This window comes from Gasterosteus aculeatus, chromosome 1 (genome assembly GCF_964276395.1).
Source record: "Gasterosteus aculeatus chromosome 1, fGasAcu3.hap1.1, whole genome shotgun sequence".
In the NCBI taxonomy this organism is placed as follows: domain Eukaryota; kingdom Metazoa; phylum Chordata; class Actinopteri; order Perciformes; family Gasterosteidae; genus Gasterosteus; species Gasterosteus aculeatus.
In genome coordinates, this window is record NC_135688.1 from 10,933,185 (window position 1) to 11,055,080 (window position 121,896).

The 121,896-nt window shown below is 43.7% G+C and overlaps 9 protein-coding genes and 1 long non-coding RNA gene across 16 annotated transcripts; 6 read left to right on the forward strand and 4 right to left on the reverse strand.

Annotated features, from left to right (window-relative positions):
- Positions 1-4,152: 4,152 nt before the first annotated feature.
- sptssb (serine palmitoyltransferase, small subunit B) lies at positions 4,153-7,645 on the reverse strand. Of its 2 annotated transcripts, none has more exons than XM_040193694.2 (2): positions 7,532-7,645; positions 4,153-6,214 (listed from the first exon to the last, which is right to left on the reverse strand). In XM_040193694.2, the coding sequence occupies exon 2, from the start codon at positions 6,204-6,206 to the stop codon at positions 5,964-5,966; it is 243 nt and encodes an 80-aa protein (XP_040049628.1). In that variant the 5' UTR covers positions 6,207-6,214; positions 7,532-7,645; the 3' UTR covers positions 4,153-5,963. The 2 variants fall into 2 exon arrangements, with proteins under 2 accessions (XP_040049628.1, XP_040049637.1); XM_040193703.2 differs by having other exon boundaries at positions 4,153-6,313.
- A 1,334-nt stretch (positions 7,646-8,979) lies between these two features.
- Positions 8,980-18,182, reverse strand: nmd3 (NMD3 ribosome export adaptor). 2 transcript variants are annotated; one of them, XM_040188467.2, is made up of 16 exons: positions 18,051-18,182; positions 17,621-17,698; positions 16,983-17,117; positions 16,729-16,825; positions 16,399-16,479; positions 15,933-16,061; positions 15,433-15,523; positions 13,945-14,023; positions 13,065-13,161; positions 12,268-12,385; positions 10,610-10,755; positions 10,192-10,304; positions 10,034-10,106; positions 9,762-9,868; positions 9,502-9,572; positions 8,980-9,386 (listed from the first exon to the last, which is right to left on the reverse strand). In XM_040188467.2, the coding sequence occupies exons 2-16, from the start codon at positions 17,662-17,664 to the stop codon at positions 9,253-9,255; spliced, it is 1,515 nt and encodes a 504-aa protein (XP_040044401.1). In that variant the 5' UTR covers positions 17,665-17,698; positions 18,051-18,182; the 3' UTR covers positions 8,980-9,252. The 2 variants fall into 2 exon arrangements, with proteins under 2 accessions (XP_040044401.1, XP_077954456.1); XM_078098330.1 differs by lacking the exon at positions 18,051-18,182 and having other exon boundaries at positions 17,621-17,699.
- Positions 18,183-19,176: 994 nt separating this feature from the next.
- Positions 19,177-52,462, forward strand: ppm1lb (protein phosphatase, Mg2+/Mn2+ dependent, 1Lb). Its single transcript, XM_040182487.2, has 4 exons — positions 19,177-20,206; positions 43,256-43,472; positions 48,577-48,738; positions 50,580-52,462. Exons 1-4 carry the CDS (start codon positions 19,808-19,810, stop codon positions 50,918-50,920), a joined length of 1,119 nt encoding a protein of 372 aa, XP_040038421.2. The 5' UTR covers positions 19,177-19,807; the 3' UTR covers positions 50,921-52,462.
- Positions 52,463-52,559: 97 nt separating this feature from the next.
- LOC120822670 (ADP-ribosylation factor 1) lies at positions 52,560-54,643 on the forward strand. Its single transcript, XM_040182499.2, has 2 exons — positions 52,560-53,625; positions 53,844-54,643. Exons 1-2 carry the CDS (start codon positions 53,311-53,313, stop codon positions 54,150-54,152), a joined length of 624 nt encoding a protein of 207 aa, XP_040038433.1. The 5' UTR covers positions 52,560-53,310; the 3' UTR covers positions 54,153-54,643.
- Positions 54,644-54,945: 302 nt separating this feature from the next.
- Positions 54,946-65,905, forward strand: kpna4 (karyopherin alpha 4 (importin alpha 3)). 2 transcript variants are annotated; one of them, XM_040186369.2, is made up of 17 exons: positions 54,946-55,276; positions 56,787-56,831; positions 57,001-57,090; positions 58,976-59,005; positions 59,091-59,143; positions 59,740-59,835; positions 60,075-60,160; positions 60,487-60,573; positions 60,680-60,849; positions 61,219-61,263; positions 61,377-61,508; positions 61,621-61,749; positions 62,431-62,535; positions 62,616-62,687; positions 62,858-63,020; positions 63,113-63,207; positions 63,550-65,905. In XM_040186369.2, the coding sequence occupies exons 1-17, from the start codon at positions 55,208-55,210 to the stop codon at positions 63,643-63,645; spliced, it is 1,563 nt and encodes a 520-aa protein (XP_040042303.1). In that variant the 5' UTR covers positions 54,946-55,207; the 3' UTR covers positions 63,646-65,905. The 2 variants fall into 2 exon arrangements, with proteins under 2 accessions (XP_040042303.1, XP_040042293.1); XM_040186359.2 differs by having other exon boundaries at positions 54,951-55,276; positions 61,189-61,263.
- Positions 65,906-66,045: 140 nt separating this feature from the next.
- trim59 (tripartite motif containing 59) lies at positions 66,046-70,005 on the forward strand. Of its 2 annotated transcripts, none has more exons than XM_040186381.2 (5): positions 66,046-66,357; positions 67,592-67,899; positions 67,998-68,219; positions 68,332-68,541; positions 68,814-70,005. In XM_040186381.2, the coding sequence occupies exons 2-5, from the start codon at positions 67,645-67,647 to the stop codon at positions 69,396-69,398; spliced, it is 1,272 nt and encodes a 423-aa protein (XP_040042315.1). In that variant the 5' UTR covers positions 66,046-66,357; positions 67,592-67,644; the 3' UTR covers positions 69,399-70,005. The 2 variants fall into 2 exon arrangements, with proteins under 2 accessions (XP_040042315.1, XP_040042324.1); XM_040186390.2 differs by having other exon boundaries at positions 66,334-66,460.
- A 255-nt stretch (positions 70,006-70,260) lies between these two features.
- smc4 (structural maintenance of chromosomes 4) lies at positions 70,261-86,934 on the reverse strand. Of its 3 annotated transcripts, none has more exons than XM_040186301.2 (24): positions 86,532-86,934; positions 84,867-85,018; positions 83,725-83,906; positions 82,976-83,167; positions 81,808-81,984; positions 79,734-79,898; positions 79,126-79,253; positions 78,728-78,868; positions 78,163-78,313; positions 76,389-76,553; positions 76,019-76,252; positions 75,714-75,899; positions 75,383-75,544; positions 74,918-75,143; positions 74,706-74,782; positions 73,949-74,101; positions 73,673-73,799; positions 73,370-73,559; positions 72,759-72,903; positions 72,164-72,337; positions 71,607-71,789; positions 71,284-71,516; positions 70,970-71,153; positions 70,261-70,568 (listed from the first exon to the last, which is right to left on the reverse strand). In XM_040186301.2, the coding sequence occupies exons 2-24, from the start codon at positions 85,006-85,008 to the stop codon at positions 70,404-70,406; spliced, it is 3,882 nt and encodes a 1,293-aa protein (XP_040042235.2). In that variant the 5' UTR covers positions 85,009-85,018; positions 86,532-86,934; the 3' UTR covers positions 70,261-70,403. The 3 variants fall into 3 exon arrangements, with proteins under 3 accessions (XP_040042235.2, XP_040042245.2, XP_040042254.2); XM_040186311.2 differs by lacking the exon at positions 86,532-86,934 and adding an exon at positions 85,444-86,103; XM_040186320.2 differs by lacking the exons at positions 84,867-85,018; positions 86,532-86,934 and adding an exon at positions 84,580-84,730.
- Positions 86,935-87,749: 815 nt separating this feature from the next.
- On the forward strand, positions 87,750-114,948 carry ift80 (intraflagellar transport 80 homolog (Chlamydomonas)). The gene is made up of 18 exons (XM_040186344.2): positions 87,750-88,240; positions 89,911-90,021; positions 90,122-90,190; positions 92,017-92,126; positions 92,792-92,881; positions 92,959-93,096; positions 107,304-107,483; positions 108,832-108,950; positions 109,514-109,588; positions 110,110-110,273; positions 110,360-110,424; positions 110,703-110,838; positions 110,938-111,085; positions 111,480-111,651; positions 113,179-113,268; positions 113,395-113,567; positions 113,719-113,842; positions 114,264-114,948. The coding sequence occupies exons 2-18, from the start codon at positions 89,934-89,936 to the stop codon at positions 114,372-114,374; spliced, it is 2,052 nt and encodes a 683-aa protein (XP_040042278.2). The 5' UTR covers positions 87,750-88,240; positions 89,911-89,933; the 3' UTR covers positions 114,375-114,948.
- A 314-nt stretch (positions 114,949-115,262) lies between these two features.
- LOC144400214 (uncharacterized) lies at positions 115,263-119,688 on the forward strand. Its single transcript, XR_013462157.1, has 2 exons — positions 115,263-115,373; positions 118,763-119,688. It is a non-coding gene; the product is annotated as an uncharacterized LOC144400214 (long non-coding RNA).
- On the reverse strand, positions 116,947-118,763 carry c15h3orf80 (chromosome 15 C3orf80 homolog). Its single transcript, XM_040186404.2, has one exon. It carries the CDS (start codon positions 118,576-118,578, stop codon positions 117,916-117,918), a length of 663 nt encoding a protein of 220 aa, XP_040042338.1. The 5' UTR covers positions 118,579-118,763; the 3' UTR covers positions 116,947-117,915.
- Positions 119,689-121,896: the final 2,208 nt, after the last annotated feature.

Here is a 121,896-nt window from a genome sequence, read left to right on the forward strand (position 1 = left end):
CATTTGTATTCTGTCTCCTCCGTCCCCCTCCCTTCTGCCCCCCACCCAATACTATAATTTCCAAATAAAAGCTCTACGGGGGGGAATTTGCACTATAATGCTTGTGATGAGGCCTGTCGGTTAATAACTTCTTAGTTTGAAGAACAAACATTCTGTCTCTTTACCCCCTCGCTCCCTCACCCAGTCCCATCATTTCAAGATAAATCGTCAATGGTTATCTGTACCTTAACATGGTGCTCGGAATGAAACTTGCTCATTCAAATACCCTACTACTAATATTACTACTAATACCAATGCTACTAATACTACTAGTACCACTATTACTAACACTGATACTCATTTCTGTATTTCCAGCAATTTTTTAAAATGTATTTCAGCTTTTAGCTTTTTCTGCAACGCATTTTCTAGTTTACAATACTATTCTAATGACTTCTTTTGATTCAAACAAACTTTCTTTGACATAATAAGTCCAGTCATTTTGCAACACTTAATTTTATGACATAGTATAATAGAACTTTTTACACCTTTCTTCGCCTACAATTGTCTTTTTATTGCAATTTTAAGATACACTCTGAGAACTGTAGGACTTTTAAAAGATAATATGATAACATTATAATCTATGACTGTGTGATGCTTTGTGTGGCAATTTGCGCACAGAAGGAACAGTGCTGACCACTAAACCACCAAGCTGCATTATTTCATAGTTGCGTTTAAAAAAACACTGTCTAAAAAAAGTCCTAGCATTGTATGATGAAAGAAGTCAGAGTATAGTATGTTAGAAAAAAGTACTCAAAATTCAAAGTAGAGCTTGCCTGACAAACTATTGGACTGAGGGAAGAAATTGGATATCCGATACAAGACCCGCTCTAACAGAGGAGGCCACTTCAACACAGAACGGACGACCAGTGGAACAGTGACAGCAGCTACACCACGCAATGCTCTTTTTACATTGTGTCGAAAAAATGAAAGTCATATAATTGTCTGAAAAAAAATCATACAAAATTAAAAGTGTATTTTAAGTTGAAAAGAAGTGATAGTAGATTGTGCCAACAAAATTCATAGTTTAATATTTACAAAAAAGCCTTGACGGTCATAAATTGGCATGAAAGGTCATTCATTGTACATTAGAGGAAGAAAGACAGTTGAAGGTCATGTCGAAAAAAGTCAGAATATAGTATCTTTAAAAAGTCATAAGAAATCATTGTACGGTATCTCTAAGAGAAGTACTATAGTATTTAAAAATAGGTCACAGTTAGAAATGATGTATTAAGTAAAAATATATATATATATATTACAGAAAAAAATAAAATAGTACGTCCGAAAGAGTCATAATATAGTAAGTTGAAAAAGTTCATGAATAAGTCACAGTTAAGTATCTCTGAGAGAAGGAATAATGCAATAATGTCTTGAAAAGAGGTAATAATGTCAAAATAGTCATCTTTAATTTCTTTAAAAAAAACTAATTTGGGAACTTGGAAATAGTTAATAAAACAGTAATAAAGTCGAACTGTCAAAAAAGTGGAAAAAAATGCAAAAAAAACGCAAAAAAGTTGTAGTTCATAGTATACCGAGTAGTCGTCACTTCACCTTCATCACAAGTCATCGTTACTGCATTGTTTGTAAAAAAAAAAAAGAAAAAAAAAAAAGTTAAGTTTACCTCAGCAAAGCCTATCAATTATTTTATAATGGTACACTTATACATGTGCACGTATATATCAGAATATGTATGAAAACTCTGTCTCCCTCCCTTTTGGGTTTCACAGTAAAAACTATTGGTTTCTTGTTGATCATCCCTTCACAGGAGCTTGGTCCATTATTATACAGCACCACACTCTGAATACAGAACCGCAATGTGAACCAGGTACTCTCAACTTAATCAATAGTGATAAGAGGGCTTACTGGACCAGATACTCTGAGATAATTTAACTTGGTAAAAGAATGAGACACTATTTCTCTACCTTACCACTTGATGGCAGACTTGCTTCTTATTTGGTCTCTGCTCTGAAAATGACACCCCCATGATAGAAACTGCAACTACTTTGTCTATTTGTACAAGTTGTGTTTGTGGCCCCTGTAAGTACTATAATATGTGATAATCAGTTAATATGTTACTGTTAAAAAAATATATAAATATTATGGTACTGGTTCTGACCTGGTTCTGGCTTGTTTGGGCCCCAATTGGGATCTGCTAGTCTCCACAGGTCAGCAAAGCCTTTGCATGAACAACGCCATAAACATCTAATATAAGCTTTTACTTAAACTGTTATCATTTTCAATATCCGGATAGTGTTTAAGATGTCGATCTCACAAGTAGGTCTAAATGTAGGAGCACAACAATGCTGTCTCTTTAAAAAGCTTCATCAACCTTTACTGGGAGTCAAACCTGGAATAACATGTTTTCATTTGGAGTTCATTGTCCGTTTTGCTGGGCCCAGGTGTTTATCAGGCCAACCACTCCTAGTCTCCTATTGACTGATTTATATCTCAGATATGCAATACTCTGGAACAGGAAGCTGTGTGAATATTTTCTCCATCTTTGATCAACAGAGAGTGGCAATAATTGAGCAGTCTCTCTAACACAGCACCAACCCTGTCTGATAGCACCAAGATCAGTAGAGTATTACATCTTGTTTGCTCCGTGTGTTGAAATCCCCCATTTTTCTCTGCATGGGAAGTGTTTCTGGATTATGTCGTAATTGTGCAATTGAAAGTACATACGCATATACTTTTTTTGCCTTTTTCTTCTGACAGACTGTGAACGTTGATGCAAATGTTTTAGTTTCTATGAACATTGTCCAAGGTGCAACCAAAGTACACACATTTCTCAACTACATGGCAAGTTTGCATGTGCATATTAGTGGCTTTAGTCTTGATAAAGGACAACATTTAATGACACATATGGGACATAAAAGTTGAAAAAAATAACAACAAACCTGATTTTGTTTTGTAGAGATCAGAAGAACTTCAAGTGAATTACTAAAATAAAAGTGTTATCCAGTGAGTACCGTCACTGTGAAGGTACACACCTGTACACACCTGTAGGTACAGAGAACAGTGGTGGCAGACTTAAACTCAATGTTATGTTTCAATGTTACATTTTTATGGATAAGTGGCCAAAAGTATTTTCGTGTGTATTCATATTAACACTAATAATATGGCAAAACCTTCTTGGGTTTCCTTGAAAACTGAAACCTGGTTGCGTCGGCAGTTTTATTTAGGAAAAACAGTGGCAGGCCAAGCATAAACACAACAGAACAATGCGCCGGCCATCTGGCTGAGAGCATTTGAGTCGGCGGTGAGCTTTGTTTACACATTGTCTTTATGGAGATAATATCTTTCTTCATGGGAAACAAAATAACAAGTGAAGTAGAAAGAGAAGACGCAGAGCCAAGCTCGTACTATTTATGATGTCATGAGAAAACGCAGCACCTGGGGGTTAATATGTGACTGGAGAGGATGTGTGGTCAAGGAAATGAAAGAATGGAGAGGAAAGGAGTTGAACTGTTTGGATGGTTAAGTAAAGGGAAAAGGGGGGAGGGAACAGGAAGAAAGTCAAAGGAGCAAAAGGAAAAAAGCGATAGGGATGGATGGAAAAGGAGAGCTTCAGCAGTGTTTAGTTGTGCAGGTTCAGAGCTCATGGTGTTGCAGTGGAAAGAACTAGATGGAGGTGTCTGCTTACAGGCATGAACATCTTACCCCACAAATCACTAAACGATAACAACCCACGGCTCCCTTCCACACCATTCATGTCGCAAACCATTTCCCACCGCTCCACCGGAAAGTCTTTAAAGCAGACTTTGTTCAGCATCCTTAACAACAACACATTCACAGTGTGTCTGCGGCACGGCGGGCGTCACACAAGCAGAGCTTTGTGGCAGGTTGACTGGTATCCGCAGCAGGGAAAGCAAAGCTATTCATTCCTGAGGAGGACTGGTTCTCATTGTGTGAGATCACTTGATGTGGTAGAGTCATCTGCGTCAGGGATGCGCCACCCATGAAGCCTCTGTTGGCTTTTTCTGGCATTTTAAAGAAACCGCTCCGCTGGACTGAAGGCATAAGCAATGCGCTGAGTGAGCTCATATTTCAAACCGTAACAGCAGACATTTATATATATAAAAAAAAAAATAGCACGAGAAAGACAAAAGACAAAAATCCAGGTATCTTCAGATGTCTTTATTTTATTTTATAACATTGCGGTGCGGTGTTACTATCATTGATACCTTAAACAATAATTTCAGTGAACTGTGAAAACAACACTCTCACAAGCTTTTCAAAATGTATACAGGAAATATCTGGACCAAATAATAATAAACTAAAAAGAAATAATACAAAATATAGAGCAAAAAAAAATTATGCTATTTACGGCCATCACAGAACACAAATAAATATCAGTTAAAAGTTTGGTAATTGACGTTGTAACCAGCCAAGCAGTTACCAGGTAATATAACGCTATACATACATAATGAAGTCAACATGAAGAGGACGATGACTGGACTGTAGACCTCGATACAAACTACAAATAATCAAAGACAATCTTAAACACACAACTAGAAGCCAAGCTCATCATAACGGTCATTAACTATTTCCTCTTCTGTTCATCACTATTGATCAACTATAGTCAAGCAAGACAGTTTTTGCTTTTGGATATTTCTGCAGAGTTCAGAGGTTTAGATTAAGTAAGGCGATGTCATTGACAAGGCCAAGCCTAGAACGTGAAGGTGTGCTCTATCAATATTTGCTCATGCAACGTGCTGAGCACACCTTTCTGGTAAACCAACAGGTAACAGTTAAACAGCAGATAAAGTGAGGGATACACTGTTATGTTCGGTTTATTACGCATTTTAAATCGGTAAACCGGTGTCACAGACGCCCCCCCCCGCCCCCCCTGTGGTGCCCTGAGATTCATTGCATGTCTCAGGCTTTTCTATTGACCCTCCCTTGAAGGATGAGCTGCTAAAATGTGCATTGTACCCGCCAGCTGGCATTAGAGCGCATAAAAGGTAATAGTGATTCTGACACAAGCTCAGCCAGTGACTTTAAGTCAAATACTTCACCTTTATCAGAGAGCAACTCACAAACAGTGGTAACAGGGCCAATAAACACGGACACACTAATGCTTGAAAGGGGCGCTGTGCTGATATCACAGATTGTACAATAGTTGTAGACTGACTTCTGTGGAGCTGAAGAGAGATTTCCAAAGGCTTCCAAAGTCTCAAATTACTGCTCCTTATATAGCAAACACTCAAGAGTGAGCAGCTCATTAACAAAATGGAAACGTATGAATAATCGTCAGCATTGACAGCTACACAATGCACGTTTTCCCACTTATTAGATGCTCTGCCTCGTATGATTGATGGACAGACAGTAGCGCACGTGCTGTTGATACACTTTAATAATAATATTATGGGAGTCAGCGTTTTTCAGGATATCTTATCCTCTCCTGCTTCAATTAAAACCCCTCTCTTCAGTATTTGTCTGCAACACATTCTTTTTTCTTCTCTTTTTTTTTCTCTCCAGAAAATGCCCCATTACAGATTGTAGCTTGAACTTCATCTCAAAGAAAATAACAGAATGCAGCAGTATTTTGTTGTGAGACAAGCATGCAAATGTGCAAACCGTTTATGATCCTAAGATGCAAAACCCAGAAGCGGTACGCACTCACTGAGGACTCGCAGTAGGAGAGACGGAAACAAAAAGGACAAACAACATTTAACAAAAGGTTGCACAGCAAGGGCCTGAAGGCACTGCACAGTGTGTCTGATCACCATGACTGTGATGTGAAGAAGATCGTCAGGCTCCGACATCCAGATCATCTCATCAAAAGCTTCATGTTGTCCGCTGTGGTTCGGGATGAACGTGGTGGAAAGAGGGACTCAAGGTGCGCTTGGAGATAAGGGGTTGAGTTACACGGACTTTGCAGACTTGTCCCTGCTTCTCTTTTCCCTCCACTTCCTCTCCATCTTTCAGCTCATGAGTGCCATGGCGCTCTCGGGCTGGCCCCAAAAGATCCCAGAGAAAAACTCCAGTGCGAGTCTCACGTGAATGGGCACAAAGACATAGGAGGTGTAGATCACCATGGCGATGACGGAGAAGAGGACGGAGTTGAAGATGGACTTTTCCCAGGGCTCCAGGACATAGATGCCGGTGATGAGCAGGTACTGGTAGTACAGCCAGGCCAGGTACTCCCAAATGTTCTTGAAGTTCATCTTGCAAGCTGGACGGAAGGCGTGGCCGCGTTTCAAGCCGTAAGAAGAGACGTTGTAGAGGAGGATGAAAACACAGTATACAAATATACACTGTATTCAAAATGTCGCTAGTAAAAGAAAGGAGGGGGAGAGGGGAAGTAATGCTCAAGATGAAAGGCTTCGTTCAGTAGATTCATTATTGCAGATGCATTATATTATGTTGAGGAAGTTACTTTATTTACAGTCTGATCTATTGCAATGTATCGTATCTCACGTGCTGATTATGATTCATATGTAACTCCTTAATTTTCAAAGTAACGTAAAGTTGTCAAAGAAATGTGGCCATGTACTTTCTCTGCAATGTTGTGGAGCTGGAGAGTAATGTATAGCATTATATGGTAATACACCCTAAAGAAGAAAAAAAGACCACAAAAGATTCTTAAAATGATGCTATAATAACATATTCATGACAGCCATACGTGGATAAAGACATGTTGTGTCATGTGTCGGCCATTATTCTTGACAACTGAGAACACAATGGAAAAATGATCCTTAAAAGGAAAATAAGGTCATTGTGTGTTAAACAATAAGGGTGAAGGGAAGCAGGGGCACATCTTTGGCCCCTTAGACCCACAGCAGGAACCAGGGGGGGGCGATCAATGAGGCATCATGGATCGAACAGGATTCACGCGTGAGACAGAGAAACACCAATGGCATTGAGACGGCGGTCCAACATGAAAACATTACCCATATTTTCTTGACACACATGCACCTGTTCTGAAAATTGGCCTATAGGTTTGTGCTACATGAGGACCATGAGGAAGGTTACATGAAGAAGGTTCCGGGGTAGTAATGGGAAAGCTTTCCCGCTCCATGGAACGCGCACCTTCACATAAGAACAAAATAATAAATCGCACGTGTTGTGTGTTTTTAATTCTAACATCACGATGTGCCGTCTAGCCTTTTACCTACCTCTGATTTAAACATTGCTTAATTGGGAGCTTTGCATAGCCGCAGAAATCAGCATTGCCACACAGATAATGCCACAGGTGCAGAGGGCGGGGTCAACAGGTGCGCTATGAGCAGGTGCTCTTAACTGAAAAAACAGTGGGTACCACCCAAATAGCTAGTCTCCTCAATAGGATGCACACAAGTCAACTTCCCCAACATGAATAGCGCATCAAACAACACCAACGTTGGAGGGCCTCTCGCCCCGCGTGACCAGCAGGATGGTAACCCTTTATTCAATCGCCTTAATACGCCAATTAACGAAACACGTTTCATCACTAATGGTGTTGAGACTTTTTAATATTAGAGGTGGTCGATCACTGCAGCCTGAGACTCACCTGTGCAGCCGGTGTGGAGTCGCCCCCCCGGATGTGTGTACTGATGGAGATACTTAGTGGACGCGTCCCGCTGCTGCTCCGCTGCCTGGTGGAAATCAAAAGCCGCCTCACCACACCGCCGCCGGCGTATATGTAGGAGGTCATGCACACTAGTAAATGACACCACACCCACCAGCGCTACACGCGGGGCCACTCACGACTCACAGGTGGAGTGACAGAGGGCCAGTGTGTGTGTGTGTGTGTGTGTGTGTGTGTGTGTGGATGACGGCTGGTCTACAATGCCAGAAACGTCCCATGAATAACATTTATATAATAATAACTGATTTAATAGGCTCGAACTCTGTTTAGTGTAAATATTTACATGAACAATCCTGAAGTGAACCGCTACACGGACGTTGTAAACTCCAACAAGATACAAGTGGTGTTTTTTTTTAGTATTAGAAATTAGGGGGGTGGCGAGGCATTTAATCGGTTGGTGCACCTGCAAAGGTGGTGAGAAAAGCAGGTGAACAGGAGGGTGTTCAGAAAAGAAGCAACTGTCCCGTACTCTTAGTTGGTGTTGCAGACAGACACAGACACACAGAGATCCAGAGGGGCTTCACCTCGCTCATTCTCCCAAGTAGATCTGATTACCGTTAAGAGCGAGCTCCGGTTTGTGAAAACACGACTGGGCCGCCCGCCATGTGACAGAACGCGCCGACCTGGGATACGCTCAGTCTAAAGCCGTGGATCCGTTGGTTTGAACATGATAATAAATCACGTTTTGGATTGTATGCTCAAGAGAAGGGTGTGTGTGCAAACATTGTTTTACATTCTCATACCAGGGATCATCCAAATGTATATTTAATCTTCTCTTACAGAGTACTTTAGGCAAACTGGCAATGTACTCTCCACCTTTTGTCCCCACCCAAAGAATTTTGTTACAACTAAGATATATGAAGAAGAAAATGAATTGATTTACAAGCACTTTAAGTTATTCTCTTTACTTAGAAAGCTTCTCTTCTTACATAAAGAATTGTATCCAGTATAGATAGTAAATGTTTTAATTTAGTGTGCCTGGTTTAATCCTTTCATGAGCATGAAACACTACATATAAGAGTATTTAAAATAAAGCATGTAAATATTTATTGAAATGATTATAGAGTGGAATCTAGCGCGGATGAAGCAGCCTCGGCTCCCATTTTGCATCTGAAGTTGCGGCCGCAGCACAGAGCACGGACAGGACTGTAGAAGAAACAGCCCAGTTAATGTTTGAACAATGTCCACGGTGGCCATGTGACACCATTTACAGACACAACACATTTATTCTCTTTTGTTAGTGGCCCAAAGCTCCCTCTGGTGGATAAGCACAGCAGACACGTTAACTATGAAAGCCATTGGTCGATGATGGAAACCTCCGTCTCCTCAATGTCTATTCACCCCGGCCCAAGAAATAATTGTGAAAAGTGTGCATTCGGCCAAATGTTTATTTTGATTATAGTGAACTAGAAGCACTCATTTTCAACATTACATCAAAATGTTAAATGACAAAGTGAGTACTTTAGACACGCGGTGTGACTTAGTGGCACCATCATAACCAGCAGCATTACATTTGTCCGGCGTATCGAACAATATTTGTCAATCAGTCCTCAATCTGCAGTCAGTAAGTGTATTTGCACCACTGCATCATTAGCAGACCTGTATTTGCTCGGTGTCACACGCGAAGGAAGGATGGTAACCGGCTACTCCGTCAACATGTCGGCACCCTCTCCCCCCGTTGCATCCGTCAGGCTGAGCTCCTCCAGCATCTCCACCAGGGACACAGTCGGAGCGCCGTCATCGTCTGTGTCGCTCTCCACTGGGATCTTTGACGCATCTGAAATTTGAAATCCACCTCTCCTTATTTACCCCCACATACATCTATGGCGTGCGTTGAACAGAAAGTGCCGGTCTGAGAACGCTGGTGCCGTGAAGAGTGTGCAGCTGCTCACCTCTGTAGATGTTCACATTCTTCCTCAGAGCTTCATCCTCCTCCAGGTCCTCCAGGAAATCCTGGTATTGTCTAAAAAAACCGAAAAGCAAGTAAGAGGAAGGCTCATGTGGCACAACATTACAGAATGTTATTTTTAACGGGATACTTTGCATTCCCATTTCCCAGTTACAGACTAACCAACCAATACATCGATAAAGTTATTGGAGCTTTTATTGATTTACTTTGAGAGAAAGAAACCCCTCAGAAGTTATCTCCTACCTTTCATCATCGGTGTCCATGTCTTCACGATCCCTCGCCATCTCCTGCAGCTTCCAGTTCCTGCGCCTCACCCTCCTGCTGCGGTCATAGCTCTTCTTGATCAGAACCTACGAGGGTTTAGTTTGTACACTTTAAGAATCACACTGCAAACTTTTTGTTTTGTGATGTTATTTTGTGTTTGAAATCGCCACCGGAGGTCAGTGTTCGTCAAGTCAACAATAGCTACTTGAACATGGACACCCTGGTTTATTCACTGAGGAGTCGAGTCTCACCACGTCAGGAACGTGATGAGGGTTCATCTTATTCAGGTTTTCGTCATTGACGTTGGAATTGGCAAAGTCAAATCTGTAGTGGGAGACGTAAACAGGCCATGAAGTGAGCATGTGATCTGTCTTTAATGCCAACGTGAGCAGCATCCTCGTACACTCACCCCAGCACCAGGTCCCCGATGTTGAGCAGGTGGCCGAGGTACGTCCGGCAGTGATACTGCTGACTGGTGTCCATCTCCGATGTTTTCTGGACCCACACCTCAGCCAGGGTGTGCTGTAACGAGCGCACACACACACACACACACACGGAGAGGGAAGGGGGGGGATGAAGTTTTAATCCAGTAGAACAAACAGGTTCTTCATTTCCTGCAGTTTGTTCAGACAGCTGCAACATCCAGAGGGCAGGGAAAGCAAACAGTGTCCCTGCAAACCTCATCACCTGCACCATCGAAACAAACACTGCTGTGTGTTCCCATCGGTTTGGCATTGGATGATGTAATGCTACGCTATTGATTTTGCTCACAAAATAAAAGCAATGTCCCTACATAATGCAATCTGTTCCCACACACACACACAAACCTTATTGGACCTCAAGCCGGCTCCAGCACCCAGCTTCTGGTTCCTGAGGGTGTCAGTGTCCATAACAATGAACTCCTCCAGTTGCCGTCGGTTACAGAGACTGTAGAAGGGGTTACGCCAGTACGTGTTCCCATCCACCTCAGCAACTGGTGAGTTGAAGAGATTATTCATGATACAATTATTGCAATTTCAAACGCGAGGACATGTTATGTAGCACAAATCGTTATGTGATCTAACTTGGCGGATTTTTCAAAACCAAAACCCTCCAAACGGCGCACAGCTCCTCTCTTGGACACTATTTGTGTTGGTGCTGCTCTCGTTTTTCAAACTCCAACACATTTTTTGTTTCTTTGCCCAAACAAACACACGAGTCCTAAACACAACTCTGTTTGGATTGACGTAAACTGAAGCAGACCAATTGCAACGTAAATATTTGTAATACTCCAGCTAATTGCTTACAGCAGCACAAATCTGCCAAACAGAGCTTTGCCCCAAGGCTGTTTTGGCTATTCAGCCTGCTCAAAAAACGTTCTGCTACAAAAATAGCCTGCTCTTTGAAGAGTAATTAAAAACGTGCGTGACGATTCCAAAGTGTCAGATTTCTGTGGAGGGGCGTCTCAGCCTCTCGCAAAATGACTGATTACACAGAGGAAGCACATGGTTGCTAATTGTCTGCATTCTTGAATTCATAATGAATCTCTCCACACAGTCGGACTCGGCTATGACGGCATGTACTGAATCTATTTTGATTTGTGTCTCGTGCCTCGCCCTGACTGGGAGCAGAGGAAAGCTTTAAAGTTAGGCCGTGATCAACATATGGTCAGCGGCTGGGGTTTAGACCACATCAGGACTGAAGCAGTGATTTCATGGTGTCACCATGGTAACACACAGATGTGTCTTGAAGACTCGCAGACGCAATTTTACTGCAATTATTTATCAAGCAAAAAATGTTATGCAACTACTAAACTGAATTTTGGACATTAACAATTTGATGATTAAATGGAAAATGAAAAATGGTTGTCACATTAAAGTTACTATAAGGAACATAATTGTGTGTTGCTGTTGGCGTCTCCATGGATAAAAGCTTCAGTGTTTCTGAGCTCTTGTTGAACTGCAGGAGGGCTCGACACGGGTTCCTGATTCTCTCACGCAGAGAGAATCAGGAAACGACTGCTGCTTGAAGTCAGATCCGCTTTGATTGTCTGCTTTGATTTTATCTGATTCTGAAGTTAATCAACCCGGTGGCACCGATGCATTAAGAATAACAAAATAGAAATATGAAACCCCCTTATGTCGATTGTAAAGAGGCACCAGTGCAACATTGAGACCGTTTCTTAGCAACTTGAAAGTTCTTTATAGAAACTTTAGTCGATTGTTAGTTTCAAAGTTTTAAAGTGAGTGGTCTAATCCAAGGCTTCAGGTAACAGTGATTAGTTTCAAGCATAACTGCCTTAAAGATATTCAGTGTGATTTGTTTTCAAAGAGTAAAGCACAAACTCATGTTGAGATAAACTGGACTTTTCAGTCACAAATGCCTTAATTATGATCTATTGTTCTTGAAGTAGTATTTCAAACTTAAAGTGGGACGGACTGCAGTATTATTTAACCACAATTGAGTTGTCGATAAATTGGTCAATCTGACCTGTCAAAATACTCACTCTGCAGGGTGTTGGGATCGATCAGGTGGATGGTGCTGGTGACACGGACGCACACACAGACTTGACCCATGTTGCCGAGGCTCTGCGCCAGCCGCGGTGAAAGGCACACTACGTTGTCCTAGCAACCAGACAAAACCAGATAAACTACGGTCAAATTCAAGTCAAAGGGAGAGTAATAAGTATTTGGACCTCATGTAGTGGTTCCATTCAATTAGGAGGTTAAACAAGCAAACCCTTATTCTAATTTCTGTTTTAATTTACTGAAAATGCCCCATATGACCACCGGCATTCAACCATGCAAAGAAAATACACCCAAATACTAGCATTGCTATTATAAACATTGCGATTATAAATTATGAACAGAACTAAAGCTCCATATGAAGAGACAACACATGTTAAGAAGTTAAAAGTTAAGAACACACCTGCCATGAATCTAAAAATTCAAAAATAAACATGACATTAAAGATTCTCGGCTCCATCTGCGGGGCAGCTGATCGTAAAAGAGCAACAGAATGCTTTTCTCTGAATGAACAAAGTGAAGGCCTTAGATCCGACACAAATGACACAGTTCTTGCTTGTCTGTGGTGTTGAGCAGAGACAGATGTTTCTATGCTCAAACCAGGAATCATGGTGGAAACTTCAATCAAAAACCAATAAACAACTTTTTTGTATACCATGTGTTGGGGGAGCGTTAATGTCACGCACACCAAGAGTCTCATTAACTTAGCGACCTACATTCTGGAGAAAACTGATTCACAATGGCCCGGTGTTTTATATACTTTTGATTTCCACCACACCTTGCAGACAGGTACGATCTCCAGGGAGAAGGTGCTCTTATAGTTGAACGTGTTTGAATGGATGTCGTGAGAGATGAGGCGCTGGGACGTCTTTGACCTTAATAAAATAGAAAGTGTTGATTATTATTTTCATCATCAGATATCATTCAGAGACAGCGACGGCTCACTGTCAAAGTTGGAATATTTGACAACAGAACGTTAATGTAAGATCAGATGTTCTGCACAAATGTGTTCGTGTTGTGCAGTCGAACATGAACTCACATGAAGTTTGACATATAGGGCTGTCACGATATCCAATTTTTGTTGTGCAATTATTGCACCAACATTTATTGCGATATTATTGCAGACCATTTTATGCCACTGATAATGTTGATAACATAATGACAATATAATAGCATAGTAATAAAAGTACGCTATTTCAAAGAACGTTTTATTTGCCGCCCAAAGAAGCGAACGAGCAGTCCGGAGGAACCGACAGTAGTTCCGGTTGAAAGTTGGGCGGACGGTTGTTGTTTTAGGTGAGATTTTAGCTTAGTTGGGTTCACTGCTTCTCTGCACCCGTCGGTGTTCGCTGTGTGTCTGCGTGCGCGCCGCCAAAGCCCCGCCCACGTTTTCCACAAGGAAAAGGGACAAGAGGCAGCGCCATCAACTTAAACGTTTGTGACATTCATTTATACGTAAAATGAATATCACAGAACCAAAAAATGATTAGGCTCACCTATTATTTCAGAGTGTGCGAAATGTCATTTTATTGCATATTGCGACAGGCCTAGTGACATATTATCTCATGTTTGACTTAAATTCAGTTCTTTAAAAAGGCTTCTTTATTAGGAAATTCCTTCCCTTCCACCAACAGTTTGATAAACATCTACTATCTCACCTGCAGGGCACGGTGCACTGGAGGAAGTCAACCATCTTCATCGCGTGCTGCTTGGAAGCATAGTAGAAATCAATCCCATCTGAGAGAGAAGAGAAATGCCATCAAACACCTCCAGCAATACATTTATCAAAGGCGCGCTTCACAGGTCACCGTCTTTTCCGAGCCCGCACGCACACACACCCCCACACACACACGCATGCATGTGGGAGAAAGATATGGCAGCCACGTTGAAACGTTTATACAACTTTTAAATTCCTAGCGATATATAAAAAATGATTTTAAGTTAAACCACCGGCCAAAACCTTACTTCAGTCACATCCAGGGTTGCAAAATTCTGGGAATATTCAAAGTTGGAAACTTTCCACAAGAATATACGGGAATTAACGGGAAATGTTGGAATAAATTAAATGTATTTACCTTGTCATAAGCAGACATGCATGCAAACATTTATAATACAACTTTTAAAATGACATTTTGTACTTTTTTGACATTTTGTGAGTAGAACTTTATTCTTTCATCGAACAACAAAACCATGAACGTTGAATAAAAAAAATCACCACCCCAATTTTTTTTGTGTTTTTCCCTGAATCCTTTCAGGTCTAAATGCTTTCTTCCTGGACCTCATCAATGTACTCCTCACTGTCCACTTCCTCAACATCTGACTTGCCCCTGAAGCATGTAAAATGTATTTGAAATAGGATTTCTGTTCCCTGATGGCACTCAAAATGCAGCCCATACCATATTTTACAAGTCTATATAGGCCTACTGCTTATAATTATCAGCTACCTCTATTTTTGTGACGGTGACATGACGTCATACAAAATTGCCCCACCAGAAATTTCAGCCTAAAATCGCCACTGGTTTATGTGTATGTTTCTGGCAGACAATGTTCCCAACCAGCTGCATTCAGGGTCCAGCTAAGCTAGGCGTGCATAGTCTTGTTCTCAACTACATTTAAATTCCCTGTTATATGCTTTTGCAAAAAAACTTAGGCACATTATTTTTTTCAAAATTCCAGTGGAAACTTTCCGGAAATTTACCGGAAACTTTCCGCTCCTTTGCAACCCTAGTCACATCCAAGCGGGCTGCGGCTGAGCCTTCACTGAAAGCGTGTTTGTGTGATGTAGCAGTAAGGACCTCTAAATAAGAGCATGAATATTCACATTGCAGGAATCGGCTGTGGCAGGCCTGCTCTCATTACAGCACGCTGATTAGCTGCACGACACATGTCTTGAGGCGCACACCAGGACAGCTGCATGCACTGATTGGCGCCAGAGATACGCACGCATGGCTTGATGTCTGGTACGAGGTAATTAACATTCAACACATTATAATGTTCTGCTCCACCCCACAACAGAAGTAACGAATGAGAAAAGTTTCCCACTTTTCAGTGTAATTTGTTTCCAAACCACCTTCAAAGATGAAGGCAGATGTATACTGTCATACATAAAAGAAAGATCTGTATACAATCATTTGTCATTGACCTACCGTTGACTTCTTTGATGTTGAGGGCATTCTGGTGGAGTTTGTGCTTGAGGATCAGCTGCTCTAGATAGTAAAACGTCTTTTTGTGAACAGTCTGTAATAAATAAATAGATTTTAAGCATCACCAATCTCATACAGATACTCATACATATCCTTCCCAACCACATGCCACATTTATTTGGAGCCCGTTGTCATTTGTGTTTGCTGCCAATTCCAAACGTCCTGCATTGCTTCACAGTAAAACAGTTTCAAGGAAGCGACTTTGGCTCATTGGGCAGAAAAACGGAAGACGGTAGCAAACTCTTACGTGAACGTTTTAATTTAAAATCTCTTCCAGACGGCAGAGTTGATAGAACATCACTGAACGTATGATTGGTTGCTTTTTGCTGAGATTCTCCAAAGGATAAGCACTTTGTGTTCACAAGCAACGGAACAGGTGTACCTAATAAAGTGCCCAGTGAGTGAATATTTCTAAGACATCTCATCGAACCACAGACTCCTACCTTCTGCCTGACTTGGACCACAGCCTTCCAGAAGTCCTTGGCCTCCACGCGGTGGCAGTCGTCACACATCTGGTACTGGATGACATACTCGACCACAAACACCTGCTGTAGGATAGCGCCATTCATCACCTGAAGACACAATGACAGCAAAAAGTTACACCTGTTCCAAAAGTGACAAAATGGCGCAAAATATAAATCCTGCCATGCGATGCTAATGAAATACATAAGTGGAATCTGGAGAGAGTATAATGACCGCAGAGGGGTACAAACTAAAGGGATGGCATTGAAAAGCACAGGAATCGGGTTCCTCACTAAATGTCAGCGAGATGAGATAGCATCTTCCGGCAAAACACACTTCTCTCAGACACAAACACACAAGTTAAAACACTGACCACTCACAGAAATTAACGACCGGTCCGTTCTAATCAGTTAGTTTGAATGTCACTCTCCAACAACGTCTTCTTACCTCCTTCTGGATGGTCAATTTCATCTTAATCCGCTTGGAGTGCGGCTCTGTCCACAAGAAGCCAGCATCAATGAGACGCACCTGTGAGCAGAGGGGTGCCATCAAATACTGTAGTGTACATCAAGTCAGGTACATGAGGGGGACACCATATTATTATGAAGATGAAGTCCATGACAAAAGAAATACATTAAACATGAATATCACATAGGGTTGAAAGAATCACGGTAGAACAATACTTACAATACATACGTGACTATTTACCTGCAATGTTCACTGACATTTTTGTGACTGAAAATGTGCTTTTTGAAGTTTAGTACGGATCACACTTACTTTGGTCATAGAGCTCTTTATTTTTTTCAGGCAAAGGGCCAGGAGCTCCCTGGACTCCAGGGCACATTGCATCCAGGTGGCTGGAGGCTGCAGGTACCTGCACGGAGGAGGACGGTGTACATTCAAGCCTCAACCGTACAAACAAAATATTTGAAACAGTTGTACCTGTAAATGCTTTCTATAGGGATACAACGATGTATTCTTGGTATCCTGAAAGAGATGCGTTGAAAAAAAATAGGGGACATGAAACAAACCTTTCACACTGCTTGCAGAAGTTCACTGTGACTTGCTTGGGGATCCCCTCAGAGATATCAACCTGAGTACGCAGGCAGGCCACACACATGTTGGCTGGGTTGGGGGGGATGGGGACGCCACAGGTACAGCACAGGCTGCGAGGGAGAGAGGCCACAACATGAAACCGCTGACTATTTCTCTCCTCGGTTTATTGTACAGTGTTTTCCGTCAGTCATTGATTTCTGTTGCCTCTAAAGTGCAATGCCAGTTAACGGTCAGACATTAAAAACGTACATACAGTTATGAATCATGAATGTCCATTGAGATGCTTAAAGCTTTTCCAACGTGACCGTAACAGTAAAATATGGTTACTATAATGAGCCTCTAGCAAAATTCTGGAAACATTGACTCAATGAGCATGGGTAAGACATGGGTATGATGTGTATTCTTGAAAGAACCACGAAATGACTATGTTTGAAATTATAGATTGACAATTCACCAGGATAGTTTAATACTAAAAAATTGATTATTGACACACTTGCAGACTTAGTGAATAGAACAATCAATGGTAATAGTTACAGATATGTATTCGTCAAAACGTCAGAGTTGGGAAAGGTCTGTCAGGATTTAAGGACATAAATACTAATTGTTCACTTACATATTCCCCTGGATGCTTTTGGCAGGAGCTTGCACGTACTCCATTCTCGTCAACTGTACAGGTCAGTGTGTGCCACAGCTTATGCAGAAAAATATAAGAGAACAGCCAACATTAGTTGTTAGCAAGCACTGGATATACACCAATGACATTATTGTAACAGAAAGTAATAACATGATAGTAAGGCTGTGTTGTTCACATTCAGTAACAAGTAAACAATTAAATACAGAAAGCTAATAGATACCTGAAAAGCGGCAGTGGGGCTAGTTTATGTGAGCTAGCTGATGGTCTACATTCAGCGGCTAGCTAGCCTGGCTAAGTTGCTAGTTTTTACGCCTTATTCTGAAATATATTTGTGAAAAAACAAACACACTATGTAAAATAAAAGTAATTGACAGCTACAACTAGCATCGGCGTAGTTGACAAAACTTACTGAAGTTATTTCGATGGCAAAGCCCCAACACACTCTGTGAAGTAACGTCCACGTTTTCCCCACCGAGGTGCAAGGAAGGATTGGTGACGTCATGAAATGCATAAGGACCCCGGGACTGTCTTAGCTTGCCTGAATAAATCTCCAACAAAAACATTTTAATATGCCAATAACAGCCGAAATTAAACAGTTAAATAGAAAAATTAAATCAAATAATCCACAATAAAGAGAAATGGTATAATTTAAGCTATTGAACATATATGACACTAGGCTTTCATAACTTATTGTACCAATTATTTAAAAAAACACAATAGTATATATATATATATATATATATATATATATATATATATATATATATATATATATATATATATATATATATATATATATATATATATATAAATGTAACTATGCGTCATTTAGATATAACATATTTCCCTGTTGCAACATGCTATGGATATGCTTTATTATGTGTGATGCTAATTACCGTAAATGTATATCTCAGACTAATGTCCAGGCCAGGCCAGCAAGTTGAATAGTATATTAATAATTAATACTTACAATATTAGACCATTTAAGCTTTGACAGCAAAAAATAGAGAGAAAGTAAAGTAGTATCATATTCAGTAGTTTCTTTTGACAGGTTGATCTATTTACACCAACAACAATCTAATATGAAGAAGAATATTTATTTTCTAATATTTATACAATTCAGAAAACCGATCCCATCACCTCCAAGCGTTTAGACAAAATCCTGATTGCATTTATTTAACCCTGAAACACATGAAATAGCTGGTCTTAAACAGTCTGAATAATGTGGTGCAATCTCATATTTTTTCAAAATGTTTTTAATAGATTAATGACATAATCGTTTATCTTGCATTCTTGGTATGGATACTTCCGTAGGGTTTACGCCAAATCCATTAAAACTCCATTTCTTTGCCAAGCATTTAAAAAAAAAAAAATAGAAAATTAGCTGGCTTTTTCTATACCCCCCCCCCCCCCTTCCCAAACTTCCTACAGTCATCATTTAAAATGAAATTGGCAAAAATCCTATATTATTAATATTACCCTGGTGTGGGCTTTAATGGACAAATTCCGTACGCAAGCTTTTCTTCAAAGTCGTATGAAAGTTCGAATGTTATGTGGAGCAGTCCAACAGCATGTAATTGTAACATGAGAGATTTATTCGTGGGTGTCGATGACAGATCACTGACTGGTTTGAGGGACGTTACGAGTTGCACCTGAAGGCACCACCCTCGTTCAGTCAGTCAGCGGCAGACAGTCACAGCAGCAGCTGGGAATGCGAGGGATCTGCTGCACGGACCGCTATTTACACGACTGGATATCACAGCAGGGTCCGACCGGGAAACAAACAAACTCTCTCTCTCTCTCATATCTAGACAGCGCTACGTGTTCAGTCCGCGGAGGAGGCGTGCGGGAGAGTCGTTGGTCTCCGCCTGCATCAGATGGTCACCGGACAGCCGGCGGGGGCTCACTGCGGGGCCGCATGCTAGAGGAGGAGGAGGTGGGGGGGAACCAGCCGGAGAACCGTGTTTACCACCTCCACACCTCCTAGTCCGTGAACTTAACGCGCCTCCCTGCTTAAAAGTGTCACTCCGCGTGACCCGTGTCCAGGGTGGTGGTGGTGGTGGTGGTGTGGTGGGTGGAGACGCTTGACTTTAAATGTTTCACCGCCACCAAACCGCTGGAGTGAAATCCGCTGCGGCGCACACGCGACCCGCCGCGCGTCAATAAATGATAGAGGATACGATGACCCTGCTGTCTCTGTTAGGTCGGATCATGCGTTATTTTCTGCTCAGGCCGGAGACCCTGTTCCTGCTGTGCATCAGCCTGGCTCTCTGGAGCTACTTCTTCCACACGGACGAAGTGAAGACCATCGTCAAGTCCAGTCGCGACGCGGTCAAGATGGTCAAGGGGAAAGTGGCGGAGATGATGCAGAACGAGCGGTTCGGCGGGCCGGACGTCCTGGACGCGGAGTTCTCCAAGACCTGGGAGTTCAAGAGCTACAACGTGGCCGTGTACTCCATCCAAGGCCGGCGAGACCACATGGAGGACCGGTTCGAGGTGCTCACCGACGTCGTCAACAGGAGTCACCCGTCTATATTTGGGATTTTTGACGGCCACGGGGGAGATGTGAGTACTACAAGCATGAAAAGGCAAAATGTTGTCTTTTTTTTTTCTATATACATGTGGGCGTCTCATTCAGTCCGCTTCAGTCTGTCACTGTCTCTCCAACAAAATACACGTGTGTGGGTACCGTGCAAGTGTATTTATCAGTGCTTTTGTGCAAGCTGGTCTGGTTCACAGCCAAATGTGCATTAAATCCACAAGTTGGATATAAGCCCATACATAAAATGATAGTATGCTTAGGACAGCATCTTGTATTTGACGGAAAAGTGTCGAATTACCTGAATCACCTGCTTGTGTTGAGCAGCTGGTACAATTTTAACCGATGACAAGTTTGTTTCAGCTGAACGGGTGATCCGATAACTGATTTATTATATTCGGTGAGATTTACATAAGCTTAAGTAGAAGTTGCGATAAAGTTGCAGGGCTGGACTGTCGCAGTAACAGACACTGTTTAAACAATGTTGAAATGTTTCTCCGGACCTTCGCTAAGATTTACTATTGTTATTCAATCAGACAGGAATTCATTCAATGTGCAACATAAGCACAACTTGCAATGGTGACGGTCTTTATTTGGGCACAGACACTTTTATGAAACAGGTTTAGGGCAACCCAAGGACTCCATCGATTCCATGGATCCATCTATCTATCCACGTAACTAAGACCCATACCCTGCACACACATTCACCCACACTTAATCTGTTCTTCCAAAAGGCAACCGCATCTATTTACAGCTGAAATTCCAGCCCAAAATATCCATGTTTTTCTTTCTCTGTCCAAAACCAATATTTTATTGCACCGATACCACCGGCCTCGTGGTCTAACGTGATTATAGCTGGAAGGAGGAGGATGAACTCAGACCGGTGGGCTTCAGAAGCATTTGTGAATACAGCTCAGCTTCATATAAGTGACGCAAAATGGCGACCTCCCCCACCCCCCTTTTAGTCTAAATTAATCCTTTTTTTTAACGTTCATTTTGACATTAATGTAAAGCGGTTCCGGGTTCACGTTTTCTTTTTTTTATGTTGGATAAAGAGACAAAGAGCATCTGAGAGGATGCCACAGTTTGACACTAAAACACAGATTTATCATGAAGCCATAGTTTTTCAGGACTTCAAGCGACAGAACTGCCTACAAAACCCCCACAAATTGTAAACGACGGAGTATTTCCCTCTGTCTCGTATCCTCTCCTCTCTCTCCCCTTCACTTCAACTTGTACACCATACATGACGCATCTCTTGACTGTTCTGCTTTGTTGAGGAGCACCACGCTGTTTTTAGGACTGACAGCGACGGCCTTCTGTTTTCACTGCTGTGGTCTGATTGAGGCTGAATGATGACATGCTTAAAGAGGCGTAAAGGATTGCTATTCTTTTAGGGGGAGTTTAATTTAAGGCCGCGTTGCTGACTGCTGCAGCTTTTCACCAAAAGTGGTCATTGGATTGTTTTTTCCCTCGTGCTTCTTCTCTCTGCGGAGTTCCTTTTTTAGAGACCAGTGACCTAACCTGTGAGCGCTGCTATAGCTACCGCACACAAGAGACCCCAGGAAAGGAATCGCAAACAGGCGATACGTGTTTGTAAATCTGACGGTGGAAGGAAGGAGAAAACGAGTGGGAGAGCATCTAGGGTAAGAGGAGGAAGAGGAACCGGTTGGGAGACAAAGAGCTGTTTTATTACTGCACGTCCACGGGCAGCGATGTGGTTGGTTTTCCATTCCAACGGCCTTCTTTTGAAGTGTGTGTGTGTGAAATGATTGCCAGACAGCAGCCCTCAAAAACAACTTCTTCTCTCTCCGCAAATGGAGATTTTATTTATTTATTTGTTTGTTAGCCAGGGGCCATTGAATGAAGCATACGGATGTTTTGTGGCCCGAGGCAACACCAGGAAAACCGGCTGCATCAGCTGGCTAATTACTGAGGTGTCAGCCGCATCCATTTCTCTGCACACACACACACACACACACACACTGCTCATCCAAAGCATATACACAGTCACACAAGCCGGCCTTGTATCAAAATTGATCAGCAAGACTGCAAAATCAACGTGTCTTTTAATGAACAGAAATGTAATTTTCACTGTGATACGAGTGAGCCAACAAATAAACATCGAGGGAGGCGGTGGTGGTGGGTCTAAAATCTAATTTGGCTTGCAACAAACTAACTTTTGGAAAATTCTCTATTCAATTTGTCTTGTCCGTGTAATTGGACACATGCTCGTCCCACTTTTACATTTTTTTAATCATTATTAATTATTAAAACAGGCAGGATAGCTTCTTAGTTAAGGAAGCCAGTCCGTTCATTACCAGATTCATTTCCAGGCAATGCAAAATATCCGGAAACATCCTCTACGTACCACAACAACCCAACTTGATTTTTCGCATGTTAAAAATCTGTGTTTAATGTGAACACGTCCAGCCGAGGTGTCGTACTCGGTGATGGCTCAGTGAGAGGATCTATTTTAATGGAGATTGATTCTTAGCTGACACATAATCTGCACCGACGTGATAACCCATGTATTTTCATCCTTACATGCAATATGCAGCACGTCTTCCCACGCTGGCATGTAGAGAGTCAACCGTACGCTGCTGCTCTCTGCCTCGCTGTCTGTCAGCTTGTAGCTTTGCAAAATAACAACTCCACTGTTCCCGAGTACAGAAAAGACATTCACAACCGGGCCGTAATGTGGGACCCGCTCCTCTCTGGCCGTAATGTGGGACCCGCTCCTCTCTGGCCGTAATGTGGGACCTGCTCCTCTCTGGCCGTAATGTGGGACCCGCTCCTCTCTGGCCGTAATGTGGGACCCGCTCCTCTCTGGCCGTAATGTGGGACCCGCTCCTCTCTGGCCGTAATGTGGGACCCGCTCCTCTCTGGCCGTAATGTGGGACCCGCTCCTCTCTGGCCGTAATGTGGGACCCGCTCCTCTCTGGCCGTAATGTGGGACCCGCTCCTCTCTGGCCGTAATGTGGGACCCGCTCCTCTCTGGCCGTAATGTGGGACCCGCTCCTCTCTGGCCGTAATGTGGGACCCGCTCCTCTCGGTCCGTAATGAGGGACCCGCTCCTCTCTGGCCGTAATGTGGGACCCGCTCCTCTCTGGCCGTAATGTGGGACCCGCTCCTCTCTGGCCGTAATGAGGGACCCACTCCTCTCTGGCCGTAATGAGGGACCCGCTCCTCTCTTTTTGGTTGTTGAGTAAAGAAGGAGAACCCCCCCCTTGAAACCACAGGGACAATGACAATTTTTAGATTGATCATCTCTGTACTTTTCTTACCTTTTGCTTTAGGGTTCATTTTCATCTTCATTATTCATTACTTGAAATGTAGAGGAGACTTTTGAGTGTAATTTGAAGCCGTGGTGCTGTATAGTTCATTGTTTTATTCACTTAACAATAAAGTCGGAGAGGCTGTTTTCGATTGAAGATCTTTGTTTTTTTATATGGGCGATTCCTCCAGGAGCATTGGGGCGGGTTCCACAGTTTATATACTAAGCAGTATGACTTTCAGAGTTTGTTCTCACTAGAAAGATGAAAGAGGCGGCCTGTGACCATTGCACATTGTTGGCATTACAGGATTAGAGAGCAAACCGAGGGAGGGAGTGTGTAAAGACCTAGGACCGAGGTGTGTGTGTGTGTGTGTGTGTGTGTGTGTGTGTGTGTGTGTGTGTGTGTGTGTGTGTGTGTGTGTGTGTGTGTGTGTGTGTGACTTCATGAATATTTATGTTTGCACAAGAAGGTGCATTTCTTCTCCTTCATGGATGTTGAGGACTCGCACGGAGATAAGCGACAACTTGACTGTAAGAGACGTAAGATGCCAAAGGCTTATCGGGACCAGGCTCCTGCTTCACACTATTTCACATCGCCTCGTTATGCATTGCCCTCAGCAAGTTTATAAAATAAACTTTTCAGGTACACATTTGTGACTACTTGTATTTAAAAAGGCTTTCAGGCAGTGATGAACCCACGGATTTATCACCTGGATTTGCATTTTCCTGACGCAACTACTGGTGAACAGATCTAAATGTAGGTTGAATATTGGATTTTAGCTTATCCGGGGGTCACAAGGACGTCTCCAAATGAATGTGAATGTGCCCCCAAAGTGTGTCACATCACCTTTTAAAAGGTGAGGCTGTCTCGTGTATCTCAATCCCTCTGATAATGTGGTTTCTCCAGCCAGCTCATCCCCTTCTGTAAACCACGACGTAAATGGATTGGCTCTACAGAATGGGGCAATACGGCTTCAGTCATGCGCCCGCGTGTCCTTGAGTATGACTGAATTCATTCACCTTCACTGTACACGTCAAAACATAGATACCGATCTAATTGGGGCTCAGCTAAATTGCTCATTACTACTGATATCCTCCCTGCCGTCCTCTCTCACCTGTGAAAGCTGCTGCTCAGTATTTCAGCCCTTCCTTGATGTCACGTGAAGCAGAAAGTGGAAAGCACGCAGGAGGTCATGTTCGGTTGGAAAAAGACTTGTGTAGCTTAAGGACTCTGCTGAAAAGTCTTCTGTCCTTTTTCAGTAATTGGTCCTGGGCGGGGAGGTTTGTTTTCCATGTAGCGGAAGACTCTGGGGTTCAGTGCAACACTCCAAATAAATGAATGGAACTGTTGCTGTCATGCAACCTAAATGTTTGGCCTTGGAGTTGACATCTGTAATCCCCCCTTTTCCACAGACCAAATTCTTTTAATAGAATATTTTCCGTCATTCAGAAATTCAACTTATTTTAATGACACTTTGCCTCTTTGTGACTTTGCATTAAAATACGTCTCTTGCTATTCGAGCATCAGACCATCGGCGAAGTTTTACCTTCTTCAACCTCAGTGTGCCGTCCTTCCCTTCTGGCATCGACTGCTCAATAATTTAACGGCCATCTCTGTCAAACCCATCTTCAAAACCCCCTCGGCTAATTATACACGGACCTCCTGAGCAGAGGGAAGCCACGAGGTCATTGTTCACACACATCACGTGGATGGCTGTGTATGTTGAGGTTTCTTGGAGGAGGTCTCGTGTGGGAAGTTGTTTTACAAAGTTGGAGCTTCATGGTATTTAGCGTCTCTCTTTTTGTTTTTTTGTTTTTTCTCCTGCACTTCACTCAGTCCTCTGCCAGCGGGGCTTGAAGGAGCTGATATGGTGTTGAAAGGCGGGTTTGGTAATGGAGCTGTTGTGCTTGGTTGCCAACCCCCCCCCCCCCTCCCTTCCGCCTCCACGTCCTCTTCTCTATTTGGGGGGTTTGCCAGTGAATGAATAACAAAAGCCATCTCCAAAGCCATGTCAACCTGCTGCCCGCCCCGGCGTCTCCTCGGACACCACGGGGTCCACTTCCCTTCGGCTGCTGCTAGTCGCCACGGCCCCTTGTCATGTGATCCCGATTAAGTTGCCAAACAAGCTGATTGTGTCGCAAGCACAGGTTTAAAATCCAATTCCAGACGTTGCAAAGCTACAAGTGTGGCTCTGAATGCATAATGCTACGGCTGTGTGTGTGTGTGTGTGTGTGTGTGTGTGTGTGTGTGTGTGTGTGTGTGTGTGTGTGTGTGTGTGTGTGTGTGTGTGTGTGTGTGTGTGTGTGTGTGTGTGTGTGTGTGTGTGTGTGTGTGTGTGTGTGTGTGTGTGTGTGTTCTATAGCTGATTAGCAGTCTGTAAATCTAAATCAAATCACATGCCTGGAATTGACTGGGCTGCTTTGTTTTAATCTACACTTTTGTTGTTGAAAGCGTGACATTCCTTTCGCAGAAAGCAGTTATGTAAAAGGCTGAAACGAAAGAAAATGCGCGTTTCTCTGCTTTTGAGGATCATCTGTAATTTTGATCTGACGAGGAGCTCGAGTCTGTGCGCCAGCTCAACAATTGTTTGTTTGTCTGTGTGCGCTCGAGAAGACCGATGACTCTGTTTGTTTGAGCTCGCCGTCTCGGCAGTGAAGGACGGCGGGAGAAGAATGTTGGCCGAGAAAAGGTAGTAAAGTCGCAGCTGTTCAGAGTTGGGGACACTGGCGGGATTGTGCGCGCGAAAGCGACCGGGCCGAGCCTGCTGTCGTGCTCGCAGTTGTGGTTCCTCCTCGCTGGCCAGATGGGCCTGTGTGTAGGGCAGGTGCATCCTGCTCAACGGAAAGAGGACCCCCACCCACCCTCCCCGCCCCAGTCCTGTTTGCTCCTCTCTTATCAGCGCCCCTGTCCTCAAGTTGGACACAAATTAGGTTCTCTTCGATAGAGTTACTGAATGGTAACCGTTTCACCAGGATGTAATGCAATCATCTACTCGCGCCCACGCACCAATGGCAAAGCCTTCAGGAGCGTTTTAGGCTTCGGCGTGTTGCCAAAAGGACTCTTTTCAGATGTGGACTTCCGATTTAGTAGATGAAGCTTTCAGAAATGTTCTGGAGCTGATCTGCCACACACATGTGCAGCAGACTTCCAGACATCGATCCTGTCAGACGGGAGGAATGCAGCAGAAATGAGCGTTTGATATTTGCTTATGGTTCCTATTCACTGTGAGCTACACATGTGAAGTGCACTGCGCGCTGAACGGACCTTGAGCCGGGTCGTCTGTTACACTGTAACAAAGGCTCGCGGCGTAAGAGAACATCAGACTCCACAGCGTGTCATTCCTTTGTGCTTGTGATTCAAATTGTGAAATACAAGGATATGTGCAAACAAATGAGTGAGTGTGTGTGTGTTTTGCTTGCTGGATCTCTGCTATGTACTGTTTATAATGGCCCGTTATGAGATTTATGAGTTTATTCATCCTGTAGTTTTTCTCAGTGGTTCCTGACATTTTTTTTTCCCAGGGCGCGTATTGAGAGCAGTGGGGTGGTGTTAATCTTGTAAACCATCTGCTTTGTAAGCGTTGGATGAAGTTCATGGTTCTAAGGGCAAAACGATTTGAGGTAAGGGTGAAGAGAAAATGAAAAAGACAACAAAAGGAAAGTGGGATAACGAGTGATTTATAAACTGACTACAGACAAAGCCCACATGTTCATCAAGGTAAGAGCAATGATACAAGTCATCTTCTAGACTGGATCAAACTAATTTAAAATTCCAATCTGGATCTATCCAACTTTTTGTTCTTAATCCTGATCCATGTCAACAGAGGCTAAAGGTCACAACTAGCAAGCCGAGTGTAAAGCCCTCACATCGCCTATTCCTGACTGGGACGTGGCGACGTACTGGCTGCTGGAGCTTATTGTGTGAGGCCTCCGTCGGTAGCGTTGGCGTCATTCAGAAAATCAGAGATGGGTTGTTCTCATCCTCTGACCCCAGTGATATAACTCTGCTCTGGCACACGTTGGTATTTGCTGAGATGAACATCTTTTGTTCAGTGGAAGAGTTTAGAATTCTTATTGTGCCGTTTCCCAATTCATACCAGTGGTGAATGCTTGCATGAAAATAAAACGTTTTTTAATATACTGATAATACAGATAATATGCATAAGTTAATAGCATTCATCTTACTGAGAAGTAAAGACAACATAGGAAAACGTTCTGGCCATCATAACATTAAAATCACATTTGTCAGAATATCAACCACTTTTGCAAATCCAGTTCATCCAAGTAGATTTTTTCTTTGGCTTTAAACACTGTTGTTATTAAGTTGTTGATTTTATGTGCACAGATATTTTATCTGGGGAGGACAGTTGATTGGTTTATTGGGTTTTATTGTGTTTATTTTATTGTACAACACACAACCTTTTGTGTTAATTTAAACTGTGCTTTATGAATAAAATGGATTGGATTGGATCTCCTTTGCAATGAGCCAAATGGCATTTTATCTGACACTAAGCCAATAAAAATGTAAAACAATGGATGCTGCATAATAAATATCCATCTTAGTTTCCTGACAAGCAATTTATTTAGTGCAGCGCTGTTTTTTGAACTATTGTATAGGTACAATTTCTTTAGTGAATTCAGTTTCTATTTAAAGTATAGGCTGCGCGGCGGTAAGTTAGACCCTGTGTGGCGGTGTCATTTAAAGGAGCTTTGAGAGTGACTGTTCTCGCGGATGGGCAAAGTTTAGAGGCAAATAAGCAGGGTGGGTAATTGATTAACGCGGTGCAGAGGAAGCTTACGGGGATGTGCGCTACCGCTAACGGCTCCAGGCCCTCGGGATGCCTGCTCTCTTCCTCAGCGCCTCTCTAAGCCCGGGCTAAAAGGAGTAGAAGAGACAGCGGGGCAGATTAGATTTACACTAATCCCACAGGGGAGATTGGGACTATAAACTCTCTCCGTGGATTAATCCCCGCCCCATCCAACTCCCACTTGTCTGTACTCATTTATTTCCTCAATAAAACCCTCTTTGCTGGATGTGTCAATATATTTTATATTTCCCTCTTCTAGTGCATCCATATCCAGTAGCTGTACACATTTGATATTCTGTGAGGGGGAAGTCTGTATGTTTCCCTCTTCCAACGTTGGTTTCATGGTGCTTATCAAGCCGCAGAGCTGGCAGCTATTCTTACAGCTGCTCAGAGGAGGAGAGATGCTTCATTGAGGGTGAGAAGAGACGAAAACGATGGCATGGATGATAAGTGCCATCATTTAGGTCAGGAAGGAGAAGGGGGGGGAGGGTGTTGCAAATTGCTACAGGCTTACAGAAGTAATGAAGACAGGAGAAGAATGGGCTTAAAGTTGTTGTTAGGAAGTGTAGGGAAGAAGAAGGGGATAAAAACATGTGATCTCCTCCCCAATAGTCGCAGCATTTTCCAGGCTTGCGGCGCAACTCGTGTTAGACAGACTTAACTGTAACGGAGTTGGATTGTGTCCGAAATCCCAGCGGATTCGACTTCATCTTCATCTTTTGATCAAAAGTCTGACGGACTAAAGGCCACGGCACCATGGGGCGGTGCCTCTCCCCAAAAAGCACGACACACCCTTCCACTCTTTTCTTCTGTTTTTTCTGTCTTCTCTCTCACACTTGCTCTCGGTTTCTGTTGACCTTTTCCCTGCAGCAGTGTCTGCTATGTCTGTTTTCTCTCTCCTACCTCTTCATCCGCTCTGTTTCTCTCCGCCTTGCCTACTTATCTCTTCTCTCCTTTCCCTCCTTCCGGTCCTCCTCCTGATGGCTTTTTTTCCTCAGAAATCCAAATCTATCGTTCTGTGTCCAGCTTGATATTATCAAGGGGGCTGCAATCGGAGATGTGTGTGTGTGAACATTGGACACACACACATCCTTTTGACATGGCTATTGAATTCATTGATTGAAATCATTTACTGTTCCTGATGGGGTAAAATGTTAAGAGTAAGCCTACTTTTAGTATTCAGTGCTACAGATATTTGCCTTTTTACCCGATGGGTCTTGATTCTGGGCCTTTTCCTAGAATGAGAAGTATTTTCAGTGTACCCCATTCCTCTTCTCCATGTCTTCTTTGACCTTTTGCTCCACTACCTCGCTATATTCCCTCGACCCCACCCCCAACCCCATCCCTTCTCCTTTTCTACCTCTGTCTCCCCCACCCTCCTCACCCCGTATACCGCAGAGTCACCTTATCTCTCTGCAGTCTGACTAATTTATCACTGGTCTGAAATATTAAAGAGCCTGCTGCCGCCGGTGCTGATGGGAGTCCACGACTTTCACTTATAACATACACGTGCAAACGCACAAACACACACAAAATAGTGTCTTCTGAAGATGGCTCATGCTCTGCAGAACTTGCACAAACGATTTGTCGTCCCCTGGCTCCTACAGACGGATCAGTCTGCTCCCCTAGGACCCCGTGGAAGCCTGAAGACTGTTGACACGTCCTCTTGCTGCACATCGTATGATTTTATTTTTAGAATTACATGGTATCGTAAGATATAACAGTCTTGAATGAATACCAGTTTTTTCCCCTACTATTATGACTTCATGTTCACTCAATTTTTCAGTTGAGTGAACACACAATCACTACGCGTTGTGGATTAAGCAGCCATGCAATATTACACTTACCGGAAGAAATCAAAGATGACGTTGCATCTCCCATTCAGCGTACACATTCCGTTCCTGCAGTTGTTAAACTCTGCGCCACGTTACAATTATTGGCATCAGGATCATTTCAAACAGTCATAGCATCAGCAGCGGGAACATGGCAGTCTGCAGTCAGCCGTGTCACCGCACAAGTAACGCTTTGCTACAGCGCACTAGTCAATACAAACATTTCCCCACCACTGATGCCGAAAAAACTGCATTTCTGTTTTTGCTGTTTTGACTTTGGCTGATCCCTGACGGAAAGCGTGAAGGAGGTCTGTTCACTTGCGTGTATGAATGTGCGGTAAAATGGGCAAAGAAAGGGGGTGATTACCTGATGAGCTGCAAGTGTTTACTGCAGGTTTTAACAGCGAGCGCCATCTGCGCGTTTTACGTGGCGCTGAGAACGCAACGTTTCCAATTGGTACGTACATGAGGCCCTCCGTTCAATGAGGAGCAGGTCTCCCATTAGGTTGGGAATCCTGCACAACTTTAAAAACAGAGGACTTAAAAACGGGCTGCAGCAAAGGCTGAGATCCTACTTCTATTCTTAGCAGCCCGTCCCTTTGGGGGGGGGGGGGGGCAGTGTGGTCTGTGGGTGAGCAGGCCAAAGCCGAGTGGGTCAGCTGCTCCATGATGGTGCGACACCTGCTGTGGAAACTGGGCTGACGCCCGTCGCCCGGGTGGCTCTGCCTCTCGGTCACCAACGGGCGGCAACAACAAATGTACAATCTGTCAAGCAAAGCAAAAGTGAACAAAAATGATTTAGAAGCATTTGTTTAATCCGAAAAAGAATTCCCTAGGCGGGCCATGTTATTCAGAATTTAAGTGTCTAGTCAATTCATCAGCTGGACTGTACCGAAAGCAGAGTTGTTGGACGCGTTCCACATAAAGCTTGTGAACGTGGCCGGCGCAGAGGCCCGCGGTGTACTTCTGAGCCTTAATGGGCAGCCTTCGGAATTGTTTTGGAAAGCGGGCGCTGAGTTCAGTCTTTGGCTACACATCCTGTCCTCATTATGTTGAATGGGAACTTGGCTGTGCCGAAGACTTGAACCATCACGGAGGAGCGTGTGTCATCCTCACCGCCCCGTCGTCCGTCTTTATACGGTTTACCACTTTCGGCGCTTTGACCCGAAGGAGTAACTTGGGCATAAAACAGGAACTTAAGCCACAATGTATCAAGGAGCCAAATGCGTTTTGTTTTGCTTCCTGACAGTAACCGATTTTGTTCCAGGCTGTTCCTTGTAGGTTGAAGATTAATGCGAGAGGACACGCTGATCCTCGATCAGATATTCATTTTTCAGACCTATATTACACAGCCAGTGTGGGAATGAACGAGCCTGTCAAACCAACTGATATTATGCATGACGCACCTCTGCTGTTGTCCTTGTAGCTGGCATACTCGCGTGACGCAAAAAGCCTCTTGTTTCAGTCCTGCTCGGCTGTTTTGTTCGTGTATTCATAGTTCATGCAAAGGATTGTCCCCACACGCACTCTACACTCCCTCTCGTATCTGTTGAATCTAATCAATGCTCTGATTGATGGCGACCCCACAGACACACACTCACAAAAGCCTGCATTTTTGTCGGCAAGCCTTATTGAAACAGCGCAGTAGATGAGTATTGATTTTTATGAATGTCGGTATATATTTATCAGTGCAGTTGGGTTTTGCATGACGCACCCCAAACAGGCTCTGCATTGATCGCTGTATTTCTTTCCTCTCTCTAAGGAATTGGAACGCGTATCGGTTGAGCTGCTAGATGCCCAGGAAAGACAAATCTTTAGCCTTGCCTATCACTAAATCCTCAGGTGGACACATGTTAGGATTAGTATTGGACAGCCTTGTGATAAAGTGTGTGTGTGTGTGTGTGTGTGTGTGTGTGTGTGTGTGTGTGTGTGTGTGTGTGTGTGTGTGTGTGTGTGTGTGTGTGTGTGTGTGACAGAGGAAGAGGCGTGGCTGACATTTACTTAGCTATTCTCCTTTCGGCTTTTTGTGCCCCGCATTCAAAAGAGGGAAAGAAAACACCCACTTGCTTCCTGAAACCTTTGCCTGCTATCCTCGAAACTCTGCATCCGTCACCATGTTACGTGTGTGTGTCTGTGTGCGTGCGTGTGCACATGTCGAGAAATGCCATGATACGGTGCTTGTATTTGTGACTTTCTACAGCCAGGAAGTAAGTCGTGAGCTGGTGTAGGGGGTAACGTAGAGGTTTCGGATGGCGGTGGTAATCCAGATGACACCCGCAGAGTGGGGCGCTATTAAAAATGAAAAGTCATGAATTTATTTACACTTGCATCCCCTCCAAAACAAATAAGCAGAAATCCAGGCGCCGCATTGTTCCTTATTTACGGGTGCCCCAATTACGGGCCCGCTGCCGCCTGCTGCTGCTCAACATGCTGTTGAATGTGAATATGGAAATTAGGTGCATGAGCATGTGAAATATGGTCCACTCTCCTCGCACCGTATGCCCATCGTTGGGTTACTTTTCATGTGTGAAATGTTGCTCGAGTGAAAGAGTCGTTGTGCCAATGAAGCCAGCTGCATGGAGACGGAGGAGCGCTGGTGAATGGACGGACACAGGAAGGGATGGATGGAGTCCAGGAAGCTGTCGACTCCCTTGGCAGAGTCCGCCGCGATGTGCCTGCGGCGGCGAGAGCCTCCCAGAATGTCAACGACTGTGAGGACCCAATGTGCGTTTCAATAATCATCAGGTGTCCCGTCTTGATGACGGCGATACGGATAATGATTTTACCGGTAACCAATTTATTGTTCGTCTTTGCTGTGTTATACATTAAAGGAACTCATGACGTAACAGTGTGCTTCTGTGTGTTCTCCAACAGCAGTTTGTCTTTTGCACATAGTGAAGGTATTGTGTTGGGATAACACACGCAGAGGTGGTCATCTGTCAAAACTTGGTTAGCCTTCTTCTCGATTAGATAAACAATGGAAATGATCTAGTCAGTTGTTCCTTTTTAATCTCTAAATCTTTCTTCTGTACTCTAACTGGAACCGCAAGCGTTGTACTCACACTCATTCATATTTGTTTTACTTTCATTTTCTTGTGCCTTCTGCTGCCTCTTCTGTCTTGATGAGAGCAGAGGATGTATCGCGACGGGAGGAAGAGGAGCAGTGAGAAAGGGATTTAAGTTCAGAATGTGCTTCACGAAGGTCCCACGCATGATCACCCCCTTCAATTAAAGCTGAAAGAAGGTGAGGCAGGAAAGAACAAGGACAAGTTTCCACCGAGAACGACGGATACACGACTCACTCTGTTGATGTGCATTATGCTTGCAGTGAAGTGGAGATCAGTGTAAAATGCTATTTCAGATCAGAGGAGCCTTGCGAGGCGCTGTGTGTGTGTGTGTGTGTGTGTGTGTGTGTGTGTGTGTGTGTGTGTGTGTGTGTGTGTGTGTGTGTGGGGGAGAGAGCGTGCGAGACGAAGCGCAGGAGCAATGAGCCGTGAAGACGCAGGAGAGAAAGTCGGTGAGCGGAGATGACGAATGCACAACGACAGAGGTCTCGCCACCTTAATAGCGTCCCGCCCACAGAAGATGTGGGAGATTCCTAAGTGCAATAATGGTAAATCTTTGTGGTGAAATGTAGCTTAGAAATTAGTTACGGAGTTCTTCATTGATTGATTTAAGCTAATTTAGTCTTTAGTGGCTGGAGAAGGTTGTCTGAGGACTGTCTGATACCCGGCGTGCACGGGCTTCAGTCTCCTCTGTGACGCTGCTCAGACATAAAGAGGCATTCAGACGGGTGAGATTAATCTGCCAGGAGATCCGCTGCTCCAATTAATCAGCCAGGAAATGATTGAATGAGTCTTCAATCACAGCAAGGAAGAGACTAAGATGCATTTCTTCTTAGGTGTGTGTGTGTGTGTGTGTGTGTGTGATAGCGTGCATAGAACTACAGACCCCCACTGACGAGGTCCATTAGCTGATGGTGAAACACGCCGCTGTGGCAGCTCTCAACAGTTCAGTGTTGACTTAATGTATGTGGAAGGTTGGTGTTGTTGAGGAATGCTTCTCCATTGTGTGTGTGTGAGAAGAGAGGGGGCCGGTGAAGCTTCACTGACTAGTGAATGAATATTCATGGGGTTGATATATCAGTGTCTGCCAGAGAAAGCATGCCTCTAGATCACAGAAATACAAATAAGAACACTTGCCAAGTGTGTGTGTGTGTGTGGGCGCAAAGGGATATTATAGGTCCCTGTGTGTGTGTGCGTGTGCGTGTGCGTGTGTGTGTGTGTGTGTGTGTGTGAGATGGAGAGGCGTAGCTGACATTTACTTAGCTCTTCTTCTCCTTTAGGCCTTTTGTGCCCCACAATCAAAAGAGGAGGAGGCGGAAGACCCCTTTTGCTTTGCGAAACCTTTTTCCTGCTGTCCTCTAAACTCCGCGTCCGTCATCATGTTGCATCCTACGTTTTGTTTGGATGTTTGTGTGACAGTAAAGTGAGATGAGACTGAAATATCACTGTAATTTAAAAAACAATGCAGTTACATCAGAGCAGATGTACAATTTATCTGTTCAATTACCAGAAAACGTCTGATATTGTCATACATATCAGAATTGAGATATGAAAATGACCTTTCAGTATTTCTTTGCCACATCGCCAAGCCCTATTACATTATACATCATCAGTGAGATCATGTTCATTTTGTTCAAATCTGTCCTTGTCAAGTCTTTAAAAATTATTCAGATTTACATTTTCTCTTTTTTTATGACATTTTCTTGAGGATAACTTACTTCATACAACTTTAGGATATGAATATATAAGCATTATGTGATCTCCCTATACCCTTTCAGTGACAATATATATATTAGTTTGACTATATACTTTACGTATTGTATGGAATGACTGAATAAAACACAACCACTACTACGACATGTACATAAAAAAATGTAATGGTCACTCTAAACTGCAAAAAGATCCTTAATGGAAGACACGGTGGCCAAATGTACACTTCTCATTCTTTGGGGAAAATGAGTTGAACTGAAGCCACCAAAAGGATTCAACAGTCTCTGTTACACAGAACAAGTGGGCATCGACTAAACAGTTTAAAATATCTGCACCGCATCTTAGTACAATCTGTCTAGGAAACCATAAAGGGGAATTTTGTACAAAAAGAGAATTTTGTTTGAATAATTAGAATTGCAGGAGTCTCATGATGACTTTGGGGTACATTTTTGCTCACAGCGGAAGCAGACATTATGTTCCTTGTTCCCCACAACTTCCACCGAAATTAGATTATGAAGGGATGTTATGACAACCAGCATGTGCAGGAGGAATGATGGCGGCTATATGATAGATGGCGAAATGGTACTTCCTCTTGGACAGATCCATCAATATTCCTAATCAAGAATTATGAGCTTCACTTGAAAGGAACTCATTTCAAAAGACACTAAAAGATTGAAGCAAAGCTGGAAAACAGCTGAAAAACATAAAACTTCATCAAAAGACGGCCTTTTAACTTTGCATGTAAAAAGTATTGCTGCTGATTAGTGAAATATAAATCAACTCCCCCAGGTTCTTCCTTTTTTCAGGGGCGAAAGGAAGACTGATGGCAAGAAAACGTCAGCCGTTTAGTCCGCACGTTGTGCACGTTGGGCTGTGAGTATAAATAGACCAGAGGTTGGTGTTTTGGGTCTGAAGGATAAGTGGAATTCTAATAGGAGCCATAGGACAAGCCTATGGAGACACCAAGCATCTGTAGTTGATTAGTGTCTTAATCCCGTTCTCTTCTCTACCCGTAGCTTTTGTTCTGCGCCTTTCACTATTGGATTCAAAACTTGTTTTCATGGGAATTTTTATTTTCAGATCATTTAAATTGGAGACGAGCCGTCTGGGCGGCCTCCACCAGTCGCTCAGGGACCCGCGTTCCACACAGAGCGAGGTCCACTCTGGCGGGAAAGATTTGTGTGCAGACTTTGGGATCCCTTTTACTTAATGGCTTAGAAGAATTGCTTGTACCGTCAAATCCCATTTCACAATGTTATTTTATTAATGATTCATTTCAGTGACAAAACCGAAGGTTTATTAAAAGCGCTTTATGCAAAAGTGGTCGACAAAGGTGAACCCAGCCGATGTGGCCGTGAGAGACCTTTCACTTCTCTCTTCCAAAAGGATTATCATTATTATAACAGCCATTAAAAATGCATTTGGTGGACCTCTACTTAAATAGCGCTGCCTCTGTCCTCCGCACAAGAACAACCGTGAGCTTTGGGATATCTGAGAGGTGCTTAACCAAACCCTCCGGGTCCGGAACACAAGCAGTCATCGTTCTTACAACAGGTCTTTTATAAAAACATTCTTTTAAATGCAATTGTGCAATAATTTAGTCTAGCTGCTGTCATAATTCTATGAACATTGAACTTTTGTTTTTTAGCTACGACCTGCTTTTCCCCAGACCGAATCAATTTACCGTCTACATGGAAATGTGAGTCCACGTAGATGATTTCTACAGATTGCCGCTATTATAGTTTTTAAATCATCAGTTGTTTGCTGTAACTGACTGATTTTCAATATGAGCACATCTGCTGATTTTTAACTTATTTTCATTTCATTTTCATTTATGTTTCCATATTGTTTGTTTAGTAGTGACAGCAGTTAAAAACCTGAAAGTATCGGAAATGAGACAAACCGGTTTACGGTTAAGGACTTTCTATAAATATAATAGAAAAATGGGTTTTAAAGTACGACTAGTTGAATAATCCTTTCAGTTCTATGCTGACGAATGAACTAATGGCGCATAATATGATCGGGGTGATGTCCTGATTTTGTTTCGTGAATAAGACGTCGTTCTTGCAACATAATGCCTTGTCTTGCACTGAAAACAATTGATACGTTTCACCTCCCTGAAAACAAAGGCCCATCTATGCAGGAAATGTTGACTCCCCAACTTGGTAACATTGCTCCATTTGTTTGTGCAGACAACAACCCCCCCCCCCCTTCTTTTCAGCCATTATGATCAGTCTGTTTCCCAAAGAGATTTGAAAGAGTAGACTCGTGGGAAATCATCTTTGCTCTGTAATGCAGTAGCAATGTGTGTTATTTATTCCGAATCATCCTTTGCTTTCTTACAGCTGAAGTGAAGACCGGATTTTTATGAGTTTTTGTTTGGTAGTTCTTGGTAATAATAGAGTGTAGGATGACTAAGTATCCAAACCATTGCCTCCGCCGAGCTCACAACACAAAAGCACGACTCGACTCGCTCACAGGAACGTCATGTTGTAGCATGTGGACCCCTTCAGCGCGGCTCAAGTGTTGCTTGAAACGGAGAGGAACAAATGAGCGATCAGTTTGAGAAAAAGTGACCTTGTCAATGTTTTTCTGTCTGTTATCCAGAGACTACGCCCTAACCTTTGTGCAAGATACCTTCTGTGAATAAATACCGTGTTGGTCTTTTAACTTGGAGACCCGTTCTTTTTCCCTCCTAATTTTTCTCCTCATTTCATCTTTTTTGCTTCTGTCATGTCCCCCCCCCACCACTGCTCCCCCACTGTGGTGTTTATGGCCCGGGCCAGTTGGTGTTATTCTAATTGCCCACCCCTTCGCTCTGCATGACAGGCATGTGAGGTGTGGAGCACCTGGGCCAAATAAAAAAAACGGTTTCTGTCCATCTGCCTGCGACACACACATGAATATTGAGCCACAACACCAGACTGTCTCTCCTGCAGCACTGCTACTACTCTGTGTAGCTTATTGCTCAAGACATTACAGGGATAATGTTTCATGACTATCACTACATTCATTTCCTGGTTGAGAAATATCCGCTGACGTTTGAGTTGAAGTTGAGATGGTTCGTGTTCTGTGCTTCCATGCTGGGGATGCGGTGCAGTGTGAGCATCTCCATATTTTACTTTTGCTGCGTAAATAGCAGCCATTCTTTCGCTGCCGTGCGAATACAAAGTTACATCATTCGTAGTCCGTGGCAACTGGTAGCCAGGCAAAAGAACTGTCCAATTGTATTTAAATAAATGTTATGGGCAACTTTGTAATCATCCACTAACTTGAACACAAACTGAAAAGCTTATAAGTGGACCTTATGTTAAGAAGGTGTCTTCACTATAGTTTGTATTTTCCTCCATATCAATGTCCGGAAAGTAATGGTGCATAAATATACCGAACGTATTTCACGTCGATCTCTTTAAGGTATCCTTATCACAAATGTGTGTATTGAAATAATGATCAGCTAGTGTTACTCTGACGTCGATATCGTTTGGTCAGGCTGTAGTACAAGCAGCTCAAATCCCTTCATGCTGCAGCGGTAATATGAATCATGTCCTGCACCACCGAGCCTCCGTAATGTTTCTTAGCCTCCTCTAAGAACTACACATCAGTCTATTATTGAGTCCATGTCCGGTCCGTAGACACTGACAAAGTGCTCTTGCTCTGAGGCCGGGTTGCAGGAAGCCGCGGATCAGCCAGACGGCCTCTTTCTAACGGACCTTTTTTAAGGTTGAATAGGAGTTTTCACCTCCTCTATTGGACCTGCGGCTGAGACAGAAAGGACGCAGCGTGAGGGGAAGTGTAGAGGCCCGACTGATTGCTTCGGGTCTGCTGACCGACCGTCTGAATGCGTCTCAATCCGTCTGAATAATCAGCTCTGTTGTACCAATCTTCCGCCTATGAGTGGAGAGTGGATACGTCTCTGTTTGTGTGTCTCGAGTGTGTACCTGTGTGATAAGGGCATCTACTTTGTCCGACAGAATGTCCAACCACCAGAGGTCTGTCGTCCACGTGGAGGTCGTTGCAAAGGACTTTGGCTGAAGCGTCTGCTGCGGTGGGACGGGTATAAAGTCCATTGTCTCAGCGGCACGCCTCTCGTTCTTCCACCGTGTGAGAGGGAAAACGATAGTTCATGTCAATCGTTCCCCCTCTCCCTCCGAAGGATGGAGGCACTGAAGCATTTCCCGGCACTTTTAATGGACTTCTCTTCAATTTTACAGAGCTGATCCACTTTTCATGGCCCTGCTTTTCGCTTCTGAAATGCTTGTTCACTTTACAGAAGCCATTAATGTCCTCTTTAGGCTGAAAGCCAGAAACCGCCGTGTTGGCCATTACACATACGCCTCTGAAACATGAATGTGGCTCTCAGAGAGGTTTGTTTTTGAATGGTTCTTAAGCTAATGTAGTGACGTGCGCTTGTGTGTCTTGGCATCTGAAGGAGCTTTGAGGTTCACAGCACCACCACCACCACCACCATCGCTCCACTGCAGCCCCCCACCCCTGAGCCCTTCTGCGCTCAGAATGTTTGTTGTGGTTTGAGGGGAGGTTTAAGCTGGGAAAGTGAAATAGTTTTGGGATGCCTGGGTGAAATCTGCTTTTGGGTGCACGGGGTGTTCCCAAGGCCACGCAAACACTTCCAATCTGGCTCCAGGCGAACACCACACACAAAGCAAAATATTGACCCTCAATACTCCTTTTCTTTATAAAAAAACAAGTCTATAATGATTTTATCTCAGCTTGGAGAAAGAAAATCTTTACTCGTGGTTAAGATAATTTCACAGAAGATGTCGGCATAAACACTGTGAAAGAAACCTATTGACCAAACATTCTCCCCTCAGGATCTATTATGTAGCTGCTCCGAGGCTTTCAAAAGGATGAAAATATCTTCCTCGGCAGCTGGAGTTGTTATCACAGAATTACAAATGCTCTCAAACTACATTGTCTGTCATTTGTGTTGAAGTTGAGCTCTGAAATTGGCTATTAAATGGGCCATGTTTCCAATGGCAAGAATTCATTTGAATTCTCAACCTTTTCCAAATAAGTGTGTTGACGTTTACTGGAGCAAAGAGTATTTTTTTTGCCCGCTTCACATTCCTCTAAGTACAATGAGAGGGCTTCTATGTATGTAACAGTGACGACATTGTACCAACAAACACACACACTCCACTCAAACCGTGTACTTGCCAAAGCCCTGACGCATACGAGTCGCGGGTGCGACATGATTAAATTAGGGCTCTGTGGACTGAGCTCTGCAATGTCATCCTGAGAAGGGACATACCACACCTCTGCAGTTAGCCCCATTTCAATGTCAGCATGATCTTTTTCTGTCCTTGAGAATTTACCGTAAAGACAAATGGTATCCCTCCTGTCCATAGGTCTGGGTGCTCAGTGAATAGACATTATTGCAAATGTAGTGTGGTTATAATCAAAACAACAATGAAACCTGAAACCACACTCCCTTATTCTATGATCTGGTATCCATTGCTTTCTCTGTATTTCACAGCTTTGATGGGTTTTTTTTTGTCATTCGTGGCTTTCTTCTCTCCTTTTGTCATTCTTTAACGATGCGTCTGAGTGACGCTAAATCATAGTTTCTACTCTCCTCCTTGGTCTCTCTCCGCTCTGCTGGCTCTTTCTTCCACACCTGCTGGATATGTCTGAGAGACTACTCAAAATGATCTTTCTACTTTGGTGATGAAACTCATTGCTCTCGTCTCCCTCGTTGCTGCTGTGCCTGATGTGATTGATGGAAGTGTTTAAATGAGTATTTCTGTAAGGTTGTCGATCTGAGTGGCTCACAGTGAGCTGGGGTTTTTTTGATAATATGAGAATATGTTTAAGTAAATTATCAATCAAAACCATTAACATTATGTTAGTTTAATTTTCTTTAGAGTTAGTCAAGTAAAATATGAATTGATTATTGATTGACTCTCTTTTTTAAACTTAAAAAGAAAAACTTTATGTTAACGCTCTGGAGCGCAACACTTAAACAGCCCTCAGACGAAAGCTACCTACTATCTATCTGGTGGAGCCGCCGCCGCTGCTTTGCGTGGCAAACAGCCAGTTGAGGTGGTTTGGTCATCTGGTGTAGATGCCACCTGAGAGCCTCCCCCGGGGCGGTGTTCCAGGCACGACCAGCTGGGAAGAGGCCTCGGGGAAGACCGAGGACCAGGTGGGGAGATCGTATCTCTGCTCTGGCCAGGGGAACGCCTTGGGACCCCCTGATGTCAGAGCTGTTGGATGTGGCCTTGAAAGTGGAGGTTTGGGGTCCCGTGCTGGAGCTGCCGCCCCCGCGGAACCGACCCAGGATAAGTGGTTGAAGATGAGATAAGACGAGTATGCACGATCAGGCAATTTACTTTACCAGCTGTTGGTCTCCCGCAATTTTGCTTTGCAAATGCATTCCACACATTTCTCTGACCTCAAGGCGGGGAAATGTGTTTTGGTGACTAACACCGAATGTAGATAAAATCTTTTTTTCTTTAGTCTGTCTTTCAACCTACTTTCACATTTTTTTTCTTTCTCCCCTGCTGTCCATTGGAATGCACATCATTTGAGTTCTTAACATCTGCTCCCTCTAACTCTATCTGTCTCTTTTGGCAGCAATAGCCGTATTTTATTTGGGTTCAGCTCTCTCATCCAGTAGCTCATCCTGCGTTGTGCTCCTATGCCAACTCCTAATCTCATCACCCATTTGGTTCCCTACAATATTACTACGCATGATCCTTGCCATCTTGTCTTCATCCCCATCCATCCCTTCTAACCCTCACTCATCCACCCTTCCCTCTTTTCTTCCTCTAAGCCTAAGCCTGCAGGCGTTTGATATGTGGATCGGGTTAGCCAGCAGGTTAGATTGTCCGATAATGAAGACTTAGCCTCCCCTTCCCATTCTGTCAAGGCTGTCCGTGGCAGCTGCGACACACACGCAGTCACAAAGATTGATCACAGTCAAATGGTAGAGAGAAGTGTAGCTAGAGAAAGAGGTTTTGTGACCTCGGTGCATTGTGAAGGACTGACAGGCAGACAATCGAACTGCTCGGTAATTGGCACGGCTATAACCCAAGCAGACAAAAGTCTTCTTGTTTCACTATGACCTTCAAACTCGCTTTCTGCATGGTAGCCGCAGGATCAAGGTATGTCAACTGTGATTGTCTTTAGACAAGAAACGGTGTCAGAAATATCCATGGTGATTTTTGTTCTGAACATCACCACGGAAGCAGAAAGAACTGACTTGGGCAAATGGAAAATTGGAAGCGTTCGGATTTTATTGGAGGCGGCAGCGGAAGTGTGACGGAGCTTGCAGATGGAAAGCTTCAATGACACTGAAAGGAAATCGGAGAAGATGAGTTGTCTTCATGTGAAGAGCGAAAACGCAGAGGATGCAGGGTTATCTGGGTTCTTGAAAGTAATTTCCCAGAACAGAATGAGATATAGACGGGGAGAGAGAAAAAGAGATGGAGGTATGGATCGGAACAATGGCTAAATGGGGACAGTGTGTGAGCACTTGGGACCTCGGGTTCATCTATGGGCCTCTGTCATATGACCTCAATCATTATAATAAGCGGCAGGAGAAAAAAACCCATCTCTCTTTCCCGGTCTCAAATGGCTCCTTCTCTTTTCCCAATCCCCTGCATTTTAATAACTGCAGGCCAGTTAGACTTTCTGCAAACCAGGTAGGAAATCTGAGCTATTTAAATGCTGCACATCAGTGGCAAGTCGGCACAAAAATGATCTGACATTTGCACTTGGAACTTTTTGCCTTTTGTGACCTTGGACGGGCTTGTCTTCCCTGTTTGGCCCTGAGCCAGCGGAGGGAGGCATTATTTGCTTGGAAAGGCCGGTGGGGATGTGCATGAAAAGATTTAGATGGTGTCGTTCGTAGAGGAAAATGGGTAGAGGTGAGGATACGGTTTCTCAGGCTCAGCTCTATCGCACACAGCGGGCTGGAAGTGTGAGCTTGTGTGTGTTTTGTCAGCGATGCACCTAAATGGATGAATAAATAGCGCCGTTTGTGCCGTTCCATCAATGGCCACTATGTTAGAAAAAAATCATAATGTATCGATAATGCTTTGATGTATTTTAATGGAAGAATATCGTTTTAAACCTGTTCATTGACCGTAAAAATAAAAAAAGTAAAAGGCAATCGCAGACCTATCGGTCAATTTACAATTAAACCAAGATAACCGCAGAGAAGGCAGAGAATCTGTAGCCAGGAAATGCTTTGCAAACACTTGAAAAAAACATTTCAGTCATCAAAAATTTGAAATAATATACTGCTTGAACAAAAACCAGACTCATCAAAGCGGAGGTCCGAATATACTTGGAAACCCATCTGATAGCGTTTTCATCTGCAGCACCAGTAACTCTTCTTCCTGTCCCCCTCGGCTCTCAGGCTGCTGCTGACTTTGCCAAAGCCCACCTGCCCGAGGCGCTCCGCCAGCAGCTACTGACCTACGAACGGGAGAGAGAACGCGACAGAGAAAAAGACAAGGAGAAAGACGAAAAGAAGGAGAGGGGCGGCTTGTCCTATCCGTCCATCCTGCGGCAGCAGATCCTCACTTTGGACAGAGAAATGCTGGACAAGCTTTCTGCCACTTACAACGAAGCAGGTGTGTTTCTGTGTGTCTCTGTGTATGTCAGTTTTTTTTGCTGTACGGCACAGATGCGCCGATCCCCTCCAAACCCTAACACCACGGTTGCCTTAAATGTGTACGATAATTAGGGGACATTTTTGGTTTGTGTGGATTCTCCACTGGTCCATCTATTAGCAGTGACCTGAATGTTTGGATGCAGTTCATCAGCTGGAATGTGTGGCCAAATTAGAGGGCAGAGGCCACACACAGATGAAGTCCAGCCACAGGGGATGCTCATTACCGGGGACACAAAAACAAAAAGTGGCAGTTTAGAGTACAGCAATGTTTTTAAATGTGCCCTATAAAGCTGCACCCAGGCTATTACTTTCTAATCTACTGTTTCACTTGACTATTGTTGAATAGTGACTCTCAGCATCCCCAGGCTGTGCTTATTCAGCTGTTTAAATACAAGCTGATCTTCACAAGGCTTGTAGTAATTATCTGTGTAGAGAGACAGAGAGGGAAGGGTGACGCCCGAGAGTGAGAGTGATGGATATTAAGCGGTATGAGGAGGGTCAGGAGGAAAGAGGACATTTTGCTGGTAGGAGCTATATAGAGGGAGAAGAGAGGCCCGTGCAAGGGGCAAAAGGGTGGAGAGTGGACGACGGGAACAGTGTGTGAATAGATTATGACAAAGATAAAACAACCATATATAGTCATGAACTTTAATATAAGTCATTAACAGTAAGGTAGTTGCAAAAGATTAAGGAGTAGATGTGCCCTTTCGTCCATATCGGTTAATTTAACATCCATCCTAAAAGGAGGACACTGTTTTATTCTCCGGGAGAAATGTAATCAAAAATACAAGCAATTACATGCACTTACTGTAATGACGTGCTGCAACCTCGGAACAAAAGGAGACCAAGTGAAGAGGATTTGTTTTTTATAGAGTAACCAACGGCGGATGAATAGTTAGCGTTCCTGGTTTTAGCTTCAAATTTTTGCATATCACACCTTTTAGATGATAATAACAGCATTATACTTGCTAGGCTTAGTTTTGTCCATTTGGCCAATAATTTGGCTTTGTAACCAGACAACCTGCAGAGAGCTGTTTGGTGGGGGGGGGGGGGGGGGTCTTTGGTATGAAAGCATCATGAGATACCCTGATTTTTAAAGTGAAGAAATAGAATCCTAAGACCTGGGGGGTGACCGTTGATTATTACTAAACAGAAAAGGTCATGTGCTGCAGCATCTGCATCTATTCCCATCGGTGAAAGCTGTGCGCATTCCTTTCTCTGTATCTGATTCAACAATCTCATCATTTACGGTGCACGGCTCCCTGCTATCTGTTGCAATCAGGGCCTAAATTAAGCCGGCAGGGGGGCAAGAGAGGGAAAATGGAGTCTCACTCTCCATTCAGATCCTTGTCCCCAGGACAACAGCGTATCGGATTTATCGCCCCGCTCATTCGTCCCTCTTTTGTTTATCAGCCAACAGAAGCGATTGAAAGAAAGATCAGGAGGAAAGGAGCTTAGTCTATTGTGGAAACGGTCTGCGTGATGTGGTGTGGTATTCTGTTAGCAGTCACCTTTAATAGAGCAGTGCGGCGTGTCCCTCGGCACGCGTTTAAACCCCCGCAAGCCAGCAAGAGGGTCCAGTAGTGCGTTAGTCTGATCAGCAGTTCGTGTCACTGGCAGAAATACAGACCCAGAGGTTAAGATTGCAAGGGATTTGGGGGAAGGAAAAGCATGTGTATCATGTGTCCTCTACAAAAGAATACATTTATGTAATGTGGAAAAACACAAAATGTCTTTTTTTTACACCGCAGGAGTCTAACACACTTAAGTCACTTAATTATGAATGCATGTTTTATGAGAGAGCGGGTCCTCTTCACGTGTACAGCAGACCACACTGCACATACACACATTGCATCATAACACACTTTCCAGCTTCTCATGCAGCTGAAGGATTGATGAAATATAGTGAGGATCTATCATTATTGATGAAATAGGAAGAAACACAGTTATGAGTCTGTGTTGTACAACTGGAATAGAGATAAAGCAAAGTCTACTGCTCGTCGTCTGTGGACGTCATTAGTTTAGACCGCTTGCGGTTGTCTGACTCTCCCGCCGTGGTTTGCTCGCTCACAGTGCTGTGTGTTAAATAATGAGATCCATTTAGGCATTTGGAAAGCTGCTATGTTGAAACGGATAAAGGGTGTTGTAGAAAGCATTGAAAATAGATTCAACTGTATTTGGTTGATTTCAAACAATAATAAAGTGCCGTGACTGTATATTGGGTCCTGCTTTGCACAATAAGTTACGCAATGCTACAGCATTTGACACCACTGAACAAACTGTCACCTACAGATGTTAATGTACAGTATAGACCGATGTTAACTCGGATATCTGGCTTCTGATATACAACAACCAGTGTTTATCGCATGTGACTTTAACATTTATAATGCCTCAGTTTCCTGAACTAGACCTTTCTTTAAAGTGGTTCTTGCTCACTGCATTGCTGCAGTATTATTACATGTTTTGAATTATCTCTCACTAAACTGTCAGTACTCTGGTTGAATTGTGGGTAATTTCACACCAAGTTTTGACAATCTCTGGCTCTGCTGCAACAACTTTGATTGTTTTCCAAAACTGTCCAACAATGTTGCGAGAGTGAACCGCTTTTAACCCGCTTCCTGCTCCCCAGGGTTGCCATGACGTTTGTCCATAATAAGAAGCCTGTTAGATCACATGTTTTGTCCGGATATGACCAGAATGCCATGGAAGTCTATTATGTTTTAAAGAGTAACGCATTTGTATCATAAGCATGGTTGAAAATAACAAGAAACACTCTGGATGAATAGTTGGTTCGAATGTACTCAAGAACCCAAAGCGAAATATCTCACACATGGGCTTAAAACAGCTGAGGCTCGCACACATGCAACTAGTTATTTAGGATAGAAAGGAAAGAATGGAAAAGGAATAACACATCTGTGGTATTTGTTAAAAATGTGTTTTATTTTTGTTCATTGGGAGTTTTGCATGTGGGGACTTTGGGGGGAGGAACCGGGGGAAGGCAATGGGGGTTCGGGGGGGAAGAGAGTTGCAGGGTTTTTAGAAATAAACAGTTTTATTACAGTTACAGTTTTGAACAGTACTTACTCACGTCATGTGTATTAAAGAACACAACATCATCATAGAAAGCAGAGATTGTCAAAACTTGTCACGTGTAGTGACATATAGTATGGAAATTCTGAGTGCTGCACTAACTTTTATACAGCAGTTCAAAAAGCTTTTTTCAGTGCAAAATGTTAAAAATAGCATTTCTATAAATATTTACAGTCGAAACAGGTCAGACAGGATGGCTCTTTGGGGTATAATCTTGTTGGTGGAGCTTTTTAGAAAGGCTTTGGGACAATGAGCCGGGGTGAGCAGGGCAACTTCTCACCTAGATGCTCGACAGCTCCATTAAGGACATAAATCCATATTGTGGCGCATATTTTTTGCTAACTCTGAAAGAGTGAATCAGTGCAATGATACAAGTTAATGTCATTGGCCTGTTAAAGGTGTGCGTGTCCATTCAAGCATGGTAGCATTTTAATGGGGACTGCTGTACGCCTGCTTCGCATGGCTCTGCTAATTGGGGAAGTGTGTGCAGGCACGGCACCTCAGTCCATTATCTGTATTGCCATGGGAACCAGATAGGGATAATTAGCTGGACTGCATGGGACATTGCAATGGCAGCCCTGGGTACGTGCAGCAGGATTAGGGAGGAATTATGTAACTAAAAGAAATGGATTTTTCCACAACTGTGTTAAAGATTTAGTATGTAATTTAAAATTAAGTGGCATTAATATTCACTTCCTTCATCTGAGCCTCGCTACTAGCTGGTGCTCTTTCTCATAGTTATTTTCTGCTTCCTCCCCTTTTCTCCTGATTATCAATTTATTTATTTTCTCACTCAGATTTCTAAATGGGAGTAATCTCTCTTTTCGTTTTCCTCTCTTCTCTCCCCTTCTAGCTCTACACTCCAGCTCAAGTCTTGCACTTTATTTCATCCACACCCCCGTCCCACCCACCCCATATCTCATTTCTCACATGCGACTGCTCAAGGGTTGCACACAGTAACCGTGAACTGAGCGGGAAGACCATTCATGGGAGAAATGGATTTATTTCATTCAGCTTAACACCAACCGCCTAAGACATAAACTGTCCAAAAGTCAACATCACACGGACGTGTGGGAATTTAAAAGAATTGGGGAAGTCTCGAGTAAGTTAGTAGGTCATCCACATTCTTGCAATGGAATTTCAAGCAGCTTTGTGTGGGTCTTACCTTTCACATCCTGGTCTTTTTTTTTTTTTATCACACTCTCTCTCTGTCGGTCTGTCCGGGTGCCTGAGACCAGAAAGCCCACCACCCCCCCACCCACACCCCCTGCCCTGCTCCAACCACCTAGTTTGGCCTTTTTCTCTGTGTGAGCAGATGGCCAAACAGGCGGATCGGTTCTCTCGCTATAGGACTTTGGAGCTCACACAATAGGCCTCATATTCTGAGTCCAGACTCTGTTCTGCCCGACTGGGAAGCAAAACAAAGAGAGGAAGGAGGAGAAGAAATGAAAGATTTTCAGAGCGTGGCACTCGGAAAAGAAAGTTACTTCAAAGAGGTTTTTTTGCAATGTTTTCATGTGATTCATGTGTTTCACCGTGAGATGCAGGAGGGAACAAGGCCCACCGCTTTGGTCCAGAAAATCAGAGGATGAATCCCAATGACTTGGTGATCCCCATTCCTCAGGCACTATATTGAGGTTAAATGTATGTTATCAGTGAAATCTCACGTTATTAGATTGCTATTAGATTGACTGCCTTGAAATTATCTGCAAAATTGAGGAAATCAGCAGCAATCAGTTTACAGCTAATTACCAAGTTTTATCGTGCTAACATAACGCAGAATGTTAGTGTAGGCGTTATTAGCACGGTCAGGGGTCTAAGCGTCGCCCCACGGTGCTACTGGCCAAGAACATACGTTATTGTCTTGTTATTTTCTATATTAAAGTTTCTATAAACATCTAGTATATAATATCTAATTCTGATCTCATCCACCTCCTGCACATGCTCTCTATCTCCCTTTCTCCATCTTTCAGGTACCACGTGTCTGGTGGCCCTGCTGTCTGATAAGGAGTTGACTGTAGCCAACGTCGGCGACTCACGTGGAGTTCTGTGTGATAAAGACGGCAACGCTATTCCTCTTTCGCATGACCACAAACCTTACCAGCTCAAAGAACGCAAGAGGATCAAGAAAGCTGGTGAGAAATCGGCTACAGTCCAGGCCAGTAGATTGGTTTCACCTGATTCTGAGCAGCAGAACGAGGCTTTGGTTTCAAACTCCAGGGAACATCAAAACTCTGATTGTTTTCATGAAAGCGTAAAAACAAAAAAGTATTCTTATGATCAAAGCTAAGCACCATTATCCCCTTTTCCACATCTTGTGTGTCTGTGCTCCGGCTGACATCAAACCCTAGAGACTGATAACACAATCCCCTTCAAAAGCACCACGTTATCAAATGCAGCCAGACAGTGCACAGCATTAAAGGTGTATTTGAAGTCATAAATCTCCCTCCCACCCTTTCTGCATTCTCCCGCTGCTGGGTTTGATGGTAGCTTGCCAGATTAGTCTGTGGTTCCCTGTCAGGAAGGCCCACCATCTCCATCTAAAGGTCTGATTTGGTACTAAAGAGACTCACAGGTTTAGTTTGCGTTACGTTGCTGTCTACTTACTTTTGCAACATGCTTGCAATTGTGATACTGCAGCTGATTTCCTACTGTTTTCCCTTCCATGAGAGGTGACGTCCAACGTTTAAATCATTGTGTTTCATGTACAGGACCCGCTGGTATACGAGCTGCTTGTATAGTCGCCGGTCTCTCTGTGACACATTCTTGTTAACAGCGATGCTCAAGAACAATTAATAATAGAATCTGTATAACTGCACCACAGGCTCCACGTGTAGAGCGGATCTTATTATAGTAGTTGAGCATCTTGCTATTTTAATTGAGGGAAACAGAATTTTCTTTAAGCTATTGTAACTCCTAAATGCTAGATTAAGTCTAAAAAAGAAGTATCTTGATGCTAGAGCCTGCAAAAAGTAATTACACAAGACCAGAGTCTCACATATTTTAATCAATCGTGTATAGTGTTACTGTGTAATAGGTTTGACTTGAGGAGTGATTTCACTCTGCGATCCTGGTATGGATTTGATGCCGTTGTTGATTTTTGATTAGTTTAATTCCTCGGACATAAGTGGTACACCGTCAATATACTCATGACAAGCTAAATAATGGAATCCATAATTTAACAAATATACAAACATTGTCTACGTGAAGAAAAATAAATACAGTCTCGCAATATTCTGAGGGCAGAAATGTTTACTGACCAGTAGCTGCTAAAGTAACAATTGAGAGTCGCAAATAGGTTGCGTCCCCTTCTGTTTCTGGGAATTTGGGTATTTTAGTTGTCTAATGATGAAAAATGGAAAGTTACACATACTGTTATTTTCATACCTTGAACTCTCAACCTCCGCATGGTTACAGTCAGGGGAAAGCTTCATGTGGCCCGATGGGATATTTGGTTCTTCAGCTCAGTACGAACTAGAGACGCATCCTGACCGAGTATGGAAGTCTTCATCTTATCATTTCCAGTACAATTCCCTGACTGCCAATCTGCCGAAGCCATTGAGGACGCGCAGCTGTACTTACAGGATATGGGATTAACTGAAATGTATCCAACATAAACAATCGTGTTCCATGAGCATGAGCGCTGAGGACTGCGTGAAAACCCGGCAATGGCACTGACCCGTATTCCGATTTGCACTTTGATGTGAGCACTTCAGTCTCATTATTGATCGTAACCACTAGATATTCTGCGAGTTGGTTCTAAGGAACAAAAATTCTCCTTTTGTCTTATGGTTCAGTGTCGGGAAATGGAAAACATTTTTCATCTTGTGTCTCTCCTTTTCCTTTAATCTTTGTTCCTCCGTGCTCCTCACGTCCTTGCGTTCTTTGCCAACGCCTCCCCGCTCGCTCTTGTGAGTCACTTCCTGCTCTTTGTGTTATAACTTTCCAACCATTTCCCTTCTCCGCTCCTTCTCAGGTGGGTTCATCAGCTTCAACGCCTCGTGGCGCGTCCAGGGCATCTTGGCCATGTCCCGTTCTCTGGGCGATTACCCGCTGAAGAACCTCAACGTGGTCATTCCTGACCCTGACATCATGTCGTTTGACCTGAACAAGTTGCAGCCAGAGTTCATGATCCTGGCCTCGGACGGCCTGTGGGACACCTTCAGCAACGAGGAGGCGGTTCGCTTCATCAGGGAACGACTGGGCGAGCCGCATTTTGGCGCTAAGAGCATAGTCCTCCAGTCCTTTTATCGGGGTTGCCCCGACAACATCACCGTAATGGTGGTCAAGTTTAAAGGCAAGGCCAGCGAACAGTAGACCGACTGTCTACCACACACAGTATCTATATATTATGTTTGAATATGAGTAAGAATGAACAGTAACAGCTATCTCTATCACATTTGCATAAGTTAGCCGGCCTTTCGGTGCATCAATCAACCGCTCCTTAACTTCGCCTGCAGAAAAAGTGACACTTGTAAGAAATGGAGTTCCACTTCCATATTATTTCAAAGTTCTATCAGTCCATTTGACCACTAATCTTGTTAGTTGACATTTCCTGACTCAGTTTCCAGATAATTTAATTCCAAATTGAAGTTTACTGATTGACTGCACTGAAAAGGGTAGTTTTTCCTGGATAGGATACACAATGGTACAAATAAGAATTTACTCCCTTTATACTAACAACACAAATGATGATGTGCTTGCTCGAATATCACTATTGATACTGCACAGCAATAGAAGCAATTGCAACGGTCCCACGCTGAGCATTGGATCTATGTATGGATGAAGTGTTATGTCTGCAGTTGTCCAATTTCACAGGTTTAGATCTCAACTGTGAAAGCTTGTTTTTAAGGATTGCTGCAAGTTTCTGTGCGGATAATGTCTTCTGATTTTATTGTTGCTATAGTTAAAGATTTGTTAAAGCTTAGAGACTTGATCGATTCCAAACCTTATCAGAATCCATGTAACTACTGATAATGATTGTTGGAAAACGCAGCGTAGCTTACACGTTTTTTTTAAAGCGCAACCATTTGGTGATAATGTTGTAACTTCTCATTGTGACTTTTAACTGCTAATTATTCAATCACAAAGTTTGTCACATGCCATCTGATAATATCATAACTGTTACTTTAAACAAGTAAGAAGAAGGTAATAATAGTTAATATATATAAATATACATAATTGGCAGTAATTCTTGTAATATTATTTAGGAATTAAGATTATTATGTAAGATTTAGGAACATTTTAATAGGCTTCTTTTTTTACACATTGATTTGCTATTCATTTATGTGACTTTTCTGATATTATCATTGACTACAATCTACACAACATATGTACTGAAAATGAAATCTTACTGTTAATGACATGTCATCTTCATACATATCACATTTCTCTGACCTGTAACTCAAAATGTAACAAAGAATGAAACATTATTTTGCCTTATTTTCTTAACTATTAATTACCTGGAATGAAGACTGCTGCAAAATCTACATCTTGGTTTTTAATGTAATGCAGTCGATCATGCCATGCACACCTTATTAACTCACATGTAGAATAGCATTGTTGAAAGAAATATCTCCAAGAGACATGAAATTGTAAGATGAATGTACATACTGTCCTTGTGTTACTATTCCCCCATCCACTGTTCACACTGCAATGAAGAAAGTGGTGCGCCTGTTTCTGGATTGTTTAACTTCAGAGATATATATCCGATAAATGTTTGTGCTTTTTCAGACCACAGTCTCCCTTGATAGTGTACTTTACAACGTGTCAATGTGGCATTTTTACTTGTTTTTGTTTATTTTAATAAACTGTAAAAGATGTCAATCAAAAAGTTAACATTAAAATGGCAAATTATCATTTTTACTGTGGGTTTTTTTTTGTTGAGAATTTACATCAAGTTACCCATAACTCCTCTGTGCAGATTAATGCCACAGTTGTATATTATACAAAAAAGACGACATGTTTTTGTGTAAAGTTCTCTATCATTGTTTATTTCTTTTGTTCAACGCTAGAAAATGCAGTGGTTAAGAAAGAAAAAAAACTTGGGCTTAGTTACCCTATGCCCCACTTTACACCATCAGAAGTTCCTATTTACTATTCTATAAGGGCGGAGTTGTTTATTGTTGATTATCTGATTAATCCGAGGTGTATCATATCATACATTAGTCATTAACCCTAAATAGAAAGTATTACATTGATTATTATTTTAACAATTGTGAGAATGTATTGCTTAGATCATTTCTCCAGGCTTACTGTAGTACAATCTTGTGCACATCATTTATCCTAATGTCCCTGTGATGTCACTGCTACAGGACATCTAGCCAGGAAGAAACAACAATCTTCCTGATGTACTAACATGGACTTCCTGGCTGCTGGTGTGAATGACGATCTGCAGCAGGTGTGATGTGACTCCTCCGACTGTGCTGCGGTAACCAGAGAACTATATGCAGTTGGTTGCACGGTCGCTTTGGATATTAATAGCTTTACTAAAAGCTACGCAGACACAAAAGGGGGAGGGACCCCTCTGCTGGTCCGTACATAAAGCATCCTGATTGTAGGCCGTCTCCATAAGAGAGCAGACACACTAAGCCTACAGATAGTCAGTACAAAAGGAGCCACTGGGTGCATGCAGCTGAGTTTACACAGCTAAACAAAAAGACGAAGCCTGCATTTTTTAATATAGACACAAGCTACTATTTTAGAACATGGGCATGCATGGAACCAAGCCTAAGAAACAAGCACAGGTCTTGATGCTGGGCCTGGACGGAGCAGGAAAGACCACTCTGCTCTATAAGTTAAAGTACAACGAGACCGTGGTGACGGTTCCAACCGTGGGCTTCAACGTGGACACACTGGAGACCGACAGGAGCAGCCCGGGCTTGACGGTGTGGGACGTGGGGGGCCAGAAGAAGATGAGGCCCCACTGGAGGCATCACTATGCTGACACAGCCGGACTGGTGTTTGTGGTGGACAGCTGTGATCAGAAACGACTGGATGAGGCCCGCAAGGAACTTCATCGGGTAATTAAATCCCCAAAACATTTGTGGTTTGAGTTAGAATTGTTGCAAACATATTTAAAAACATTTAAAATGTTCTTAACTCTCTGTACAAGTACATTACACTGTGTTATTGAGCCAAATATGGTTGAACTAAATTGTTGTGTGTCAACGCAATAAATCCAATCATCTAAAATGTTATACACGGTAGTAATTAAAGCATTCTTCATTTTTTATTATAGGTCATAAAGTTTGAGGGTCTCAGAGGAGTTCCTCTCGTGGTCCTGGCCAACAAACAGGACCTCCAGGCAGCTGTAAGCCCAGAAGCACTTTGCGTGACGTTGGACCTGAGAAGAGTGTGCGAGGGCCGCGCCTGGTTCATCCAGCCCTGCTCAGCTACCACCGGCGTGGGACTAGAGGAAGGTTTCAGGAGGATTGTCTATCTGATGAAGACTCCATTTAAACAGACTCAAGAGGACTTTAAGATTAAGATGAAGTCCAAGGGCCTCAGTATCACAGCTGTGAAACAGGCTTTGCTCTGCAGCAGATGATGGAGGACAACCGGTTTTGAAGATTTATTCAAGTGGAATGATTCCTCTTGCCCCGCCTGTGTAAATCCTCAGGAAATCGCCTCAGCGTGGTTTTCCGAAGGATTAACTGCGAGGAGGTGATAAAAGAACCACATCTCTGTGGTAAAAAGCCCTTTTACTCATTCGTGGGGAAGACAAAGTGTCCTTGGACCATCGTGATAACCACTGAGGAGGCTGTGTGTTATCTCAGGTTATAACAGCTGGTGTGTTACAAGCTGGTATGAACCGTTCGCAAACAATTCAGTCTGAGTGTTTTTATGACAGAAACTGGCTGATAAAAACCTGCATTGTTCAGTCAAGATTCTGTGGCTCAAAGAAATGTTGTTCTCGACTTTTGCATTATCGGTTCTTTTTTAGCAGTAATACATTCGTTTGAATAAAATGTACAAGGCCTGCTTATACTGTTTGTTTCGTTTATTGATTGCAATAAAAACACATAAAAACAAAAATAAGGAGCTGTAAACTTTTTGAATCAATATCAGTAATTGATTTGATATTAATTGATTTGAATATATATATGTGTATTGATGTATCTATTCTTACTTATTGATATTTTAAGTGATCTTATTCTGTTGCGTCGCATCAAGTGGCAATCCAGCCTTGTATATAGACTATATTGATAAGTAAAAAAGTGCATCATATTATGTTTACCTGTTTTTTTACATGCAATTCTTAACTGGGACACTAGTGAGAACAGATACGGATACAGATATCTACGTGTATGTATGTGTTTATGTAACAGTGGATACTTGTCGCTGAGTACGATGATCAGCTCGTGCCTCGTTATGTGGCTGCAGAGGGACGTCGCAGCCAATGAGAGTGGAGGGGATTTCCCCACCCTTCCTCTACGCCACAGCGAGGCTGCCCTCCACCACCGGCAATCCCGGCATGCACCGCGGACAGAGCAGCAGAAAATAGTCCGTTAACGAAAGCCTGAGAAAGGGGAACCAGAAGCGGGTAGCTCGCCAGCTAAATCCACGATTAAGACTGTATTTATCGTAACCACAACCGCTAACATGGCTGACAACGAGAAACTGGACAACCAGCGGCTGAAGAATTTCAAGAATAAGGGCCGCGATTTGGAGGTAAAAGTTGTCTCAATTGGTGTCGAGGATTCCGTTTTTCCTCGTTCGCCGCCGCTCTGTTAACGGCCAGCTTCGCCTCCTGGCTTCCGTGTGACGTCGTTTCTAATTTCCACCATCGGGAACTTTTTGCCTAAAGCCCGCGACGGGGCCTTCGCACACCACCAGTTATATACAGCCCGCATTAATTGGGATATTTGTGTTTTAGTTTCACCGGTTTTGGTTTGTCACGAGCCCGCGTTGGTTATACAACGGCTCGTAAATGCTAGTCAGAGTTCACCGCCTCCGCTGATGCTGCTTTGCTAGCTTGATGCTAGCCAGGCCCACGGTGGACGTGCTAGCGCAAATGAAGCATATCGTTGCATCGGCTCGGGTCGATGTGTTGGCCTGGGGAAATAACGACTAACTCCACGTTTCCAAAAGTACACATGACGGCGTTTTGCTTTCGTGTTGCACGTGTGGAGTGTTTGCCCAGCTAACACGGCGGCAGATTAGCGGTATTTTGATACTGCGGTTAGCTAACCTGCGTGCTAGCCGCCGCTAAGCTCGGTGGCTGGGCTTGGTGGTGCTGGTGGCTGCAGTTCCACCCATCCCCCGTCTTTATCACCAAAAACAATGGCGGAAACCAGTTAGCCTCCTAGCCGGCCAGTTACCTGGATCTCTGAAATCACGGCTTACTATTACTATTTTATCCCATGGCTCAAAGACGACGTCACACGCGTAGAAAACAAGGTTAATGCGACCTGGTCACTAACTCGACTGACCTGTAACGTTTAGTTACATTTACACGTTAGCTTACGATGGATCCATCAGTTACATGGTGATTTACAGTCAGCCCCGCATGCCACTGCTCTATTAATGTTAGCGGGGTATGCGGTTTTCAGGCGGACTCTGGAGGTCTGAATTACATACTCGTACATCCTGTTTGACGTGTAGTTTCTGTTACAAGCTAACGCTAGGCCTTAAAGACCCCGAGTTGTGTCACCTAGCCCCCGTGTCCCCGTGGTGGTCTGTCAGGGATGAGTACAAGCTCAATAGACTCGCATATACTAATAGCACGTGTCTGCTTATAGCACGAGTTACATAACGAACCGTTTAATCAGTTTTCAGGTACACCCGTCTAAAACGGATGCAGTCTAATAGTGTTACTGCAATAAATCAAGCATTCACAAGTGGTATTGTGCTACATTATAACTTGTATTCTACTGTTGTGGTCATGTTATCATTTTGGAGGCTGTATGCTTGATGTATTGTTTCATTATACAATTGGACAGAAACTGTCTATAATAAATACTGAAGACCAGAATTGGCACCTCACTAAAACGACATTATAACCTTCCTGCAGGGCTGCTGCAGTTTCTTGTTAGCTAAGAAAATGGCTACTGATACTGGATGAATACAAATAACTTATGTAAATTAAAGGGTCTTTTTTACATTAGGTCAGTCCCTTGGACTTTTGCTTGTTGCTTAAAGTTACATGTCATATAATGTCAATGTGCTTACTTTCCCACAGACTATGAGAAGACAGAGGACGGAGGTAGTGGTGGAACTCAGAAAGGTAAATATATTTGTATTATATTGTGCTAAGTACAACTAAGACTTTTGCACCTCCGTTATTAGATTCTAACCTTTATGAATATAATCTACTGAAAGATGCAGAGGTTTCCTTTTTCTCAAGGATTTGCTGGAATGTGCAGTGATATTTATGTTCCCTCCCTCCACCACAGAACAAAAGAGATGAGCACCTTCTGAAGAGAAGAAATGTGCCCCATGAGGACATCGGCGAGGACTCAGAAGTTGATGGAGATTACAGATCGGTATGCTCAAAAATCTTATATATATATATATATATATATATATATTAAAAAGTTTATACTGGAGTTTTAATGGCCACTGATTGCCTTGTTCCTGTAAGGAATCACTGAACGCTGGGAGCAACACTGTGGCATGCATTCTTTACCAAGGGGTCTTGCACATTGGGTTAATCTTCCTAGTTTAACATTGTTGAAGTTGAGGGTGAACTGCCTTGTTGCTTTGATGCTGCCTCCTTGACTTTGCTTGCTCATTGTCAGTTGGGTGGGGCAGGAATGTGGAAGAAAAAAACACATTTGGTTAGTCTTTCTGTGTTTGGTGACTCCTTTTCTTAGATTATGAGACCCTTTTTCAGTACATCTACTCCTTGCTTGGTAGAATAGGTCAAATGCACCGTGTATAACTTTTCCTCATCAGACTTATGTTCCGTGTTAAATATTTGCTGTGTATTTGGTCCACAATGCCAGAAATGTTTGAAATGGATTCCTGTTATGCAGCGTTTTGTGTTGGCATAATGAAGGGCCTGCATATGTAATCTCTGCAATAACACACCCGTTTTTTGCTGATGAAATAATGCAGGTATGAAGTAGGTACCAGAAATGAAAATAATTAATATCACAATACGTTCTAGTTCTGTTTATGGCCGTAGTTGCAATACAAATTGTATCCCTTAAATTCTGACATATTTTAAGGCCCTTTCACTTTTATGTTAGTGCTGAGCTTAGCATAACTGTGAACCTGAAGAGATTATATATATATGCTTGTTTAGTCGCAAATTATAAAAAATGAATCTAAACACATTTGTTTACAGTTTAATAGAAAATATATATCCCTCAGTGGGAGATGGATTCTAGGTTCTCCTTGATTCTAAATTAATGTGAAGGCAGGGCAGCGCTCATTGCGCCTCATAATGGCGTTTCAATGGGTTCTAAGCATATGAGACACACTGGTTTAGTGCTCCAGTGGGAAGTATTAACAAAAACGAGTCTGTCCATTCTGGATTAAATGCTCTTTCGCTGTCCACTTATCTCCTTTAGGAGAGGGCCATTAATTCCTTTTTTTCCCTTCTCACTTGCTTTCTCCTTCTCAAATTTCACTAGCTTTCTTTTTCTTTCTGCTGTCTTTTTATTTGTAATCTCTCGTCTGCCTCCGTATTGAGACGATATCATCCTGCTAGGAGTGGAAAGACTTGATTGGTCGAGCGGTACCACGTGGGATGGCTTAACTCGAATGCAATTGGTCTTTCCTTTAAAGCTATTAGCCTAAAGACTATCAAAGCTGCACGGTCAAAAAGTGCCCCATCGGGTTAAATCACAAGCGTCTGTTTTAGCTTGAGGTCTGGGTCCGGATGGGGCGGCTTCTGCTTCCGGATCTGGACCGCTGTCCGCCAGTTAGTGACCTGTGATCTAGGGGATACGAGTCAGGGAAGATCATCACTTTCCTGCTTTTCTTCCTCCCCTTTTGTATATGGGGTTGTGTTTGCAACAGCATCTGTTGAAAGTCTACCGCCTCCGTTTTTATTTGAGGGGTCACAAGCAATCCCCTGCAGCTGCTGGCTCATCGGAGGCATTGGCCAGCTTTAAATGATTGGCTTTACAGTCAGTGTTTGATTGAAAGTTAAAAATATTGCTCCCGACACTACAGTCTACACTTGGCCATTAACTCTGTGTTGGGGACATCCATGTCAACTCAAGGCTGATTTTAAAAAAATCAATTTCAGGAAAAAACAAAACGCCTGCTCGCCCACATTTGGAGGATTATTTGTTTCTAACGATTGGTGTAAACATTTTCCTGTTACTGGTGACCTTTTTAAAGTACAAATGTATGTACCGGTGTATATGTGTGTGTCAAATCAAGATTATTAACTGACTGTCCATGTTTCTTTTTCAGCAAAACACTTCTCTTGAAGCAATAGTACAAGTAAGATGTTTCTGTTATTTATTTCACTCTTGTAAACCGTGTGTTTTATGCATCAGGATTAAACGTATGTCCTTTTATTCTCTAGAATGCCACCAGTGATAATCAAGGCGTCCAGCTGAGTGCTGTTCAAGCTGCCAGGTAGGAACACACATCCTCATATTCTTGGACTCTGCTGATTATCACTTCAGTTCATACCAGCCGCGGGCAAACTACATTTTCTCTACAAATAAAACAATATTGAGGCTGCTCAAAATGGTAGCAGAAGTAAAACGGCTTCACGTTTGGCATTTGTGATTAAGAGAGACTGCATCTGTACTCCAATACTTGGCCTTAAAAGGTTCACTGGTTTAATATTGACCGACTGGCAAAATGCAGTGTTGAAATATCAGAGCCTGGATTGATTAATGGCACTGCAGCGCCGTAGCATGAGGGAGCTGAAACCATGAAACACATTTCTCTTATTTTTTTTGTTTTCTCCCGTTCCTTTCCCCCATTTTTGTCTACTCTACATTGTGACCATTCCAGCAGCACTGACGTTGTGTGATGTTGATGTTGGGTCATGGGGAGGGTGAAGTTTCCTGCCGGTGCCGCAGATGGAACTTTGGTTGACTTACGCTGTGACGAAGCTACACATTCTTCGGCTGTTTGTCTCTGTGTGTCATTGGTTCTTCTTGTTTGTGTGTCTGTAAAGCTGTGGGAGTAATAGTCTTTTGTGTGCTCTTTTGTTTTTGTAGGAAGTTGTTGTCCAGTGACCGTAACCCTCCCATAGACGACCTGATTAAGTCTGGGATCCTTCCTATACTGGTCCACTGCCTGGACAGAGATGACAAGTAAGTGGCCCAAGATTCTGTTTTTCTGCACGTTTTCCATTTGTGATCATCGTAGTACAAGCTAGCGTTTAATCCCCACCCATGTTGAGTTTATGTTCAAAGTTCATCAAATGAGCAACCACGGTTATGGCCTGCTTAGTAAAATGAATGAGTCATCAGCATGCGCTTACTGTTTGACACCACTGGCCAGTCGTCTCTGTTTAACTGATGGATTTCTAACGTCTCGCTCCCTTTGACAGCCCCTCTCTCCAGTTTGAGGCAGCCTGGGCTCTCACCAACATAGCGTCTGGTACCTCAGAGCAGACCCAAGCTGTGGTCCAGTCCAGTAGGTCCCATCTTATCTCAAAACCTTCCTTGTCTTGTGTATTATTAAAGATCTGTTCAGGTTGATTTAGCTTTCATTCACAGATTTAGCTTAAACTTAATGGATTGGAAGTACTTCAATAAATAGACATCAAATCAACATGTTATTTGTCTCTCCCTCAACCTCTTTTTCTTGGCATGTTGTGCCTCAGTTGCTTTTACGTCAGTACATTCTGGGTTACATCCAGTCTGAATCTCATCAGAAGACGCAAGCTGTGGAGTTTATCCATTATATCTCTTACTAATAAGCCTGCACGCAATTGATGTGTGTCTGTCTCCTCTGTGTAGATGCTGTGCCGCTGTTCCTGAGGCTGCTTCACTCTCCTCACCAGAATGTGTGTGAACAGGCAGTCTGGGCCCTTGGCAACATCATAGGTGTGTAGCTGTTAGTGTGAACATGATTGTGTTGAAAAATACAGTCGGTCCCAAGTGGACATGCGCTCCATCTGTGTGTGTGTGTGTGTGTGTCTGTGTGCTCCAGGTGACGGCCCTCAATGCAGAGACTATGTGATCAGCTTGGGGGTGGTTAAGCCCCTGCTCTCCTTCATCAGTCCCTCCATCCCCATTACCTTCCTCCGCAACGTCACCTGGGTGATGGTCAATCTGTGCCGCCACAAGGACCCTCCACCGCCTATGGAGACCATCCAGGAGGTGTGTATTTGTGTAGAGGACGAGCCGGACGCGGCCGTTTTGTATCTGATGCTGCGCTGTGACTTGGTTGTTTCAGGAAAGGCAATATTTCAATGTTTGAGTGGCAAGCCAGTAATTGTTACTGCAAACTAGTCATGTAGTCTTTTGTTACTTCATTTTCATATGCAAGATATCTATCAAAACACATTTTGGGTCATAAATCCAAAAGTTCTTTGCCAATTATAAGTTTCACAAAAATGTGAAGAGTGGCGTCATGCAGTCACTTCAATGATTCACTGGTGTCAGCCACATGGAACCCTGTTGATTTTTTTTTTTTGTTGTCCTTTTCTCCACATAAAGATCCCACCTGTCATTTCTTTCTTTTCCCAGATCCTGCCAGCTCTCTGCGTGTTGATCCACCACACTGATGTCAGCGTGAGTAGACCACATTTTTTCTTCCTCTTCAGGAGAACTTATTCAAAGTAGTCCTAAGAAGTTGTCCAGGTTGGAGAATGTATCCATTGGTTTCTTGTATTTGCTGCCGGTAGATCCTTGTAGACACCGTGTGGGCTCTGTCCTACCTGACGGACGCTGGGAATGAGCAGATCCAAATGGTCATCGACTCCGGCATCGTCCCTCATCTTGTACCCCTGCTCAGCCACCAGGAGGTCAAAGTTCAGGTATGAAGAGACACCAGGCATCCCACTGATTATGTTGATAACACTTCAGGCAAGGTAACTGGAGATGAAACAAAATAAAATGGTCACAATTCAACACTTTCGCAACATCCAGACGGCTGCTCTGAGAGCTGTGGGAAACATCGTCACCGGCACAGATGAACAGACCCAGGTGGTGCTCAACTGTGACGCGCTCAGCCACTTCCCTGCACTCCTCACCCACCCGAAGGAGAAAATCAACAAGGTAAAGAGTCTTCCCCCTCCTACATGCGCCTGCGCCCCGTCTCCTGCAGGGTGTGTTGTCTGGAAGTGATGAAATCAGAGACTTGGTGCTAGAGTGAATGCTGTGTGAAAGCTTTAGACGGGAAAGATAGCCAACAATAGGGATTCGCAACCTGGAGGACGACGACGACGACGAAGAAGAAGAATCGCTTGGGGGGCCAGTTGTAGTTAGTGAGACAGCCTGGGGGCTTTTAGGGGTTAGGTTGTCTGTGTGCAAGCGATTTTGTGTGTGATATCATGGGTTGGCGGCCAGAGGGTGCTGATGGCCTTGCGTCTCTGCTGATATCGGAGTGCATCTGAGACCAGTCACTTAAAAATGAGGCCCACCTTGTGACCTGGACGATGATTAGAGCCTCAAAATACACCCTCGCCACTCCCACAGCACCCTGTCTCGACCAGAGGTCAAACTTTCTGTGTCGACCTCTGGATTCTGATCCAGCTCAGACCCCAAAACTTGTGAAACGTGATTGTTAAGGAAACCGACTGCTTTTTTCCCCCCTATTATCTTCGCAAAGGCTTAAATAAGCGAGTGCCACATCTCTAATTGACAGGGTTTCATAGTTGCTTCTTAGGTTGAAATAGAACCTGCATACACTTGAGTCACGACTCTACACTGACTGTACTTGTGTTTCTGGTCCTGTAGGAGGCAGTGTGGTTCCTGTCAAACATCACAGCAGGCAACCAGCAGCAGGTGCAGGCTGTCATTGACGCCAAGCTGGTTCCCATGATCATTCACCTGCTCGACAAGGTGCGTATCAGTCTTCATAAACTGTGCATATCCTGTATGATTGGTGAAAGATATATTGCTGACTTTGGATTCAATTTTAGGGTGACTTTGGAACTCAGAAGGAAGCAGCCTGGGCCATTAGCAACCTGACAATAAGTGGCAGGAAAGATCAGGTAAGAATCATCAAGAAAATCTGTTGGTTAAAATTAAATTCCAACTAAAAAACAACTTGGATTGATTCCAACTATGCAAACAAGTTTGGCCCACTTTTTCTGAGAATAAACTTCAAACGCCTATAAAACCTGAATTAGAACGTGTGATGAACGTCATCGTCTCTCTGCAGGTGGCCCACCTCATCGAGAAGCAGGTGATCCCTCCGTTCTGCAACCTGCTCACGGTGAAGGATGCGCAGGTTGTGCAGGTTGTTCTCGACGGCCTCAGCAATATCCTAAAGATGGCCGACGATGAGGCCGAAACGATCGCAAACCTTATTGAGGAATGCGGCGGTAAGTCCCAATTATGTCAGCAATATTGAATCGTATTGATGGCAGTGATGTTTAGTTGAACACTGAAACATTTGTTCATTTCTAATACGCAGGTTTGGAAAAAGTGGAGCAACTGCAGAATCATGAAAATGAAGACATCTACAAATTGGCTTACGAAATTATTGACCAGTTCTTCTCATCTGACGATGTAAGTTACAGTGAAAACTGTTTAAAACCCTTTTTATAAGTAGATTTGTTCATCAGTTGTGGTTAAAAGCGTGTACTGATTTAGTACTTCAGTAATAAAGTAAATTCCGTCGCATTGATGACGGATGAACATATTGAAGATGATGATTGATGTCATGTGTACAGTCTGGATCTGTTCCAGACATTAAGAGTTATAGATTACACTGAGAACACTACAATATATTCTGGCTTTTAAGGAAGAGTTCCTCATGTTCACAAATATTCACAGAACTTCACGGGCCACAAAGATGTCATTTGGTGTCCTATTCTGTGTGATTATTCATTTCGCTTGTTGCTCATCCAGATCGATGAAGACACCAGCCTGGTCCCGGAGGCCATCCAAGGTGGAACTTACGGCTTCAACTCCGCCAACGTGCCAGCCGAGGGATTCCAGTTCTAGACGGCATCTGGGGTATTCTGGAGTTTTGTTCACGATGCAGCACTCTGTTCAACATAAAAAAATTAGGAGAGAGAGAGCGAGAGAGAGCGAGAGTGTGAGAGATTTGATCCATTGTGCTTGGCTCGTGGGATCCATGGCTGCATCTTATCTGAGAGAAATGTGTGGATTTCATTTGGCATTCCAGGGGAACCAGCCCAAATGAAGTTTGAGATGGCGAGTGGATGCGAGTGAGAATGAGTGGCTACATGTTGCAAAAAAAGCAAAACATCTACATCGAATGCGTTGAGAGACATGCCGACATAACTGCTGTGTTATTGGAGCTGTCGCCTTTGGAAATCTACTTCAAATGTCAACAAAATAAACTCGATGTCTGCCCGGGGAGAACCAAGGACATCCAAAAATAAGAAAACAAGAGATCTTGAAATATTACAATCCAACAAAAAGGCAGAAATGAAAATAACTTAAATTATGAACTGAGATGAACCACGAAGCTCAACAATTCTACGGTCCTCCGACTAGAGAGGGCGCCACCCTGAGCCCCTCCCCCAATCGGCCACGCTATCAGACATGTGTGTGAATGGACCCATTGTGTATGAATGTCTGGACTCTGAGGAGCCAGGTTCATCTCCAACGAGACGCCCCGATGGGGCACCATCCTCTTCCCCCCCGCCCCCCCCCCCCCCTCCTCGGTGGGCGGGGCCAGGAGTCTGGCTGTGCGTGTCGCATGTGCAAGAGAGTGGATGGATGAGTTATTGTGTGCTTGGCAGCGTGCGTGACTGGGAGTGTGCGAGACTGGGTGAGGAACGCATGCGGAGACGGGATAAAAATACCAACACGACATCTGAAGAGAAACAAAATTGCAACGACGAGGTTCGCAAATGTTTCAGGAAAAGAAATTCTGCCTTTTGAAAGAAGAGGCCGATCCGCAAATCCCTGAAAGGAAGAACTTTGGATGTGGAAGAAAAAAAAAATCATCATCACAAGGATAATTTTTTGTTTTTTTTGTTTTTGAATTATCGTTAAGTTAGTATTAATTGACACTGGACAATGCTAATGGCAGGTGTGGAGCAGCAGTGCATTGTATTAAGATGCATTTGGTGGCTTTTCGGGCTATATCTTTTTGGCTCCAGTGTGTTCCTTTTTATGATCCTTTTTTTTTAAATTTTATTTTCAGCTTTTAGTTTTATTTGCTTCTGTAAAAGTGATTGACGACGACCATATTCCACCCTCCCAACACAACCCTAACCTACGCACCAGACATGGGCTCGATGCTGTGAAATTCTGACACCATCACGATCATCAACCTGTTCGTTCCCCTTGTGACACTCTCATTACTTTTTTTGTTCAATTTTACAGCAGAATCCCTGCTTCACGGTATTGTTGCCATAGCTTTGACTGATCACCAAGGGAGAAGAGAACAACGGCCCATTTCACGTAGGATTTTGAATCATAACATTTGCATGTACTAAACTATAGCACAGTAATTTTTTTAGGGTATTTTAGTTTCCTTAGGCTGTGGATACAGTGTAATTTTCATTTTAAGTAAAACTGTGCTTAAATGTTACATGTCTCCCCTTCCCTTACCCCTCACTAGTGTCAGGTTTGCTAAATAATCTATGATTTTGCACATATACTGCAAAGTGAGGCCTGAAGTCTTTCTGAGGGCGTGTTGGTCGGTTTCATAGGTTTTGACCCGCCAACAACCTTTAACAATATGAATCACTCAACCACAATCTTCGTTGTCTTTCTAGAGTAATCCAATGATGCTTTTTAGTGATACATGAGAAAGTAATGACTTTGTTTCGGGAGCAGCAGTAATGAATCTGCTGGTTTATCTCTGCTGGAGAGGGGAATTAGCCTCCCTTTTTCTCAAGTTCAAAGGGTGTCCCACATGTCAGATTGGAGTTGTCCATAGTGGGTTCTCCTGAATAATAAATAACCCATGAACAAGTTTGCTGTACCTTGCAGTCCTTAGCCCCATACTTCTTTCCTCTTAAACCAGTTTAGGTGTACAAGCTTACCCCTTTCCATTTTTTTGTGTTAACTTCAAACACTGTAGTAAATGATTACACATTGTGCTCATAAACCTTTTGTTGAACATAGGGGTATTTTTTTGCAGCATTCCTTGTAAGCAAACATGTGGTTTCAAATCTAAAACTATGACATGGAAGGTAAAAAAAGGTGGATTATCCAAAAACCTTTTTTGGGAGATAGGCTACAAGATAGGTTGTCTTCGAGAAAATAAATAGTGAAACCCAAATCGAGAGACTGTGTGTGAGTGTGTGAAGTGTTGTGATTAATCCATTTGAGTTTATTTCTATTAATATTTTTGAGTTTGTATTCAAATAATAACGCCCCAGCGAGATTGGGCGGACAGACCAGGTTAGACGCATGCGCAGTGCAGGAAGTAAAACTGATGAGTTTGAGACTGTTGGAGATATGGCGATTAAGACTAGCGTAGAATGTTGACATTCGCATCAACTAAAAATGATTTGAAATAGTGAAATGTCTTAATGAAGAGCGACTGGTTTACTGGTTTAAACAAAACAAAGAATACGTTTTTCTAAAGCGTTTACTAAAGGAATTTAAATATGCTCAAGTGTTACCGCTTATTCACCGGTTTGTACGACTTTACTGGGAACTTGAAGGCAGCGCCTTAAGGAACCGGAAATGAATAGCCGCGCTGGGCAGAAACATCCCTCCGTGCACACGGTGAGTGTCTTAACTACGGACTTCTCGCCCTCAACGTATTTCTGAATCGTTTACGCGCCGTCAACACGACGCAGAGGTTAAACTCGAAGGTGGGGAAGCGCTGGTGAGTGCGCGGCCGCAGCAGCTGTTAATGTCGCTCGCGGTGCGACGCGGGCGCCAGTTCGCATTAAAGACGTGATGCGCGCGCCGTGCTGGTAGTTTGAGGTGGTTCTGGATTCTCAATCAACGCCCCGAGCCCACGAATCCACTTTGCTCGCGTCTTTGGTCATGCGTGAAAGAACTGCGGTTAACGGCTCTGACTAAGACAATACAGTACAATAAAAAAACACGTTAATGGAGAGCAAATCTGATTTTCTAAAAGTAAATGAAACCACAGCGGCTAAACATTCACAGTTCGCAGCAAATATTACAAATAAATAAAGCGTGTTTATGCACCAAGTGGATTTATTGACCAAATTAATGGATCATATAAATCCGGCCACAGCTGCATACTTATTAAACAATGTGATTGTCTGTAAGCATAAACGTATTATGTTTTTTGGGGTCAGTTGCACAACAGCCTGCCCTTCAGCACACATTGTGTGTGTGTCGGTGCTGGCAGGAGGCCTCCTATTGTCACTGCGGGGCTGAATGTAACCAGAGAAGAGCGAGCAGAGCTCCACACAACTGATCTGTGATCAGGCCTCAGCCGGCTTCTCTTTTCAGTGCAATGGACTTGAATGAGACAATCAGTGTTGTTAACAGGAAAGTGCCAATGATACTTTATACACCTGTAAAATGTAATGCAACACAACAGTTCTTCAACCAAACCTGCTGATGATCCACTCCAGCCCTCATGATGAAGTCCTCCAGGACAACAACACCGTTAACCTCAATAGATCCATTTCACACATTAATGTTTATCCAAAACTAGTTATTAACTTTGAAGGTAGAATGTTTGACAGAGCCGTTTTAATAGATCCAACATGCGCACCAACATTTGTCATTGATTAATAATATGCTTGATACTTTTCTTACAATGAATCACTTTGTCTATTAAAACAAGGGAAAAGGTCCAATCTTTCCCTATCTATAACCGACCAACAATCCAAAACACATTGTCTTATAGCACAAGATGAACATTTTAAAACCAAAGCGATGAAACCATCAGCTGTTAATTGACTCTCGGAACCCAACGACATTCAAGTATTCGCTCAATCACATTCACATTTCATTCATCCTGCTGTCCTGCCAGATCTTGTTCTGCCTAATCGCCATCGCCGGAGCCCCGGGCCTCTAGTCGCCACCATGGACAAACTAGAGGAGGACCTGACGTGCTCCGTGTGCTACGCTCTGTTCTCTGACCCGCGTGTGCTGCCGTGCTCTCACACCTTCTGTAAGGCCTGTCTGGACAACCTGCTCCGGCTGTCCACCAACTACTCCATCTGGCGTCCGCTGCGGCTGCCGCTCAAGTGCCCCAACTGCCGCAGCGTGGTCGAGCTGCCCCCGATGGGCGTGGACTCTCTGCCCACCAACGTGTCGCTGCGGGCCATCGTCGAGAAAGTAGGAGCGATGCCGTCCGCCTGTCACCCGCCGGGCCCAGATGCTCTTCCCGCTGTACGTACTTTGCCGCTAAAGTGTCTGCTCGTGTGCTGTCTCAGTACCAGAGCGACGGCGCGCCGCCACAGCCTTCCTGCCAGGAGCACCACAGGCAGCCTCTGAACATGTACTGCGTCCAGGATCGGCAGCTGATCTGCGGGCTGTGTCTGACTGTCGGGCAGCACCAGGGCCACCCCATAGACGACCTCCAGGCAGCTTTCATCAGGGAGAAACAGACGCCATCGCAACTGCTGGCCAGACTCTCTGAGCAGAGATGGGCACAGGTAGGGGGACTGTCAACCGGGCCAGCGCTTCGATCGGGGAGGGGGAAGCTCAGGCGGTGTGATCAGAAGATAAAAACGTGGCCTCGGCGGCTGCCGTCTGTCCCGCCGTCAGGTGTGTGAGCTGGGGGAGCAGCTGGAGCAGGAGAAGGCGCGCTGCGAGGGTCTGGTGAGGCAGGACCGGCAGGAGGTCAATCAGTTCTTCCAGACGCTGGAGGCGGTGCTGGCCAGGAAGAGACACGCCTACCTGGAGGCCCTGGAGAAAGCTGGCGCCGAGGTGTCCGGGGCTTACGACCCGCTCATACGCAGAGTGAAGGCCCTGCAGGTGTGTTCAGGCGCTCAGGCATACTTCTGCGTGTACGGGTAATCTAAAAAGGCGGGGCATTTTGGGAACGTTTCTGCAAGATCTCAATCGTTGAACCCGCGATGCTGGTGGCACCACAGCAATGTGCAGTCATCATGAGGTAAAAACATTTAGCCATATAGCCTATTTTGCGTCCTTAATAAGACTTCTCCGTGTTTGTTTGGTTTGCAAGTATGAACAATAAAACCAAAAAGCTCCAATCATCCAGCGTGTAACTGCCGTGTGTCCTGCAGGAAGAGCAGTTGGACCTGGTGTCCTTGGGTTCGTCCGTAGAGGAGGAGGACTCCCCGCTGGTCTTCCTGGAGCAGGTTCACATGTTCAGAGAGAGGGTGGAGGAGTTCATTAAAGCCCCGCTGCCCTCGGTGATAAACCTCTCCGTCACGCCGCGTGCAGCGGAGCACCTGCAGCAGCACTGGCCCGCCGTAACCATCGGGAGCCTGGAGGAGGCGCCCGTCCCGAAGGTGTGCTGCTGCTCCCGATGCGGCGCCGCGGAGGCCTGTGCACCAGCCGACGGCGAGGGGAGGGATCGGATCGACGGCCGGGCGCAGCACCGGCTGCGTGAGCTTCTGTTGCCGCTGGGGCTGCTGCTGCTGTTGCTGCTGGCAGCGGCGGCGTGGGCGGAGCCGGTCGGATTCCCGCTGCTCTCCCAGTCGAGTCAGCTGGTCCACGGGCTGAGCAGCGAGCTGATGACGTCGGTCTGTGAGACGGCGGGGTCGGCGTACGCGGTGCTGCAAGTCGCCGTCGATGGGTGGAGCTCTCGCCTCTGCTCAGTGGGCGAGGAGCTGGACGCCTTATTTAAAAGTCTGACGTCTCACTGAAACTGGAACCCGCAGCTGACAAAGCTTTACTTCTACACTCCCGCAGTAAAGGGAGAAATGCTTTGGAAAGTAGCTTTTTAAAACCGCTGACATTATCCACATGAAAAATGTATGTTTGTTTGTTGTCTTCCTGTTAAACAGAGCACAAACTAAGCAAATTTTAAAATGCAGATCTGAATTTTTCTCTTAAGACTTCAAACATAACATCAGAGGAGACTCACTCGAATGTAGAGAATCCTCAAATATGTAGATACAAATGTAGCCGTACATCCATCTTTCATCTTTGGTGTACAAAAACGTTTTAAACTCCTGAGTCACCTTTCCCATGATGCAGTGGGACATGTATTTTAACGAAGATGGGGGCAGCGTGTGGAAGCAGATACACGGCTCAGAGTGGCCACCTCGCCCGACCTAGAACCCTAATAGCCTGAAGGCAGTATACTGCAACTCCCCCAGGACCATAATGGGAGCCCCCCCCCTTAAATATCATGTACAAGTATTACATATTCTGCTGCAAAAAGATAAGACATTGTGTTGCCCCTCTGTATTTTCTAAACTTTTTCTATTACTGGTATTTTAAAAACATAAACTTGTTCAAATGCTTTTAGTTTTGTGTATTATTTATGATGTTGCAGAATGTTTCATAGTGCTGCTGAGCGTAATTAGCTACATCTGTAGTGTGAAATATAAGGTGTCACATGACCTACTGTGGTAACATTTGCTCTGAATGCAGCCTTCTGAGAGTCGACCGCTGGAGCTTGTTTTACACTTTGTGGTTTAAGTTAATGTACATTGTTCATACCATTTTATTAGCAGAAATACGTTTTTACATCTGAAAGATGTTTGCATTGAGGAAAGGATCTTTGCAAGAAAAACATTTATTGGTTTGGATAGTAAAAAGTACATAGTAATAGAAAATAGCAGCGTTACATTATGACAATATGAAGAAAGAACAAATATTTACAGGATGAGAACAGTAAAGCAGCAAAGTGAGTCCCCTGAGGATTACGCGGTCACGGCTCCGTGCTCTTTGAACACGATGGTCTTGGGGTTGATTCCCACGCTCTTGGTGGTGTTGTGAGTTTTGTAGATGCCGATGAGACGATCAGCGATCTCGAACATGTTGTTCCTCAGGGAGATGATGATGAACTGAGCATTCTTTGTTTGCTCCTGCACAGAGACAAGGGAGGGAAAACCAAATGACTGATCTGGGAGTTGGGGGGGGGTGTAACAAGGTCTTAATGGAGTACAGACGAGCACTGCTGCAAAGTTGCTGTCAAATTCACCCCCAACAATCAAGTAAATATTTAACCCCAAACTGCGGACTCAGTGAATGATAACATGCTTCTTGCTTCATTTTGATCCACACTCCTGAAAACAAGTGATTTGTCTAAATTACCCCCCTCCCACCCTCTAATCCAGTGTTACACCACAGCACAGATTACCTCAACCCTTCTTGTTGACTACATCATATATAGCACCACCTTCCTATCAAATATGCACTTTGGCCTTAAAAGAGGGAGATCTGGATTTCAGTGAGCAGCTCGTCTCACACGCAGGTCAGTACTCACATAAATGTAACAGGCCACAATGGAGACGTTCTTGAAGTCGAGCGCGGCATCGATCTCATCCATGAAGTAGAGCGGGGTGGGCTTGTAGTGGTGCAGGGCAAACACCAAGGCCAAGGAGCTCAGGGTCTTCTCCCCTCCTGACAGGTTAAAGATTTTCTTCCAGCTCTTCTTCGGAGGACGCACACTAGAGAGGGAGGGGGGAACACAAACGACCAGAGCTTCACCAAAAGGACACGATTCAAAAAGAAGTGGCGAGGAGAGATCAACCGATGTGCCTTTGCGTCTTGTGGCAGTTGATCGGTCTGCTCTTCTACCTGAACATGATTCCCTCTGAGAAGGGGTCCAAACTGTCCACGAGCTCCAGCTCCGCGTCGCCACCCTGTGTGAGCATCTGGTAGTTCTCCTTCAGCTTGTTTGTGATCATGTTGAATCCGGTCATGAACTCGTTGAGGCGTTGTTTGCGCAGGTCCTCGTAGCCGCGTTTGAACTGGTCCCTCTCTGTGGTGATCTCGTCCAGCTGAGCCACACGCTGCAGGTACAGCTCCTCCTAAAAAACACACACACAGGAAATCATTGCTGTAAACTCCGTGGGAGATTCACCCATGACTAGTTTGGCCAGTAGGAGGCCCGTTCATACCTTCTTCTTGTACTCTGCAATGGCCCCCAGGTTGGGCTTCATCTGGGCACTCTTGGTCTCCAGGGTCATCATCTTGTTGATGATGACGTTGGGATTGGAGATTTGTGCGAGTTCGTGGGCCGTAAGCACAGGAAGTCCCTCGGCTGGCTCTCCCTCAACAGTGTGAAGGGACAACTTGCTGGCCTGAAGAATACAATGATAAGTATCAGCCTAAAGATCAATGTGGACACAACGATCAGTTACTTCCAACATTTCAATGCATTTGTTCTTCAGTTAGGTTTGTTAAATACTTGCATTTACTTAAGACAAAACAAAAAGACAAATCCTGATGCAAGCAGAGCAGTGAAACTGCAAAATCAGAAGTTGATGAATTGTAAACAGTAAAGCAGAGCCCCTAAAATGACTTATTTAAACCTCATTAGTAGTGAACTACCACAAAACCATTTTCACAGTGAAGCTTTTATTGCTCGTTACCCCGTTGGACCAACTTTCAGTTACGTCACTTTGAGGAGGACAACGTTATCACTACAAAGATGTCCACACGCTTCACTGCCTACCTCTTTCTGCCAGTGCTTGATCTTGTTGCTGTGCTCGGACATGGTGGTCTCGATCTGTTCGACGCGCAGACGGACGCTGAGGGACTCCTCCTGCATGGCGTGCTCCTGCTGCTGCAGGACCTTGATCTCCTTCAGCACCGCCTGGTACTGGTGCTGCACCTCGGGGAGTGTGGCCTGGAGGGGGACAGAAAAAAGGCCGTGGTGCTCAGCTCCTTTTGGCCTTGTGCTTAGAAGGCATCGAGGTCCTACAAAGCTGATAAATATAAAACGGTTCATCGTAAGTATCAGTGAGCAATTATTATCAGTTGTGACATCATTTAGAGATGGTCCGGAGTTAGCAAGTATCCTGCCAGGCAAAGAAATGTAAATAGCAGATTTATGTGCGTGTTTATTTAGATAAAATCTGTTAAAGGTTTTTTATTCCTTTGTGTCCTGTGTTTAATCAGCTCTTCTTTTTTTATTACAATGGTAACAGCGTGTGGTTAGCCGCAGTCCGAGCTCTGCACACCGCAAAAAGATCAATTGAGACTTTTGGATAAACTCGTAGGAAATGCAAATCTGAACCTCATACAATACGTAAATGAAGAGCGCTAACCTCCGCCTCCTGACAGGCCTTCATGACCTCCCCGGCCTCGTCTTCCAGTTTCTTCAGTTGCTCAGTGAGCTCAGTCATGGATTTGTCATTCTCCTCAATCTCACCCTCCACACGAGTCACACTCTCCTCACACTTCTTCAGGTTGCTGTGAAAGGGGACAAAAGATAAGATATTAGCCTCGGCCAGAGCGGCAGTGATTAATGAGAGTGTGTGAGCAACTGTCTCGTCTCCACGGTCACAAAGACCTCAGAAAGTTTTATGAAAACTGTAACACTCATGCAATACAATACAGCTAAATGCAAATCCAATATTCCAAAACAAGCCTTCAAAAAGAATTGGAGGAAATTAATAGCATCTCAAACGTGTATTTTAGGGTTAACATGATACAAATTCATCGCTTGAACACTTAACATAAATGGTTATATTACTGTTGCTAAAAAGGTATTTGAACCCCGACCTCATAGATATTCTCATGGCGCAGCGATGTCCTCGCTGAGTTCAAGTACATCAAAGCTACGGCTGTTTTCCTCCGTAGAGGTTTAATATAATTCAGCCGAAAGTGTTTGAACAACTCAAACGCACAACTACAGCGCGCATAGAAGCGTCCCCACCGGTCGGCTGTCTTTATGGCCACTCTGGCCTTGGTTATGGTGGAGGAGCAGTCATCCAGGCCCCTGTTGACCGTGTCCAGCTTGTCCTGCTGAGCCTTTAGCTTGTGGCTGTTGATGTCTACGATCAGGGTGTGGAGCCTTTTCACCTCGTTCTCCACCTTCCCAGCCGTGCTGGACGCCGCGTCATAGTCTGAGCGAGGACGAGCAGGTTGTGAAGGCAGAAAGAGGATATTCATGTTGGACATTCAATGTCGGATTGATTGAAATTGAACTTTTTCAACGTATTTAACAGGAGGAACCCACCTTTCTTGAAGGCCTCCAGGCTCTTTTCCATCTGTTTCTGTTTTGCCTTGTCTGGGGCGGCAGCCAGCACGTTGGCCTCAAGTTCCTTGATCTGGAGCTTCAAGTGAGCTTCCTGATCAGCGAGACTCTGAAGGAAGGGGGGAAAAATGTTGCGTCACTAAAAACCGGCACATCTTATGGACGGCTATGGAATATTCAGGGTTTCATATTTGGATTGCCAAGCGAGCGAGACAGAAGCACGGTTGAATGAAAAGGGAAGATGTGTATTTGCCGTACGGCCATGCTGTTGGCATATTTCTCCTGGGTGTTCTTCATGTCTCTGAGCGCTCGTCGCAGCTGCTGGACGTTCTCTTCCAGCTGCAACTTCTTCTCCTGGCAGTCGTGCAGCTTGGACACTTTCTCATTCAGCTTGCTCTCCATACGGTCGAGCTGCAGGAAAAACATGAAGATCATCACGTCTCATATCCGATTAGCCTGCGTCGTCTAATGACGGGAGCGGGAATTAAAGGCCTATTTTACAAAGCTGGCTTCACCCACTTAGATCGGTTTGACCAAATACTAGTGTCACTGTAGAAAAAGTAGTTTTATACTAGTATAAGATGAACAGAATTTACATGAATGTATGCAAACACATAACATATTTCTGTATATATAATCATTCATTTAATGTCAGCTACTGTGGATTCTTGTTTTTGTTTTATTACTATTTATAACTGATTTTTAACAGTCTGTGAACACTTTGGTGCTGTAATCCTGGAATTTCCCCACTACGGAACTAACAAGCTAACGAGCAGCTTATTTTTACCTTCAATCAGAGTTATTCTATTACTACCCTGTGGTGCTTAGACAGTATTCCTAAATGCTATGTTCATTTTTATAAAATCATATTAAATTTGAGTGTAATTACTACATTACGCTCCTCTCCAGCTGCCCCTGTACCATTTGGCCATTTCTACAAAGCAGGCAAAGGAGTAAAAACTTTTTTGTGGCCAGTTCAAAATAGTTCTCTACTCTAACACGCGATAAAACTGACCTCCTCCTGAGAGACCTCGGCACCAATAGAGGAGCCCATCCTGCCCTTCAACGCTCTTCCTCCTCCGGTCATGGTTCCTGAGAAGCACAATTACACCACAGAGAGGGAAAATAAATAAATAAATAAATAATCACATTTGTAAAACTAGAATGCCAACAGAAAAGAAAAGAAAAGATCTTCCAGGTACAGTTATGTAAATATGGGCCACCTACCAGCCATCTCGATGATCTGCCCCTTGAGGGTGACCACTCTCCAGCGCCTCTCTTTCTGGAAGGCCATCCTGGTGGCCTGCTCCATGTCCTCGGCCACCAGGGTGTCCCGCAGGGCAAAGTAGAAAGCGGGTCGCACATTCTCATCTTTCACACGCACCATGTCAAAGAGACGAGGGCAGTCGCCCGGAGTGCGAATGGGAGCCATGTTCCTCTCCCACACCTTCATCTGAAAAAGGACGTGCAGAAGTGTCAAAGGAAGCCTGAATAGTTAAGAAATCGTACTAAATATACACTTTTAGAAATCCAAGTGATAAAATGCAGTTTTTGTAAATGTCAAAGACACTGAACTTGGCCAGCTACTGAAGCCAGGAGTATAGTAGTATAGTATGAACGTTATTAAATACGAGGGCTTCATGAAGAAACTAAATCTCCTGTCTCCACATCCCACAGTGCAATGCCTGTTACCTTGTCCAGTCCAATGAAGGTGGCAAACCCAATGTTTTGCTCTTTGAGGAACATGACACATTTCTGAGCTGTGTCAATGGTATCCACGACGATGTTATCTAAGGCGCCACAACTAGACGAAATGGCCACATCATACTTCTCCTCAATGGCTCCAAGGTCTCCCTACATTCACAAAAACAAAATTAAAAAACAACACATTCCGCTTGTTATTCCAGACCTTGATTGCTTAAAAGTTACAAATGGTAGAGGCGGACTTTGGTGTTAATAATGCACACTAAAGGTAAATGACCATGAACAATGTTGGTGCCGTGTAATCCTCTCTATGTTTTACCAATCTTCCAAAGATTCCAGGGATTCTGCCGCTCTTCTTCTGCTGCATGAGGGCATCCAGGACTCTTCCTCGACTGCGGTTGGACGACAGCGAGCTCTTTGCTTCATCCACCTTCTGCCTAATTTCGCTCACCACCTCCCTGGTCTCACTATCCGTCTTCATCAACTGCTCCAGCGCTACTTCATCCTGAGGAAGAAAAGAAGAGGAGCAATTAAAAGCAGCCGCTAGATGAACTGAGCAAACAACCCTTAGATTAGTACAATTTAAATCTCCCAGGTAAAGACCTAAACAACAAGGGTTTTCACCTTTTTGAGCTCCTGTTCTTTCTGAGGTATCTTGACCTCCAAGTCTTTGATGGCTGCACGGCGCTCACGCAGCGTGTCAGAAGTGGTCTGCAGTGTCTGCTTGGCCGTGTTGAGCTGCGTCAGAGCGGTGTTGTGGCGGCTGAGGTAGATGTCCAGCTCCGACTGAGCCAGGTCCATGCGGGACCGGGTCTCATTCACAGCCTTACTGAGCTCCATCAGCTCCTTCTCTTTGGACTGGAGGACACAAAAAGAGGGCAGGTACAGTTGGAAGACTTCAGAGACAGGACTTTGTGGAATGTGTGCAAGAATGTTTCCATCTCCGGTTCAGCAAAGCAGGTGACAAACTAACACCGGGACGTATGACACGCACCTCTTTGTCCTGTTGCAAACCGCTGGTCTCCTCCTTGAGACTCTCCATCACCGCCTCGAGTTTTTTCTCTTCCTTCACCTTCTGCTTCTCCAGCTCTTCCTTGCGAGCCGTCGCCTCAGAGATGGCCTTTTCGCTGCTGGCTGGTACACCGCACACTTCCTCCAGCTGAAAGATGAGCCAGATGGGTGAACATTCATCAACAGGTGAGACGTGTTCGAACCGAAGTCCTAAGAAACAGCGGTCACACGTTTCTGAGTACAACTTCAGGTCATAACTCATCAACACACAGCAAACAGAGTCCAATACTTATTTTATATGTTGAATACAAAGAGACTGTATTAGAAGACGAGAGGCATAAATACACCGGATCGAATACACTTTTTGCCAGTTCCAAAAACAAACAACTGTGATCAACTACAAAACGTACATTGAGGACTGAGCAAATACTGGTTAAGACTGGCACAACAGTGTGCCGCTTGGCAGGACCGAAACAAGGCGAGGACTGGGGGGGTGTGTACATAGTCTATGTTTTGTAGGGTGAACTGCGGGTGAAATGTGAACGTGTTACACAAGCCAGGCCATAGTTGACTACCGCACAGCAGAACACTGCTCCCCAGAGGTCCGCCTGCTTCTGACCGCTACATTTCCAGAGCACAGCTATTGTTGGTGGAGCAGATGGAGTTTTAAAGCCGAGAGGGAGACGAGAAACTATATACTTGAACGTTACGAGGGAACTCTGAACTTTCCGCTTGTGCAAAAACATGTTTCAGCAACATTAATAGAGGTTCATTAACTCCATTAATAGCGAGGCAGAGCATGAGCAGGTCATCAACAGGCGATCGACTTGTGTTACTTCACAGCCCCCTGGTGGCTTGTTTAGGGCAGATTGCCCTTCCGGTCATGAACTATTTTACACTGAATTATTTTTAAATGCATAATGTTAAATTTTATCATCTGGAAGAAATACATGGATTTCTCTTTTCCCAAAACTGATCCAAAACTAAAGCTTGTTACTACATGCAAACTTTTGAGACGGCATCGTGTCCAAGACCAACATAAATCAGTAACAGTATTGGCATTATATTTTGTCTAAAAGCAGAATATCAGGCAGAATGAAGTCAGTTAAACGTCTCGATAAACTACAACTCTTCCAGCAGCCAGGATTCTCGTTTAAACCTGCATTGTTATTACACAAATTTAGTTCCTTTGGCTTAGTACTAATAAATACATTTAAAAAAAAAATGTTATCTCTAAGGAAATGTATTGCGGCAAAATCTATGTGATTATTGAAAACATAAATGTAACCGTGCTTAAAAACACAGAACACAAAGAGCACACTGTTCAACTGTACAACAAACCTGTGAAATGAGGCAGGATAAATAAAATACCAGGTGAAATAAATTTGATACGTCCTAAAGACGAGTTGCTGTTAGATTCAAGTTTCCGTAAAGCCTCAAAACAACAACCCGTGTGTTTTCTATACGCAACGGAAGTTGTATTTTTAGTGCCCATGTTTCTCTCTTGGCCCCGGGACAAAGTAAACAGCCCCTCTGTTGTGTCTTACCACTGCTGCTGGAGTGTCTTCATTTAGTCCGTCCTCGTATTTGTTCATGGATATGTAACGTGAATTATGGGGAAACAATGTCAATGATTCTCTCTCAACCGATGATGCGACTCCTGCGATATGGTTATTGTGAAATGACGTAAACTACGGCGGCGTAGCAAACTGTGTGTGTGTGTGTAATAGTGGAACACGATTTAAAGGCCAACACACCTTTTCTTTGTCCTTCTCCAGCTGCTTCTGCAGTTTCTTGTTCTTGCTCTTGGAGTGCTTAATCTTCTCACGCACTTCAACGTCCTGGAGGTCCAGCTGGGTGAACTTCTCCTTCTGGGTCTCAATGTACTTGTTGAGTTTATTTTGTTTCCTAGTGGAGGAACAGCGTTTTTACAGAGTACACTGGAGTCAGTCACGTAAAATCAACTGAGTCAACTAAGGGAATATGACGAGTAGGCAAAACGAGGTACAAATAATAGAATATCTTCATTTTTATAATAATTCACAGTAAACTATTTATAGTAAAACTATGAGTTTTGCAACTTATAAAAGCCAAACCTTGAGTTGTGGCATCCAGGACCACTTAATGTTTAGCAAAGGGAGAAACTGCTCTGTACTTTACGCAACCATTTGTATAACAATCACATTTTAGGACACGTCGATTGCAAATACTTCGATACTCTTCTAAACATAACCTGCAATTTTGCCTTCGAAAGGCACCAACAAACACAATATAATGAAATGATAAAGATGATACACTGATTAGTTAAGGGGACAAACTTACTTCTCCACATTTTTGAGCTCTTGGTTCATTTTCTCTGTCTCTTGTGATATCTTTGCATTTTTCTCAGTTAGTTCCTTGGTGTCCTCTAAGATCTTCTGCTTCTCCTGCTCTTTATCTACAATACGCTTCTGCAAATCATGACTGATGGCAAAGAGAGAGCGGGAAAAACCGTGAGAGGAAGAATGGAATACTTTCCACTTAACAGTTAACACAAAAAGAAATTGTCACATTGGTCATGCTGCCCCTCGAAGGGATTTTTAAATAAAAAATAAAATACAATGATTCCAGTATCTTATTCTATAATATCGTTGGGTCAGGTTTACATTTAAATCTAATGACATTATACTATTGATTGATTTCTTCTGTACAGAAGTGAGAGAAGGAGGTGGTACACTCACACATAATATTGGCAGAGCTGACTCTTGTGTTTGAAGATGTCATTTTCCAGAGTGAGAAACTCCACAGCTTTGTTCTTTTCTCCCTCCAAAGAATTCTTCTCCTTTTCCACTAGCTTCACTCGGTTTAGCTAGTGCAGATAAACAACCATAGTAATTAATATCAGGGAACAAACCGTTGATATAAATGATATACATAGATTTTATGCATTAGTGACATCTTTATCATCCGTTTCCCAGATACATATGTAGATAAAAGCAACAATAGCATTCATTTGTTTCTAATCACTACAGTATCATTACCTACAACGTTAAATAAAATAATAAAAGAAAATTTTGTCAAAGTTTATATGTGTAGAATAAATGTTCTATAAAAAGCATGAATCATGTCTGGAGCAGTTGGACCAACTTATCTTCCACAGACTATAAAATTGAATTATTAATTTTAAATGTCCCTTATGTGCATCCAGAGATTCCAAAAACATGCAGACACACTAAAAAGCCTCTTTAAACTAGAATCTGTCCCAGCAAAAGAAGTCGGGATACAGGAAGAACAGCGGGTTGACTTAGTGTGTGTGTGAGCAGATAGTGAGAGTGTGTGCGTGCGTCACCTTCTCTCCCCTCTGCTCATTGAGCAGCTCTATGCGGCGCGACAGGGTTTGGATCGGGTCCTTGAGGCGACACGAGCCGATGATGTCCTCCAGGTACTCCAGCATGCCCTCGTCGTGCTCCGTCTGTCCTTTAGGCTTCATCATGGCAATCTGCTCCACCTCGCCCTAAAACACAGTCCGAGGCAAACAGATGGACAAAGATATGCATGCATCATTGACTGTAAACACAGAGCAAAAGGATAAAATAAAACCCTTTTAATTAAATAAATTAAATACAAAAAACGCCCACAACAACCACTTTTAAGATATGTGGTTAATACATTTCATATCCCTAAACTTAAAAATAATGCTGGTGTGTAATACACTCACACACAACTTGGTAGCCGCATACTTGTACAATGCACAGACAATATATATCCAGGTTCCCTTTGGGAACGCAATACATTTTCACACTTGGTGAGAGCTAGAATAACCACCATCCATTAAAAAAAGTTTAAATAAAAAGATGACATACGGTATGAATCTGACAGTTAGGGGGCAATTTTAATTGCTTAAAAAACACATTTAAAATCGGAGTGGACCCCGCCATCAACCACAGGGGGAAAAAATTGAATTATCAAAAAGTGTTTAAAAAAAAAAAAAAAAAAAAAAGGAAAAGAAAATGAACAGCAAGAATTTATTGCTACATGGAGATTCCAAACCCTAAACACACTACTTCACCTGGTGTTGTTGAAAACTCGCTCTAATCTAATTTTAACGTGTTTTTTTTACTAGTTTAAGTTAAATATATATATTTTATGTTAAACACATTAACTGCAGATAAAGAAAAGTCAAAATAACTAATTGTGTCTCTAGCTCACATTTCACTTTTAGGAGTGAAAGAAAAGAGAAGCCAGTCGAGGTAGAGGAGAGCAGACGTCTCTCTCTCTTCTGACCGGAACACAAAATAGCCAGAGGCCTGGAAATGTGACCTTGGAGAAAAGCTAGAGCCTCCTCCCATACTCATGCAGCCATGTCACAGACCGAGAGCCAAAGACACTAAAGACCATTGAGAATGGACGGGTACAAATGAACACACACACACACACACACACACACACACACACAGACACACACACACACACACACACACACACACACACACACACAGGAAGTCAAGCATGACACATGTAATCAACCAACTAACCGCAAAACCACAGTGCAGGGTGGAGAGTAAGTGCTAACCCAAAACACACTCTGTAAAAATAATAGCATTTAAAAACGGGAGAGTAAAGATTTGGTTCTGCTCTGACCTCTGTCATCACGCCATAAGCCTTGAGTTAATCAGTAACAATGGGTCGGATACACATGTGACACAATCAGACGGGTTAGGAGTGTATCTAGTCAACTCATTTAAACTCCCACAATGCACAACTAAAAATAAATAAATATATATATATATATATATATATATATATATAAAAATGAATTAAGACATATTCAGGAATACATTACAGCACTGAACCAATATTAAAGCTGTGGTAATGGAGGTTGTTTGATCCAGCCACACTGAAGCAGCACTGCTAATATTGGGGTTGGGGTCTATTCTTACACGCCAATATTTACGTGCTGCTAAAGCGTGGCAGGTACATGGGAAAGAGAACTCCAACCTGTTCCCACTGAGGGTCAACCCCTCCAAAGATCCCCCCCACTAAAAAAAACTTTTAGAAAAAAAAAGAGTTGTTTAACAGCACCAAGTCACATCCAGGTCCATGTACGGGTAAAATTGCAATTTTTCCTTAAAATTCTAAAGCAGCAAATAATGGTTCGCACCTTTCCACATTGTTTCAAACCATGATGCGCTGCTATAGCAGTCTAAGGGCACATCCTCTTCTTTCCCGTTCAAAAAAGGAATCCAACAGGTTACTCCCACAGACAGGCACGGCTTTAGATGACCATAAAACTTTTGATTTAATGACAACTGGGAAATGGGCAAAGAGCAAGAAATCTAACAGAATGGGATGGTCACATTGAGGATACAAAAAAAAAAGTTGAAAGTGCAGGAGGAAATTATAAAAAAAAAAATTACAATTACCTGTAAGATCAGAAATCTGTTGTGGTCCAGGTCAATGCCATGGCTGCGGAGTAAAGCCCCCACCTCTTTAAATGTGGCCTTTTTGCCATTGATATGGTAGGCTGAAGAATTGTCTTTGTTTGCCGTCCTGGAAACATAGAACTTGCTGCTTGGGATGACTTCGTATTCATCTCCTTCCTGCCTCGGCGGGGAGGGGCAGAAGACACAGAACAGCTTAGTGCACGAAAGTTCAGGAGAAACTCTTAATGGCTCTACACATCAAATGACACTCATAGTGCTGACAGACCCACTGAGGGGGCTCAGAGAAATGGGCTGCACATTAACAGCAATTTAGAAGAAAAAAAAAAGCTCAGCCAGCTACACTAGCATGGGAAAATACCATATCAATTATTATGTTACATTTACAAAAATTCCAAAACATGTTACACATAATAATGTGAATCATAAATACATTTCAAAAAGGTAAGTTTGTTTGTATGAAAATGTATAAATTTCAAAACAAGTGGAATAATCAAAGTTGTGTACACCTCTTACTAAAACATATTTTTCAAGTTTAGGAAATGGCCGATTGTAAAGCCTGCAGAATTCATAAAACTTTGTAATTAGTTTGATAACTTGATTTAAATTTACTGTTAACTACTGGACCAAAGAGAAAGGCATAAAAAATAATTAACCTTAGTCGAGTCAAAATGTACACCCCCCTGTGGCAGATCAAATACAGAAACTTGTTTAACACCAATTGCTAACATTTACAGTTAGTTATTAAAGTAATGTGTGATTTAATACAAATAATAAATGTGTCTCTTAATACACAAACACATTTGATGGACTATTAATAGTTTAATCAAATAAGCAGAGCTTAGTATCTAAATGGAATATTTTCAAAATGTTTAAAAATAGATTAAATCAATTGTAGCTCATAATGAATTGACTAAGCGTGTGTGGGTGTTAATTGTAACTTTCATGACTGCTTTCAGTCTGTTAAGTCACTGTTGTGATCACTGTGTAGCAATATTATCTCATGAACATTGAGGAAAATAGATATTTAAAATTCAAGAAAAATATCTGTCCACTAGAATGTATTTCCTATCACCCTTACTGATCAATTTAGGAACGGCCAGGGTGAATTTAGTGTGTATCTGTGGGAGAGATATAAAGATATATATACCTTATCAATTATCTTCTGAAAATGCACCTCCACAGTACAGCTTTGCACATCTTTATGTTTATCGGAGCTGTGAATCATCACTGAGAGCTTTTTTGATCTGATCTTTTGAGCTCTGTAGCCAAACACAAAGAGCATCGAATCTATCACATTGGACTTCCCACTGCCATTCGGACCAATGATGCATGAAAAGCGCTGAGAGAAAGGTGAGAGAGAAGATTAAAAAAAAATGTTAATCAATTATATAACAACATACTGCATCCACAAACAAATACTTTAAATGCTATGACATTACAAGTTGTATATTAACATTTAAGCATGATTCATTCATGATTGTGAATGTATCCCAAGTGGGTGTATTTGGGATTTACTTTAATATATTCATATTTAAAGAACAATTAGTGTTACAGAAAAAAAGACCAGGTTTAAGGACAGCCATAATTTATCTTAAATATCAGCACACCCCTTTCTCTACACTCACTGAATCAAAATGGAGTTGTCGGACTTCCACCTTTAATAAAAAAAAGTAACTCAATAGTATGAATAATTATTTTCAATAATACAAATAATAATACTTTACTTTTTTGTCTCTACAATAACGCAAGCCACCATAATAAGGCATTAAAGACAAACACAATCCACTTGAGAAAACCCTCCCATGGTGGGGGCTCTGCGCTGCCCACCACACACCCACCAAGCAGCTCCCCACACGCACGGGCCGATACCACTCACGTGACCGGTGCTCCTCGTACCTTGTGAAAGGGCCCCAGAATCTGCTCGCCTTGGTACGACTTGAAATTGCGATTGACTAAGTGTGTTATCATCAGGCGGGGAGCGCCCGGTTCATTGGTCATCGCTGGGGGCGGGGGCGGAGGGATGCTGCCGAGAATCTCCTCCAAACTTCGGTTATCAACCGCCTCCCCTCCGGACGAATCTGTGGCACAGAACGAAGAAGAAAAAAACAACAACTTTAATTCCTCTGTGCGAGTCGTTTCAGGTGGGGTGGAAGGGAGGGGGGAGGGGGAGGACAGTGCTTCGTGGGGGAGGGGTAGAGGAGCGACAGAAAAAAACAAACAGCAGTCAAACAACGACTACGGAGAACGTTGACAGGCATTCGATGCTTTGTTCTTAAAAACGAGCCTACCCCAAAGAGGTACATATATGATCACACAAACGCACCACGACGCGCGTTTAAACCTGCGAGTAGACGCGCCACATCCCCCCCCCGCCCCGATAATAATAAGTCAGTGCACATTTCGATCACCACCGTCACATTTTCACCCAATCTTAGCTGTACTCCAAACGCGCACAGATACAACTGCTGATTTAAAGCCTGAAAAGTTCTCACGTCGCACCGCTTGCATTGGCATCACAGCGACCTGTCCGGAGCCTTTTGTGCTCGCATAAGCATAAACAAGCTGTGGGGTCGATGTTTGCACATCAAACTCTTGCAGCATTTGAACATATTCTAAAGAATGAAATAAAAACCACTTGAGGCCAATATCTTAAGCTTCGCATACACTTTAAACCGCTCAAATCACATTTTATAAAGTTAATAAGAATGACGTCAAACTCCAACATAAAACACTGTTATCGAAATAAATTACCTCGGTTTCTGAGAGAATCCGGGGTAGAAAAAGTAACGTTACACTCGACGAGAAGAAAATCATCATCAAATCAAAAATACAAAAAATTCAAAAGAAACGTATTGATGACTGACACTTTAGAAGGAAATTCAAAATCAAACATTCTAACTACGCGTTGAGAGAAAAAAGAGGGGAGGGGGGGGGGGGGGCGCTTCAAAGCAGCGGCCACTACGACAACACACGCAAAGCCATTGAGCAAACACCGCTCATTGCTAGTCCCAGACCCCCGGTCAGCCTTTGTTACTTGCCGGTGGTCGGCCGTGCATCCTCCCGGCCGTTGGGGTCGGTTTCTTGAGGGGTTCCATCCAGCTCGTCTCCGGAGTCATCGCGGGGCTGCGACCCTTTCCCTCTCGGCTTGGCAGTGGAGCTCTTCGCAGTTTTGGAGGGCATGGTTTGAAATCTTAAGGGGTCATTTGGGGAGAGGGGAGAGGGGGGGGGGCGGTAATATCCATGAGTGGGCTTTTTTTTTGTGTCTGTCAATCTCCCAACTCCACTTTGGGTCGGTCCCACGCAGCTACTGTTGTCAAAGCTTTAATCATTACCAGTCGGATCCCACTCACTGCCGCCCGTGTAACTGTTAGTCGCGAGACCCCCCACCCCCTCCTCCCCCAACGGGACCATCTTTTTGTGGGTTCAACCAAAACAAATACAAAGAGAGAATAACGATAACGTATCAACATGAATAAAAAAAAACGTTAGAAGTTATATATAAAAAAAGGTCCCTCGGCCTGAGAGCGTTCAACAATCTGCCGGGTGATTGAAGCTAAATGAACTGCCATTCTAACACGAGCCCCAAACCCCTGGTAAAGAATGAATGACCTCCACCTGTGACAGAACGGTTTCCGTTAACGTTACCCGCCCCTTCCTCACTGTGCATCCGAGGCGTTTGATTCGCGCCTCGGAGTCGGACGGTTAATGAACCCTCGCAATGACGAGGAGAGCGGAAAAATAAGGTGAACAGCGTGACGTTGAGAACAATAATATCTCAACAACACGCAGATGGCTTCGTCCTTTACGGTGTAACGCGCGGCACGTTTCTCACTGAACGGGCTTTCGGGTCGATGGTGAAGACTTCGACGTCCCTGGAACTGATGTCACAAGCCCGACGCCGATGTTCACTCTGGTCCTTAACACGTTAATCAAGCAACGTCGCTAGTGGGGAAAGCCCATTGAAACCCCAAATGGAGATTAACTTCAGTTTAACAAATAACTACCGTTCACTGGGTTATAACTACCGTTACGCCTGATCAATAAGGTCCGTAGTAACGCTACCGCAGCTTGCCGTTGGCGAAAGGGTGCCACGTTACTGGATTTTTTTTTCTCCTCCAGTTTGCTAAAGTCGTTAAGTTAGCGGCGGTTGCTAACGGTAACTAGCTGGTGCGAAACAACACAGCAAAGCTAACGGTGAAGCAAACGCGACGGCTAACTAGCAGACGTCTGCGCCGTGGAGCCGCAACGTTCACGCGACACTGTAACGTCAACTGTACTCAAAGTAAACGTAACGTGAACTTAACTAGAATTCAAACGGGCGCTTAACGGCATTTGCGCGACCAACGTAAACTCGAGATGAAGTAGCAAAATATCCAGACAAAGGCATTACAACTAAAAAATGTCTGCAACGAGCTGCACTATTAACATAAAGTTAGGCATTCGGAGAAGTAACATATTACTGGTAGGGGTGTGTCTACGAAAAGGCACAGTTTGCGTTAAAATGAATATATGGCAAAAAAGATAATCTTTCATTGCATTCCAGAGTATTGATAGCGATATTAACGTTTTTCGCCGTTGCTTGTAGTCAAAACTTAGCGTGCTTGTTAATGTTAGATCTGGTCTGGAACAAACGTTATGCATTTCAGCAAATAGACGGAACCCAAGCATTACATTACTCAGAGCTAAAATGTTTTTCAAAGTACCTTCCAAAATATAGGCACAGTGAGTCAAAATTCGCTCTTTGTGACCCAATTCGAGATTTCGAAAAAGTATTCGTTAATCCAATATTTGGCAAATATAATCCACAAAAATTAGCCCCGTCTCATTCCGAGTCGCTCTCTCAGTTGAAAACTCTAACTTGTAAATGGCGCCTAAACTGTGCTGTCGAACCAGATTCGTTACAAACTGACGCAAGGCACCATGGAACGTTCAAAGGGCAGGGGAAAAAAACACCGAATTCAAAAAAGGGGACGAAGCCAACTCCGTTTTGCTCCAAACAAACAACGATCATATGGCAGAGACAAAGAAAACCTCGGAAAGCAACACTATATATTTAAAAGTGTATATGATTCGAGATTGTTGTCGGGTTCGAAAACTTTTGTGTCGAAATATTCAAACGATTGCCTGGTTACAGCAGAACGAAGTCCCGACCAGAGGGAGTTTTTACATTTCATGAAATGCACTTCGATGGATCAACGAGTAATGTTCGTATATCGGATCTAATGAGTGCAGTTAAATACGTCATATTTATTTAACAGACTTCATTTGTACTCATCATTCGAAATTTCCGTTTTCACGGAAGCGATACTTTAAATTCTCGCGAGAAAATTTCTCTTCAGGCTTCATAACTCAAATAACATGGCTACCAGAGATTAGCCGTGATAACGTTAGCAAGGAACTGTTGATTCGCGATGGATAGCTGTGCGCCAAACAACGTGACTTTTCATGCATTTTCTGGCGTAAATAACACGCATACATATGTGGTGGTTTCATATTAAATGTAATGACGACAGAAGGACGTCTTTTTTAACCCGGGAAAAAAAGTTAACATTAGCATCCACGGAGCCGTAAAGGTTCGGGGACGTCAGGATTCACCTTAGCAACAGTGACAGGTACCGTAGCAACTGCATACGCCTGTTTACCAGAGCATGCCAACGGCCGAGTTGCCTAATCTACCGGGTACTGTTAAACGTTTGGATTTGTTTGTTCCTGTTTTGTTTTTCTTGTGTGTCGTTTTGACATTGACGTGAAAACATCATCTTTTTAACGCGAGGTATTGCCACTAACTAACTAACGGGTGTTTTGTTTTTAGGCACCAAAGGAGCAAACATACAACATGAGATTGAAAACATCGCTGCTACAGGAACCCAAACATATCCTTTCTACGACGTTGTTGCCTATCGAGCCTCGCGTGTTTCTGTACCGTTGAAATAAATGTTATGTCACACGACAAATCTGGGGTCCATTGTTAATGTTAGCACCTGTACAAGTACCCTGAGCAGCGTTGCTAAATAGGAATTGGTAGCTCCGATTGCTTGGTTCGACCTCTCTCTCACAGTTTCTGACGCTAGCACCTTACCTGTACCAATTCTAGAATATATTCATTATTTTTTCAGAAGACCCCCTTTATAGCAGATGATCAACATAACTAAATAACTCCCCCGGATCACTTTTCTTAACAGCAGATCACATAAGGAACTTGTGAGCTGCGTTGGCTGGATCACAGCAGATGAGTTGTACTCATGCAGCGAGGACCACCAGATCCTCAAGTGGAACCTGCTGACCAGCGAGACCAGTCTGGTTGTCAAATTATCAGAGGATATTTACCCCATTGACCTACATTGGCTCCCCAAGACCGTTGGTGGCAAGAAACCAAATCAGACGGAAATCTTCGTCCTTACCAGCACCGATGGTAAGTCTCTTTATTCTCTGAAATAGGGCCAATATATCAGTTTTGTAACAGCAAAAACAATTTTCAGTACTATTCAGGGAAAATAAATGAGTGTGAAAACAAAGCAGTGATAACCTTTGCAAATCCATACTGAATTAACCAAACATAATAACTGAAAACACTGTTTTCAGTATAGTTCAGGTCTTTTTATTCCTTCAGCCTTGTTTTACAGTATGATGACAAGTCTTCTTTAATCATTAGTTTGGAGTTTTTATTCATCTAATTCTTCTTTAGTAAGAATTGTGATATTGTAGTTAAAGATTAGTTCTGACTCTAGTTTTTAATTAGGCCTCTAATGTTAAATCGTCAAAGGGGGGATTTTGTTTTCCATCTGTATACATTTGTAATTTCAAACTGAGTTTGTTTGCGGTGCATCCACATGGCCTACAATGACTCATTTTCAGACTATATTAGATATAAACACACTCATCATATGGATGTACCGTTATGGCAGGCGATGTGTGGTCACAACACTAATGGCAGTGTTGGGTTGCATAAACACACCCACAAACTGAAGCAGCAATTCTCTCTGGCAGACTAGAGAATGAAAACTCTGTTGTGATTCCCTTTTGCAACTTTCTTCTGCTTTTCCTTTGTTAAATATAACATATTTCTATTATTAGAAATACGTTTTTGTTTTTCATTGACCCAAACATGACAATCACCAATTTTTATAGACATTTTGGAATACAACTGTTTCAATCTGATTCACTTTTACCCTGGGGAGCTACAATGTGGTCTTAAAATATATGGCAGACATATTTACCATCAGGAATTCCTCAACAAACCGTATAGGCCATCAATAAAAGTAGTTAAGGAAAACGTTGAGATGTTGTCATTATAAGAAAAAGAAGAAAATCATCTGACGGATAACAAGAGAGCAAGCAAACAAATAAATCGGAACACAAAAACTTTGAACAATTTATTTTGATGTAAGTTTATATGTGAATAGAATTAGAACATATATGGTATATAAAAACAATGGGGTTTTTTTCCCCATTTGAAGTGCATCTGTATATGCTTTATATTCACTACCTGCTGAACTAGTAACTTTAACTTTTGTTGGGATGTCCAAATTTAGAAATGGGGGAGAGCAGCAGCATGCTGATTTGCAGTTTTAGGCCACCAGAAATTACATAGAACGTGCAGAATTTTTTAATACACACTGCCACAAAGTACATGTTAGGCCAGCGCCCTCAATAACTGTCTGTGTCCGATGACCATTCTTGTCTAGGAAATATATCGTTTCCCTAATTCAAGCAACAGAAACTCTTAGGTTTGACTCATCCACTTTATGCTCTAACTTAAATTTAGCTTCAAGGAGAACATGTAGCTTTGTTGCTATGTGTGTCAGGGGATTGGTGTTTACTCTTTTTTACATTTTTGAAGTTTAGTTCATGTTGTCATCGGCGTTCTTGATTGGCAAAAAACATGTTCTGCTCATTTGCCTCAGTCAACAACGCGAATCAGCCTGAGAAGAAGCCTGACTTCTGAAAACAAGGCCTCTGCTGACGAAACCCACATGGTGGCATAGAATTACTGCAGTGCGGGCAGTGTTCCTCAATTAAAGACTGTAAATCCGGCCTGCTGTGGAATTGCCGTACAGTAAGCCTCTTTTTGTCTCTTTGCAGGGAAGTTCCACCTGACCACCAAGATGGGGCGCATCGAGAAGAGTGTAGAGGCGCACAAGGGAGCTGTTTTGGCTGGAAGATGGAACTACGATGGAACTGCTCTTGTTACGGGTGAAATGTTTGACATATTTTCATCGATGTTTAAAACGTGTATGAATTAATTGAAACCTCTTTATATGATATCCATTAATCTGTTTATTTAATTACTTAGCTGGAGAGGACGGGCAGATTAAGATCTGGTCAAAAAGCGGGATGCTACGTTCAACACTAGCCAGCCAAGGTAATGCAGAAGGCAGATCTCATCTACTCATCATTTCATCTACTGACTTTGAGCCTTGTATGTATCTAGATCTTATGTCAAACTATATATTATTCTATATTTATTTTCACTGTTTCAACAATCACCAAACCTGGTTTGAGCGTTTGAATGAGAAATTGAATAGTAAGTGACAGATATATATAAAAAAAAAAGTAACCACTTTTTTTGCTGTTTCATGGGTTCTTTAGGCCAAAATCTATTGGCCGTATTTTGAACGTATTTATTGCCTATTTTTAATTTACAATTCTCAAAGTTTTGGTGGTTAAAGGTTATTAAAGTTAGAGTTTTAGTCCGGTATAGTTCAAAGCAGGTTTTATCCATGACAACTGCCAGCCAGCCGCAGAAGCAACGTAAAGCCAGTCTCTGATCAACAAGCTGGAGTCATTTAGCAAACACAACATAACGACACCAATTATACTCTCTCTCTCCTTCTCTCTATCATACACAATACTGATCGCTTTAGACGGACCATCTGGCTCAAAGAAGGCGTCTTGTGATAGGGAAGAAAAAAAAGAGCTAGAAGCAGAGACCCAATGGAGAGGAGCAGGTACACAGGGCAGCCGTTTCATTCATGGGTTTGGGGGAGCCTTCTGCTTCTTCTCGGGCTTTGACACCAAATGAATCACTTCTGCAGACGAGCCTTTCCATTCCACTCGTACACATGGTCCCTGATGGCAAATGAACAGCCACACATCACATTTTGTTTCAACTCGTTTTTAATACTTTTCTACACTCGTGGTGTGCAATGATATTCGTTTTCTTCTCTCCTTGTCTGTGGGATTGTTTGCGTACCTGCCAAGCTTATTGATGAATTAATTGTACTCAGCACATCCAAATGTTCTTTTTTCTTTTTGCATGAGAGTAGAGTTTATCTTAACTTCAAAGGCTCCTAATGAAACATTTTCTATCCAGCATTATGCACTCTGGAAAGCCTGGCAGGGGAAAAGCAGCCCAGCCCCAGTAGTTAGCAACATTTTCTTTCCTCAACCGGTTGTTTGGACATTTAGGTCCTGGTCCTTTGTGTGCGGCTGCTCAAAAGACCCAGAGATTACCCTTGAAAAAGTAGCATAGCCGCAAATGCACATTATCACACCCACTGCACTCAGATCACTGCAGGTGTTGCTTTTCTTGACAGCCTACAGTTCAATAAACACACACACACACACACACACACGTGCTACGGGAGCAGGCTGTTCATCTTGGGTTACATGACCTATTTTGAAAGAGCGAGAGAGAGAGCTGTAGAACCAGGTTGGGACTGAGTGAGCAAGAGGGAGGAGAGAGGAACTTGCCTCAGCCCCTCTCATTGCCTTTGTCGGGTTTAGGTCATGTGACCGGTTGGCATTTGTAAGAAACCACATGCACCTGGAGTGGGGGTTAAATGGCAGGTCCTCTCCCCTCCGCACGTGCATAGCCGCAATCCGACACACACGTTTCCCTCACACATGTGCACGTAAGCACACACATTTGTGCTCATGCTGCAAAGGTCATGTTAGGTTTTCACAGCAGCTGTGTTTGCAAGCTAGGGGATCTGTGAAGGAATTTGATAACTTCTGAGAAGAGGTGTTAATACTAATGTATCCTAAAACTGGATTTATACCAACTCCTGATTTGTCAGAAGAGGTGGGGATGAATTACTATGGTGTGATAATACTGTTTTAAGTGTTACATGAACATCTGCCTCTTGGGACTACAGAAATGTTTTGTTTTTTTCTTAATGTCCCGTGTCAGATTAACCAAAGAAATGAAATGTTTATGTTTGTGGCAAATGTTTGGGCATCTTCCAGGGTCTCCTGTGTATTCTGTGGCTTGGGGTCCAGACTCAGGCAGAATCCTCTACACGTCTGGAAGACAACTGGTCATCAAGCCGTTGCAACCCAGCGCCAAAGTCATACAGGTACACTAACTTGATGTAATCTTTTAAGAGGTCAAAATCTGTGACTTGAGTCAATTCCGACTCGATTCAATATGTCATAATACCTAGTGTACCCCATAATAAACCACCCAATTAACTCACAACAAATATATTATTGGGTAAAAAGTTAAGAAAAGTCTGGTAATAGCATACAGTATCACTCAATGCTTTGAATTTCCCTTCCTTATGAGGCCTTTTCTTAATTCTCGCTGATTTGCATAGCTAAATGAAGTTCAAATAAAGGAATACAAATATAATGGACCTATATGTCTAGGAGTGCTCACTGCACTGAAGGGTCACAGTATAGGGAGGATTTTGCACACCAGTGAGTACATTTCTTGTTCATGTCTACATATGTTACATATGTAACTGAATACCACCTGAGACCTTAGATCTGTGGAACATTAATGTACGCCTTCCTCAGCAGTTGCCGCACAACACACAGATCATATGCTGGGATGCACGTGCACGTTTTATGTGCGTCAGGCAGCCTGAGTAAAACATGGGTCTGAAATTAACTGACTTGGGAACCTGTTTAAAAGGTGAATGAAAAACCCAAAAGTGGATTTATTTGAGATCTGTGGACAGCATCCCGTTTTGTTGTGTAACTTTCTCTTTCTCTCGCTCTCCCCCGTCTGTCTCTCTAGTGGAAGGCTCACGATGGGATTGTCCTAAAAGTGGACTGGAATTCAGTTAACGATGTCATACTGTCAGGTGGAGAAGACTGTAAATATAAGGTGAGTTGGGTTTGAGTATATTTTTTAGATGTGTAGTGGCCGTTTTTTATAATTCACACCATGTCCTCCCTTAACAGGTATGGGACAGCTTTGGTCGTCTGCTTTACTCGTCGTTGTCTCATGACTACCCAGTCACATCTTTGTCGTGGGCTCCAGACGGAGAGGTGTTTGCCGTGGGCTCCTTCAACACCCTGCGGCTCTGTGACAAGACTGGAGTAAGCAAAAGCCTATTAGCCTTTCATTTTATACACATAAATGCATATGGTAAATATATAGACATTCACATTGGAGAGGAGGAGGTTGCTGCTTAGTGGAACAGCACACTGCAGGATTATAAACGGAAAGATGTTAACTTTCATTAAATCTATTTTCCTTTCTCTACTGGTATAAATTCTTTCTAAAGAGACGGGTGCAGGATGGGGTATTTTTGTAGGCAAGCCTCAGAGGTTAGCATCGCACTGGTTCCTTCACGATACTCATGCACCACGAGCATGCACAAAGAGGCTGTGAAGGCCCACTAGTCGGCCAGCTGACCTTTTGTAGTATCTGTTACCAGCAGCCTTTTATAGTACACATAAAAGCTTCAAAATGCACGATGGGGGGTATTAATTGATGTATTTGAAATCGTCAAAATGTCTTCTGCTTCTTTTCCCCACAAACCTTGTTTTATCCATCTAAACCTGAAACCTGTTGACTTTGAAATGAGCGAACCGCAGTTGCAAAACGCCAACTCCTTCCTGGGGTTCGGGAGTCATTCCTGCAGCACTCATGTGCATCTTGCATTAACAATGCCGTTAGCAGTCCTCGGTCTAATTCCCTCTTTCCCACATGAACGAGCCCTGTTGAAATGGTGATGCCAACCGTGTGTCATTGTGTTACAAAGTAATGGATGCTATTATTCTGCCATCTGTACTTTTGCTTGATGAAATGTTTTTTTTGTTGATAAAATGATAGATGTGCAGCTTTAAGGGGCCAGCATGGTCCTTCTGAACTGCTGCGCTGAGGGTCGAAGAGTTGTGCAAACCGCACAAACACCTCCCCAGCGTCCGCGGACCGCGTAATATCAACCTTTTCACATACTGCAAGCCTGTTCTGTTACTACATTTTCTTCTCACCTACAAATATATAATTTATGCTCAGTCCTTTGAAACGTACAGTATCCGTGGTACACTGTTATCTTGTCTGGATTTCACCTCTATAAACCACTTCAGGCTAAATGCAGCATGTTCTTGTTCCCTAGCGCTGATGTTAACTGGACTTATATTGAGAGGGGAAATGAAGGAATGATGAATGGTAATTGTTTTTTTATTATTGCTTAACGTATGGCCACGAGCAACACTAATAGTTCCCTGCTCTGCATTGACAGGACGTTTAGGGCTTGGTGATATCTGTGTCTTGCCGCGTTGGACTTGTTGTAATGAAAAACCCTCACCAGGGCTGGGTCTTTGTGCGTGATCACAAGGCATTTCATGGCCCATTTTGGTTTCATTACGATCCAATTTTTTTTGTGGAGCACTAAAACAAATGGGCTGCGGAGAAGTCTGAGTCAACACATATGTCCTCTCCAGAGGGACAAGGTGTTTGTTTTGGAGCGTTTGCTTTCATGTAATGTGTAAAGCATGACCTTTCCGAAGGGCGACGTTATCCTTAACCATTACATTGGGTTTTTGGGACGGGTAGTTTGGGGAGAAAATTGACGAACCAAAGCAATAAGCTGATGAAATCAATGAAGCCAGGATGCATCTCTGTGTAAACCGAAGTAGAATTGTACTATTGAGACTATAACAGAGAGAACTGAGCACCACGTTCTCCTTTATTTCTTACCATACACGCTCCCACTATGGGTTTGTTTACGCGGTCGGGTTATTCCATTGTTTCGTGGGATGCTTTGCTGTGGTGTCTCTTGGTTAGGACAGTGTGATGAAGATCATGATGATGATAATTATGATGATTATGGTTCTGCCCTCCTATAAGTGGAGGAAGGGCTTGCCTTCTCCTCCCTAAGCCCCTCAGAGACTGTGTGCACTGTAGCATGGCGTGGGAGGCTTGACAAAGAAGGGGGGGTGGAGGGGAATCCCTCCTTCAGACTTACTCTCCGTTCACGTATCTAGTTAGGAGACCGTTTGATCTGTATATGTATGCACACTGAAATATAATCACTACAAATCTCATCGCGCATGTGAGTTTGCCCACAAACAGTCATTACCCAATCACAGCGGCTGTACCTGCGTGGTTGCTGCGGTCTGTTGGCGGCGCTGGGAGGGTTAAGCAGTGCGACGAGCCCCTTCAGTTACTAGCATGTCTAATGGGAAGGAGTTTCATTCTGTATCTGCTACAATGAAACCTTGCACTTTAACGCATTGCTGCCGGCTCAGCAGGATCAGTTCTGCGCATTTAACCCTTTCACCTCCGGTCCGGCTCAGTTCTCGTCTAACGCTAACTCCTAACTTTCTTCTACGCTTTTCCCCGTTTCTCCTGCAAATGGTCTCACTACACGCACCACAGGACAGATGTAGTGCGTTACCCCCCTCATTATCATCGTAAAGTCAGGGTTAGTGTGTGTGCACAGACACAGGCACACTCACACACTCAAAGTTTACATTGAGGCAAAAGTACTGTGAAAGGAATTCATCTTGTTGTTGGAGCAAGCCACTCACGGACTAAACAAAAACTTTTTTTCTGTTCTGTTTGGTTTGCCCATTAGTTATTATTGAATGCATTATTCAATTATTAGTATATATTCCATTATTTTATAACTATTTTAGTTAGTCATTCTTGTTTGTGCACTACGTTTTCTTTTCACAGAAGCTTTAACAGGACACAAAGAGGTTCACTGTCCCTTTTAAAAGATTTGGGAGAGACAATAAGTCAGTGTCTGTGTGTGCGCCTGCCATATTAAATGCATGTGCCCACATGCCTGTGTATCTGTGTGTGTGTGCGTGTGCGTGCGCGCAACCATTGCCGTGCAAATGTGCCTGCGAGACAGCGGTCTATTTACGAGGCGCTGCAGCTGGTGTCTAGCGTCTGGACCCTGTCACGATCCTTGACACTGTCACTGGCTAACAAGTAGGACTCATTGTGCCAGGCGAGCGCCCTCCGTTCACTCCGCCTCCCCCGCCATCCTTCTTCTCTTCACGCTGCTTGTCTTTTTCACCCCACTGTGCACCCAGCTATTACTTACATTAATGTAATAGCTGCTTGTTTGTTTTTTTACAATATTTGATGTACTGTTTTCTTCCCCTCTTTTAAAAAAAAAAAAACTTGGTTTGATTAGAAATGATGTTGAAAAAAGAAGCAACGGTTCTACTTTTCCTACGGCACAGATGGACAGTATATTGTCCCAAGAACTGCTCAAAGTTCAGTGTTTTGCTCAAAGTCGTAAGCCGGACCAAATCTTTTAATCAAAGCCAGAATTCAACCGAGCTCTCTTCCCATATCAGTCTACCCAGTCTGTACTAGGTCATAGGTGCAACAGCTACTCTGTATTCTCCTTCCCCCTTGTCAAAGAGATACGAGCACGCTTTCCTTAAAGTGTAAAGTATCTTGCTGCACATGCCTGCCTCCTCCCTATCTCCGAGTGTGTTGGACTAGCTCGTGTTCATCACTGCTCCCCCTCTTGGCTCCCTCTCTCTCCTGCCTTCCCCGAGGCCCTCTTTACCTCCTTTTTTTTCTGGCACGGTCCAGGGGGTCCCCCCGCGGGTCTTTTGTGATCCTTGCTCAGCATTACCACTTTGGGAATTGGACCATGTCCAGCTGGAATCACCATTGCTCTCCTCTGTCTGTCCCCCCCCTCCCTCTTTAACGTACAGCCGCATTCACTATAGTATCTTTGTCCGCCCTCCTCACGGCTGCCAACCATTGTTTTCTCTTAAACTATCCGTTAGTCTGTAAGTCTTCTTGTGGTCTTGTCCTCTGTGACAAGGCAACTGCCAGATTGCAGGCGTCTCTCACTTGTCAATGACTCAATGCTCTATCATCTGGAAGCGTATACCTGCGCCTGTGCTGGTAGTTTACTGCCAACCGCTGGCTGGTCAACATCTGGAAGTTGCTGCTGCTGCTGGAAGAGAATAAAACGGTCCAGAGCTCTGGGTCTGATTGTGAAGCACTTTCAGTCAAAGCCATTGTAGATTCATTAGACTGAAAGGCTTTATCTGTTGTCACCACATAAGGAGGAGACGTTTTGCACGGCGTTGTTCTTATGAAGAAAAAATGTTGGAAGTGGCAGCAGATGTATGATAGGGAGCCGATCACATGGAGGATGGGGGATGGAAACACAAGTGAGTGGGATTTACGTAGGTCCAAGTGAAGTTATCAGAGAGAGAGAGAGAGTGAGATAGAGAGAGCAAGAGAGAGAGAGAACTAACAAAGAGAGTCCTGAGTCAGCAGCAGAGCAGTTTTTTTTTCTCTCCAGGCAACTAGGCAGGGCTCCACTTTCTTTGCCCCTCCCTCCCCTTACAGTACTACTTCTGCATGCTACTAGTCCCTCTCTGCACTCTTCCTTTCTCTCCGTCGCTCCGTGCACTGTGGACGGGTCGAAAGAGACCACAAGTTCTGGAAATGGCAATTGGGGTCCAGCTCGCCCTTCAGAGCGATCTTCCATCATTGTTTTCTCTCTCCTGTTTTCACAGGAATCATTTTACTGATTTATTTTCACACATTTTATGAGGTTTCCAGGCCTATTCCATCCTGGTAGTGTGAACGGCCTACGACTGCATATTGCAGTACCCACATGAATACTTCAATACTATCATCCCAAAGAACTTATCAGCTTCCTTCGAGTAACGTGAGGATAATGGTGCCTCCTTTGTCTTTCAGGTGCTTTGTGCTGAACAGGCTTTGGTTTTCTGTTTTGCTAGACTTATTCTGGCACCCTCTATGGAACAGTGTATACTATACGAAGGTCCAGATGATTGACCTCATTTTTTGTGTGTGTGTGTGTGTGTGCGTGCGCATGTGAGTCTGCGTGCGTGTGCGTACGTGTGTGAGAGCCGGTAAAAGGCACTTGTTGACATGGTAATACTTTTACACCTCTCTAGAGTTCGGCTAAAGGCTCGCCTTGTTGGAAACCAAAAAGGAGGGGAGCATGAAAAGGAGCTGAGAAAAGCGAGCAGTTGGAGGGGTGGGGGCGGGGTATGGAACTGTCCAATATATCCTGTAAAGTTGGCCTCAGCAGTGAGGCTTGGAGGATTGGTCTCCATAAAAGACGGCGGTTTCTCTTTCCTTCGAGCCTCTCTCTCTCTCTCTCTCTCTCTCTCTCTCTCTCTCTCTCTCTCTCTCTGCTCTTGTCCCTCTCTCCTTTTTTTTTTTTTTCTTTCGGCCCTCCCCACGGCGAGAGTGAGAGTATGACAGCGAGACCGCGCCAGCAGCTCTGGCAGAGTCATCATTCTTAGCGGCACTAAATCACTACCTACACAAGCTAGACAAACATGTCACACTCACAGAGAAAAGGAGGCAGAAAGAGGGGGGGAAAAAAAGAAAGAAAATACAATATAAGGAGTGACGATGCAAAATACAGGGCTTTGGGCACACAAATGAGTGCGAGCAGAGCATGCATGTGTCACTTTACAAGCTTTACGGCCAACCCGGAGTTCATTAACGGCTGTTCTTGAGGAGCAGGGCCGTGCTTGAGGCAGTGGGCCGAGGTCCAGAAAAGGGTTTTAAAAGGGTTTTAATTTTTGGGTGCACCCTGTAGGGTTCTTCTCAGCTTCTGCTGGCTTCAACATGGCTCAGAATGGTGTTGAAATTTGACAATGAATAATTAATTGACTGACCCCCATTTCATATCGTGTTTTTCACCACGGAGATGTAATCTGTTTGTCGTCACATATGTGCATGTGTGCACTGAGGCTACGTCCCACTAATGGGCTTAAATTTAAAACGGGGGGGTTTAGAACATAAAATATCTACTTCCACACAGGCGATTCAGCATCGTTTTAGAGACGATTTTCATCCATACTAGCCGCCTGTATTTTAGGCATTTGTAAAAAACTACACTGCTGCAGATCTTATTTCTCTCACACACACACACACACACACACACACACACACACATCCAATTTACTTCAAAAGAACATTTGCTAGATCAACACACGTCTCTCATTTGTTACACCTCTGTTTGGTTGATGTCTGTCACACTAGTGACTCTGCTGGGTGGCTGAAATGCAATTTTCGTAATTTACAGTTTATTTATTTAGTTGTCCAAAAGAAAAAAGAAAAAGGTTGATAAGAAATGGAAATTCCTCCGTTTTGTGTCAAACGCCGTGCTCAAAGCCAGGAAACTTTGACTTCAAACGTCCACTCTATAGGGCTGATAAGACCGCTGGACACGGTGCTTTCGCTAAAAGTAGAATTATTATAAAGCAAAGAATTTAACTGCACAACAGCTGCTTGTATAGAAAGCAAAGTCGTCGATCACTTTAATCTATTGTCAATGTTGAAGTTTGTTCTCTTCTGGCGGCGGGACTTATCAGGGAAGGAAGGCCACGTCATGACTGATGAGGCCCAATCAAGTAGCCAAAAACCGTTGTCCTCGTTTTTTAAGGGTCTTCGGTTCAGCCGGTCCACGCCACGAAGTTACTTCAGAATTTTCGAACTGACACAGCTTCCGTAGCGTTTCCAAACCCCTCCGTTTTGGGCTGTTTAAAACACCGGGGAGTTGTGGACGCGAGTCATAAAATGGAAGACCATATGTCTTGTAAAATGTGAACGTTGTAGCTGTGTGCATATATGTGTGTGATTGTATTGCTGTGTTGATAACTGTGTTGGGTTTTTTTAAGTTATACGAAAGCAGTATTGAGATTTCACAGTAAAAAGAGAAGTGTACAAATAGAAAATACAGTTGTAAATGGTAAACCTAACCCATTGACAACAGTTTAGAGGGGTGCCTGTCAATAGTTTTTTGTGTCTTTAGGGACCCCGGAGGAAGTTGTCTGCTCATTGGTTAAACCCTGTAACCTGTTTGTAGCCCATTAGATGAACTATGTGATTCAGTGCCGTGTAGAGCTGCCTTCTTTGGTCCATTGGATGGTATCTGCTGTCCTCTTTGCAGCATGCCAAAACAGTCAAATTCCCAAGTTACCTCCGTGTGTGTGTGCGTGTGTGCGTGTATGCGTGCGTGCGTGTGTGTGTGTGTTTGCATGCGAGTGTGCATGTGTGCATAGTTGGTGCTAATAGAATTCTGCTGTCCAGCTCACAGCTGTGTCCTGCTGATGAGTCCCAGGAGACCGCAGCATGTGTCTATGGTTACTATGTTGAGACTCCAGCATGAAACCATGTGTAGATCATTTCTCTCTCTCTCGCTCGCTCGCTCACTATCTTCTAGTTTGTCTTGCCCCACCCCACCCCCACTCACCAATCTCTCTCTCTCTCTCTTTGCCTCTCCACTTCTCCCTGCACCGACAAAGCGCCGACCTGTACCACTCTATACCCGTCCCAGGCCCAGCCTCAGTATCTATTTAGACACGGCAAGTTTGGATTTTTCAATTCAGAGATTAGCAGAGTTCCTCTCGCTGGCCTATATTTAGACACGGGCTTAGAAGAAAGCTATGGTAGTTGTATGTTATTGCAGAGTTAGGGAAGGAAAATGGTTTATATGCAGCAGGTAGAGAAAACATTTGTGCCGGTTGGTTCACTGGGTACATTAACAGGTGAGAATTTACATTTTGATCTCTTACTTAACTATAAGAAAAAATATTCATTTGAAAGACTATTGCATTGTGCAATATACATCATTTCCACATACACACTTGCATATAAGCACGCAGTTCATTTGCAAAAGTCACGGTTTGTGGCTTTGAGGAGGGCGACGGAAATAAAACGGAGAGTTTTCCTATTCTCATTCATGCTTATTTTGGTCTGCACAATTATTGTGAAGGCCATACATAAACTGTAAAGGAACAAAGGTATTAATTACTCTTCCGTACGACGAGAATTCAATTGATGCGCGCCACTTCGCCCAAAGACCATCTTGATAATAGAACTTGGCCGTCTCTTGTGTCTGCACACGTTACGGAAAAATATTGCCTTGGTAGCATTTTTGTTCTAAGCGGTGCTTTTATGCAGTACGTGGTTGGCTATTGAGTAAAAGTGCAACTCCACAACTAAACATGCACACTAACTTCTAGCTAGTTTGGTTCACACTCACAGCATCATCTCTGAAATAGGTGTTAGGATTTGGATCGCATAGTCTCCCTCACATGCCAATTCTTATCCAAAGCAGTTTCCACACATACAAGTCAGACCAGTTCTGGACATAGGCCCAGATTGTCCTTATACTAATATTCAACCCCATCCCCCATGGACGGGGTCACTGCAACCAGACATTTACAAGACCTCCTAATCTGCTGAGAGATTGATGAATCCTCATTCAAAACCACCTCCTCTCCTCAAAACAAATGGCTTTGTTTTTAGTTTCACACATTTCAACACATTTCCATATCCCATAATTGCTTTGGGAATGGGAGATAGAAAAGATTGTGTCAGCATTTTCATACGTGCACATCCTATGTCTGTTTATTGGCTAGATGCGTGCATGTATATCTCTAGTGTTCATTACACACAGACATGTGTGTTGTGTTTATTGGGCAGGGAGTTACACTCTGTACCTGCACTGCCAGGTCCTGTCTTGCAAACTGAAGCCAGCTGGCTTGCAGAGAGTCTGCCATCTGTTCTGATTTATGTAAGACTGTTAACCCCGGACTAGGTTTGCTCCCATTAGCTCCTCTAGCCAACTAGCACTGTGATAAACCAATGGAGAAGATCCTCCTTTTTCCGGGTAGTTAAGGGTAGTAATCATGGGATTATGCCACATGGTCGCAGGCAAATATTGGGTAACATTTTAATGTTATGTCATTCAAGGTGAAAGACAGACACAATGTGGTTTTAAACTGGGGATTCAAATATCAGACCTAACAATATAGACTGCAATATTATCGGTTTGTCTTTACTGCAATGTCCTGTAACAACATGTAACTTATTATAATAACTTGTAACAGTGATTAGACATGGATGCATTGATGTGTTACTGAATATTGCTCCAGTATTCAGTGCAATATAATTTCTACCAAGAGAAGAATGGGACATTCCCATTCAGACCAACATAGCAGGACGGTGGCCATTGTTATCTGAAGCCTTGCCATGGCGACCACTTCAGCAAAGTAACCACCGTATACATTAACTGGCGGATGTTTTGCAGTAACGACTAAATCGAGCGATGGAGTATTAATGAAGGTAAAGTAGTCAAATTGAACAACTTACTGCTTCAAACACAATCTCTTGTCACAGCAGAAAAGTACTATTGCCAGCTAAGTGCGTGTTTGTTCTCCTATTCCATTTCGAAGTCTCTGCTGTATATACACTGCTGCACTGTACATGTGCACCTATACAATACCTGCGTTTCAGTTTTTTGTGCGTTTACAGACTCTGTTTGATTCCCATAACACTAATGACTGTACAAGTCTTTTTCATAGATGCTTTTGAGAAAAGCATTGAGAGTCTGGCAATGTCATGCCCCCTTCTGATTAGCATTTGTTGACTTGCATCGGGGGGGGAGGGGCAGGGAGCGGTCAGAGCAGACATATTTAATGCTCGTGAAGTAATGGGGCTGAATCAGCAGATAGCTCCACCGGGAGCCATTAGTCCAGACATGTGTCATTAACCCTTTCCCTGGCCGAAGCCCCCCCCTCCGCCCCCCTTCTCCTCACCCCGGACCAGCAAGACCGGAGCACTGTTTCAGGTAGTGCAGAAGGAGAGTAGTGGAAAAGGGATACACACTTTACTTCTTTGACTTTGTTTCTAATATTTTCCCTACTCCCTTTTCACTCCGTGCGCTGCTCTTGTTTTCAGTGCTTTGTTTTCCAGATAGCTTTTGCTTGTGCTGTGTCTGTTGTTTCAGTCGGTTTTTCATATTCCAAGCAAAATAGGGGGATTGATAGTTTTCAGCGTATTTCTCCACTAAAAATCGAATCTATATGAAACTTACACTCCGCAGTTGTCATATTAAGTTTCTTTGGAAAGGTGAAAACCTTCCCTTTGGTTTTAGGTTTTCAATGCTGCGGTGCATTGTCATTTACATACATAAGTGGAACACACCTGCTGCTCTGTGGAAAGAACACGACTTTAAAGCTTCCACCAGCCACTTTTCGAGGATCCAGGGATCCAGAGCATTTTCACGATAAATAGACGGCTTGTGCAAACCTTTCATTTGTAAGGTGATACAAAAACAAGTTATAGCAGAGCTATTTGAACTGATATAGAGGGGATAGTTGTCCCTTTGGAAACAAGTTTAAGTAAGTACGAAGTTGCCGTTAAGTTACCTTTTTTACGTAACCTTTTTGCAGGCCTCCCCATGTTGGCTGCAGCTGCGGGGCAATAATCGAGAGAAGGGGCAGGCCCACAACACCTGCCAGTCTTAATGGTAAACATATGTCAAGAAATGGAGAGAGAGTGAGCAGAAGCAAGGGAGGAGGGAGAAGGCCGGTAAACTCCTTAAAGAGGCACCAAGGAGGCCTAGTGTTCGTAAATGGACTGTGCTTTGGGGTGCTTGTGTGCATCTGTGTGCGCAACAATCTGCAGAATGTTTTTTTGTCTGCCTGCATTTCTGAACTTGTTGGCGCCCTGAGCGTCAGTAAATACGGTTGCCTACGTTAAGATCGTGCTACTGGTTCGCTGATGTTATCAACGTACAGAAGAATAACGACGCATTTTACAAAGGCCAAATTATAAATGAAGTCTACATTTTCATTTACTCCAAAGAAAGACGACCATGTAGGTTTAGACTTGTCAGCATTGAATGGAAAAGGCTTCATGGATAACAGTTTCACGGTCCAACCCCACCATAGAAACACAGATAAACGAGTTGTCATTAGTTGTCACATGTTTTGGTCCAATACGGCATCCTTATCCTTAAGTGCCGCTCTAAAGGCCTTGTAATGTGCGGTAGCTAGCCTTGCTAACTTTTTCATTTCCCCTAGCAGCATATCATCAGCTTACCTGTATTTTCCTTCCTCTTTTCATTTGTTTCTGTTTGTCTGCTCCAAAGATGTATAAAGGCTATATCCTCCGTCATTGAATCAAACCTCACAAAGGTGACATTTTGCTAAAATAGTGTACAGAATTGACCATATTTGGACTGTGGAGAAGTGATGTAGCGACGGCCGCAGTATTTGGTTCTGGCAGGTTAGTGTTGTGGTTGTTCCACCCTAAAGCATTCCTTGTTTTAATGTCTATTTTACCCTCCAACGGTTTACAAAATGAACAGAAAAAAAGCTGCATTTAAGGTCATGAACTTGTCTACAATGTTTAATCAGGTGAGAACTAGTGTCATTTTCACAGACTTTGAAACAATCTGACTTTGTTTGGTAACCGGAGGATTTGGCCTCCTGCTGGTCAGTGGAGCAAATGGACATTTGAGACACTTCAGCAGTGGCTTCACTTGCCAGGTGAAAAAGGTCGTTCTATTGTAGAGTGCATGCTGCACGCCAGAGTCTCTGGATCATCACTTAAAAACAAAATCAAATCTAGATACTGACTTGGTTAATGTCAGAGCAGCATCATCAAATCAGTATCCGACAGTGTAATTTGACCAATCCAGCACTCCAGGGTTTGTCGTCTATATAAAACCAACGTCTGTGCGTGTGAGTCCCATTTTCACACACATTTCAAAACACAGTGTGCATGTGTAGTCGTTGCGCTCGGGAGCATCACAACTGTTTGACCACCAGCCTCTGTCTCCTGCCATGTCTTTGACACAAGTGCATGTGTGTGTGTTTCTGTCTAGTTTGGAGTGTGTATGTGCAGCCATTGCGGTTACATGTACATACATAGTCTGCGTGTATAAGCTCATTTTACTTTTGAGAGGTCTCCCCCTCTCTCCCACTGAGCTCAGCTGAGAACTAGACGTCATGTCTGCCACCTTCTCTCTGGCCACAAAGCTGCCATTATAGACATCCATGGTTCAATGACCCCAGAGTGGACTCCAGACCCACCTTCCACAGCCCCCCCTAAATCATCATTTTCGCCTTCACGTATGTCTTTCTGCACTTCTGCGTGTTCTTTCATCTTGCTGTGTAATCTGTCTCTCCATATATAAAAATATCTACGCTGGGTACTGAGCATGTCATCAGCTTACCTGTGTGTATGTGTGTATATTTTATATATATATATATATATATATATATATATATATATATATATACATATATAGCAAAAGAAACAGAGGTTCAGCCCACAGAGGACAGGATGTGCCTGTTCTGCTTTGACCAGTTTGCCAGTAGTCCGCTATCAGAACATCTAAATCCTTCACTTACGAAGAGAGAGGATATTAATGAAATGTAGATCCAAGTAAAAAGATGCAAAAAAAAACGTCAAAACATGTGCTGCTCTGGGAAAGGTCTTTGTGTCCTGGGTTTCTCCTTCTCTGCTGAATCAGTCTGTCCAACTTGGGAGAGCTACAGGAATCCTTGTGTGTCCCATCGTCAGACACTGGCTGACAACTCCTATTTTCACCCCTTTTAGACGCATGCACACCTTTCAAACAGACATCGGACACTCATGAAAAGGGTGAACAGAAAAACAAAACTCTTTATTTTCCCCTGACTACACACACATCAAATCATCTAACGTGGTGTTATCTTATTTCCTTAAATTCTTTCAATTGCATTTTATATTCCTCATTAAACTCTCCGTCACACACACATACCAACAACAGACATGTATATAGTATGTGCATAATTAACTGCAAAGACAACCCCCCACCTTACCACACACTTTCTCACTTGCCGGCTGCTTCTAGAAGGAGTCGGATGGCTCAATGTGTTTAAAGCATTAGGTAAGCATGGATCCAGCAGTGCTCCTCGGGCTGATATCATATGTCTTGCTTCATTACTGTCTGGTGTATACATTCAGCTGCATCTCTAACCCTCCATCTATCCATCCCTCTTTCCCCCACTTCTCCCCTCTCCTCTTCCCCCCCAGGGTGCGTTAACGCAGCAGGCCATCTCAAGATGTTCGCTAAAGCATAGATGAGGTTTAGAGAAAGATTACGTGTGTGGGCGGTGCAGAAATGATCAAAATAAAATGCAGGTAGGGAAAAGAAGTTGAATAGCAATTAATTGAACTTTAACAAAATGTTGTTTGTCCTGGCTGCACAGGTCTTCTATTTGAGGGTCCTTATGTGACATTAACTACTGGGAGGGTGCTGACCAAAACCGCCTCAACAGCGTGAGGCCGACCGGGAGGAGGGGGAGAGATCCAAGTAGCGAGCTTGTAACCTGTAGCCTGCCGACTGTTACCTCACACCTCACGTCCTGCAGCTGAACGTGTATGAGGCACCAGACACACTGGGGCTTTTACTCCAAACTTTACTGCACCACTTGGCCTGCTGCGTCCCGCTGCAGGCAGCACTCGGCTAACGTTAGCACCTTTCTCCCTTCGTAAGCTGTTTACAGTGTGACTGCATGTATTTGTGTGAAAGATCACGGACGACTCAAAGCAGTGGTGGGGGGTGGGGGAAAAAGGGGGGATATCATGTGACGCGGTCCGCAGTGGTTGTAACAGAAAGACTCCAGGTGTGCACAGTGTAACACAACAATTGGTAGGAGGAGGACTTTCTTAGTCCACGTCGGTCTGCTAATCTAAAAACCTGAAGCTGCCGGTGAAGCCAGAGTGTCTACTGATTTGTGTTGAATCAAAGCTCGACATTTCTTTGTTTGTGTTGTTATACTCAACTGCAGAAGTCCGGAGGGACACGAGTGTGGAAAGGTAGTAGAGGGAGATGGAGAAAGTACTGGAAACAGAAAAAAAGATTACATATAGAGAAAAGGGATACCTCAGTAAAATCCAAAAAGAAGAGCGGTTTACTTCTCTTAAATGCTGTTAAGGGACATTTCTTAGTTGTGTCGTTCACCATCACTTATGGTCATGAAGCGGATAGGAATAAAAGTCCTCCTTCAATTACTGTGCGTCTGCTAGTCCTATCACAAAGCTTTTATTATAGAAAGAGGGGAGAGGTTAATCAGCTTTTGGCGTACACGGGGTCCCCCTGCCCCCCGTGTATGCAATAGACGAGTATAGCAGAGTGTATGTTTACGAGTGCGAGTGCCGGACTTGGCAGGGCCTCGCGCTACTTCAGTGTCTCACAGTTCATCACAGCGCAATGACTGACTGACTGGGCCCCCGTCTTTCTAGCGGAGTTTACATTACGTGCATGCGCACTCCCTCACACACAACCCCCCCGAATGTCATCGCTTCTCTTCTCTAAACTTGTCATCGTTTTGGAGTTCCTAAGCTGCCTCCCAGATAATTATTTAAAATCCGAGATAACGCTCTGTGGCCATTAACCGTGTTCTACTCTCTCTCTCTCTGTCTCTATCTCTCTCTCTCTCGTTTCCATTGTTCACTTTCTCCCCTCGCCCCCTCCCTGCAGTGGTCCTACGCACTGGAGAAGCCCAACACAGGGAGTGTGTTCAGCTTGGCCTGGTCCGCAGACGGCACACAGCTGGCCGGGGCCTGTGGCAACGGGCAGGTCATCTTTGCCCACGTGGTGGAGCAGCATTGGGAGTGGAAGAACTTTGTGATCACCCTTACCAAGCGGAGAACCATGCAGGTAGAAAGAGAGCCACAGACACCAACACACTTCGACGTTTACGTTTTGACCTTCAGGAGAGTATATATATATATGTATAGATGTCATATAGTCAATATAGACTTGTCTAGGGTCTCGGTGACTCATGTCGTTCTGAACTGTCAATAACAGAAATACTTTTCAACTAGACTGATGGTGAACTTGTACGCCCACGCATGAGGAATCCAGCTTGATTCATTGATTCATTCATTGAGTCTCGGTCCGTCGTATAATTTGTCGTGTTTTTACACGTCAAAGGTTTTCAAACAAACATCACTGAAAATCAGTGTTTCCGTGACGACGACTGATAGATTCTCAAACATTAACATTGCCAAACTTGGTTTATATCGGCATGACAAGACGTATTGCAGTGCCATGGGCAGGCCTGTAAAGAGGGGAGTGAATATGCCATGTGGTGAAGCAAATGCTATATATTGAAGTAGGACCCTCCCTGTGTGCCAGCGTGCAGCCCTGCAATGACAATGACCAGCCTGTCTCGCTGCCTCTCTCGCTCCGCCATTCTCTACTGTTTATACTCCTGCTGTAGAGTTTTCATGCGGTTAACACGCCCAAATGTACATATATATATATATATATATATATATATATATATACACACACACACACACTTACAGTTACAAGGTCACACACATACATGTGTGCCTACACAGACATCTTTACCAAGTGGAGGTTGTGTAAACCAAACAAAGTTGGGTCATCAGCCATTTATTTTTTTGCTTCGCAGGCACTTTTCTGTCTCCCTCTGCCCCCTCTCCCCTTATAGCGGTCCTCTTTTAAAAGTGCACATCTGCCAGTGGTTTGTGAATCAGCCAGCTAAATTTACCACCTCGCGGTCAAATGTTTTTTATTCCTGGTTGTGTTTCATGTAAATGTGGCCTGCAGAATAGGACGATTTGTAAAGCTGTAAAAATAACCCCACCTTTCACCTGGTGCTGGAGAAAGCCGTTTCATTCATTTACAGAGCGAGGTGGAGGGAAGTATTTATCTATGCAGGTGAAAAAAAAATGAGTACCAACCAGCCCACACTCACAAGCCTAAAACAGTAGAAGCAGCTTCATCCGACCACAGTGGCTCTGCAGACCCTTGGACGTACTGTAGACTGTTTCCTGTGTACATTAGGAATAAATACTCTCCCATGTGTACGTGACTAGGTTCAGCCCTCCGTTAGGAAAGCCAGCGTCTTCCCTTCATTGTTTGCGTGTCGCAATGTAAAGTGTTTGTCCCGTAGTATAAAGTTCATTACTGAGAGATTTATTCCTCTCTACCCCCCCTCCTCGCTCCCTCCTGTCCCGTCCTTCTTCTTCCTCAGGTCAGGAATGTGATGAACGATGCATTGGACGTACTCGAGTTCCGAGATCGAGTTATCAAAACCTCCCTGGCATACGGTCACCTTGTGGTCGCCACTTCCCTCCAGTGCTATGTCTACAAGTCAGTAGAACACTCTTCCTTTGCATGTCTCCAGTGGTCCTCTTGATTTTATTTTGACACTGGACTGAACATTCACATATTATGAATTTATATTTCTTCTTTTTATATCAGGATCTTGTGCAACAGATGAACACGTATTTTACACCTATAGAGCAAATCCTGAGGATCATCTTCAGAAGCAGATGAAATACACTGAGATTCTATGCTGTGTAGATCAGATACATTTTATCAAAGAATTAGAAGAACAAGGACATCTTACTAAACTGCTGATTCTTACTAGTCTAATTATCTGGTGACCCTCTGTATGTGTTAGTGTCCTTTTTACTTTACTTACTGTATTTGTGTCGTCATATTTGTATTAGTGCCTGATCTATCTGTAGACTTATCTCTTGTCTACAGACATTGACATTGCCTTTATCTAGTTTTCTACCCTGTTCTGTTCTTGGCCTCGTCTCTCTGGTCTTCTCACCTCTGGACTCCTACCAGATTTAGAGCTATGCTCTTAGATATTTTGTGTTTTCACAGATTTTACTGTGTGTTTTTCTGCTGTTCACTTGTGCCAGCTCAAGGAACTGGAATACTCCGCTCATCTTTGACCTGAAGGAGGGAACAGTGAGCCTCATCCTGCAAGCGGAGAAGTGAGTCCCTCCATTCCAGGAGCAGTGCAACAAAAGGGAGAAATAGCTCTTGCTTCTCTAATGCTCCAGTGCTCCACACTGATCAGTCATCAGGCAGCAAACCAAGCATGCACACACACATTCTGAATACACGGGGGTCTGTGCTCTAGATTAGCCAGCCTCGTCATACAATAAGGCTGAGAGCGAAACCACTGGGGGAAATTGTATTAATACAGAGTAGCTCTTGTGCAACACTTAAGTGCAGAGGCCCTGACACTCAACATAAGGCTAAATAGGTTATTGGCCATTCTGAAATCACATTTGAGATTGATGAGTTGCCGAGTTGTGTTACAGTGCATTACTTTTCTAAATGACCTGCGTGTGTCAATTGAATAACTGTTGAAGAGTGTTTATTCATCTTCTCTTTAACATTTAGTATTGTTCCCCCTCTGTGCCGTCCCACTCAGCCACAGATAATGTCATAGATATATTGCTGTTATTGTAACTCTGATTTACTGTACTGTCCCGTCTCCCCCACCCAGACATTTTCTGCTCGTGGATGGAGCAGGGTTGTATACGTTCTCCTACGAGGGAAGATTGATTTCCTCGCCCAAGTTCCCTGGTATGAGAGCTGACATCCTAAATGCCACGAGTGTCTCCCTTAGTAATGACAGCATCGCCATCCGAGACAAGAGTGATGAAAAAAGTAAGGGGATTGCTGTCACCTGTTTAATCATGAAAATAAATTGGACTGTGCTTCTGCAGTGTTCTCTTTTTGTTTCTCTTCACCAGTCATCTTTCTCTTGGACGCCCTGACCGGGAAACCCCTTGGTGACGGCAAGCCCCTGACTCACAAGGTGGGTAATCCTTTGCCCTAAATTGACCTTATGTGTGTCAGCACCAATGAGCTCAACACACTTGCCACTGCGGCAAAGCGACAAATATTTGTCGCCAATTAGATCAGTTCTGTTGTTGTGTCATGTTGCTGTTAGTGTGTTGCTTAAAGACTTGTGTCTAATTTGATTATGCAAATGAGAGACTCATTTGACTGGTTACACTATTACATACAACCCAGTTATCTATGCCATAGGTTAGTTTTTGTGCATCACGGTAATTACCATATTACTCTATCTAGCTGGAGGTGGTAGAGGTTGCTCTGGATAAGTGTGGCCCATCCACTGAGAGGAAGATCGCCCTGATAGACAAGAACCGTGACCTCTACATAACCTCTGTGCGTCATCTTGGGCGGGAACCCAAAATCTGCAAAATCGGTGAGACAAGGAGGGCGCTCTCTTGAGAAGATGTGTTTGACTGGCTCTGTTTTTATACGCACAGATGGACGTGATCATTGTGTGTGCTCTGTTGTGCAGGTAGCATGGTCCACAGTGTGGCTTGGAATGATGCTGCCAACATCCTGTGTGGAATCCAAGACAACCTGTTCACAGTGTGGTACTACCCGAGCGTTGTCTTCACTGACAAGGAACTGCTGCCGAAAACCCTGCTCACAAAGGATGGCAGGTAGACTGCAGTCATCGTCTCCCAGTTTTAACACTATTTATTCATGGACAGCTAATATACGTAAAATAGGAGCCTTCCAGCTCATTCCCGAGGTGCAACACATGGCACTTAAGGCTCTATTTTTTGCTGTCAGATTGTGAAATGCTTCCTGCCCAAAAGGCCTCACCCTCAGCTTCAGCACAGAAGCTGCAATACACTTTCTATACCGCCGATCACAGACTAGTTTTGCTTGTCTCTCGACCTGTGTCAAGGGTTAATGGCTCGCTGTTTTTTGATTTTTGCACTGACAGCAAAACTTGAGCATGTGGTTACTTGGTGGTAGTTTTTTTTTTTTTTTTTCAAACTGTTATGAGTGTTACGTGCGTGTGTGTGAACGTATTTTCTCTCTTCAAAGCGAGTTCAGCCGTGCACCCCACATTCTGGGCTATGTGGGCACCAAGGTGACGTTACGCCAAGGGGACGGTTCACTGGTTTACAGCAGCGTGCCTCCCTACCCAGCCCTCCTGCACGAATACAGCACCACGGCGCGCTGGGAGGACGCACTGCGCCTCTGTCGCTTCGCCAAGGTAAGATAGGAAGCTGGCGAATCTCTATTTGTGTGGGTGAGTGTGCCAGTGAGGACATTGTCGGGCGTTAGGTCTTTGTATTTTCTATACCCCCCTGAAATATTATTCAGTTGTTGGATATCCGGACAAAAATCACAGTGTCAAGTACTTCTTACTCATTGACTCAAACTTTGTATTTATATAGTTGATCTTGGTATAGTGTGACATCTATACAGCTGGTTCCTGTGTTGTGTGTGTCTATCGCATGCATCTGTGGGACGGCGAGCGAGACGGGGTCTGAAACGAGAAAGCAGCAGACAGGTTTATGGGACCAGACCAGCAGGCTTTAATTAGCCTTCAATTAGCCTGGTGACACCATTTACCGGATTTAGCGCCCTAAAACCTCACTCGTGAATACACACTCCACTCTATGGAAACGTAAACTCTTCTCTCTCACACACACACACACACACACACACTGGATGCTGTTTTGTTTGTTTCTTCATTTGGGCAATGATGCAATAACCACATCCCTGGAGAAATGGACTGCTAGTAGCAAGAAGAGGGTGGGACAAAAGGGACGGAGAGAGACGCACCGGTTTTAAGAGTTTTTTTCCTCGACCCCTCCCCCCTCTACTTCTGGTAAGAGTTCGGTGGCAGCACGGCTTTTCCTAGAATTACAGTAATTGTCAGTAAGCCGTGACAGAATCAAAGTTGACACAGGAAATAGTTTTGAGTCATACCCAAAAAAAGGAATGCGTAATCTCCGGCGGTGTTATTTGTTGTTTCTAACATGGTCCTACTGATGGACACCAATTAAATCGGAGATTCCGCAGTGGTGGTTCGAGTGAGATGTTTGCTCAATTGGTGGTTACGGCTTCGTTTTAATGAAGGCAGCTGCGTGGAACAAAGTGGTGACACATTCTTTTTACACTTATTCATGTTGTGTACAGCAAATGTTTCTGGTTGTTTTTGTGTGTGTGATGCATGTTTTCCTAGTGGCCTGCCGGTATATGTGCAGGATGTGATGAGGTCTATAAAGACACCGTCACACCCTTATCACTGTGCACACACATCTATCACACATTCTGAAGGCACAGTTTGGAGTGCAGGCGGCCTGTGTACTATTCAAATAGAGGTTTATCTGTTCGCTCAGAGTGCCGTTGAACTTTTGATCTGAAACGCTTTCTGCATTGAGATGACATTAAAAATCGACTTTGGCGCATGGAGTGGAGAGGCTGCGCCGGGAACCGCAAGGTTGGCGGTTCGAAGCCTTACATCTCCATGTCCCATGTCGAAGTGTCCCTGAGCAAGACAACCTGACCCCTAATTGCTCTTGTAAAAAAAAATATGGGTTAAAAATGCAATGTAAGTCGCTTTGGGTAAAAGCGTCAGCTAAATGACCTGTAATGTAGTGTAATACAAAAATAAAATCATAATTGTATTCATATGTACATAATTAAATGTAATAAAATGGTAAATGTGAAAACACATTCAACCACCTGAGATAGTGTCATCTAAACATACCTCTGCTCCCCACACCTATAGGACCAATCTTTGTGGGCGTGTCTTGCTGGTATGGCGATGGCAAACAGGGAGCTGACCACAGCGGAGATGGCCTATGCCGCCATTGGGGAGGTGAGAACATTAGTTAATCTCCAACTCAACTGAATTCCAGCACACACAAGTACACACACGGTTGCTTTAACTGTAACAATGATTTTGACTGGACCCAGTTACAATTCTCTCCCTCTCCTCTTTTAGTTACCTAGGGTGCAGTACATCAACTTCATAAAGGAGCAGCCGTCCAAGGAGTCGTCCTTGGCCCACATGCTGATGTTCAGCGGTCAGATCCAGGAGGCTGAGGCCACACTGTTACAGGCTGGTCTCATCTACCAAGCCATACGCATCAGCATTGACCTTTTCAACTGGGAGAGGTACATCTTAGTTAGTGTGAATGGGTGTGCAAGGTTACAGCTGAAAAGGGAAAGGGATTGTGCTACACAGCCTCGCTTCAGAAGGAGGTTGGAGAGCGAGTTCCGGTTTTGGTTAATATGGTGTATCTGCATCTTGTCATTGTGTGTCTAGGGCATTGGAGCTGGCAGTTAAACACAAGACGCATGTGGACACTGTGCTGGCCTACAGAGGGAAGTTCCTGCAGAAATTTGGCAGGAAGGAGACGAATAAAAGATTCTTGCAGTACGCTGAAGGAGTAAGTTAGGGCAGCACCGCACGTCCATTGACTTAGGCGGCAGTCACACCGGGAGCGTTATTCTTCAGGGGTCTGCTTTCACATTATCGAGTGCATTGCGTTGAGGAAATGAACATTCGTCGCTGAGGCCTTTTCTCTGGTGTCCAATCGGAAGAGGCTGCGTGACAAAACCCAAAGTGTAAAAAAGCCTAAAAAAGTTGTTGTTGCTAAGTCTGCTGCCAGTTGTTTAATCTTGCAGCAGTGTTGTTGCGGTGATTATTTCTGATAGGAACGCCTCAGTCTGATCAGGAGGGGAAGCGCATTAGTGCATGTCGCACTTTTCAAGCATCCAATGCAATACTCGCCTAAAGTAATACGACTCATTTAGGTGATTCCCGTTTTATCAATTTCACTTCATCTAGTTTTTCTGTCTCTCTACCAGGTTGAGGTTGACTGGGAGAAAATCCAGGCGAAGATGGATATGGAGTTGGCTAAAGAGAGGGAGAGAGCTGCGAACACCTCTGTGAGAAGCAGCGTGGCCTCCCGGCGTTAACGAAACATCCGCTCTCCGCAGAAAGTGATTCCCACGTGTTCTTGACATTTGGTGAACATGGTTTGGTTTGGCTCAGCCTCAAAGTAGTGAAAATGTCCATACTTAAGGTAAAATAGCTACCATTAGTTGAAAGTGTATTAACTTCAAGTAAAAACCAAAGGGAACATTTGGAGATTTGAAGATAAGTAGACCATAGAGAAAATGACACTTGTTTTACACATCAATCGTTTTCAACGTTTGCACAACATTGTACATGGCGTTCTGTTACTATGGGTCGATTATTTGACTGTGGCAAGAGTATCTATCAATACTACTATTTTTCAGCAACGTTTGGCCTTTCTCTCATGTCGGGTTGTCAGTGGTTTGAGTACGTCAAGTTTTGAGTTCATTATTATAGTTTCCTATTTGTCCAAATTGACTTGAAAGACTCAGTTGTATTGCTCTGTTTTTTCCGTAAAAGGTTATTTTTGTGTTTTTGTATGGATAGATATGTTTACATCTTATGTATTTAAGAATGTGCCTTGTGTAAACACTAAAAGTTATGTCAGTTAATAAATCTAAGGAAAATACTGTGCACATTCATCCACAATTTTTGCTTCTACCTTACTGTTACTTCTGACTTTTTTTTATTGATGTAATGTGGTGATGCTTCACTGGTTTTATACAAAGTTCAGAGTATTTGACATGTTTTTTCAGCTTTGCACTTGCACCAGAGGTATTTTCTGGGTGCATGTGTGTTTCAGAGTCCAATATGTGCCTCGCTTTGAGTTATTCTTGTATTTCCTTTTCTGCTGAGGTGTGAAACCAAATGCTTGCCATGCAGCTCCACCCCCTGGCTGGCAGAGGGCCAGTACATCAGCGGACCATTATATCCTATCTTTCTCGGCAAGTGACCCGGGTGGGGCGATTGAGGGAGAATATCCGTCTCGGGAATCAACAACTGCTCCGCTACGTCAAGACGATGCGGACAGAAACGGTACAAATTGATGGGCGAGATCTGTAAGTGGCCTCAGATGAGACATCAGATCAAATGGGAGACTTTTTTCTTTTTCTTTTAGCTAGTTGCCTAAATCTCTCCCTGGCTTACCGTTCTGCTTTTATTTTACTCCCTCTATGCGGCTTCTTCCAAGCCCACGCTCCCTGTGTGATAAAACATAGTTGGCTAGACCGACGCCATTAATCTCTGAAAAGACTTTATCAGGAGTCAGGTTTCACATGCATTACCGCTGAGCGAGGCCACACACCCTGAAGAATATAGAGAAATAATAGAAATGGGTGCGCTGTTCATACTCTCTCTTTTACTGTGCATTGCGTATCGTATCTTAGTAATGTGTGTAGGATTTCTTTTCACATTGGTAATGAAAGAACATGTACTTAGATGTGTGTGTTGTATATTCTACACTTTATCTTAGCGCTTTTTGAATCTGTTACAGACTATAGCATTTCATTTTTTTTTTTTTACGCTGCACAAAATACCAAATAGATGCTTTTATTGAACCGCTGAGCTTGATATTCAATGACTTGCAAGTTCTCATATTGGATTTATGACCAAACAATACAGCTCTCCTAAAAATACGCTTCCAGAATATAATGTAGAATTTATGAGGAGAATAATGGCCATTGATTTGACCTTTTGCAGTTGATCCATTCTTTGGTCCAGCGAGCCATAAAACAACTGGCTCATTGACGCACAATCTGGTGTGGTTTGTGAGTGAGTGAGTGTGTGTGTGTTTGTGGTGTGTATTTGTGCATCTGTGTGTATGTTTGCACACATCCATTTGGATTTGCAATGCGGACTTCAGAACAATAAATCGCGCTCCTGACCCCTTGCGAGGGGATGTTGCGCCGTACTGTAATGAATGTCTCATGCCGGGAACTGTTGGAGACCGGTTCAGCTCTCTGCTGCTCCAGCTTCCATGTAAGAGCTTGTCCACAACGAAACTGCAAGGACTATGAAGGACAGAGTGGAGCACAGCATTCACACCGCTTAGGGTTTTAGTAGCACTCTAAATATCACTTCATGCATCCTAAGGTCACGCACTCGACCTCATCTACCCATCAGTGGGTTTTGAGCATGCGTTTAATGCTTTTATGAGCCACCCGCAAATATCCCTGTGGAAAGGACAAGCCCCACCATCATGGTCTGGTAGTATTGGATTGCAGCAGCCACCACCATCACAACTTAAGACGTCTACCGTCAGGAGCATTAGAGGAGCTCAAGGTCTCTAATTGTAAAGTCTGATAGCTGAACCAGGTTGTGCTCATCAAGGTCCTTTTAAGCTGATGCCTGATCGAACAGTATCCATTTGTCTTTATTATTGCAGATAGTTCATTTAATAAGGTGAAGGTCACTGAGTGCTTTACACTTGGTGAGGCACAGGTATTAAATTATTTGAAAATCTCATCTTGGGCTCTGGGAACCAACGGTGGACATTTTTAACATGTGACAATGATTTGCATGTTGGATGATAGAGATGCTACTTCAAGTCTGTGCTGGAGAGAGTGATGGCAAGCGTGACTTTTCACCACGCACACAGGTAATGCCGAAGTAAAATGACAACCAGGAATGTGCTTTTTTGTAACATGAGACATTTTAATGGAGTATTCATAGCGATTTACATCTTTAGCGTTAATCCAGGTAAACAGGCCATTCAGCCTGGTATAAAGAGGTGTGTGTGTGAGTTCTGCTTGCAGCAGCCGTTGTGATGTTGTGGGACTCGCTGATGAGACTTTGTAACCTGGCAGTTTGGGGCTTATCAGTATGCCAGCTGTAAAATCTGCCATGGCTTGTACTGGATTTGGAGTCACTGATGCATGTGGCCTTGGGCAGCAAGGCTCCCTGGATACCAATATTTAATAATTCCATTTGGCTTTATCAGAAATGGCTCCGGTCACCAGACATTTGTCAGCCCCCACTGATGTGTGTCTATGTGTGACTGCAAAATACTGCCTTCATACTGATAAGATGTCAAATGAACTGCCTCTAAAAGGGGAATGATAAGCACAAATGTGCGCTGCAGAAAGTATTACAATTGATATTCATCCCTCCCCTCCCTCTTTAAGCCCATTTCAGGTTGCTGAGAAAAAAAATATATTCTTCCTTTTTGGATGCAAATGCATTAAGGAATAAATAGAAGAGAAGCAGGTCTTCCAGTTGCAGCAGAAGACTAAGAAAAGGACGATAATTTGACAGAAGAAAAACTGTCTCACGGTGCCACTTTAAATCGAGGTGCTTAAGTAAAATTTAATGCGATTGTCCCGGAGCCAAATTAGCTGTCCATATCATAAAGAGCGTGGATTTCAGCCGTCCTCGCTTCCTTCATAATCTCCTTTACTTTACCCAAGCGGCCATTTGCATAAAAAAAGCCAATAATCCTCTATAATCTTACAAAACACATGCATTTTTTTAGCCTCATCCTTTATTCTTTACATTCGGGATCATAATTGCACTTCAGGTTTATACCTCTGCCAGATAATTACCCTGAATCTATCCAAATAAGAATTGCCCAATTCTGTCATATTATAGCCCCCCCCCGCCCAATCACACCGAGTTCCGACATGTCCGCGGGCCGTGTTGCGCTCCCGATCCCTCCAGGACATCCCGCGTCTGGTCCCCGGCTCTCGGCGCGGCCGCTCTCGCCCTGCCCTGACCACCCCTCTCGTTTCCGGACAGCAAGTTGTCATCGGACCGGTCTCTGCGCATCTCCCGCATGCTCTCCTCGTACGTGGGCAAATTCTTCACCTCCTCGTAAGCGGGCAGGTTGGGAGAGGCGAAGCCCCCCAGGCTGTACTCCGGGTACCGGTCCAGCAGGGAGTCCTGGGACGCCGACGCGTGCCCGCGGAAGAGGGAGGGCTCCTCGCTGCCGCCGTCGTGGCGCGGGTTCCGGCGGGGCCGCGGGCAGATGATCCGCTGGATGAAGTAGCCCATGGCGAAAAGCAGCCCCAGGATCAGGATGCCCGACAGCTTCCGCGTGAACCAGCCCACGTTGTCGAAGAATACGTGGATGGGCAGCTTGCAGCAGCGCACCGCGGGGCCGGCGCTGCCGTTCCCGGCCGCGGCGGGCGGGCAGCAGTGGTCGCCGTCGCCGCACTGGACCTCCCCGCAGTTCCGGACGGCTTGACAAGCGGAGAGCAGGCACGCCGACAAAAAGGTGCCAGTGGTCCCGTACACTGTCCCGCCGCTGCCCGGCACACGGGACATCATTTTCTGGATCTCCCCCCAACCCCCCCACACACACACACACACACACTCCCCTCCCTCCCCTCCTAGGTGGAAAGTGCGCGTCGCGTCGCTCGTTCGTGCGTTCCCGCTGTCGTGCAATTTGAATTATCCGTCCAGGTGTTTACAGGTCTGCCTTTGTTTTTCTTTCTTCTTCTTTTGGTTCCAGCTGTGTGCAGATGTAGGCCGATCTCATCTCACAGCCACTGCAGGGCGCAGCTGACCGCAGGTGCCTCTTGGCGGAGGATGACCTGTCTGCTGTAGCGCGGGCGGAGAGGAGTGGAGCCACATCACCGATGAGAAGGGAGTCGTTGTGAGAATCATGAATAATCTCACATCATTAGTAGATGAAGGCATTATAGCCATTAGCTGGAAAGTCCTCACATCAGTGCATCCTGCTGCGGTCCCCCAATCATTTGGTCACAACCTCACCTCAACTGTCCTGGGTCTCAACCCCACCTGCATGTCACCTACTGTGTCTCTTTAAATGCAACGTTTGCTGTAGAGCCCCGTTATTTATATTCTGTTGGGAAACCTGTACATGTAGGGGAGGGGTGGGGGTGTGACAACAAATCTGAATCTTCACGTCCAGTCCTAGAGATCCTTTTACAGTAAAAGCCGCAATGCTGCAATAGATAACTGCTTTATTACAACACACACAGTCCTAAGAATGTCATCTTAGAGTAAAACCAAAATCCACTGCAAATTGAAAACGTAGAAAGAACAAAAATAGTTCTTTTTTTAGGTAGCATTTTACTGTTGCAGTTGTTTGAGGTGGAGCTATAAGCTTAATGTACTACTGGTTGGTAGTTCAATCTGCAACGGTTCCTAATATTTTTTTCGGATGATTTTCCATATTACACTGTATTCTTTTGCTACTAATAAGTCAAGTGTGTGCATAGTACTGGAGTAAATCTACTCAAGGATCCCTACACGTCCTTGACCCTGAAGTGTCCCTAATAAATACCCCTCTCATAAAAAATGTATACTTGAGGTGTGGGTTGCCTCGTGTCCCTATTGGATCTTAAAGGGTGCTGAGTATGACATAAAAACAGAACAATGGAGACGTTTTAAAAATAAAATGTTTTTGTCAAATCCTCATGGTGTGAAATCTGAGGGAGATCCTTTCAAATTACAGAAACATTTCACCTCCTGTCTTCACGTTACTCTTTGTCGTCAGTGTTCTTTCCTCAACACAGGCCTAATGCACAATACACAAAATGTAATTACTGGAGCATAATGACGTGGATTTCAGAAGAAGGGTAACATCATGCAACCTAATTCATGCAGCATCATATTTCTTTCTGTAATCGGCCTCAATTAAGGAAACATGATCTCGGGGCACTTTTCTAACCAAATAAACAAATACACAATCAATAGTCCGTGGACGGTGGCTCTGGAAGAATCTCCTTTCAGTTCCTTTGGTTCGAGGGCTTTCCCAGCACTTCTGCTATTCCGCTGAGCAATAGCAGAATCTTATTGACCTGCTGCTATTTTTGATCACAGCCGAAAGTTCCTGGAAAGTGGGTAAATACTCAGCATAAACTTGAGAGCATTTGGCCTTTTAATCACATCCAAATCTAACCACACACATATATACATACATATATACTGTATACACAGTATATTGTTCTCTTATTTGTCTTCCTTACTCTTTCCATTTCTCCTCTTTCTAAACCATCCATTCTGCCTCTTTTTCCCTTATTCTCTGAAACCCAACACAAAGAGCGGTTCTTACGTGAGCGAGTGATTGAAAAGAAGCAGCTTTTAGCCATCACATCGTACTGTGTACAGATTCTACTATGATGCTGTTATTATTATTATTATTATTATTATACGATTGTACTATTTGGAGACGACTAAATACGTAATCGCTGATCTGCAACACAAAAGGCAACTTTGCTTATGTTTATGCTTATGTTACATTTATTGACAAAATGATTTAAAGAAGGCAACCCCTTGTATGGCTAACAATTAATGCAATGATTAATGTGCTCTGCTGTATGCTTCCATTGTTCTGGTACAACGGTCTCTTGTGTTGTTGCTTAATAATTCATTTTTATGGAGTCCATTAGCCCCGCGCATTGATGAATGGCAAGCGTTCATTTTCACGTGCCGGAGAACGTTGATGTGCGCACCGCCCAACTGTCAATGTCACGGTTATCACGTCGCCATTAATAATGAAACAAGCGGTGCCGTGTTAATGGACGCAGGGACGAATCCTGGTTTGTCTGCACCAAAGCAGAAGTCACAACCTCGGGGTCAGTGCGCTTAAACCAACGTCAGCCCCTGCAGCATCTTTAAGGAAACAATCGGATTGGATTTTCTCATTCAATTCATTCACAGTGTGTCCAAATCGTCGACTGGTACTGTACATCTGCTCTGTTGTGAAAGTGTGTCTAAGCACAGTTGTGTTGGAATTTGCAGCCTACGGGGGATTCATCCGCAGCTATTGGCGCGTCCGCTTTGTGCGTTTGTGTAAAACTGTATCCGTGCGGCTCCAAGAATCAAAGGACACTTGTGTGGGTTTCATCGGTGCCTTCGTCTTCCCATCAGCTTGAACTGTAATAAAAAGCAGGGCCTGCAGTCAGTGGAGATTGTGTGAATTCAGAAAGTCCCACACCGCAGCTATTTCACACCCACGTACTTCCTCTAATCTTATCGCTCTGCTGGCTCCGTCTGCTTCAAGTGTACACGTTGGTGTGTGTGTGTGTGTTGAGAGTATGTTGATACTATGTTTTAGTTTCAGTTTGTTTGTGTCTTTTTTCCCTTTTTTGCTGCGTCCCCGGACTATTTGCATTTGAGAGGGATCCCGTGTGATGTCACGGGGCAGACCTAATGTAAAACACGGTGCAAACCTTGTGCTTTGCATCCTCAGCGGAGCGAGCGCGGATGTGGAAACATCTAGCAAATGTGTTTTGAAAGAAAGAGTTTACCTCTCGCCTTTATGCCGCTTGTTCCCCCAGCATGTAGTTTTTGGCTCGGAGGGAAATCTAAATCCTGACTCCCTTTGAGGAGATACCCCCCCTTTCAGAGGGCAACAACCTTAACAGAAGAGAGAGGGGTAAAAATCCCCTTTCCGTCTCAAGGGGAACTGAGTTGGCAGATTTGTGCTGAGCTGGTCTTTTAGACTTAGTGAATAACTGGATATCGCTGCCTTATAGGCCCTAATACGCTGCAGTCACTTACACAGGTTGGATGGATGTGGCACTGAGGGATTTGACTTTTTGTTTAAATGGGAACTTCATGCTGCCAGCCAAGATGTACGTTTATATGCTGCGTGTCAACCAGTGGCTCTTTACG

What these genes read in the sequence shown, in the direction of transcription:
- trim59 (XM_040186381.2), top strand. Translation starts at nt 67,645, where the DNA reads ATGGACAAACTAGAGGAGGACCTGACGTGCTCCGTGTGCTACGCTCTG. An exon ending in CTGAGCAGAGATGGGCACAG is followed by an intron (nt 68,220 to 68,331) that starts GTAGGGGGACTG and finishes TCCCGCCGTCAG; the next exon opens with GTGTGTGAGCTGGGGGAGCA. An exon ending in GCAGAGTGAAGGCCCTGCAG is followed by an intron (nt 68,542 to 68,813) that starts GTGTGTTCAGGC and finishes TGTGTCCTGCAG; the next exon opens with GAAGAGCAGTTGGACCTGGT.
- sptssb (XM_040193694.2), bottom strand. Translation starts at nt 6,206, where the DNA reads ATGAACTTCAAGAACATTTGGGAGTACCTGGCCTGGCTGTACTACCAG.
- LOC120822670 (XM_040182499.2), top strand. Translation starts at nt 53,311, where the DNA reads ATGGGCATGCATGGAACCAAGCCTAAGAAACAAGCACAGGTCTTGATG. An exon ending in CCCGCAAGGAACTTCATCGG is followed by an intron (nt 53,626 to 53,843) that starts GTAATTAAATCC and finishes TTTTTATTATAG; the next exon opens with GTCATAAAGTTTGAGGGTCT.
- smc4 (XM_040186301.2), bottom strand. Translation starts at nt 85,008, where the DNA reads ATGCCCTCCAAAACTGCGAAGAGCTCCACTGCCAAGCCGAGAGGGAAA. An exon ending in AAGAACAGGAGCTCAAAAAG is followed by an intron (nt 75,900 to 76,018) that starts GTGAAAACCCTT and finishes TTTCTTCCTCAG; the next exon opens with GATGAAGTAGCGCTGGAGCA. An exon ending in GCCATAAAGACAGCCGACCG is followed by an intron (nt 72,904 to 73,369) that starts GTGGGGACGCTT and finishes CCCCTTTCACAG; the next exon opens with CAACCTGAAGAAGTGTGAGG.
- ift80 (XM_040186344.2), top strand. Translation starts at nt 89,934, where the DNA reads ATGGGGCGCATCGAGAAGAGTGTAGAGGCGCACAAGGGAGCTGTTTTG. An exon ending in CCAAGCGGAGAACCATGCAG is followed by an intron (nt 107,484 to 108,831) that starts GTAGAAAGAGAG and finishes CTTCTTCCTCAG; the next exon opens with GTCAGGAATGTGATGAACGA. An exon ending in ACCCAAAATCTGCAAAATCG is followed by an intron (nt 110,839 to 110,937) that starts GTGAGACAAGGA and finishes TCTGTTGTGCAG; the next exon opens with GTAGCATGGTCCACAGTGTG.
- c15h3orf80 (XM_040186404.2), bottom strand. Translation starts at nt 118,578, where the DNA reads ATGATGTCCCGTGTGCCGGGCAGCGGCGGGACAGTGTACGGGACCACT.
- nmd3 (XM_040188467.2), bottom strand. Translation starts at nt 17,664, where the DNA reads ATGGAGTACGTGCAAGCTCCTGCCAAAAGCATCCAGGGGAATAT. An exon ending in AGATCGTACCTGTCTGCAAG is followed by an intron (nt 12,386 to 13,064) that starts GTGTGGTGGAAA and finishes TCTGGTTGCTAG; the next exon opens with GACAACGTAGTGTGCCTTTC. An exon ending in GAATGTGAACATCTACAGAG is followed by an intron (nt 9,387 to 9,501) that starts GTGAGCAGCTGC and finishes TTCAAATTTCAG; the next exon opens with ATGCGTCAAAGATCCCAGTG.
- kpna4 (XM_040186359.2), top strand. Translation starts at nt 55,208, where the DNA reads ATGGCTGACAACGAGAAACTGGACAACCAGCGGCTGAAGAATTTCAAG. An exon ending in AGTGCTGTTCAAGCTGCCAG is followed by an intron (nt 59,144 to 59,739) that starts GTAGGAACACAC and finishes TTGTTTTTGTAG; the next exon opens with GAAGTTGTTGTCCAGTGACC. An exon ending in TGCCTGGACAGAGATGACAA is followed by an intron (nt 59,836 to 60,074) that starts GTAAGTGGCCCA and finishes TCCCTTTGACAG; the next exon opens with CCCCTCTCTCCAGTTTGAGG.
- ppm1lb (XM_040182487.2), top strand. Translation starts at nt 19,808, where the DNA reads ATGATAGAGGATACGATGACCCTGCTGTCTCTGTTAGGTCGGATCATG. An exon ending in TTGACGGCCACGGGGGAGAT is followed by an intron (nt 20,207 to 43,255) that starts GTGAGTACTACA and finishes CTCGGCTCTCAG; the next exon opens with GCTGCTGCTGACTTTGCCAA. An exon ending in CAAGAGGATCAAGAAAGCTG is followed by an intron (nt 48,739 to 50,579) that starts GTGAGAAATCGG and finishes GCTCCTTCTCAG; the next exon opens with GTGGGTTCATCAGCTTCAAC.